Source organism: Eubalaena glacialis, chromosome 6 (assembly GCF_028564815.1).
Source record: "Eubalaena glacialis isolate mEubGla1 chromosome 6, mEubGla1.1.hap2.+ XY, whole genome shotgun sequence".
Lineage (NCBI taxonomy): Eukaryota > Metazoa > Chordata > Mammalia > Artiodactyla > Balaenidae > Eubalaena > Eubalaena glacialis.
The window spans coordinates 10385644-10529822 of NC_083721.1; the positions used below are offsets into that span (position 1 = coordinate 10385644).

A 144179-nucleotide genomic window follows, 5' to 3' on the forward strand; every position below is an offset into this window, starting at 1 on the left:
TATGAAAGATAAAGATTCAGTATTACCTAGCAATGGAAAACATTGGTCAAAGGTACATAAAAATCATATGCATAGGTAACAGTTCATTTTTTATATAATGATTTACTGTTTTAAGTTATTTTTGAGCCAAAGCTGGACAATATGCAATAAAAATCTCCAGTGCTAACAAAGTGTGAGGGGCAACAAGCTACCAAAAAAAAATGAGAGGGGGGATTTAGTTTTTACACTGGCACTGATTCCAATTACAATTAAATTAATCAACTTTGGTAAATTTGGTGTTTGCTGTCAGTATATTCATACAATTATTTTTATTTTCCTACTTTCTACTTTTTCAGAATGTGTACATGGAATGAATCCATCTAGAGACGTTCACGGTATGTTAGATTCCAAATTATATTTTTAACAAAATATGCACATTCATATATGCATATATATGACATTTTATCCATGTATCGCTATACATAACTCACGATATAAATTAACCAAATAATCAAAACTTTTTTTGCTGATTCAAAAATACTTAAAAGCTGTTTTCCATATTGTAAATGTCAAACATATAAAATGTTCCAATGAAACCTTAAAAGATACCCTCGGTTCTACAGCGTTTACCACAGGTGCATTCTGCTGTTTATTATTAAATGACTCTCTTAAAAAAAGAAAATAGAGCTTGGCTTCTATGTGTTGTTACCTAGTTTATTACTTTTGCTATAGCAGTGCTAATGCAAAATTTTTATGAGAGTAAAATGTTTACTAAGCATCCATAATTTTTAAAAAGATTTTAAAAATTTTTTTCTCAGTTTGCTACTTGTGAGTTGTAAATTGATTTACAAAGTTAGTGAAATAGTCACGTATCAACCGCAGGATCCCATGGAAGTCGTCATGTAGAGGAAGGACATAGTAGAAGAACTAAGGGATCTTGTCCGCAAAGTTATTAGACTTCAAAAGTGAAATAATCTCAAATCCACTGGGGGGAGGGGATGTTTAATTAAATTCCAATGTTGAAAACTGCACAGTGTGTATTGTACATACATTAACATGTATGTTAGTCTTCAACAAAATTGTTCTCCCTCCCTGTGACATTAGTACAAACTGAAGCAGTTTGGTCCAGAACCACTAGCAAAATACGTTCTCTGATTTTTATTTTCATTAAAATAGTCACTGAAAACAGAAATAATTCTTTTAGAAATATTACATTTTTAGAAATGTAATTTTAGAAATATCATATTACAGAGGGGGATTTTAAGAGAATGGTTGAGTCTTATTTATTTTTGAGAGGGTTTTGAAAGAGCAAAAAATGTAAAATATTTAGATATTTTCTGAGACCCCCCCCCATAGTTATATATTTACCTAAAGTTGTAGAAAAAATGTCAATAAGCTGTTACTGTTTTCCGGTGAAATTGTTTGTTTTTTTTCTTCCAACTAACCAAATACTGCTTTTTAAATTCACTGTGAAAACTTACATTTCATTCAATCAGTTGATGAGCCTTTTTGAAATTTCCCCCATGCAGCAAATTTGGAAGAATCTGTCACATAGCATCTGCCCAACATACTACTTCGTTATATTTTTTGTATTGTATTATGACAAAAGTAGATTTTAGTATTATTCCAGGGGAACACTAGGAGTGTATACTGTAATGTTTCCTTTCCTTTTCTCTTAAGAGAGGGAGGGGAAGGGAAATTCTATATCGCCCCTTAAATGAGCGCTCCTGGTGGAAATGAATTCTTCATTTCGTACATGACGTTACTCAACTTCATAAACTATGTAAAAAGCCCTTCAGACTAAGGGGTTCCGGGTACCCTTTAGTTGAGCCCCATGCTGCCTGCTTTCCATTCATTTTAGTCCCTCGATAAGGAGGAGCAGTGTTGTTTCTGGTTTTCAAACGTGCACCGCGCAACGCAGTTATAACCTGCGCAAAGTCTGGGGAACCCCAAACGCCCGGCGGCCCGATTCAGAATAAATCAGCAAAAGCTTTTCTTGCTATTATCATCCGTGTCTGCGTTCGAACTCGGGATTTACCGCTTGAGACTCTGAGCTGAGCAGCGCCCACGGCGCTGCCCTTGAAACGCTAAACCTGGTGCATCTATCGCTGTACCTACTAAGGGAACTTGATCCCCGCCCGGGAGACCGCAGCGCGGGGTGCGCCCCGCAGCCCCTCGCAGGGTTTAGGGTTTCAGGCAAACGGTCGCAGCCCCAGAGGAGCCTTCTCTGACCTTTCCGAGCGGCGGCTTACCCCAGACCGCTACATCCCCAGAGTCCCAGCCCCCGTCCATGGGGGTCTACGGGGATGCACTTGGAGGCGGCCCCCAGGAGCGCTTGATCGGCTCTTAGGGAAATGCACTTGAGCTGAAGCAGAAAGATTTCACTCCGCCCGAACTCGCCTCTAGAGCGGGCAGCGTCGAGCCCGGACGCAGAGCGACTGTGGCCCCGGGCAGGAGGGGCGGCAGACAGGGAGGTTTGGGACTGCGCAGTATTTGGAATCGCTCGGCCCCGGTGGAGAGAGGACGTTTGGGGTCTTTACACCTGAAATGCGGCTTCTTCAAAATTACTTTAAAAAAAAAAATACAAAGGCGTTTTCTGAGACCCCAGACCCATGAAAACAAAATGCAGCTGGGTCCTGGGAGCTCCCGAACGTCCCGGGTTTTCCGGAGCGAGGGGCGCGAGGGGACCGGCCCACGTGGGGAGAAGCCGGGCAGGATGGAGGGCGCCCGGGACGCCTGCAGCACCGACGGCCTGGGACCGGCCGACGGCGGGGTCCGAGCAAAGGGGTTTCGAGAAGAGACCCTGACGCGCGCCGGCCGGGACAGCCGGGACCCCTGCCCGAGGGTTCCCTAGCAGCCAGCTGCGCTGCCGGTATAGCGGGGGCGGGGGGCGGCGATGCCGCGCAGGCTGGCTTGGGCGGTCATTTCCTGTCGTTTCTTCCCCAACTGAAGATCGTACTGGAGACCCAAAGGCCGCGAGAAGGCCGGCAGAGCCCCGCGCCGTCGGGGGCGTTCCCCGGCGCGCTGCACGGCCACTGGGCGCCCGGGGCGGCGAGCGAGAGCGGCTGCTGCCCCCTGGCGTCCGCCCCGAGCCCGCGGCCCGCAGCACCTCCCGGCCTCTTTGGGCCTGGGGCGAGGGAAGCTGCCTGAGCGCCCGGAAAGGCCTCCGCGGCTGGCCCGCCACGGCCCCCGCCTCCGGCAGGCCACAGCGCCAGAGCCCGAGGAGAGTCCGGACCGGCGGCAGGGAGGGGACCCACGGGGGGAGGGCCAGAGACCCCCGCCCGGGGAGTCGACGGGGGGGAGTGGGTGAACGCCCTCCTCCGAGGGAGGGAGCGGGTGGGCTCCGCACGGAGGGGGGGGGGAGCCCCGCGGCCGGGCGGGGCCGGGGCCCCTCTAAGCTCCGCGAAAATGCCCGCGGCGCCGCGGGGACTGGAGCGGGGGAAGTTCCCGCCAGCGCGCAAAGCCGGGGTGGGTTTAACACCCGCGGCGGCTCGCGCGCGCGGGCAGGGAGCGGAGCCGGGGCCGTTTCCGGGGAGCCGGAGGTGGGTGTGGGGCGCGGGCGACCTGGGCCTAGCGAGGGAGCCGACGCTCCGAGGATGGGGAGCGAGCCGAGCGGATGCTTTCAACTTTCTTTCCAGTCGCTTGTTCTTTGGGGTCTTTTCTAACTACGAAACTCGTTTGCTCGCCGCTAAACTCAATCAACCTGAGTAAAGCGCGCTGCGTAATTATCCGCAGCCCAACCGCGGCGAAAAAACGCCAATTAAAGAAAACAAACCAAGAGAGAAAACTAAAAACACAAAAACCATGTTGTGGAGACCGACACCGTCTGGCCTCATTAAATGAATCAGCGCCACTTCGCCGCAGCTGCCAACGGGGCCGTGTGGGCGCGCTGAACGGCTTCCGGCCGGGCCCTCGGCCCTCCGGCCCCCTCGCGGCCGAATCCCATCCACGCCGGGAAAGCAGAGGCTCGGCCGCGGGCGGCCGCGCAGGGCCTGGGGTCGCCCGGGCGATCCGGCCCCGGTCTCCGGAGCCTCGCGGCGGCCGATTCATCTCCATGGCTCGCGGGGCGCCTCCCTCCGTCAGGTCTCTGGTCCCGGGCCGCTCGGGGCTCAGCAAGCTGCCCGAATCCTCCCCAGGCCGGCCGGCCTCCTCTTCTCCACCTCCTCCGTCCCTGGACCGCGGCCGCCCCTGGCGAGGCCGCTCACTGCAGCCCCAAAGCAGGCGGCCACACAACCCCGCCTGTGTGCAAAGCCGCAGGGCCGCGGTCCGCACCGGGGCGGGGCCTGGGGAGAGCGTGGGAGTGTGCGTGTGTTCGTGTGTGTGCGTGGATGCGGATGCGCGGGGAGCGCCGGGTGGCAGCGGCGGCGGTGGACTCTCCACCCCGGCTGCGTACAGTAGCGCGCGGCGGCAGCGGGGGCGCGCGGGCCAATTCCAGGAGCCCGCGGCCGCGAGCCGCGCCCTGGCTGATACCGGAAAGGCCTGTGATTGGCCGGCGGCCGCCCCTATGCAAACGAGCTGAGGGAATGGAATTCCTCGGGCCGGGCTTACAGTAAAAGCACGTTCATTTCCAGGCACTCTCATTCATAGAGCCAGCGGGCGCAGGCGGGACGGGCGCCCCACGGCCTGACCCAGCCAGGGCACCACGCTGCCCGGCCCTGCGCCGGCAGGCACCTCTTCCCGGGGCTCCTGGGGACACCAGAAGAAAGTCAGTCTTTGCTGTTTCTCCTTGACCCGCGTCGGAGCTTCGATTTTTATTTTTATTTTTTTTTCTTTCTTACTTTTGAATGACCTGGTTTCTAGGCTGGATGGTTCAACTTCTTTCCTGGGTGTGAACTTTTCCCCGGTTGTTTCCTTTGACAACTGCTGGAGAAAGTGCGCTGTGCTTCGAGGCGAGTGGTGAAGTTGCGTGTGCGTGGCAGTGTGTGCGTGCTTGTGTAACTCGAGCCGCCCCGTCTGTTTCGATCTGCGCTGCGGAGCCTTCTCACAAGGCCCGCTCCACCTGCTGCGGTTACGCTGTGATCGTGGGTATTGGCGCGTCTAAGTAGTTAACCGGCCGACGCTGGGGCGACGTTGGAGGAAGATCGTCTCGCTACTGCCCAAGTCGGGGCTGACTCACCGCAGTCGATGCAGACAGCGGCTGGCTTCCGAAGAGTGCGTGCCTGCGTGCGTGTGACTCGGCTGCCGTTCACCTCCCACCAAACCACAGGACCAGCCGCAAACTTAACCAACATCCCCAAACCCGAGTTCTCAGATGTGGAGAGCTGAACTCTAGGTGTCATCGACTTGGACTTTTTTTTTTTTTTTTAAGATTAGCTTTTCTTTGAAAAGCTGAATTTTCTGAACTGAGCATTTTGCCAGAATTTATTGAGAACATGACAAGTACTTCTCGCCCAGCCCTTCTCCAACTACTGAAGCTGAGTTTCAAGGCTACTTAAAAAGAAAAAAAAAAAAAAAAAAAAAAAAAAACCTGCAGCGAACATTAATGGATTTCTGTTTAAATTCTCTACAGATTGTATTGTAAATATGTTATGAAGTAGAGCATATGTATATATTTATATATATATATATGTGCACATACATTAGAAGCAGGACCTTTGGAAGTCTCAGCTCTTGCTTTTGAGGACCGAAGCCAGTTTTGCATGATAAAAAGTGGCGCCGTATTTGGAAGACACTCCTCGTGTATTTTCTGTTGTGTTGGACTTTAGACAAAACTCACCTGGGAAAAATCTGACAGGCAATTAACTACTGGAACTTCCAAATTATGTATTTGCTGGTCCTTTTGCTCTCCGCATAAATATTTTAGGAAGTGTATGGGAATTTTGCCTCTGGGAACTTTGGTAACAGCCAAAGACTGAACTTAAAACTCTCAAAGCAAGACTCAGAAGAAGATAGTCTCCCTTGGCACTTGACTTTGGATTCTGGTCGCCCACTTTTTAAAGCACTAAGCGGTCGGTTGCTAAGAGTCCTGCCTGGGTCTGAGGCCGATCGGCAAAACTAGAATTTTCCCCCTCCTGGACTGTTAGTAACTTAGGCTGCCCCCTTCCCCAGCCACCCCACAGCAATAAAGCTCCCTGAACTTGTATGTTGGTCTCCCGGGAGCTGCTTGCTGAAGATCCGCGCCCCTGTCGCCGTCCGGTAGGAGCTGTTTGCAGGGTCCTAACTCAATCGGCTTGTTGTGATGCGTATCCCCGTAGATGCCAGCACGAGCCGCCGCTTCACGCCGCCTTCCACCGCGCTGAGCCCGGGCAAGATGAGCGAGGCGCTGCCGCTGGGCGCCCCGGACGCCGGCGCCGCCCTGGCCGGCAAGCTGAGGAGCGGCGACCGCAGCATGGTGGAGGTGCTGGCCGACCACCCGGGCGAGCTGGTGCGCACCGACAGCCCCAACTTCCTGTGCTCTGTGCTGCCCACGCACTGGCGCTGCAACAAGACCCTGCCCATCGCTTTCAAGGTACTCGGCCCGGAGCGGGTGGAGGGAGGACAGTCAGAGGCCGGTCGAGGCCGGGGAGATCGAGGAGGGCAGCGGCCAGGCAGGCGGGGCCGGGTTCTAGAAAGGGGCCGGCGCTGAGGCCTGTGGTCCATCCCCCTGCGCTTGGGAGACTGGGGATGCTGCGTTGCCGTGGCGACCCTCGGGGGGCCCGCCTTAGCCGGCCGCGGCGGCCTCCAAGGATGGCCGAAAAAATCAGGATGCCCCCAAAGACGTCCACTGAGGGCCGGCTGGACCTCTCCCCGGCGGGGGTCCTTAGCTTTGATCCAAAGTAGGAGAAGTTATAACCCAGCAGGGACAAGCCTATCTGTCGGCTCCCCTGCTTCTCTCCCCACCTCTGGCTTGACACACCAACCATTCTGAGGGAGGCGTCAGGAAATAAAATAGAGATACTTCTATACCTTTGGGTCAATGTAAATAAACTGACAAGGAAAACTGTCAAGGCTTTCCACTTCCACCCCCTTCTTTAACAGCCCTGTAGGAATTAGCAGGTTCAAAGTCCACGGCGGGAGTAGTTAAGTTTGCAAAAGTTTTCTGAAGAGTTTTTTCGAGCTTCTAGACTGCTCCTGCCAGAAGCCGCAAGCAGCGAACGCTCTTTCTTTTCCTGGTACCCTCCTGAACGTTATCGCCGGCTCACCTAGCTTAAGCCCGGGGCAGCGAAAGGAGGCAAGGCTGTCTGGCGTGAGACGGGCGTCTAATCCGCCCGCTTTGCTGTTTGAGGAGGGGGCGGTGTGGACCGGGTAACTTCAGCCGAGCAGCTTGAGAGGTCCCCGTTCACTTTTCACCCCTGATCTTGCCCTAGCTTTGAGCTCCCTTTAAAAACCTTGGCCTTCAAAGGGGATACATAAACAACCCCGGGCGCTTTTAAACAACCACCGCCACCCTGGCAGCAAACAGTAGACTTTTCATTTCGGCAGTGGGGATTCAATTCTTCTGTCTTGGGTGAGTTGGAGAAGGGGCAGCCTTTTAAATACAATCAGTGCAGTCATTTCCGGTTCATTGAAGGGACTAAGGAAAGCAGGTGGGGAAAAAAAAAAAAAAAAAAAGCTGTAAAGATCAGCTACTCTTTTTTCTTAAAAAAAAAAAAATCTGGTTAAATAATTGTCCCCTTAAGGGGAGATTAATTTAATATAAGGTTTTTATGGTTCCAAGCCTGTGCTGGATCTTGAGTTAGTTACAACGAATAATGTTCACTTTTTTTTAAAAAGTACTGTCAGAGTTCTTTATTTTTAAGCTTTACATACCTTCCAAAGTTAGATTATGATTTCTAAAACAAACAAACAAAAAAACGTGCAATTGGCTGTGTCTGTAGAATTGCCTCCGTTTTCTGAAAGCAGGAGTTTTTGAGGGGGGTGCAAATGAGGATAAGTTTGAGCAGCCGCTGGACTCTTTCCTGTCCCTTCCTCCAGCTCTGTAGGTTTGGGTTAGGAGCCCATTTCAATTTGAAATCACTCTAATCCCTTTACATAAACAGACTCGGCAGGCAGACCTCCTCAGCTCTCCCTCAGTTCCAGAGGACCTGACAGCGATGGGCCCTGGGGTCACTTTCAGATAAGTACAGAGGGGAGGAGACAAGCTGATAATCAACCAAAGGGTCCTTTAAGACCAGGTGCTCCGGACACACCAAGGGAGTGGGTTCTCAGGGATCTGTGGCTTCCTCTGGGGTAAATCAAGTCTCCTCTGTATCTCTCCTCCTCTACTAGGGAACCCACACCCCAAGCACTAAGTGATTAAGCGAGAATCTTCAGGAGTTAAAGCGATGTCGTTTCTCAAGCCACCACATGAAAGTATTTATTTTCTTCTAAAAGAATGAAAAAAAAAATCATATAAATTGTTTTCACGAGCCATCAGGGAATTCCTTTTAGCGGAAATCTTAATAACCGTAGAAGTTTCCGTTTTAAAATGACTTTTGATAATTCACTTTAAAAAAAAAATTCTGTTTTACTGAGTGATAGTTTCTAGGTTAAAGATCAAGGTATAGATCTCTTGAAAAAAGTTCAAGTGGGTCTTGAGAACATTTGGGGCAAAGGAAAGGACAGCAGAGGAATCAGACCACTCGATGAATAATCTTGTCACCACTCCCGTCCCCATAAAGAGGGGCCTCTTTCGGAAGGAGACCTGCTCTTAGCATAACGGAAGGAGCAGGCAAAATTTCCAGGGAGGCAACAGGCGCAAAGATTAGGGATAAAGCAGCTAAACTTGAAAAAGTAACTGTATCCAGCTTGATTCACTATGTGTCCCTGAATCCAGTCTGTACTCATCCCCCACCACCTACCTCCCAAGCAGTTTCTATAGAAATTATTAGTTTAAAATTTGGATCTTATATAAGCCTCAGACAATCTCTTTAAGAAGTTAATCAGTAAAGAATTATTACATTCCCTGTATTAAGGAGGAGAAAATGTAAAACAGTGATAAAGTCTGATGATATTGATGAAAAGAGCATTGAAGTGATTCTTTAGGAGTCTTCTGAATATGTGTAAATCCTCAGCTTTAATCTTTGAAACTAAAGGGAGATTTCAAGTTATGAATTTTCCTTAAAATAGATTACAATCATCCTAATTGCTTATCCTGGACCCCAAAGTGCCCCCCCGCCTTCTCCCACGAAACGCCTTTATTTTTCAGCCTAGGAGAGATCTATTATTTTACTACCACGAAAATCTTAAATTTGCTACTGTTACCCGTTATTTACAGAAGCAGCCAAAAAAGCTGTTTGGATGACTTAGGATATATTTTGTAAGACTATACTATTAAAGTTTATTTAGGCCCTGGTACACCAGAGTCCAAAGGCATAAACACGCCTTCAGCAAGTTCAGAGGCCTTGGGCGCTGATAGTAATATTCTTTTCATAGGAAAGAAAGAAGTAACGTTTGTGTCGGCAAGATCGTGGTCCCCTAGCTATGCATTAAATATCATCTCAGCTGAATGTTAAGTTCCACCCTACAGCTTTCTTTATAACACTGGAAAATTAAGGGATTTGAAATAAATGAATTGTGACTGTAATTTCAACCTAATTAGAGTTGGTTTAAAATGCCAGTTTGAACTGTGAACAGGCCGACCAAGAGCAGTGTGGGGAGGTTCTGTAACATAGAGGAGGCCTGATATTTTGCCCAACTTCCTGATACTTTAAAAACAGAGAAGTAAAAAAAAAAAAAATATAGGAGATATCCTTTGGCCAGCAAGTCCCTTCTTGTCTGTTTGGTCTGTGTTAAAGTGTAAATGTTTGTGTTTCCTTACCTATTGTTTATAGCTTTTCATTCCAGTTGCTTCTTTTTCTGTTTGAAGTTAGATTTTTTTTCAAAAATCTCTGCATATTGCCTATCAATGATCAAATCTGTATCAAATTAATAGACAGGTTAGTTTTAAATTTAAATTCTTTTTTCCTAGTCTAAGAATGCTTGCTAATAATTAGATGATATACTTTATTAATGTAATATCCCTGGATTTAATATTCTTTCCCTTCCCCCCACCATGAAAAATCAATAAAAGACCAAGTAAATGATCTTTGAGCCCCGAAATATCTTTGACTCCTGCTACAGTTTAAAAAAAGGGAAAAGAAGGAGTTAAACTCCTGATTTTTTTAGTCTTAAATTCCAACATCAACAGCATTTTCTTGTTTAGCCACCATGATTATTTTACTCTCTATTTGTTTCTGTTTGGTGTTGGCCTCATGAATTTGCCATATTACTGATGAGGATAGTTTTGGAAAGATGAGTGAGGCACAGGCATGGAGCACTGTGAGAGGGGCCAGTAGGATGACGGTGATTTAGAAAACATTTGGTCATTATAAAACAAGATTTATTTATTTTAACCTATTTAACCAACAATGACTTATTCAGTTGGAAAACCATGTAGTTGATCCGGTCCCTGTATACTTACTGAATGTGGAATTAAAATAGAGATGCCAGGTCATCACAGGGAGATGGGGATAAGGAAGTAAAAATATGTTTTCAAGGAGGACATTTCAACATTGTGAGCTAATTTTACAGAGGGAAGTGAAAACAGTGGGGGAAAAAAGGAGGGGGGATTTTTAAGAGACTGAGAAAAGCACAATAAAGTAAGTATATTTTATGGGAATAGAAAAAACGGTAACAATAACTAAATAACTGATCAAGGAGATTTATTTCAATAATGTTTTTGAAACAAAAGGGAATTGTCATATTACTGCTCTTAATTAAACAGCAACAAACATACTTATAATGGGCTCTAAATACCTAATTAGAGGGTGCTTGAGGAAGAAATAGCTGTGTTTTTAAATTTCCTTTATAGAAAACACATCCATTTGGATGGAAAGAAAGATAAGAGAGCAAGTTGGATAAAACAGATGAAGAACATGCCTACCTATTGCTGTGAGAATTGATTCTCCTGGTGTAGTCCTGGGGTTGGAAGTACGTCCACCCCTTATAGTGAGTTGGTTCATTTTCCCCATCGTACTCCTTAGAATCCAAGAGCCAAAGCATCCTCGGGAATAAAAACAATAGATGGTCATCTGGATGACACAGAGAAAGGGTGATGACTAAGCAGGCAATAAAGATGGGAATTTAGAGAAACATGGCTTTTGTATCATACAAGGGAGCCTATGGCAGCCTTATTTACAGACAGAAAAAGAGGACTGAAATATAGGTGTTAACCCCCCAAATTATGTAGCAAATGTTAGGTAAAAATGAGGAGGTGGAAAACAGAAGGAGGAATAATCACTGTAGAATACTTTATTATCACAGCTCAAAACTAAAACCCCCAAAACGATTATATAATTGGAATGATGAGCACACATTTCACTAGTGACTGAGAAAGTACCATAAGGGGTATCGCAAGTGATAGGAATAAGTAGAACTTGGGGCATCTTGATATGAAATTCTACAACTACCTTAAAAAACAGAAACAATGGAAATATAGCTAAGAATAAATGTTTTGATCAAGAAAATAGTTTCTAGAAGGGTCAAATGATGATCAAGAAATGGATACTAGTACATGAAGCATCTTCGGGCCATGTTCTTTAAAGCATTTTACCTTGAAATTGCTACTTTTTTTTTTTTTTTTTTACCTAAGTGTCAAAAAATATGTATTTACTGGTTTACTTTAGTAGTCCTGATGGAAATCCATTCCCATTCAGTTACATTGAAGGAATTCTTCTTCAAGATCAACTGGGTTTGGAGAAAACCTCAGTCATCTATAAGGTCCCAAGTTAACACATCTCTGGGACTCACAGATATAAAAATGCGACATAGTTCCGCTCCTGAATTCAGAGGAGCACATCAAAGTGAGCACCCCTCTTCTCTGAGGTCTGTTGGTTTTGTAGTTAGTATTAAACCAAGGGCATGTTTCTGATTTTTTTCTCTTGCATACCAGAATTCACTGCTAGTGAAAATCAAGGTAGTAGAAGCGAGTAGGGGCAACAAGGATGAACTAATTGCAAAGGGAGAGTTTAAGTCATTCAAGAATCGTCAGCAATTCAGTGGTAGCAATCAAATTTAATTTTAGCAGAAGTAAGTTTAAACACCTAAAAGGCAAAATCAGCCCTATTCGGCCTGTCGGTGGAGGTCTGGACAAATGAAAGATGGGTTAGGTTATAAACTTCTAAAAAACAAGGCATTCTGTTTCTCAAATATGAAGAATTAAGAGATGATTGTATTCGTGAGAAGGCATAGCTTTTCAAAGTCCTTGCTATAGTGAGTCTTATTCCAACTCTGCTCTGTGACCTTATGTGGCTTCATTAGGTGAATGTTTTATTATTTAAACATTTATAATTTTGCATAGTGGAATTTAAAGTAAATCGTCCCATTAAGAACTTTTCTGTTGTTTTGCTTAACTTATGACTGTTATTCCTTTGCAAACTAAAAAGCATCACTTAATATACATTCAATTTTAGAATAATTATGCAAATGACATCAAAGTTTCTAACATGCCTGATGTCTGGTGTTTAGGTGGTGGCACTGGGGGACGTTCCAGATGGCACCCTGGTCACTGTGATGGCAGGCAATGATGAAAACTACTCAGCCGAACTGAGAAATGCAACAGCGGCCATGAAAAACCAAGTCGCGAGATTCAATGACCTCAGGTTTGTCGGTCGGAGTGGAAGAGGTATGTATCTGTCAGAACTGAACTTGAAATACCCAGTATCTACATAGCAACAAACCCAGATTTCAAAACATCTGGAAGTTTCTGTGATGGGATTCCCTAGAAACACAGTCATTTCTTCCCGTTATTATTGCTACATCAGCTTTTTATTTAACATTTAATGTTTTTAACAGAATCCGGCTTTACGTTATTGCTTTCTATTATTGAATTGGTTTAAGACTGATTTGGAGCAGGCAAAACATGAATTGTGAATTTCAAGGAAACCTCTCAGATCTTTTCTAAAATGTAAAAATATAAAACTTACCATCATGGAAACTAAGATTATACAACTGGGGTTCTCTCTCTTTGATAATTTTCAGGTGTCTCTCTACTGGAAACCTTTAACTTAGGGTCCATGTGTTATCTTTGACAAGTGACAGAGTTTCAAATGATCACTTCTAATAATTTTAAGGGCTATATAGTAGATGATTATTGAAACGTGTTTCAAGGAAGCATTTTTTATGGTAAAATATGAAGAAATAGTAACATTCTGGCTTGGTGAATTTGATGGCAATGTGACCTTCCTATATGTAATTTGGATGCCTTATTAGTATTTTAGGTACTAATAATATTAAAGACTGGATTCTCCAGAGGAATGATTACATCAGTGCAGTTCTATGTGTAGTTTTCTTTTTCCGTGCCCATTATCAAAGTATTAGAGCAGAAAGAGGAATCTTGGCATATTGTAATCTCCTCCGGTTTCCAGTTATTTTCAAATATTGTGTTTTCTTTGTATTGTAAGAACCTTAGTCTTATTTTACAAATAGCAATAAGTAGTATTAGTTTAATTGAAGGAGATAAGATAGTTTGTTTTGAAAATCTCATTTTTGTAATATAGTGTTGAATAAGCTTACGAATAAAAGTTATTTTGAGTATGATAAAGAAGACGTGGTGACCTAAATAGCAGTAGATGACTCTTGTACTGAAAAAAAGTAGAAGTACAACCAATGGACATTTAAACATAAGAGTAATCATTACTCTTTATAAAGGCATTTAAAAAATATAAGAAAATCTGTGTTTTGGGGGAATTTGATTAGTCAAAGCGGAATGGGGGTAAAGGCATGCTGCTTTTTTTGGCTATTGTTTTCGTGCTATCCTAGCTGTCTGGGGAATTTTCAAAATAGAATCAAAGGTAAAGAAAATTGTAAAAAACTTCTAACGTGATTGAAAATATTTGTTCATCGCACTATGTTAATAATAGGGTAATACCAAGAAAATTACATCGACTTATTGAAAGCATGAATGGTGCTATAAGGTATAAAGGCACAAGTCATTCTATGGGTTCACTTGTTATATTAAAAGTCCCCACCTTTCAGTAAATGGAATCCCCATTATGATTCAGAGATGTGTGTTTAGAAAACATCTTGAAGGCTTCAGATGAGTAGCTGGCAGAGTGGGTGAGAAGCCAATAAAAAACAAAGGCCCGCCTGCCTGGTCCATGCCTTCCAGCCTCGTAACCATCTTTTCAATTCCTGTGGATTTCTGTTCTTAGGAAGCCACAGCTGAGTATCATTTAGTTGCATTTCCAGAGGAAGTAATATTATCATCATATGCATCTATGTGGGTCTACGGGTCAGGTTTTGGTTATGAAAGTTTTGGAAACTCTTTAATGGCCCATGCCATTTTCCCATAAGAAGTGCAGTAGTGGCTTTTTGGCAAGGCCCAGGAGGTTGGTGATGATAAAGAATGAAATTTTGAAAGCAGCATGCTTTCTTTTCTGGCGTTTCTCGTCCCTCACTGGCCATGTCTGTTTCAAGTGGGTGACTAAGAGGCGCTCGTGTTTACTTGGGTAACAGTGAACTGTTTCCCCAAGGTGTGGAGTGTTTGCATTTGGCTGCCTGATTCGTGCCAGGATGCCCTTGAGTTTGCAGAGTGAAATAACTGCACCCAAGGCTGGGCTGTCTTCTGATAACCTGGAACGAGAAAATTAATTGAAACGCTCCATATATGGACAATATCTGTTTTGACCAGTCTCTGCTTCCCACGCATGATAATAAGCAATCCAAAATAGAGGAACCCCGAAATGAATGTTTTGCCCAATTACAGTTACCGTGTATATTGTGAGTCTTGAGTGATTTCTTTTTTTTGGTTAGGACTACAAGACAAAATGAGCCATCAAAAGGCCGAGTTTGACTCTGTCTCATAATTTCTCCCCATAGTCGTAGAATACAACTTGATTTTACTCTTTCAAGTCTAAGTGTCAACATCAAAGCCTGCCAGGTTTTTTTGTTTGTTTGTTTGTTTTGCAATTTGCTTCCCATTATGAAGACAGCAGATGACTCTCACTCATTTTAACAATTAGTCTTAATCTGCCTCACTGAATCTTGTCCTTTAAAAGTTTCATAACGTTTTATTAAGTGATCTTAAGACTATCCACTATTTCATTTTTGATCTTAAGACTATCCACTATTTCGTTTTCTGGTTTTGAAAATGCGTCTGAAAATATGACATTGGCATCAACACACCACACAGGGGCCGAGAAGGTCCTGGCTGTTGGCTCACTGAACATTTCGGTGCCAATTTCCCATTCTGTCAAAAGCCACTGGCCTGATGGATTCTCAAAGGGGTCTGGTGCTCAGTTCCAACTAAAGGGTAGAAAAAGAAACTCCCTTTTCTTTTCTCAGCTGCCCGTCCCTGGGGATTGTAAAACCTCGTAGAAATTGCCAGAGGTTGAACGTGGAAGGGTTTTTCTCTGTTCGACAAAACCAATCTGTCTGGGCGCTGGCTGATGTCCAGGACCACAGCTCCTAACCTCGGGTTCAGCCTGCAACTGGGAAAACCTGCCCATCCGGCTTTTACGGCCTTGCTGACAACACTGGCCCCTAAAAAGTATTGGTGAAGGCTTCAGCAGTCTGAGCCTTCCTCCTTTCTTTTCTTTCCTTCCCTCCTTTCTGGCCCTGACAATTTAAATCTCTCCTTCAGGGATATCTCACCCTGGGAATTTTCTCCCTTTGATTCAGTATCTCCATATAGATGAACCATTCCTTTACAATGGAAGAAGAGATAGCAGCTCCCGGAAGAGGGGCGCTGACGCCGGAGCACGCTACTTCTTGTTCAGAGCAATCCACACTTAAACACATGTCCTGGGACTATCCCTTACCTCCAGAAAATCAAAGTTCAGGATCAAGAGGAACTCTCTTTGGTGACGTTCATTAGCAGCAGCTGACATCAGCTTACATCTGTCATTGGGGCAGGTGCTACGGATATTTTCAGTTACAAGAAAGTGTATCACGGCTGCAGCCGAGAGACGTTGAAGAAACTTTAGCAATGAAATCTGTGAGTGCTCCCGTCGCTATTGGAGTACTTAATCAGTTGGAAAGGAATCGATCAATCAGGGATGATGGCCTTAGTTAATTCATTTTAGAACCAAAGAGGAAATCTACCAGACAGTATTATCTACCGCATGGTAAATGGGGGAAGAGAATCCACTGCAAATTTCCTTCTGATTTTCCTAAGACTATGATTTTTAATCTTTTGGGAACGTCATGAATAATTTTGAAAATCCTTGGAAGCCTTCTCCCCAGGGGGGAAAAAATGCACTTACACACACAGTTTCTTGTACAATTTCAGTTTTCAGAGCCGCTGAAGCTTGTTTATGGACCTTCTGGGGATCCATGGACCCGCCAAGCCAAGAATCTCTGAATCTGGAACTTTGCCTTGACTATGGAGGGCCAGCCTAGCGCTGTGCTGCACATTGTAGATAACTGGAAAATGAGGAAATAAATGAACAAATGAGTTAGACATTCTTCTTGCACCCTGTGCTGTTTTGGTTACACCTGCTTTTATTATAGCCAGGACTTGGTGTGTATAATTAGGAAAATAGATCCCAGTCAAACCACTGGTCCAGACCTTTGACAGGCCATCAGGTGTGCACGCATACGGTCCCTTGCAAAAGAGAAGGGCTTGTTTTGTCATCGAAGGGGCAGCCTCCTCTCTAGTGACTGCCTGGCCCCCCCAGCTGCAGACCTACACCTCGAATTCCACAACCAGCCCAGAGAGGGCACGTGCTCCCCCAACCGTTAGGACTGGGGTTAATTTCTTGGTGGAAATTTGTGTTTATGCTGATCTCCCTGGCAACTTTAATCTTGCCCACTTTCAAACAAGTACCCTTCCCAACTCTTTTAGAAAATGAAATTCCTTCCTTATGTTCTTGCTGTGGATGTCTTCCCAGACATAATATTTACCCTGTCACAATCGGGGTTATTGCATATTTGTGTAATGTTTGTTACTTAAGGCATTTTCATTCTTAAGGTATTTTATGTTATTCGGGGAATAGTATGGGGAGGCTGCCTTTCAGATGAGTGATAGACCGTGGTTGAAGGAAAGGTACATGTAGAAAAGGATAGAGTGTACCAGTATTCTAAGCAGAGACGTGTCTTTATGGAGTGGTCATTACTGAGAAATGGTCTGAATGACTCACAATATTATCACAGGATCCAAGTCATTCTCTGTTTTATCACAGACTCATATAATAGGGGGAGGAAAATTCATCTGACAATCCCACTGTTGTTTCATGGATAACATTCAAGATAATGAGCTGGCAGTCAGGTCTCCTGGAGAGAATACAAGGAAAAGACGAGAGTTGTGTTAAAATCAACTCTCCCATTTTCCCCCTCTTTTGGGTTGCTATTGATCTACATTTTGAAATTATATATATACTGAAATCTGTTTTCAGCCTTCGGTGTGGGCAAATATGGATGGGAAAAACCCAGCCTCTGATACATGCAGTCTCTGGCAGCCCTAGCAAATAATGCCTTTCGATGGCAGGGCGAAAGCTAGTGCCCATGATCTGATGTAGAATTCATCTCTAGAGATCAGCTTTCTCATTCTGTTTCACATTTGCCCGTAAAAGAGTAAAAACACTTTCTCAAAGCAAGTTGCTTCCCACCCGTCCCCCAAACCACCACCCAAGCAAGTTGCTTCCCACCCCTCCCCCAAACCACCACCCAAGCAAGTTGCTTCCCACCCGTCCCCCAAACCACCACCCAAGCAGTCCCTGTCCCACTTGGTGTCATGGCAAGGAGGAGAGCTTTCTTGAAAACTGCTTGTGCCTGGAACACGCAGCTTCGCAGTTGATCTCTTCATGGTTTTCTTGCTGATTTTATGAAGTGCCAGGCATTGCTGATGGTGTTGGGCAGCTTTTTTAAATTGAGGTTATTTATATGAACAATATTTAAGAGTTGATGGGGAGAAGCTGGACTTCTCTCCACCACCCCTCCCGCAAAGCCCTTCCTTGCCAGCCAGCTTGCTTTGGATTGAGGCAGCCCTTTTTGGTGGGGACAGAAGACTATCAGTCAGAAAGTGCTTCCAAGAGAAATAATGGTTGAGTGATTTTTAGAGCTTCCTGTTTCAGCAGCAAGCATTATAGACATAAACAGTGATCCGGCCAACGGCTGCAGTGCTGCTCTGGTTCTAATGAATCAGTTTTGTATTTTCTTTTGTGCTGGTTGGTGAGGGACAAGAGAGGATGGAGAAGACTGGTTATGGAAGAACATATTCTGTTACTTTTTCTTTATTATTTTTAAAGAAAAATGACTTGTTGAAAAGAGAGATGGTATATTGTCTGATGATTGTTTTCTTTCTGTTGGTGATTATAAAACATGTTCAGATCAGAAAGGGAATGTTTATGAATAACCATGTACTGTCAAAAGGGAGAGGTTATGTGGTTTTGAAGGATTTCGTGGACTTTCAGCCAGAAGGGTGTGTGTGTGTGTGTGTGTCCATCCATACTACCACTGAGAAGACTTCCTCGACCAAATTATCTTTGAGGACTAAATCCATACTAACAAGGTCTTCTCATCTGAAGCCCCAGTAAAGCAATTAACAGGAATTAATACGTGAGCAGTGTGGATTTAATGAGCTGCCTATGAATACTTTCAAAGGTGCCAGTTTTATCATCTCACTCTTGGGGCATTCAAGATTTTGTGTTTATAAGCCTGCATTAGTGGACTTCAGGCAAAGCCTACCCTCCGTCATTGGCTCTGATGTGAGTCCCACTTTCAACAGAGATGTATTTCGGTCCATGTTAAGAACCGAGCTTTCCATGGCATTCCTGTTGCTGGTGCCGATTTGGGATTCCAGCACGTTCCAGTCTCTATTAGGCTATATCGAGCATCGTATCCCATTTAGGAACTCCATTTTATGTCACTGAACTTCCTCCAACGAGGGTTTCTGGTAGTTGAAGGACCCATAAATCGGAAAGTGATCCCGACAACCTCCTTCGAGAGGCCCGGTGGCCATCCTGCCACTGGATTCAAAATGCGTTTCCTCTGGTTTCCTTGGTGAGGAAACATTCATGTAGGAGCCACTTAAACTGTGTTTTTCTCAAAGATGTAAGTAAATTTCCTGTCTGTTTCTCAACTTAGATGAATCCCTGCTTTTACCTTGAGATGTAAGAGCGTCATTAAGGATGTAGGGGCAGCCCAGTCTGCAGAGCTGCACCCTCCCCCCAGCTTCCGGATCCAAGGATGCTTCTGGGTCTGGTGAATGGGAGGTCTGGCCAGCACCCTCGCGGGTGGTGTGTGGCCTTAACTGAGTCACCTTATGCAAACAAAGGAGACTCTCCTTGGCTCAAACAAAGGCAATACACAGGAATACAGGCATTTGAGCACAGTTGGTGAACTGTGTGCTTATCAGATTTCAGCAGAGAAGGCAAGGAGGGGTGGGCCTGTTTGTAGGTGGAAACACTCCAGGTTGCTCCAGGCATTGGTTTCGGGTTTTTAGAGATGTTTTTCCTTCATTCTATTTGAAACCATTGTATGGAGTACAGTCACTATCTACCTATCTATCCCTATCTATCTATCTATCTATCTGTAATTAATGAGAAACGGTCTAAACTCATATCCTAATACAGCTTTGGCCTCTTCACGTGGTGTGTTTCCAGTACCTACGGCACTTGGGTCTGTCCAGATGTTCTGCCTTCCCCGTCCTGCTTGAAACCTCAGGGCAGGTCATAGTTGGTAGATCGTATCTATCAATCTGCCTATCAATTTGGTCTCCCTCCGTGGGTCCCAACATTCGGCAATATCTGCAGACATTTTCGGTTGTCACCCCTGGGGTGGGGCGTGCTCCTAGCACCTAGTGGGTAGAGTGACTCCCACAGCACATAGGACAGCCCTACCCCTGCAAAGCATCAATCACGCTGAGACTGAGAAACCCTGGGCTGGCCTCACACGAATGATCATGATAAGTCATAAAATGTCTCCTCTCTTCCCTAACACTTTCTGCCTCTTTACCAAATTTATGAAAAACTTCAGTTCACACAGAATAAAAAAAAACGAGAGAGCATCACTGCATATTAGTCTTTTTCTAAATATGAAAATATACTAGAGTTCTGTGTGCATAGGATCGCACCATCTTGGCATCTCCTGGGTTGGAGGATGTGTGGCAGCCAGAAGTAGAGGCTGCAGGTGGAGGGGGCCCCCCGGCAGGGAAAGCTCTCCCTCGAGGACTCCCCCCACTTACAGCTGCTCCCTCAGGAATGCCACACAGGTGCAGGTCCACAGGGACCATCAGAAACAGTGAAAGTGCACGCTGGCTTCTCATTGCCACCCCCCTCCCCATCAGGCTTCAGTCAGGGGCCACAGATCCACTAATCCAGGAACATGAATTGATGTGAGTGGACAGTGTCCACGTGAACTAAAAAGGGCTAAAAGCAAGGTCCTGGTATGCATCACTGACCGATACCTTACAGACACTGAAAAGGAGTCAGTTTGCACACCCAAGGGCAATGCATGGAAGGAGTAGGGACGGGACAGACGCTGATTTGCCGTCCATCCCTAGGAAGCCCTGGTTTGCTGCCCACATGTTAGGTGTGCGGGGACCACCGGCAGACAGAGGGCTGGGTTCTTCTGGAGCTTTCTCTCACCTGCCCTTACGTGTTGGTTCTGCTATCACCTATTTTCTATAATACAAGAAGATTCAGGGGAAGATGACTTGAAAAAAGTCTGAAAAAAAGAGTCCTCTAGGTGTTCTCATTGAATCACAGTGGTGTCTGCTACAGGTGGAATTTCTTGAATACATTTTGCTGTGACTGTGGTCTCTAGTTGGTTGTTTGTTTGCATTTACTCTGCAGGGGGCCCTCACTCTGAACTTTCCTGCCCCTTCTGTTTCCTGTAAGTTTTCCTCAGTAAAGCAACCAGCTCCCAGGTTCGGCGTGGAGATCAGTTGTGTGTCAAAATCATTTGAGACCTGTAAGAGTTAGCTATCCTCCTGGCAATTCCCGGGCGGCGTCTGAGCTGGGCTATACAGAGCCCACACGCTGCCCACGTTCTGGGAAGTGAAGGTCGCTGGGGAAGGAGCTCGGGAACAGCTGTGGCAGGCAGGCGCGCACTGGTGCACTGCGGTCCTGGGACCCCAGCGCCAGGGAAAGGATGAAGATGGGCGTGGGAGTCCCCAGGAGGTGGCCTTCTAAGCATTTTCAAAACACAAGAGATCCCGCCCTTAACTAGAACAGCGCTGTGTGGTATCACCAGTCACTAGACCAGTGCCTGATACAGAGTGGGGACTCGTTAAACATCCCCAGAGGAGTGACTGCCCCAGGACTCTGCTTACTCTAGGCAGTAGAGCATAGTGGTTAGCACATGGATGGTACTGAATTCTTCCTGGGAGGACAGTGTCTCACCCTGGGCACCATCAATGTTTAGGGCTGATTATTCTTTGTCGTGGGAGCCATCCTCTGCATTTTGGGATGGTTAGTGGCATCCCTGGCCTCTACCCAGTAGCCAGGAGCATTCCTTCCATGTCACTCATGGGTGGTGACAACGAGAAGTGTCTGCAGACTTTGCCAAATGTCCCTCCCTGGGGGAGAGGTGGGGGGAAGGAACACTGGTTGAGAACACTGGCTCAGTTGTGTGTCTGTGGGCAAGTCACCTGACCTGTCTGAGCCCGATTCAGCCTTTGCCCAAAGGGGATGGGGTACAGTGAGGATTACCTGAAATAACACAGACTTTAGGGGTTACTACTTTTCGTGGTAAGATCAGTTGCTGTGACTAACTCTGCAGGGAAGCTGATGGCAACTCTGTGAGCTCCTAACAAACAATACAACCGGGACCTGCTTTTTTGTTTGTCTAAATGAATGACTTTTCTGGGAGGGAACGTCAACCCTTATCCTGATCCCTCGGCCCCATAGAGCCAGCTCTCAGGACACGGAAGGGTTATTTATGCGCAGTGGGCACTGCGATTTCAGATCAGCAATGGAAGAGATGAAATTAAATATGTACTGTAATCCGAGGCACTGTTTTTCATGGGAAGAGAAGTTCTCCCAACTTAGTCCTTCCAACTCTTTTGCCCAAACATTAACGGCATGCAAATATTTATGATTCATACATGCCCCTTTAATTCCCAATCGTATTTTAACAATAAACACTGCATTTTCACAATGAAGCAGAATAATCCCTTTGTCCTGTTGCCGGGCTCCGCAGGCTGGCACCCACCAGCATCACATTCTTCCTGCACCATAGTTGCTGACTCCACCCAGGTTGAGGGGAGTTTTATAGTGGTGCCACGGCAGCTCGCCTTGGACCACACTTCAGGACATCCTGGCTCTTCCCCTGGAAGCCATTTGAAGGTTGTATCTCAGCATTTTCAGAAACTGCAAGCCAACATCCACACATGTTTTTCTTTTTTGGTCACATGTCAACAGAGAATCGATCAATCTGGCTGTTGCTTGGAGAGATATCTTGCATTCTGCCCAAATCCGTGGGCTATGGAGTCCACTAAGGCCATTGTGTCCCATTTAATATTCCTCTGATTCATGATAACAACATAGAAACACACGCACCTATTTGTGGCGATTCTGCGGGTCTTTGGAAGGTAGTGTGACAACGTATGAGAAGGTGGTGTGCTTGCCGTACTCGCTTAGATGTGCTGGCCTCAGTCTCCGCATCTGTACAATAGGTATGACAGTGCCCTTCATATGTACCTCAAAAGGTTATTAGGATGATTAAAATGAGATGGTGTGTGTAACAAAACTTAGGAAGAAAGAGCTATGACTCACCGCCGCATCGTTCTTCCTTCTGTAGGAGAGTCACTGAGGGAGGAGGGAAGAGAGTGGGCAGGAGGTAGCCCGTGTCTCCCTGAGTCAGAAAGTCAGGAACAATGCTATTTCCATTGTCCACTCCTCATTGGCAAGGAATTTATATTCCTTTATCCTCCGAGGAACTTTGTAAAATGAGAGTGCCTGAGACACAGCAGGAATTTCATAAATAAATGAAGGAATAATAATAATATAATCATCCCAGGCATTTGCTGGGCACCAGCCTGGTGATGGACCTTGTGTTCTCTGTTTTCGTTAGTGAGTTGCTCACAGGCTTTGGACCCTGTTCGATCAGGGAAGTGTAGTGCCCATGGCTACTTTATTAGAACTGTCCCCCACCCACAGAGGTCATTTCATGGGGGTATTTCTTTCATTCATTCATTCATCAGATTGCATTGTGCACCTGCTGCTTGCAAGGCTCTGGGCTAGCACTGGAGATACAAAGGCCAGCTAAAGAGAAGCCACAGCATGCCGGGGCCAGTGAGGGGCCCACAGTTAAGCAGATGTCACTGTTCTGAGTGGCCAGCACCATAGTGAAAGGAGTGACAGAAGCAAAATGCACAGCTGGGTGCATAACCCACTACAAGCTTAGGGGTCTCTCTGGACAGCTTGTCATCTCAGTGGAGATGTTTCAGGGTGACGAGGAGGCTACCAGGTGAAGGCATCAGGAAGAGTGTCCAAGCAGAGAAAACAGGGTTGGGGAGGAACACCGAGCTGGCCAAGAGAGCTGGTAAGGGCCTTGACATCCACATTGGGAATTTGGTCTGGTCCCCCAGCAGGTTTTAAGCAGGGAATTGACATCACCAGATACAAATGGTACGAAGATGCTGGGATTGCAGACTGAAGAGCAGACAGGGCTTTTTGGAGGGTGCTTGGGAGCTTAGAGACGGGATCCAAGGTTAGTTGAATTCATGGATGCCAAACCCGTGGATACAGAGGGGTCACTGTATATCCAGTTTGCAAACCCACCATCTGGTAAATGTCACCATGTCTAGAAATCAGCTCCCTCCAGGCCCCGCCTACCACACCCTGCAGCCTTGCCTAGACCTTCCTTCTTCTTCCTACTTGGCCTCCATCCCCACCTGCCCTCCCAGCTTCCTGCAATAGAGCTAGGGGTGCGAACAGGCTGGCGAGCAGGCACTGAGGACCCTGACGCTACCTTCCCTTCAAAATGCCCACCCCCCCACACCCCCGGGCCTCTCTGCCGCGGTGGCATGTGGCCTAGGGCTGTGTGTTTGAGGCACTGGGCTATGGGCACCAGCAGGTCAGGGTTAGGACTAGGCCAGCCCCAGGAGGTCACTTTGGTCACCTGTCCTGTGTGGCATTTGGCCCGATGGGTGGAAACTGTGGAATTGGGGTGTGCCAACCAAAGGGTTCTCCAGGATGGAAGTACAGGGCAGCAGGCGTGGCCTTGACCTAAAGAGGCTGTGAATTCAGGGTCTTGGAGGTGTTTGGGCTAAAAGGATTAAAACTTGGTTCCTCATCTGAGACACTCAGGCACTGGGACACCGAAAGAAAAAAGGAAGATCAGAAAGGGACCATGACATCTGGGGAAAGGAAGTGCAAAAATCGCGTGAGAGCATCATGCTTCTTTGGGGTTCGGTAATGCTCCTCTTGAAGAGAAAGCCTTGCCCATCCAACCCTTTAGTAGAGCTGGGCTCACACCCATGCCACCAAAAGGGAGAACTGAGCCTTCCAAGTGAAGTCAGCCCTCATAAAGAACCAGCTGTCAAACTGAAAGTTTACAGAATAATCCATTGATCCATTTATCAAACATTTTTTTTTACTGCCTCAGAACAGAAAATGCAAAGATTAATAAAACACCACCCCTGTCCTCAAACAACTCATTTTTGTAGAACAGCTCCAGAGAAAACACTTGGCATGTTTTTGGTTTTCTCTAAGTAAAACTGCTATTTTTCAAGTGCTCCATCGTACTCAACGCATGCTGTTTATTATGGAAAGCTTAGTTCTGTATTTTAAGCACCTGACTTTCAGGCAACTTTGGGGAGTTATCCTCGTACCGATAGCTGGGGCCTCCCCCCTACATTTTGCCTGCGTGGCTGCAGGTGCCATCGGTTAAGGACGTTGTCAACACCGTCACTTTACACCCAAGGGGACACACACCAACATCGTCACCGCAATTCAATGCAGAGAAACCGGGAGATGCCGCACAACTTGAAGAATCTGTCCTCTATTCAGAAATCCCCAAATAAATAATTATACAGCCCCGCTGTCAAAAATAGCGGTAAGTGTTTGGGTAAGGAAATGGATGAGGAGCAAAAACATGCATTTTGGCCGTTAGGTTGTTCCAGTGGAAAAGCGAGAAACATAAATTAAAGGTACTTTGTGAAAAATATCCCCGATTCAGTTTTCTCCTGGAATCTGAGGGTTTGTTAATTATAATACTTAGTTGTCTGTGATTAAAATTAGACCTGGCACAAACTACATGGTAAGAGGAGAAATCTTCCTGCAACATCGCAGAATCTTTTGGGATTTCCAGAATTTTCAAAGAGCAAAACTTGAGCCTTCCCTGGCTTTCTTGGTTTTCAAAAGCTGCATTTTTTTTTTTTCTCTGACTTTCCCTTTCTCCCTCTCTTGGGTGTTTAAAGTGTGTGAGCATGACCGGTTTCCCCGCAGAGATGCACGAATGAGTGGAAACTGTCGTGATTTCGTTTCCTAAGCTCTGCGACCCCCTCAGCAGATGGTCCTCCGTGCGTACAGCCTGCCCTTGCGTGACAAAGGGCAAGTTTCACATCCCATCGAAACTGGCCCAAAAAGGAGAAGATGACTCATGGGTCCAAACCTTCACCAAGGAGAGTGACCGAAACAGAACCCAATGGCTGAGGAGCCAACGCAAGTGGCTTGGCTACCCGTGAACCAAACTTAGGGAGGGGCAATCACAAGAGGACGGAGGGAGACACCCATCGCCATAGGAAGACGTTGCCGCGACGTGACGGGGCACGAACTTCTAAGGGCGTGAGATGATCTCGAATTGCCTTTTCACCTTCTGTTCCTCTCCCCACCCTCGCCCTTGGGGAACAGGGTGCCCATTTGCAGCAATCCTGAGGTTTCGCCACTTCCCAGATGTGGTGAGGAAGTGGCGTGGTGCCCTGGGCCCTTGCGGAACTGCAGCGTCCAGCCGTGGCTTTATGAGACCACAGCCGGCTGCCAGAGTCCACCAGCCCCGGGGCCTGTAAACGTGGGACCTAAGAAAGCACAGACCTGGGGCTTTGTCACTGCCTCACCCTGGAGAGTCTGTTATGGCAGCAAATATCCAGGAAGACTTGCCCCGTGACCTTCCTCCCAACTAAATAAAGCAGTTAGGATTTTGCGCTGGCATTTGGATGAACATGCTGGCATCGAGGGGGACCACACGTGCTCTGAGGGAGCGTTTGGCCCGGCTTGTTTATAAAGTGGATCAACCAGTTGCAACTGTGCCTTACAAAGGTCGCCAGCTGGTGGGAGCAGGACTGACGTTGAAGTGGAAGTTCCAGTGGAACGTGCAGCTTTCCCGATGGGTCTTTAGACCCCATTCTGCTGCCTGCCTGCTGCCCTCTGCTCTCTGCCTGCGTTTGCTGAAATTCCTAAAGAAGAGAGGATGGGCCTGGAGGGGCTCCATCGGCACCACCTACCACACGCTAAGGCTCACCTCACCTCCCACCATCAGACCTCAACGTCGATTCACCACCAGCTGCACCTCACAGGATTGCCCGCAGCTCTGGTCTTTGTGGAATCATGTTTGTCACATCTTTAGTGATAATTAAACGGATATTTGCTGATGCATTATTTCATTTAGTTTGCATAACAGCACTATGAGATGGAAGGACTGTTATCACCCCTATTTTACAGATGACGAGGCCCCCAGAGAGGTTAAGTAACTTGCCCAAGGTCACACAGCTAGCAAGGGGCAGAGCTGGGGTTTGAGCCCAGGAAGTCCTCACTGTTAACTAGCACCCCATGCCTTGGCACTTCCACAGGGTTGTATAATCAAGTTCTTGTCTTTTGCTGCTTCCAGGCTTAAGTCAAGAAAACCCTTCTCTCCTTCACTGTTTCTTCCCGCCCTCTTATTCAATCCTGCTGTTCGTGCTTCTAAATAGCATTCCTCCTGGACACCACCCGCCAGAACTCATGGTGCTGTTTGGGTGAGGTTTCCGTGAGCAGGAGAAGGAAGGTCTCGGTGACCCCCTTTCCTTAGCTCCCTCCGCTGTGAATCCCCACGCAGGGCACCTGTGACCCTGCAGCTTGCCCCGTGGGGAGCCCAGCGCTGCAGTCTTTCAGCAGCACAGCCAGGGGCACCTCTGCTCACCCCATGGGCCGAATCCAGGGCGGCAAGGAGCCTTCCGGCCTCTCCAGGCAAGGACCCGCTCAGGCTACAAATGGGAACATCAGCTCTCTCTACGGCAGCCCCATCTCCCAACCCTGCAGTTAGTCCCAAAAAGCCGATTTCGGTGGTTATTTAGACGATCCGTCCTCCTTTGCTCTCCCCCACCTTCTTCCTAGCCTGGCTACAGCTTGCTGAGAAAAACACTTGAGAGGCTTTCGCTCTCCACACCCACGCACTTAAAATACCAGGCCCGTAGGTCATTTTGATGACGGAATTTGGCTAATAACACGCATGCTCTAGGCGCGGCTACCACTGCTGCTGGTGCTGGCTAAGAAGGGCTGCATCTCGGCAGGGACAAACCGGGGCGGGGCGGGGCGGGGGCGGGGGCGGGGCGGGGGCGTGGCCAGGGCGGAGGGAAGAGGGCAGAAGGCAGAGTTCCGAGGGTTCAGTGAACCCGCTGGCTGGCTGTCCCCAGGTGTCAAGTCTGGTGCCAGGTCTGCTCGGAAGAATACAAGGAAGCAGAAGGCAGAGTTCTCCTGGAGTGGAAAAATGTCACACACACCTATGAGCAAAATGACATCACTTATTGCCTCTGTCTATGAGGTCATAAGCAGACGTCCTGGTGCGCAAAGCTGTAAACAACAGCCCGTTGTGCAGGAGGCGAACCGGAATACCCCACCTTCGTGAACCACAGTTACTGTGGCCAAAATGCCCCACCTAGTAGCTTTTGCTGGACAGACACTTCTTGACTGCACGTAAAATGATGGGCATAAAATAGTAGAATTATAATTACAAGCAACGATTTCACAAATATTCACTTTGGTTGAATTTCCTTCCCAATTCAGTAGGCCAGTCTGTGGTTAACCAGGGTAAACGCCAGGAGCCCAAATTCAGCTCAGTTAGAAACTGCTTTTGAACTATAACCCAGACTTTCAATTAGCTGTTGAGTACAGTTTGGGTACATTAGTGCCACCAGGACTGTTTTCGCTTTTGGGGGCAGGGGCAGAGCATGGAAAAGATACCACGAGTCTGGATTACTGGTGCTGGTACCACTGAGTTTGAAGGTAGAGATTTAGGACCTCATGACAATAATGTGAAGCACAAAGCTGGAGATCTGGGTTTTCCATGTATCCAAGCTGTGTGACTTTGGACAAACCACTCATCCTTTCTGAGCCTTAGCTTTGCTACCTATTAACCAAGGACAATAAAATCTGTCTTGTTTATTTCATGAGAGTGTTGTGAGAACCAAATAAAATAGTATATGGGAAAGTGCTTGAAAACTTGTACGTTTTACACAGACCTGAAAAGGCCAACATTAGGAAGACAATGATTCTTTGTTGTCATTTAGGAAATCAAGAATAGGATGGTTGTAAACTTATGGTTACCAAAGGGGAAAGGGGCAGGGAGGGACAAATTAAGAGTTTGGTATTAACAGATACATACTACTATATATAAAATAGATAAACAACAAGGACCTACTGTATAGCACAGGGAACTATATTCAATATCCTGTAATAACCTATCATGGATAAGAATCTGAAAAAGAATATATATGAAAAAGTATATATATATGTAACTGATCACTTTTCTGTACACCTGAAGCTAACACAACATTGTAAATCAACTATACTCTAATAAAAAGTTTTTAAAAATTAAAAAAACAAGAATAGGATGGTTGTAGGAGGGCCGCCACAGGAGTGGGACTGTTTTGGGGGTAAAACCCACAGGTACATAGAGAGTAGTTGTCACTTGTAGTGCCAAGACTGGAACTCTATGATATTTGGTGTTTGTACTGAGTTGAATAGCATTCCCTAAAAAGTCATGTCCCTGGGTGACCTCAGAATGTGACCTTATTTAGAAATAGGGGCTTTGCAGATGTAATCAAGTTAAGCTAAAGTCATACTAGAGTAGGGTAAGCCCTAAATCCAATGACTGGTGTCCTTGTAAGGAGAGGGAGATTTGGAGACAGAGGACAGAGAGGGAGGGAGGCCACGTGAGGAAGGAGGCAGAGAGTGAAGTGATGCTGCCACAAGCCAAAGAATGCCAAGGATTGCTGGGAACCACCAGAAGCCAGACAAGGCCAGGACGGATTCTTCCCTAGAGGGTGTACGGCCCTGTCAACACCGCAATTGTGTCAACACCTCAGTTTATTGTCTCCTAGTTCTGGACACCAGAACTAGGAGACAATAAATTTCAGTTGTTTTAAGCCACCCAGTTTGTGGTAATTTGTTACAGCAGCCCTAGGAAGGAAATATAGTGTTTTCATGGAATCTCTGAAATGCTGAAGTTGCAGGCAGCCGGGGAAACACCCCTGGGGCAGGCACACACCTACACATGGAGATGGGCACCGGGATTTCATCTAGAAGATAAAATCAGGGACTTCCCTGGCAGTCCAGTGGTTAAGACTTCGCCTTCCAATGCAGGGGGTGCGGGTTCCATCCCTGGTCAGGGAGCTAAGATCCCACATGCCTCGGGGCCAAAAAACCAAAACATAAAACAGAAGCAATATTGTAACATATTCAATAAAGACTTTAAAAATGGTCCACATCAAAAAAAAAAAAGAAAAATTCTTAAAAAAAAAAAAGATAAAATCAGAGTTAAAGGTGACATTGTATGTATCCCATGAACGCCTTCATTTTGCAAACCAGGAAACTGAGATCTGGAGAGGTCAAATATTTGTACAGGAACCTAAATCTAATTCTCTTGCAGGAAGAGCTGTGCCTCTCTCTCTTTCTCTCTCTCTCTCTCTCTCTCTCTCCTCCCCCATACACACACACACACACACACACACACACCTTTGAATACCATGTGCCAAATGCTGTTTTAATGATTTTACTCATATTAATTCATTTAACCTCTCCCAAAATTCGATAAGGTAGGAAAAGTTATATGTACCCATCTTCCAGGTGAGGACACTGAGGCACAGGGAGGGCTAGTGACTTGTCAAAGGTCAGCTAGCCAGAATTCACAACCAGAGGGCATTCTCTGAACTGCTTAGCAAAGAAGAAATGCTTTTAAGTAACTAATGTATTTATATATTAATACTTTTATTATAAATTATATATTTTAAAACAATTTTTAAAAATTATTAAAAGCATTGCATTCGACCTATGCAATGAAGACATGCTCGCATTTCTTAAGTTTGTATAAAATGCTTAGATGGAAATCCATCTGTGTATTTATGCTAACAGTTGTCATTGAATCTCAATCTGTCAGTTACATATCCTTAAATCCATTTATTGAATATAAATTTTGTCTGGCCAACCCCATGAGTACCTATAATAACATCTGGCCTTTCAAAACAATATTTAGAATCAACCAGCAATTAGTATTTTTAACATAGAGAGAATTATTCCAATTTAGCCTAGCCTCAAACTTACGAATTCTATCTTTCCTAATCCTTGGAGGTACAAACAAGGTTAGAGGGCAAAGACGGAAATGGTTTCTTTTCCTCCTTTTGCTCTGAGCTTATTAAAAGGGAGGACCTGGGAGCGAGGAGTGGACAGCTGCCAATCTGCTCCTATGTCCCTGGGGTCCCGACCTGAAAGAAAACACATCTGAATCTCTCTTGATCCTGTGTTATTCATGACTAAACAAAAGCCACGTGACTAAGGGAAGTGTCACATCTAGACAACGTAGTTGTACATTCCAAAATTTAAGCAAAGCCAAACTCAAAGGAGTATTGGAAAAACCAGTAATGTGTGCTGAAGTCCTGCCACCTTTCCAGTGTGAGGGCTGGAAATCATAAATTAATTTTGAATTACCCAGCAGATATATTCAGGCCATTGCCTCATTCTTCGTTGCTCTCTTTTGTGTTCCAACAGGAAAGAGCTTCACTCTGACCATCACCGTCTTCACAAACCCACCACAAGTCGCCACCTACCACAGAGCCATCAAAATCACAGTGGACGGACCCCGAGAACCTCGAAGTAAGTGGGCCGCCCCTCGGGGCTGGCACCTCCCCTCCCAGCTGGTACACTCAGGCACCCAGAACCCTTGTGTTCCATCAGCATCACTCACTTGTGGCTAAAACTTCTGCCAGAGGGAAATGTCAGACCCCTGCAGGGAGGAAGAAGTTTTCTTTTGACACTCTCACTCCTCAAAGTTGTCTCTGAGCATGGGGTTCCTTTTTTGAAGCATCTTCTTGGAGGGCAAAAGGAAATCAGGCTGACTCAAGTGCATGTCAGAATCATTTCAGGACTGCATGGGCCTAAGGACCAAATACGTGGCAAAGTTCAAGGAAGATTGGCCAGGGGCAGAGGTGGTCAAAAGAGTCCAGAGGGTCAGAGTGGACCACAAGGGGCTGATCACCATCCATGCTGGCCTTTAATTCACTTGGAGGCTGGAGATGAAATCTATGAAAATGACCCTTTCCTTTCTGTGCCACAGATCAAAATCTTATTACAGGATTGTTTAAAATAGAGAATGGGAGGGGAGAAGAGTGCCTGAGAGAAAACCAGTAAATATAGAAAGATGGTACAAAAAAAATAGTTCCTGTGAGGAAAGCTTTTTTATAAAAGGAGTGGGGTTGTTTAGTCTGCAGAAAAATGTCTTCACGGTGACTTAATGACTATCTTTGAGTAAACACACAGTAACACTTTTCCAGAACCACACCCTTCCCTGGGATGGAGGCTGGGTTCCAGTTCCAGATCTGTGGAACTGACTGGAGCCCCCGCCCAGCATCTGCATGCCTCCTAACCATGTCATGCCCCCGGTTGGAAAATTAATACTCTCTATTAATTTTTATAAAGGGTGGGGTTGAGGGTGTCGGAAACAGGGCTTCCTACCGTGCCAGCAAGCTGAGATGCAGGGATGACAGGTCGTAAAACGAAGTGGTTAAGAATTTGGGTTCTGGGGCAAACAAGTGGAGTTCCAGTTGAGGCTCTTAAGCCTTCAGGAAGTTATGGCGCCTCTCTGAACCTCAGTTTCCTCATCTGTAAAATGGGGATAATAATGAGAGCTTCTCTATCAGCTTGAGTGAGACAATGCTGTGTGCCTGGCACAGAAAATGAACTCGGGAAATGCCAGCAGAGCCTCCCTGCCTGCATCTCTGGCTGCTGCTCTGCCCCCCTACCCCGGGGCCATTCCTCCAGAGGACCTGCCTGGTGCCTCTGGGGGCTCTAAGGTCGCCCCTGTGGCGTGGCTCTCTGCAGGTCATCCTGTGAGCACCGCAGCTCATGGCAGTCTTTCCTACAGTCCTGGCCACAGTCTCATGGCATCTTGATCACCTGCTAGAACCATCCTGGGTGCTGCCTCAACCTTCCCCATACCCCAGAATGGGCAGAACACAGCAGAGAACCACCACATCCACCAGGGACAACCCCCCTGCCCCCCAGGACATGGTGTCCGTTCACCATCTCCTTGGTGCCATTTGCCTGCTCCGTGACTCCCGTTATTTCTGACCTCATTTCCCCCTGGCAGATTTTTCTCTTTAAGTGCCTGGAGATGTTCTGGCCATATCCGGACTCAGGAAACTCTGGGACTTGGTAGCATCCCCTGATTCCAATTTCTGTGTGAAAAGCAAACCCCAGGCTCAGAAACACACAGTACCAACCAAACCCAACTTGGGAGGTTTCCAAAGTAGAAATGGCAAATTGAAGACTCCTAGTGACCCTGCATTAAACATAACAGACACACCACACAGGTACCTTGGTGCTTGCAGAGGACCAAAGAGGAAGCGGGCTCAGATTACAGCAGGCATGGGGTTGGGGAGCAGGCAGTTGTGAGGTGTAAGGCAATTGACCTTGAGGGTAATTAAACTTCCAGAAAGGCTCACTCAGGAGGCTGTAGGTTCCCTATCTTTAAAAACAGAAGCAGAGAAGTGGGGAGGGGCAAGATAGAGGTAGGAGATTAGGAGGTACAAACTACTATGTATAAAATAAATAAGATACAAGGATATATAGTACAATAGGGATATAACCAATATTTTATAGTAACTGTAAGTGAAATATAACATTTAAAAGTTGTGGATCACTATGTTACACACCTGAAACTTATATAATATTGTACATCAACTATACCTCAATAAAAACATTTAAAAAAATAAAAATAGAAGCAATAGCCATCTCTGGGACAGTTCAAAGGCAGACCTGCCTGGAGGAAGAAGCTTAAACCAGATGACCCCTCCGTATACCTTCCGCTGCCCCTCTTCTCTCAGGCATAAAAAAGGGCAGTTTTTGCCCCACAGGCAGTATTTCCTGTAACGTTCAAAGAACTAATGGTGGTTGAGCTTTGGAAAACAAATGCTGGCCGCTTGGATTTTTAAGAACTGGCAGTCAGAGGGAAAAAAATGCGATTGTAATGGCCCCGCCTGTATATACAGTTGACTCTGCTTCCTGCTGTTTTATGACTTAAGAAAACAGTCATTATTGGGGAGGGCTCTTTGAGCAGGCAGAAGGGATTTGCTCCAAGAAGGCACCTATTTTTACAGAGTCTTTCCTGCCAAATGGAGTTTGGGGTCTAGGGAAAAATTAACTTAAAAACCAAATTAAGTTAAATGAATACGTATACGTATGATATAAAGAGGTGTCAGAGGCCTAGGTAGATAGTCTCCATTTCACAAGGGACTTCTACACAAAAGTCAGATGCACAGTCTCCCAGGGTGACTCAGGTAATGCTGACTTTTCTATTCACTCTCTGAAGCAAGGCAGGCCTAAAGGCATGCTGTTTTCTTATGATTACTTGAATGTCTTGATTCAAGGTGGGAACTACTTCTTTTTGATGAAACTCTGCTCACAGCCAGTTTTGTTTCTTTTTTTAAGAGTAAGTTAACAGAATTTTCCCCCAGCTTTACTGAGATATCATTGACTTATAACATTGTATAAGTTTAAGGTTTACAACATGATTATTTGATATATGCTTATATTGCAAAATGATTATGGCAGTAAGATTAGTTAACACATCCATCACATCGTAGAGTGACAGTTTGTTTGTATGTGTTGAGAACTTTTAAGATCTACCCTCTTGGCAGTTTTGTTGTTAACACATTATTGACTGGGGGAGTTTTGCAGAAACTAACGCCCGTGGCCGTAATACACGTCTCTGGTCAAAAATGTGTTGACTATAGTCCATGCTGTACATTAGGTCCCCAGAACTTTTTCATCTTATAACTGGAAGTTTGTACCCTTTGACCCATTTCCCCACCCCCAACCCCTGGCAACCACCAATCTACTCTCTGTTTCTGTGAGTTTGTTTTGTTTTAGATTCCACATATTAAGTGAGATCATATGGTATTTGTCTTTCTCTGCTTGGCTTGTTTCACTTAACATAATGCCCTCAAGGGCCATCCATGTTGTTGCAAATGGTAACTGGCAGGATTTCTTTTTTATGCCTGAATAATATTCCTGTGTGTGTGTGTGTGTGTGCGTGTGCACGTGTGTGTGTGTCACATTTTCTTTATTCATCGTCTGTTGATAGATACTTTGGTTGTCACCATGTCTTTAGTATTGTGACTTATTCTTTCTAATGCAATTTTAAGAGAGGTCATTGCACAGAAATTAGTATGCCCAGGCAGTGTCAAATCTATGGATTAATAACACCTCCCAAGTCCCTTCTATCATTATTATGGTGCTATGAATTCTGGGTGATTCTGGCAAAATGGTCCCAGCATCACCAAGTTGAACAGTTTTGAAAAGTTCTTTTGTTTCATGAAATCAATGACTTTGAGAGCTAAAAGGGACCTGAAAGAGGCTTCAGGGCTAATTGCCTCATCGATAAGGGAAAGCAACCCCAGAGTAATGAAATGATCTGCTTAGGTTGGGAGAAATAGTTGGTGATGAAGCCAGGATTAGAATGAGGAGCTCCTGATGCCTAATCCTGTACTCGTATCCATCCGTCTGTCCGTTCATGCATTCACCTCCCCATCCATACCACACCGTCTACACCTCATCTATTCTAGGCTCTCTGACCCAACCTCGGTATCCTCATTTTTTAAACGTGGTGTTGGCTTATATGACTTCTCACATTTGTCCCAGCTCTAAGATTGTCTAGAAAGGGCAATTGTTGGCACTTGATTGCAGGCATGGAGCCTTCAACTTAAACCATTTGTGCAAAACCAGAAGGAAAGCTTATCTCATTCAACCTGCCAGTCAGGTCAATAAGAAAAGGACAAAGAATTAAGAAACATGCCACAGCTAGTCTGCTGGCTGGGCTGATGGGATAACTTGATGTTTCCCAACCGTTTTCCTGGTTTTCAGTGGTGAAGTTGTAGCAAAAATTGTCTTCCAAAGAGAATTGAAAATATTTTTCATTTCAGATGATTACTTGCCCTTTTACAGTAACTGACCTGCCTCTTAGTGAGTCAAAACTTGTTTTTCCCACATTCCACAGGATTATTTTTACATCTCAGATTAATAGAGAAATTATTAATTGTTGAAAAATTAAATTTATTATGGAGAAAGAACACCATCAGAAGGTATCTCCTGCTGGGATGGTTCTTGCAAGCAGCAATGTGGGATCTGTTTTCAGTTTGTAGGTAGAACATTTAGAAGCTTGTCAACATATTAAAAGATAGTCTTCTCTTTAAGCATGAAAGATAGAGTGAAAGGAGTTTTCAAGAAAAGGATATTTGAGATTGTTTTTATGTATTTTTTTTTTTTTTTTTTTTTACTATTTCAGGGGATCTAATGGAAAACTCTAGCTCTCAACCCATGTGCCTGTAATTTAGCCCATGTGTCTGTAATATGACAATATTGAGATACCGAAGCATATTCTCTGTAGGTATTTCACTAAATAATTTGAATGCGTGAATTAATTCAGTGCTATAGAGGAAGATATTTTGCTAATGAGGGGTTGAGGAGTAGTTGGGACCCCAACGACTGACCCAGTGATGGGGGGCCGGGGAGTGGGGGAGATGTCCCAGTAGTGTGGATCGTGGATTGGACCGTCATTCTGATGGCACAAGCCATCATCTGGCTGGCCAGGTATCCGTTACATCTGGAACACTGAGTAACTAATTAAAAATTGAAAAGGTTCATAAAACAAATATTGGCCATTTCTGGGACAACTTCTGCCCTCGGGTTAAAGGAGCCCTTCACAGTAACTGTTGTGTCTGAACTCTTGAGATTCAGAATAACGGATAGCCAGGTGGAGCCATTACTTAAAAACTTCGGAATATGCTTCGGAATAGGTCGATTTAAAATGCGCTTAATTCCCCATCACTCAATTGCTTTGTTAAGGACTTTGTTGAGAGTACATCACACGACTATAACTTTCTTCTATGATATTGAATGTAAATAGCAAACCTATAATATATATAGAGAAAGAAGAAACAGGATCTTTGTTTATGACAGTCATGTTTCAAGTGAAAAAGAGGAATGCATGACAGGCACCTATAAACTTATGGTGATAATGGACCTAAAAATGTTTGAAATCAAGTTTGTCCAGAAAAGTGTGGGATGAGCAGAAATGTTTATGGATTGCTCTGGTGATTGACTGACATACAGTTCTCTTTTAAAATGTTATTTTCTCTTAATAATAAAAATACCTAAAAATAATAATAATACCTAACACTCAGACAGCGCTAATTGTTTGCCCAACACTGTTCAAAGTGCTGCGCATACCTTAATTGACATAATTTTTGCAAGATCAGGTAAGGAAATTGACACAAAGAGAAATCCGTTCCCTTGCCCAGGGTCACACAGTTAGTAAGCCAGAACTAAAACGAAGCAGTCCAGACATTGCAGGCCACAGACGCCAAAGTCTGTTTTAAGAACTACACCAACTGCTACTTGAGCTTTATTGTATTGAAATTTCTGTGCAGAAATTGTTTTATTAGGAGAGTTTATCAATAAAATTCTGGTTCAAATACAGTTTTCTTGGAGAAAGCAGAGCCTCATAGCCTCGGCAGTCGTCATTTTTGTACTGATGGGATGGAATCAGCGTTTTCCCTGGGGCGGTGCTGCAGTGAAATGTACCAGCCATGCTGTCACATGTGCCAACTTTTGGTTCCACGTCTTTCACCAGGGTCTGCTTGGGGGCCTGGCATCAATGGGGGCCTGAAGCAGGGATGCTGCCCAACATAAACCTCTCCTTCCAGTGCGGGCAGGCAGGAAAGATGAGTAATGTGACAAAAATGACCACCAGGTGAACCGTCCAAGTCCGTCTACCCCTTCAGCAAAGAGCTTCCTAGAGGGCCCACGTACACAGTGTGGAGCCTGTTAGGAGGATGCAGATTTGTGTCATTCTTTGCTCCTGACTTGTTAGTGGAATGCCAGGCGGTTTTCTGGATCTGTAACCTCAGGATTGTAATTATCAATCCCCAATCACTTTGTTCGCTGGGAATTGCTTCAAGCATGTCCTCTAAGGAATGAACGATGATCTACGTAATCCCCCTTTCCTTGGATCCTTCAAATATCGGATTTGGATTTTCATTCTTTCTAGATGAAATTGCGATCCCCGAAAGAAAAGGAAATAATTCCTTCTTCCCTCTCACCCAAATATAAAGTAGGAGACAGAGGGTCAAAGAGGTAGAACGTTCTACTTATATTCCTCCTCCCCACTGTGAAAGGCAATTCATTGCTAAGATAGACATTCTGGGGTGACTTCCACTGGTGCTAATAATCACCACTGTGCTAAACTCCCCAACTATCTGATGACTTGGCAAAAGCAGTTTTCAAAGCACTGATTATCCTGCCTAAATGTTTCCAATGAATTTTAGAATGTCTTTCTGGTTTTTATGCTTAGTAACATCAAACTAGACCAAGAAGAATTTTATATACATAAAGACTTCCATGACCCTTGAGTTTTTAGTGGACTTATCCAGGCTGAGGTCTGAAAGTGTCCCTTGGACGCGGAGTGTGCAAGAGGACCCTGGAGGGAGTAGGGTTCTGCCCCTGGAAGCAGTGATCATCCCCCTCAGTAGCTCGCCCGAGACCTGGGCAGACCTGTGACCTCTTGGTAACTAGCCTTGTCTTATACAGAAGTCACCAAGATGTTTGGGTGGCATTTGTATTGCTACAGAAAGGAAGGAAAAATAGTTCCTTCCAGGTACCAATGAGAACCCAATGAAATGATCTAGGTACCTTCTCAGTCTAACGTAGCGGGCATGGGGGAGAGAAGAAACATGGAATGAATCTTAAACCATGACTTTGAATATCTTCTTCCATCCAGACCATTGCAAACCCATATCAATATTTTAAATGCCACGCCAGTGAAGTCAAGATCTAAGCTAACATTTCACAGTCCTTGTTAGAATTTAGTATATGAAGTGCTAAAAGAAAAAAAAATCTTGTCTGCATTTAGGCTTCCATCTCTTAATCTCAAAACATGTATAGGGCTTCGCTGGTGGTGCAGTGGTTAAGAATCTGCCTGCCAATGCAGGGGACATGGGTTTGAGCCCTGGTCCGGGAAGATCCCACATGCCGCGGAGCAACTAAGCCCATACGCCACAACTACAGAGCCTGTGCTCTAGAGCCCACGAGCCACAATTACTGAGCCCGCATGCCACAACTACTGAAGCCCGCGGGCCTAGAGCCCATTCTCCGCAACAAGAGAAGCCACCGCAATGAGAAGCCCACGCACCGCAACAAAGAGTAGCCCCCGCTCACTGCAACTAGAGAAAAGCACGCACAGCAACGAAGACCCAACACAGCCAAAAATATATAAATTTATTTTAAAAAAAAAATGTATAAAGTTTTCTAGATCCTGAACTGGGGGACCTGGGTTTCAGACTGGTGCCACCAGGCCAGTGGGTGTGAACTCAGGCAGTTATCTTAAGTACTTTCTCCTCACTTCCCTCTTCTGTCCAACCAGGCAATGGGACGAGATAATATCTAAATTAGTCCGCACTGAAGGGGTAACAAAATATCATCAGAAAAACAGAAGCCATGGGCTGCCCCACAAACAGTGCCCCTCAGAGGCTGACCCCCGTGGGCCGCCTTCCACAGGGGTGTATCCTTCATACATCAGACATATCCATATACACTCAGGTCCTACATTAGATCTTTTTTTGCTCTAAATTTTTAAAATTTTTTTAAATTTATTTGTTTTACTTTTGGCTGCGTTGGGTCTCCGTTGCTGTGCGCGGGCTTCCTCTACTTGGGGCTACTCTTTTTTTGTTGTGGTGGTGGTGCGCGGACCTCTCAGTGAGGTGGCCCCTCTTGCTGCGGAGCACGGGCTCCAGGCACGCAGGCCTCACCCGTTGTGGCCCGCGGGCTCTAGAGCGCAGGCTCAGCAGCCGTGGCGTACGGGCTCAGCCGCTCCGCGGCGTGCGGGATCCTCCCGGACCAGGGCTCGAACCCACGCCCCCTGCACCGGCAGGTGGACTCCCAACCACCGCGCCACCAGGGAAGCCCCTGCTCTAAATTTTTGAACGGCTTTTATCATTTGGTGTTGAAATTATCTGGCTATGAGTAACTCATTTAATTCCCTGCAGCCCTGATCTCGCTGCCATCAACACAGTGATTGCCATCGGGTTGAGATCCCCGTTTTGGCACTTGCTTACCGTGTGGGTGACCATACCTGGGGTGGATGCCGGCCTGGCTGAGCCCCCGTAGAACAAGGACAGGGGCTGTACGAGCCTCCCAGGGCAGGGAGCCTGAACGCCGCAGTCTTGGTAGAACATTTTGAACCAATGTCTGGCCCACAGTCAGTGTTCAGGAGATGGAACAGTTATTTACCTTGAGTCTTGGAATCCTTTGGAAATGAGAAAACTCTGAACAAAAAAGAGTTGTGATTCCTAAGTTTAAAAATTCATGAAGTTGCCATCATGTTTCATTTTTTTAGACACTTAATTAAACATTTATAAATTTCGATTTTTTTTTTCAGTTTTCCTTTTGTATTTAGACACGGTAAAATTTCTTTTCTGGCATCTTTATGGACCCTTGAAACACTCCGGGCACCGTTCCTAAGTCCCTCATGGGCAAATGGCTTTGCCCCCAAAGGTTGAACTTTGTTTTCACAAACTCAGGGGGAAAAATCCTGCCTGAGTAACATCGAAAGTATTTGAGGTCTAACATCTGGGTCCTTTCAGATACATGCATGACACTGCTTGGGAGAGGCTCTTCCACACTGATCTAGAAAACTGACATGAAATGTGCCAGAGTCTCTTGGGGTCTGAATTCTCGCGTCAGATGCATGCAACTCACCTCGGGGACGGTGGTGCCTGGACCCGTTAGCCGCAGCCAAGCTTTGCGGGCATAGAAAACACTCGGCCACTCTGAGTTTCCTAAACCAGTGTGTCTTTCTAGAATTGCTTTGGGTTTTTTGGATTTTTCTTTTTTGGTATGTGTTTGCTAGGGCTTTTCTTCTTTTTCCCCAAAGACATTCAGTAGCACATTTCAATGACGGTGCTTCCACCTGTCACCATCGGAAACCCTTCTGGGCATGCGCAGTGCCTCGTTTGCTGCCTGCGCACCTTGTGACTTGATGGAGTGGCCTCTGACCTGGGATGGTTGGGGAGCAGCTCCGCTGAGGTCCGTGCTGCCATCTAGTTGCACTTTGGGAAGCACCTAAGCGTGTTGGAACACTGGGTGCTGCGCAAGCGCATGGGCCCCATCTCTGTGTGCGAAACTCTCCTGGCGGGGGGCGGACCCACAGCTTGCAGATGGATTGCTGTTGGCACAGCGCATTATAATGCGTCTGCTTGTCGGCTTTGGGGTGGACTTAGAATTTTTTTTATACTCTAACCACGTTCTAGTTTTTATTTTTCAAAAAAAACTCTACTTGAGTTTTTGCAAAGGCTTGTATTTTTTTCCTGTAAGGCATGTAGCTAAGAAAGGCATTAGTAAGAATTGGATCCAGTGGGTCTGATAGAACTCCGCCACCACCAAGAAGAAAACAAAAAAACAAAAAAACGCAGGTTAAGTTTAAGCAAGTTAAGTAAAACTACCCCCTTGCCCTAGATCTGTGTTTAAGTTCATTTGAGCTAGCTTGCAATTTGTGTTCTCCCATTTTTTCCATGTTCTTTTCCTTTATAAACAATTTGTTTTAAAGGTTTGCTTTTTTGCTATGAAAAGTTGACGATAAAGAAGGGGTAAATTAGGTATAATCTATTACTGAGCATTACAGCTGTATTATCAGACACATCACAAACACTGACATTGGATGTGAAATGCCTTTTTCATATTCTGAGTTACACGTGGTATATTTGCAGTGAGTTCTTTCTGCAAGTAAGTTATGCATCGTCACTGGGAAAATTCCCAATAGCCAAGCCAAATATTCTAGCTATACATTTGTAGATGAAAGCCAAGGTAAAAGACACTTAAGTACCCAAAGCAAAGTTCTTTTCTGTTTGCCTTTTTTTGAGGAATACAGTTGAATTAATCTGCCAACTCCCTAGACCACTATAAAGTAAGTTAATGGCAATACATTACTTTGGTACTTCCACGATTTACATATACTCAGGGTCCATTAAAGCAAGTATTGACTAAAACTCAGCCTGTTATTGAATCTTTCAGGGTACTTTCATACACTGAAATGTCGAGCATTTGAGATCCCATTTGTTTGTTTTTGTTTTTGTTTTTGTTCACCATGGCTTAGAAGTCAGCCTTCTGGTCATTTGAGATAAAAAGTAAATATTTGAAATAGCTAAGCTCTTAAGAACTATATACATTTTTGGCCCTCTTTGGATTTGTTCCTGGTATCACCTTATTTTTACTCACCTCTGAAGTAGATTTATGGTATTTCCAATTCACTCATTTTAAAGAGCTAAGGAGAAACATCTTTTTGTTCATTTCTGGCATTGCTAACAGGGCATAGCCCCAAGTTTCAGAAATGAAGCAGAGAGTTCTGAGCTTGAAGGAGTGAAAGAGGAGTTTGGAGCTGGACCAACCTGGCCTCACGTCTGAGCCCTGCTACTTACTAACTGCGTAATTTCCCCATCTGTAGAATGGACTTGTGACACCTACCTTGCTGGGGGATGTGAGGATCAAATGAGACAGCCTGAGGGGCAGGCTGGAGTGGTGGTTGGCAGCCCGGCTAGAGAGCGGACTGCCAGATTCAAGGTCACGTCTCCACTGTGATCAGATTAGCTTCCCCAAGCTCAGTCTTCTCAGGTGTAACACCAGGAAGAAGATGTCCCCATCTTGGGGGATTCTTGTGCCAACTGAATTAAGTAACACATGCGATGATACATAGTGCCTGGCACAGAGGTGCCCCTTATATAGTAGCTGTTATTATTAAAGCACATGCCCTGGACACAGGTGGGCCCCCTTCCCACATCCCATAGCCCTCACCGCGGAAGCAAAGGCCAAATACTTGCCATTGCCAAGTTATTTTTTTCTTAAACTTTTTATTTTATGTTGGAGTATAGCCGATTAACAATGCTGTGATAGTTTCAGGTGCACAGCAAAGTGACTCATCCATACATATACAAGTATCCATTCTCCCCCAGACTCCCCTCCCATCCAGGCTGCCACATAACACTAAGCAGAGTTCCCTGTGCTGTACAGCAGGTCCTTGTTGGTTACCCGTTTTAAATATAGCCGTGTGTACATGTTGATCCCATACTCCCTAATTTTTTTTTTTTTTTTAATCATTGCAGATGGAACTCTCAGGATACAATACAGTGAGGGCTTTTTTCTCTTTTTCCTTCCACCCTACCTACTATTAACCCCAAATACTGAATTCTGGAGCCAACTTCACCAATATTCTCCTCATTGAAGCAAAACCAAGTTCACCATATGGCCCTGCTTCCTTTGTCTCTTTTCCCAAACAAAGATTTTATCAAAAGGTAGTTGTTTCTTAACTGAACACGCTGCTGTGTGATCTGCCAGGATTCTTAGCATCTAGAAGCTTCCACTGAGTCATCTATAAGGTGGGGATAATTATATGAGCTCTAATGCGTAGGACTGCTTTGGATGAATTGAGATAATAGATAGCAAGGTGCTTTGTAAACAGCCTATCAAATAATAGAAATATATAGATATGTAATTAGATTAACAGAAAAACAATCAGGAAATTTTACTGTTGTTGTGTATATTATATTGTACAAAAATCTCAGGGATCTTAAATAAAATAATTATTGGTTTCTTGAAGGTACATTTCATCTCATACGTTCTTCCAGGATTGATGAGAAGAAAACCATAGAGAAAAATAGAGACATTTTAATCAGCCCCACTGTGAATCCATACTTTTAGAAAGTTTACTTTTTGCCATTAAAATATCTTAATATTTTCTTTCCTACTGTTATACACCCTTTAGGCATTTTGGAAACAAACAGACAAAAGGCAACCTTGACAGTTAAGAGAACTGAGTTTTATTTTAATATCTATTTCTTTTCCAAAACCAAATACAGTTTTTCCTCTCCAGCTGTATTATTTCATTTTCTTTCCATGAAAGGCTTAGGGAGAATTGCAAAGATTGCAGGGCAGCTTGCTGAGTCCTTCTTTCTTTTTTTTTTTTTTCCACCCGTGGCTTTTTATATATGCTGTTCGCCTGAGATTTCTGGATTAGATTGCAAGGAGGTGAAATATTACCCCCTTGAGCCTCCGTGCCAGTTTCCCAGGAGGAGTCAAAACCTGCAGCTGCTCCAAGGTGGGAAACTTGCAAGGCTCCGGAGGCCGGCTTGCTGTCCTGTTCATTCGCGGACGTGCTGCTCAGAGCAGGTTGGGAGGAGAAACTCGTTCTATTCCTTGGGTGATTCAGCCAGTCTCAAAATAAATAAGTAGCCAAGTGCAGGGAGAAAGAACTGGAAACTGCTGAAATCTGAGTCTCAAGTGCTGAGTTGTCCTCGGAGCCACTCAGTTGAGCTGTAAGAGGAATCCTGAGCCCTGGGCAAGGAAGAGGCAGCCGCATGGAAAGACTGCTGGGAGCGTAGATCCTGGCCCCAGCTGGTTCCGCAAAGCTCAGCAGCCTCCGTTTCCTCCTCTGCAGAACAAGAGAGAGAGAGGACTTGATGGTTTTAAGATCCTTATCAGCTTCTAAAAGTAAGATTCGATGTCTGTAGGAGTGATTGCATCACCTCCACTCCTCCACCACCGCCCCCCCCCCCCCCCCGCCAAGTGCATTACCCAACCTGGAGAAGGAGAGCGAGCCCCGGCTTTGCAGCCAGCCCATCAACCTGGGGAACCAGATCCAGGGCTAAGAAGATGGGCGAGGGCCAGGTGGAGGGAGGAGGGAAGGCACAGCTACTCACACCCCAAACAGGGGAGAGAAATGGATAAAGGTCCACCCAAAGTGCCATGCCATAAGGAGAGCAAATCATCCTAACTAGATTTCCCATGACTTTGGCATCATTTGAAAGAAAGAGGGAAGGAAGGGAGGGAGGAAAGGAAGGAAGGGAGGGAGGGAAGGAAGGGAGGGAGGAAAGGAAGGAAGGGAGGGAGGGAAGGAAGGAAGGAAGGAAGGAAGGAAGGAAGGAAGGAAGGAAGGAAGGAAGGAAGGAAAAGAAAGGACGGGGGAAAAAAGTCATCCTTATACCCACAAAGTGCTCAATTGTGCAAGCTACAGAGCCCCAACCTGGCCAAATTCCGGAAGCTGGCCAGCCGGAGACCTCAGTGTTCATTCCTCAGCCAACTTAAAAAAGATGGGTTGAGTCCTGTTGACCTAATTGCTGGATGTTTCTGAGTGAGGCTGCCTCTCTCCTTTGCCTCCTCGCAGTCTTAGGAGCTGTTCTTCACTACCTGCCTTACTTACCTATCTTCACAATCTAGCCGCAAACAGCTTGGGTTGACCACACCACTTCCCTATTGAAAGTTAATACTGTTTGACTCATTCTGTGTTACTAACCTGAAGCCAAAGAAAACAAGCCAGAGAATAACCGGCTTGTACGGAGCTTGGAAAGCTCTCAGAGGCCCTGCTTTCAAAATCCTATACAGTAGCTTTACTATATCTTTGGGCTGCAGCTGCAAAGAAAATGAAGGAAGCAGAAGTGGTTTAAAAAAAATAAAAGTTGGGGGTGGGGAAGAGACAGGGAAGGGAGTGGGGGTGGCCCTCGGGCTGGGAAAAGACAAAGCATAACCTGCAGTTTACAAGGGCGCCCTCACCCAGTGGAGGTTATGCTTTCACACAGCAGTGTTCGTACAGAAGAGGGACTGTTGACGATGTGAAAAGGAGAGAAAGTTCAAAACACTGGTCCTGTTGCATTCATAGCAGAGCAAGGAGGCTGGTCCTACCAAGCCAGCCTTCCAGAGGCAGAGTCCCAAGGTAAAGACAGAAGGAGGAAGGCCTGTTGCTTTCCAATCTGGAAAGGATTGGGATGGCAGAATGGTGCCAGAGTTTTGGAGGGAAGTTCTGACAGCCTTTTTGTCCTTCACTCCAGAACTGACTCAGATGCGCTCATCAGGGTGAATAGGGGGCACTTGTGTCTTGGAATAAATGGAACTTTCCCTCCCAACATTACGTGGCAAGCAGTGGGACCAACATTTTCATCACCGTGCTGTGACTCTTCGGGAGTCCCAGACAAAGAGCCACTGCCCCTTCAAGTAACTGAGGGGGGAGGACCCCTGCCCCACAAACGCTCCTACTCAGCTGTGGACAGTGGATAAAAGTTAGCCTGAGTGAGGCCATCATCCCTAAAACAATCTGCCAGCTTCTTCTCTGGATGGTGTGAGGTAGGGATAATGGCCTGTTAAAAACAACCACTAGTCACTATTGGCTTTCTTACCAGCAAGTGCTCAAGAGCTGTGAGTGGCCAGAGGGCCACTGTCCTTTTGTACCAGCCAAAGCCTGCTTAGCCATCTATTAAAGGACTTGGGTTAGGACTTTGCCTGGCCCCTTGGTCTCCTGCTGCCATGAGGCCAGCCCAGAATTCAGTGGGCATTTGTGACATGAGAGGAGATAGGAATCAGATACTGCTCCCCCAGGGACCAACAGGAGGGCTTTTAGGAATGGGGGGGAATTTTCCTTACCCTTTGTTAAGAACGAAGAGGAATGGAGCATCCTGCCCACTGCTAGATGTGCATCCCAGAGTAAGTCTAGCTCAGGAAGGGGGTGTTCATTCACTTATGCATTCATTCATCACTCGTTCATTCACCCAGCATTGATTGGGGCACCACCCAACCTCCAGAGGGCCCTCGGTTTACCGCAGCCCTCTCTGAACAGGCTCGGGGCCTCTGGCTTTCATGCGTGGTGTGGGCGGGTGCAGGAGGGGAGTGGAGACCCGCAGGGGTGTCAGAACGCCTTGGGGGGAGACCAGGAACGCCCAGGCGGCCCGATGCAGCAGGCAGAGCCTGTGGACTCTGGGGTGATGCTTCCCTTCCCCCAGGCCTTGTCTGTCCTCCCAGAGCCAGCACCGCTGGCGACCTGGACTCCAAAGCCAGGTCAAAGCCTCAGGGAGTACTTCCTCTCAATTTGACCCCTGCCTCACCACCCAAACGTACCCTTCCGACGTCACCTCCCATTCACAGAGCCTGTCCTTGGGGAGCAGGAGCCATTCGGATAAATGGATCACATGACCAACAGTTACCACTCTTGGGTTACTTTTTGTTACCCTCTACTGGGGTTTTCTTGAGACAGTCTCTTCACCGAGGACGGGCTGACAATACTTGGAATCACAAGCTTGTAGAGGAGAATGAATCCAGAACTTGTAAGCTGTCTGCACCCTTCCACGGAGATTGCCTCCGCCGCCCCCCAGAGGGCTGCCTCTGGTCAGGAGCAAAAGAAACCAGGAGGGTTCTCCGCCCTAAGCTACCATGACCTCCTTAGTCACCAGACAGAAACATGAGGTAACCCGTGGTGACCGATGACCACAGATCCTGACTCCTCTGCTTTTAGGGAGGCCCAGGTCTCCAAAAGCTCATGCATATGAGCTAAAAACTCCACTGCCTGTTACCGTAAGCCTGGAACTTCAGGGAATTCAGTTTTGTTTCTGTTTTTGTCCCATGAATTTTGAGGGCAAGGTTCAGGGAGGGATGGAGGGGGCGGGCCCTGTGTGGCCCTTTGGTCTAAAGTCTGGGTTAATTGTTGTTCTCGCTGTAGCCCCAGCCTGCTTTGCTCTCCACTTTGGCTTTCTACACCTTTCCTTTCGTGCTTTGCTCTAGCAGTTATGTCTTAGCCCATGTCTAGAGGGACATGGGACGCTGCGTGTGTGTGCATGCATGTGTGCGTGTGTGCGTGTGTGTGTGTGTGTGTGTGTGTGTGTGTGTGTGTGTATGGGGATACTCTCTCCAGAAACACAAGGAAGCTGTAGCAGTGCCTTGCTTATGTGAGGGTGCTACACTCAGCTCTGCACGAAAGGCCTTTTATCCATTCTTTTTTATCTTTTTGTGTAATGAAGGGAAAAAAAAATAGAGAAGACAAGTTTTACGGACGGTTTAACGTCTCATGAGTCAATTCTCCGTGAAACTCTCTATGTTCAATTATGATATTTTTCCTCCCCAAGTAGTTTTCCTGAGCCCTCTACAGTTCCATTTCAGCTGAAAACTTTAGTTCACATTTCCTTTGCTCCAAATAAGTTCTACTTTCCTACAGTCTAATGGAGGACAATTGGTTGGCACCAGTGTTCAGCCAGTCATTCGGTCGTTCAGTGAACATTTAGTGAGCCTACGGTGTGCCGGGTACTCTCCTATGCACTGGGGATACAGCTGTGAAGAAAAGAGACAAAATCCCACCTTCGTGGAGCTTGCAGCCCAGTGGGCCTAGACAGACTGTAGGTAACATTAATAAATGGTATGGAGAAAACCCAAGGTAAAGGGTCAGGGATGGGCCAGGTTGGAGAGGGTTTGCAACTTAAACTAGGGCGTTCAGGAATTTCTCAGGGAGAAGATGAAATTTAAGCAAAGACTGGAAAAAAATAGGAGAGATCTGGTCCACAGGTATCTGGAGAATTAAGTGTTCTGGGCAGAGGAAACAGCAGGTGCAAAGGCCCTGAGGCAGGCACATAGGAGCAGTAGCAAGATGGCCAGTGTGACTGGAGCAAAGTAGGGAATTCAAACTGTCTGCCTTCTAGTCTAGAAAGCAGGCTTAGCAAAATGCCAGCCTGACCTCTAAAACATGCGCTTCATGCCATGGGAGGGGGCAGTGCAGGACCACGGTTTGGGAAGACCCAGGATAGGGAAGCCCCACGCACAGGTAGACTCAGGGGTCACTCACTTACCTGTTGCCACCTGCAAGAGAACCAAAGCTCTTCTCAGCCGAAGGCATCGCCATCCCTGCTGGTGATTCTCCTTGGGTAAAGCATCACCTCTGCAGAATCCCTAAGTCAGTAGAAACCCATGGCCTAGGAAGTGGTGGCATCCTAGTGGATTTTCCCCGCTGGCTTGGTATGATTTAGCAGGAGCATGAGCGAGGAGAACAGAAGCCCTGCACAGGGCGCCTGGGTGAGGGCGGGTGGACAGTTGCCCAGGTAGGTTGATGAGCATTCATCTCAGCCTTACATTCCTCTGGCCGCTGATGGGAAGCGGTGGGCAGGGAACCAAAGAGTATCATTATTTTCTAACCAATAAGAGATGCAGGAAAATGAGGCCCTGGATTAAGATTCAGCAGAGTGGTTTTCTTCCCAGCTGCAGCCCTTGACAACCTGCTAGCAGGTTTTAAGGTGAGTTTAATGGCCCACTCCCTCTGGATGCAGCCTTTGGGCCATCATGGGGAAGGGGCAAAAACAGAATGGGATGTCTCAGCCAGTGGGTAGCAGGAAAGGCTCAGTGGAGGCTTGAGGGGAGAGAGGGAAGGATCTGGGAAAACTGATGTCCAAGGTCACTAGTAACTGTTCAAAGGGCATCAAACTGATGTCCAAGGTCACTAGTAACTGTTCACAGGCAGAGGGAGAGTGAATTCTCAGGATACCTTGTTCAAAGCTGCCAGCCACCAGCACACGCAAGGGTAGAGCAGGCCAGGGAGAATCCCGGGTTCAAGACAGACCTCTGAAGACCAGTCTAATGGCTCCCAAAGGCCAGGTATTTGCCTAAAAAAAAGAAAGAGAACTCTGAAAGTCCTAATGTCACATGAAGTTGTTCAAGAAAGCCCCTGCTTAGAGTCGTCTGACAGGAACCAGCTGAGTAGAATCGCTGCAGATGTAATTGCCGTGAATGCTTTTAGAGCCCCTCACGGTAATCCGTCTTAGTCCTTTAATTCCAGGCTTGCAGATAAGGAGGCTGAAGAGACTTGCTCTTGTCCGCAGGAAAGTTGGGTGGAAAAGCAGATTTACGATGGAGAGTTATTAACATCCAGACTGGCAGTCCCATTTCCCTGGTGCCATGCTGTTTCTCTCGGGGAGAGAAGGATTATAGCATCTGCAATAGCACCCCCATCCTAGCGGGGGCTCAGAGGTCTCAGCCGCTGCATTTCTGGGATGGACTAATAGCGTCCAAGTAACCCTTTTCTGCTGTTCCCCAAAGTCTTTCCTTAGACGGCAGGGCGGAAGTTGCTTCCTGCGTGAGAATGCTGGGTTCCCCTTGCAGACCCACCTGATTATTGCAACAGCGACTCAGGGAGTCATCTCAGGGATGGTGGGAGAGAGACGGTCACAGCCCACCTCTCTGCGGGTAGAGTTTTGGCATTTTCAGCCACTCTGTACAGCACACTGAAGAATTTAAAAACTTTTTTTAAAGGCCGCAAAATAGTTATCACCACAACAAGGCCATCACTCAGCGTCCATGGGCACTTAGTCTAAACACAGTTCTGGTACATTTGGTGTTTTAATTTCCAAGCCCGGCAGAGGAGAAGCGTGTTGGAAGTATGTGCACCGCAGGGAGGAATCGCTGGCGCTCACACCCATGCTCCCAGGGTGGTGTCTGGCCCAGCAGCCTCAGCATCACCAGGACCTTATTCTGAACTCACTGGCCCCACCCCAGCCCTGCCAGGACGTCCGGGTGATTCGGATGCCCTTGCAGACGTGTGAGACCCAGCTCTCTGCCAGGGGTCACCCCACGGCTCGGGCTCTCTTCTGTTCTAAGGACGAGCCGGGAACAGAAGTGGGACTGTAAAGGCAGAGTGTGCCAATCGTGCAAGTGCCCGGGGTCCCTGTGATGGACAACCACGGGACACTGTGCGCCTCTCCTCTCTGTTACGTGGGAGTCGTGGAAATGGGTATTTCTAGGTGCACGGAGCATGAGGTGGTGCGGGAAGGTTGAGGGAGTGGGTGTGTTTTCAGACCTGCCCTCTTTCTCTAGTTGGCTGTGCGAGATTGGGAAAATGACATAACTTCTCTGAACTTCACTCCCACGTATGGGTTAAAAAACGAGGCTAATTTCTCCAGCCTTTCTTCAGTTCAGAAGGACTCCAACCTTGCGCTGTTCTCTAAGCTTAACGATATGGGAGGAGATGGAGGGGGGGAAAGTTAGGCTACCTGTGTACATATAACGTTGGATGATATATAAACATGTATTATAATATGTATTCTAATGTAGTTACATATATCAGTATATATTTTATATCACATTATATATTGTGTATATAAGGTGTATACAATCTATATCTAATCTATGTATACAATTATATGTATAAATCTATGTAGATATCATCTATACACAATATATAATATGAGACCGTATTTCCTAACATTTAATTAGCCAGCAGATGGATAGGTTTGCAGTTAGGAAGGTTTTTTTTTTTTTAATAAATTGATTTATTTTAAATTTATTTTTGGCTGTGTTGGGTCTTCGTTGCTGCGCACGGGCTTTCTCTAGTTGCGGCGAGCGGGGGCTACTCTTCATTGCGGTGCACGGGCTTCTCATTGCGGTGGCTTCTCTTGTTGCGGCGCATGGGCTCTAGGCGCGCGGGCTTAAGTAGTTGTGGCACGTGGGGTCAGTAGTGGTGGCTCGCAGGCTCAGTAGTTGTGGCGCACGGGCCTAGTTGCTCCGCGGCATGTGGGATCTTCCCAGACCAGGACTCGAACCCGTGTCCCCAGCATTGGCAGGCAGATTCTTAACCACTGCACCACCAGGGCAGTCCTAGGACGGTTTATTTCACCGCCTGCAAGGTGCTTTGAGGAAGGATCACATCCATGTTCAGTACCAGTGCTTTAAAGTCCTAATGACTTTGATGACCCCGGAACACTCTAACCCTGGTTAGAGTGTTAAACCAGGAAAAATGAGCTGACCTCTAAACGTGTTGGTTTCTTTTCCCTAGTCATAAAGAATAGCACATTAAAGAAAGAAATATCAATGTTCTTATATCCGGATATATGTCGTTAGTATCAGATTGATTGGCAAACATCTTTTGAAAAACATATATCCTTTTAGAAGAATCACAGTGAGATAGATAGATGGATGGAAGGAAGGAGATAGAGATCTATAGACACACATATAGAGACAGATATCTTTTTGGTCTCATCATTTTGTATCAATTTTTCTCAACTGCTCATCATGACAATGCTTTGAGTATATGCCTTTTCTAATTTTTCTGCCGAGAATCTATCAAGAAAACTAGTAAACTCATATCAGAAACATGGACCAGCATTTTGATTGTCAGGAAATGATTCTCTCTACCCAGAACTTGCCAAGAAAAGGTGACAACTTAGCCTTATCTGTTTTCTTTCATAGAAGATCATATACAGATAGTCCCTGACTTAGGATGGTTCTACTTACAATTTTTCGACTTTATGATGGTGTGAAAGCGACGCATATTCGGTAGAAACCACACTTCGAATTGTGAACTCCGATCTTTTCCCGGGCCGTTGATGTGTGGTGTGATGCTTGTGTGGTCAGCCATGCCATCTCAGGGATCAACAACTGATACACGTAACCATTCTGTGCTCAGACGACAATTCTGTTTTTCACTTTCAGTACAGTATTCAATAAATGACTTGAGATGGTCAACACTTGATAACAAAATGGGCTTTGTGTTAGATGATTTTGCCCAACTGTAGGCTAACGTAAGTGTGCTGAGAACGTTTAAGGTAGGCTAGGCTAAGCTAATTTGTTCGGTGGGTTAAGTATTTTAAATGCATTTTCAGCCTATGATATTTTCAATTGAGGATGGATTTATTGGGACATTACCCAATTGTAATTCAAGGATGATCTGTATTGTATTTCAGTTACTTACAGCCACAGATCAACAATGGTTTTTCGAAAAAGGCACTTCATTTGTCAGTGAAATACGCATACCTACTCAGCGTAGTTTTCATAGCAGAAAACTGAAAGCTGGTCTCATTATCCATCACAAATATCCTAACATTTAGGGATACCCGTTGGGCACCCATTCCAGAAGACGCCAGGATGTATGTCTTTGGAATGAAGAAGTAAAATTTAGCAGATGGGATTAGTTTGTTTTTATTCTTTTTTTGTTCTTTTGGCTTTGTATAGTTTTGCATATATATAAAATTCTAATCAAGTACTTTTTTGAAAATGTGAAAATAGTAATAGAGAAACATAATTTAGGATCTTTTTCAACTCTGCTAAAGATTCAGTAAGATGTCCCAGCATGAAATCTTGAGGTAGCCACTATTTTCAGGACCACCACGTAAACATACACAGCTGACTTCCAACGTGTTCAAAAAGCCAGGCTGCCCACATGCACGTGTTTGAGGCTTCATTGCGTAATTCTACCACCGGGGTTGAATTTCTATTGCCCTCTGAAGCCCAGTAGTCAGTAAGAAAGAAGAAAAGTGAATTTGAGAGTGGACATTTTCCATACTCCTGTATTTAAAATTCAGGGGGCAAATTGACATTTTAATTGCACACAGATACAGGAAAAGGAGACATAAAGCATTCATTTCCGAACCCAGCTTGAAAGTTTATATCAGAAGCTTCTATGTTTCACGCAAAATGTTGCTCTTTGGCACACGAAATCTGATGGTTTCAGAAAAGAAGAATTAGGTCTTCCTTTGATCTAGCTGATAAATAACATCAGAACCACACCTTTAATATGATAATGCTTTTTATTTCCCCTGTGCCTTGGTGTTACAGCTCTCCAGCACTAGTAGTGAGGAAGGGGCTCAGGGTTCCTTGGGAGGGTAGTAATGCTCTTACTTACTCTGTGGATCACACATGGGGAGGGTGTGAGATGAACTCTTACCCCTCCTCCAGCATTAAACTCAGCCCTGCAACTCTCAGGGCTTAAGAAATAGCTTAGAGTGAAGAATTGTTTTCTCTGAGAGCTATGCCCGAACATTCCTACTAAAGCAGACAGTCATCAGTTAATCTCTGTAAATGACTACGATTTTGGCAGGTGTCAGCTGGTGCAGAAATTGCTCACATGTTGAAAACTTTTTTTAATTTTTTTTTAAGCACAGGGCAATGAGAGGGGTCTCATAAAAAAAAGTAATCTCACGTTGTTCCTGGCCGCAGTAGTGGCTTACCTGAAATGACTTATTCCTGTTTGGTTTCTTGGTGGCACGTGGTGGCACCCAAGATTGGTGACTGAGGCAGACACAATTGAAGGCCTCTCTTCAAAGGCTGGCCGGAGACTCCAAAACGTCGAATGCCATGTGTTCAGATTGATCTGGTACACATCATTCACCTGGATCACCCACTGTCCTTGACATGATGTTCCTCAAAAACACCAGTGGGTGCCCAAGGAATGTGAAGTTTTGAAATGGGTACAAAACTTGCTAGAAGCCTCTGCACCGTAACTTTGCCAACCGGCATTCTTTCTGAGGAGGTAGAACTTTCCAGAATCCTTTGTCCTGCCTTCTTCCCTGCTTGACTCCTAACACCAGGTCATGGTAGGCATTTAAAGGGCTGAATTATTATGCCCGGGATGGCTTTTGAGTTGGCATTGTTTGCTCTTCTACAAGAAAACTTCAGATTTTTCAGTCTGACCATCAGGAAGCCGAGAATGTATCAGAAAGATAAGAGGAAGGAGGAGTCAAGGGAAGCGCCATCCAGAGATCACAGATGACTCCATGATGGACTGAAATAGAATGTTCTAGAAAAAGATGTTTTCATACTTCTGAGGGGAAGGGATGACAGGGGTTGTTCCGGGACCTGGCCCCATGGCCTTTCGCCCACAAGGCCGGTGCTTAAAATACTCAGCGGGTAAGAGGCCTCTCACGTGTGTGCTGGACCCACGTGACTCAGGCTGCCTGTGTTCAGACCGAGTACTGTGGGCTGTGGGGCTGAATCAGAGTCCAGATTTGCCTTGGTGACACATGAAAAGAGGGAGTGTTGCATTTGAACTACACAAATATTATGCTTAAGTATTTTTCCTCATCTCGGAGCCAAACAGGTCTTGTTCGTGATAAAATCACTGCAATATAGTGCGTCCTTTTTCTGGTCTGGAATTTGAGACAGTGTCAACTGTGCCATGGGGCCTGGCAGCAGGAAGAAACGGCAAACCACGGAGATTTGGAACCATAATACAAGTTATAAAATTTAATTTTATAATCGTAGCCAGCGGGAGCTGGGCTAAAATATACGTCTCCCACCCCGACTCCCACGCTGGGCTGGGGGGCGTGGAATCGAGGGATCCTCTTTCTCACTGAGGACTGGGTCGGGTGTGCGAAAGGGCACTAGCGTGTGGCAGCAAGGAGGCTGCTTCTCCAGTCTTGGTTTGAGGCCACTTGACAATCCGGCGAGGGTTTTGTGAAATTGGTCAATGACTCTTTCTTCGAACCATCCTGGTTCGAAGTGAGGAGGAGCGGGAGGGCAGCCTCTCTTGAAAGAGGAATGAATCCGCCGAGCGCCCCTGTGGCTACATCAGTACCTGGGAGCCTCAGCTCTGCTTGACAAGCCTGAGTCTCTGGTGTAAAGACATTTTGATGAAGGATTAAGGCCCAACCCCCCTGGCCCTTCTTGAGTGAATGGCCTCTGCCCGCTGCATCCTGGTGACAGTGGTTTGGACCAGGAGCAAGGCGAGGACACTTGCTGTCTCTACAGATGCTGAGGGGCCCAACTCCCTACCTTGGATCCCTGAGCCCCCTGGGGAAGCTCGTCCAACCTGCTGGCGGCTCCCTCTGGCCTCCAGTGGGCCCGGCCTGCTGGGAGTCTTGGACTGGACAAGGCCGAAGCTGGGGAAGTCGGCTTCAGGGAAGAAAGGATGCTCATGCAAAGCTTGCTAGCAGAGGAGAGGGGCCACCCGTGCCCTGCACTTAACAGGAAATCTGACCTCCCAGGGCTGTGGGCTTGCAGCCACACCTCGCTTCCTGTTAGAAGGGGCGCGCCTCTAAGCTCCAGGGCCCACATGGCTGCCGCTGAAACCTGCCCGGGGTTGGGTGTGCAGCTGGGGCAGCTGTTCCGACGCCACTGGCAGGGCTCCTTTCCTGGCCAAGTGCCAACAGCGAATGTCCCTTCTCTCCGTGCCGCCACCACCACTGCCACCAAGCCCTGCGTGCCCGCCGCGTCCCGCCCAGTGGAGATGGGCGCAGAGGGTTGGGGTGGGTGCCGGGGCCCAGTCTTGGGGTAGGACCCAGCGGCCAGTGTGACAGAAGGGGCCCCAGTCTGCCGTGGGGACAGCGGCCCTGAATCCCCACACCCCCCCCACCTCCGGGAGCAGCTAAATGTGCAGATGTCCAGCAGATCCACGCTGGGGGTGAGGGGAGAGGGAGGGGAAAGACGAGAAAAGCCCGAGTTTTAGCAAATCCACGGTACCTTTTCTGATCTCTTGCCTCCCTCTCCCCTCCCCACCCCCTCCCCGCAATAGGACATCGTCAGAAACTAGATGATCAGACCAAGCCCGGGAGCTTGTCCTTTTCCGAGCGGCTCAGTGAACTGGAGCAGCTGCGGCGCACGGCCATGAGGGTCAGCCCACACCATCCGGCCCCTACACCCAACCCTCGGGCCTCCTTGAACCACTCCACTGCCTTTAACCCTCAGCCTCAGAGTCAGATGCAGGGTAAGTACCCGGACGGACGGAGCCCGCTTCCCGCCTCACCCTTGGGCAGAACCCACCCAGGCCAACTGTGGCTCCTCCTCCACACTCAGAAACAGCTGGTCCCCGGACCAGCAGCCTGGGAGCTTGTTAGCGGCAGAGTCTCGGGCCCGCCCCAGACCCACTGAGTCTGATCTGCATGGTAACAAGATCCCCAGATTGAAAGGCACTGCTACAGAGGGTATAGAGAGGATATGGACAGATATGTATCACTGTGTAGATCAGATCTCGAATTTTTTAAGCGTTAGCTTTGGCTAGGTTATTTTCTTACCTCCTTGGCTTGAAGACACACACACACACACACACACACACACATACATCAGGCCAGGTGAAGGTCAGGATGTTTCAAGTTCTTACTGATTATTTGAGGGGTTTGTATTTAACATACATTCTTTTGCAAATGTAAAGAAATAGGAGGAGTGTCTGGACGCCATCCCATCAAGGGTATTCATTGCAATTCATAAATCTGCAATCAATAAAGAAGGCGGGTTATCCCCCCTCCCACCATGGGGTTAGCTGGCAATTGCAAAAACACTGTAAAATACAATAATTGCATAAAACCCACTGTGCCAAATTAGATAATACACAGAGTTCATTTACACTGTAGAAAGCACTGACGTCAATGATTATTTGCTCTGTGATACCATGTCAAATTTCCGAAAGGCAGTCGTTTTCTCGGTGCTGTGCAGGACACAGCTGTGTACGATAGGGTCACAGTAAGATTCCTTTCTCAAAGGGTCAGGCTTGTTTAACTCGAAGGAAGAGATAAGCAACACATCTGGGGGAAAGGGCAGGTGGCCAGCAAGGGGAGTTCTCCTTGCCCTTCTGGGACAGCAGAAATTAGCTTTCCCGGGTGTTTTCTCTGTTTGAGTTGTATTGTGAGATGTGCAAGCATCCTAAGTCCTTTAGGGTTTCCGGGCCCGTAGCTTTCTTTTGGGGTTAGCACATGTGGGGCTCTTAAAGGCACGCCCAGCCTCTTCCTCAGAGCCCGATGGCCCATGCCATTCACTCTCACAGTCATGATTCTGGGGGGAAGTTTTTTTATTCGCAGGGGAAATTCCCAGAGAACTCCTCCCATAAGATACTATGCAGACAGCTGTTAAGTGGCCTCTCTGTAGAGTAGCCCTTTTGTGGACAACAGAAACCTCAGCTTGATTTTGGGGGGCTGCCTCTCATCTACAGTTTCATCTTAGGTGTATTTAAGAAGAGGTCCCATGAAACCATTGGTTTCCTGGTGCTTAATCATTGCATACTTATTCAAAATACGCATATTGATTTTTTTTAAATTCCAAAATGCAAGTGTGTATAAGAAATTAGATGAAATGGCACATTAAGTGAGAGAGATGGGCTTGAGGGGAAAATGCCACTTGTCTTCTAAATAGAATAAAATTCTCCAGGGGATGGCTGGATCTTGTGTTTAGGGCCATTTACATTCATTTATGTCATCTTCAGGATTCCATTTGTAACATCTAAGAGGAGACTTCTGTGCTCTTATTCTCTCATGATATAACTGACCATTTCTACTACGAGGTTGATAAAGGGATTTGCGTTTTTCTACTGCTATTGGAACTAAAAATAGTAAGCATTTTGAAAGGCAATGGAAAATTCAACCACATGGGGGCAAGTGGAAATCGTCACCATGAATTCGGCTTGGTTTCAGTTTTGGTGAAGAGTGAATCAGATCTGATTTTCCTCCTGGTCAGATATACACTCTCTTTACCAAAAAGAAAACGGCAGGGTGGGGTGTTGAATTCTTGTCCTCAGCAGCCAGCAGCTCTAAGGCGGAGGCATTGCCATGGACGGGCATTCCTCAGCTCTTTGGAATACTGTACGCTTAGCAGAGTATCAGGTTTAACCCCGTTTCTTGTTCCTTTTAAAAACTTTTTACTTCTGCAACATCTAAGTAATAATAACTTGCTTTTAGAGTGCCCTGGAGGCTTAGTTGCTACTCGAGAGAATGTGTTAACTACATCGCTGACGTTCTTTCCTTCCAAAATATGATTTGCCGTTCAGGGTGTCACTTGTAAAATTGTAGGAACAATTTTTTAAAATAAGTATCTGGGAGATTTTCATGTAAATCTACTTTTCCTTATTCTTTCTTTCTTTTTTCCATAAGAAAATGCTTTTTTACCTTCGTCCTGTTTTGAGTAGACCCTTGGGATTTTTTTCTCCCTGAAGTTAGAAAGTTAAGAAGGATAACAGTAAAGTCTCTTTCAGCCAGAACCTTCATTTTGTTCTTGATGGACAGGAAAATGGTTATTTTCCCAGCTTAGCGCTAGAGCTTCTATATTATATTTAAGAAGATGCTTTATATAAAAATTCAGCATGTGTTTATGGCTCGCTTTGAAATGGCAGCAGTAGCTGGAAGAAAAACATCCCAAAAGTAGTCAGAGCAGTTTTACAGCAGTGCCGTACCAACGTGGATGTTTTCAGCACGGCGGAATTGTCAGCAGTTACGGGCTCGGAGAGATCATGAGTTGATAGGCTGATACACCCTGTCTTGCTAGGACTTCATCAGAGGGTCATGCCTGGCCCTTTAACTCCTTCAGTAAAAAATCACAGATACAGAATAATGCCTCTATTTATCTAGAATGAGATGGGCTTGAGAATCACTCAAAATAGACATCTCAAATGATCTGAAGCAGGGTGCAGATGGAAAAGGGGGCCAGGTTGCCATGCCACCAAACCACTGTTTATTTGTTGAGGTTTTAGCTATAAAAGGGCTGAGGTTAATTTCAACTTCCTACTTTACCAGGTCTTTAAAATTGAACAGAAAGCCATTTTGTCGTGACTACACGTTTAAGCAAGTCAGGACATCATCATGAACTTCTACAGCCGAGTTTTAGAATTCTTTTACAGTCACGGGAAAGAAAACTCACACATGTCCTTTTCAAAGATGGACTGGGGCAGAATCTAGACCAACAGGGCACACTGCTGCCGATTCAGCCATACCTCCCCCTTAGAGATGGCTTCAGGCAACCCGAGCAAGTCATTTTAAGAATTTGACTCCTGATTTACCAAAGATGATGAACCACATTTAAGCTACATAACTCCCTCCTTTCTGGGAAAATGGAGACAGGGTGAAACCTACTGGTGCAGAAAACTGTCAAAACCAGAGAAACTAAGAGGCCAAGTTTTGTTCTTGTGTGTGTTGCCGTCAACATCAAGACAGGAGGTTTAACTCTTTAACTGGAACAGTTATGACATATTTTGAAACAAGTCAGACCTTTTGTGTACATTGTGTTATACCTACAATCCTGTGGTGTGGTTCATAGACAGAGAAACTGAACCTCAGAGGTTAACAACTGCCCAGATCTCCAAGGTTGGAAGTGAAGGACTTGGACTCAAACGCAGACCTTTCTGGCTCCAAAGCCAGTCCTGGTGGGTGGCAGTTTCTCCCCAGCTCCCACTCTTGGATCAAGGATCAATTAGACACAGGGCTGACCAGTGTCAAGTAAAATCCCAATCACCAAAGGGGAGACAGGAGCAGTGCTGGGCTGGTCATTCACTCGGCAGGCCTGTAAAGACTGTGTTCTATTATCATTAGGTGCTGATAATAATAACTTTAGGGCTGGACTCTGTGGTGGGCATCTGAATAAATTCTCTCCTTGAGAGATGTGTATATTTGTTTTTAAAGATGGGGAGAAAAGAAAACTGAACTCAGAATAATGACTCTCTAAGCATGAGTGAAGGAAGGATGCGTGGGCAGCGAGAGAGCTTCCCAGCCACTCTGTTTACTTTATTGGGGTAACTGCCTGGCCTTCTTGCGTGAAAGAGTCTCGCTTGTGGGGTCCATTGGGACCAAGGCCTTCTTTTTTTGTTTGTTTGTTTTAAATGGAGCTTTATTAAATTAAAGTTTAGACATTTCTCAATGAAAAAAGGTATTAGGGATTACTAAATAAGCATGAACAGGTTTTGTGGCGTGCTTACACTGTTTAGCAGGGGTCCTCAACCCCCAGGCCGACCAAGGCCTTCTTAACCTCCAAACTCCGGCAACATCTGATCAGCCTGCAGGAGTGTGGGTGCCTTGCCCTAAGACATCTGTATGTCCGGAGGGGCCCTGACCTCTTAAATCACCTCCTGAATTTTAGTATTCCGAATGATTTTGTTTTGCTAGTGAGTTACCCTACAAGTTAAAGTTACTTTGGATACACCATTTTCTGGTGCCTGTTGTCTGTGTAGTTTTTTGAGATACTGAATCTCAGCTGTACCAGGTTACTTATGTCAATCTTTATCAGCTGGATTGACGAAAGAAAACAAAAAAAGAACCTTTTCACTTTTCTGTAGGAGGAGAGATAAATGCCCTTTCCAGCCTCAGGGGTAAGATATCAAAATGCACAACGTCTCTTCCCTTCCCTTTCCTCTTTCTCTGTCTCTCTCTCTCCTTCCTCTCTCTTCTAGCAATTCTGGAAGTTCAAAAACAAAGTGGGTGGGAGGGCAGGGGCGGGAGCTGTTGGAATACCTTGGAGGTAGAGGCTACTGTCAGTCAAACACCGGACATTCTTCTACGTAAATCTACAAATGGTCATGGTTACACAAAGCAAAATATTCAGGGTGCTAGAAATCAGCTTACAAGACATGCTGTGAACATGAAAAGGGAGTGATCTAAAAATAACTCTTATCTAGGTATAGTAGAGTTTGAGAGCCTTTCAAGGTCTACGACATCAGAATCTTACACGGAAAACAAGCCTGAATCGAGTGTTCCCATGAATAAATAAAAATAAATAAATGTAAGAAGGAAGGGGGGCAGGGAAGAGAGGGAAAACAGTGGAATGAACTCAAAATGAAGAGCTCTCGCGTGGGCTGTAAGCGGGTTGGCGGGCGCTGCCGCCGCATTACATCTACAAGTTATTAGAACTAGAGGAACTGAGAACTCAGTTACTGTTTTCCGTCTTCTGGCCTGATGCCACATAAACAAAGTTTAAGGAAAGCTTGAAAAGCTCCTGCTAATCAGTTGCATCGTAGACATTTAAAAGATAGGGATGAAGGATGGGGAGAAAGCTAAGTCTTCGTTTTTTTCCTTTAAAAAAGGCCCTCGGGCCTTGGCTTCCTAGTCCGCCTGTGGCCTTTGTTGAGTCTGATCTGGCTGCAGCGTGTCTGCTGCCCTTGCTTTCCATCCGCTGCCTGGAGTGACTTACGGAGCGGTGCTCAGAATGGCGACCAGCCTTACGTTTCCTCCGCGCTCTATTTATGGACGGCACGGTCACCAACACAGAACTCCCTTGAACAGCGCTGCCCCGATGCCTGTGATGTATTTACAAGCACCTCTCAGCTAAGTACTTAATAAACCAGCCCTTCAAAGGAGCCGCCAACCTGGTGAGCTGTCAGCACCCTAGTAATCATAAACCACATTTTAGCGGGACCACGTTTTCAGACCAAGTGTTTTCATGGATGTCGTTCAAGGTGATCAGACCATGCTTTCCGGAGCATGTTAATGCCTGTGGACATCTTTCCTAATTAGAGTAATGAAGGGTTCATTTTAGGGCTTGATCCTAATGATAAAATATTCCTTCCGTGGATTTGATACCTTCTGAAATGTTCCCTTGTTCTTGTGATCTATGGGCCAGCACACACTCAACACACACACACACACTCACACGCACACTCACAAATGCACAAAGGTTTTGTTCAGAAGAATAAGTTTTTAACAAAGCTGTAGTTGGAGCACTTATTTGATATCAGTGGTACAACAGCAGGAAGGATAAGCTGAAAATCTCTTGTCCAAGAAAGATAGCAGAGTCTGGTGGCTAAGAATGAGGGCTCAACAGGCAGACCACCTTGGCCCAAAACTGGCCTCCACCACGTATTACTGTAGGACTTTTGGCAAGTTACTTAACCTCTTAAAGCCTCAGTTTCCCTATCTGCAGAATGGGAGTAATAATTATACTTGGAGATCCTAGAACCACTGTGAAAGGTGAAGGAGTAGGCATGAGAGCCAGCCCATGGGTAACACTTAGTAACTGTGGGCTGTTATGATCAGTAGCACCAAACCATGTCTCTTAGTTTCCTGTGATTCTGTAACAAATTGCCACAGACTTGGTGGCTTAAAACAATAGAAATTTATTCTCTTCCAGTTCTGGAGGCCGGGATCCAAAATCAAGGTGCCATACTCCCTTTGAAGTTCCCAGGGAAGGATCCTTTCTTGTCTCTTGCAACCTCTGGTGGCTCCTAGTGTCCCTTGGCTTGTGGCTGCATCACTCCAATCTTCGCCTCCATCTTCACATGGCCTCTTTCTCTGTGTCACCTCCCCCTCTGTCTCTAAAAACACTTGTGATTGGAATTAGGCGCCCTCTAGATAACCCAGATGACCTCATCTTGAGATCCTTCACTTAATTACATCTGCAAAGACCGTTTTTCCAAATCAGGTCACGTTCACAGTTCCATGGGTCAGAACATGGACATACCTTTGCAGGGCCACCATTCTACCCATTACACCAAGGTGGAATGGACACAGGGCATCAGGTGAGTCCAGAGATCACTTTCCCTTGTCCACTCCCCCAGAACAGATATGATGGGCAGGTAACTGTGAACTCAGTGTCCTATGCCACCCATAATCAAGCACATCTTCCAGCTACTCTCACTTCAGGCCATCATTTACTGGAACTCAGTATCATGGTACTTTTATTTTCCAGCCACGAGAATGTATGTTTTCTTTTTCTACATGAGATCAGATATTTCTTAACATTTTCTAGACACCTATGCTGATGGAATCAGAGGGCCCAGCAGTAATAGAGAAAAGGGATTCTCCCCTGTGTCATGGGAGCCATGAAAAGCAGGAGGCCTGGGTGCCTCTTGCCCCGGCCCCCAAAAGCTCATGACATCGCGGCTGGGAGTAAGCACAGGGACAGAAGATGACACGGGGACCACAGCCAGCCAGTTGGGAGGGACTCAAGAATGTGATCGCCTGGAGCTCAGCATATCACTGTTGTTTTGAACAAGCTGCCTTGTTAAAAATGGCTTTATTGCGAGGCACTGTTGACCAGAAACCCATTGCAAAAGGCTGGTGATTCACTTTGCATATCTCATAATCCCACATTTACAAATCACCCGAAGATAGCCTTTCACATTTGGATATTTAAAAACAAAACTTTGACTGCGGCCGTGAAGTAGTATCAAAGTTTACCAAAAGTTTTTACCAAGAGAGGGGCAAACAATATACGCTGATAAGGAAAAAAAAAAAAAGGCTCCGGTGAGAAAACGACCCGTTGTGTTTTCTTGTCAGTTGTAGTTCTCCAAAGGGAGCTGGTTTTCCTCATTTGCATTATTTTTCCTCACCTCATGGAACAGAAATGCAGGCCCACTGTAATTCAGTTATTTTAGTGCCCTTTAAAATTCAACATGTATGATTTAAATAATGCTGAGGAACTGTAATTACGTCTATCTTCCCTTACTTCCCTCTGCCCCTCAGAGCACTGCAGCCTGACTTTTAGGGGGAAAATGTAGAGAGGCAGGGGGGTTATCAACTGTTCAGAGCCACCTCAGTGTATATCTGTATTATATTTTCACATTTTACTTGCAAAGCTTTAGCCCTACATAAGCTTTCCTTTTTTTTTTTTTAACATCTTTATTGGAGTATAATTGCTTTACAGTGGTGTGTTAGTTTCTGCTTTATAACAAAGTGAATCAGCTATACAAATACATGTATCCCCATATCCCCTCCCTCTTGCATCTCCCTCCAACCCTCCCTATCCCACCCCTCTAGGTGGTCACAGAGCACCAAGCTGATCTCTCTGTGCTATGCGGCTGCTTCCCACTAGCTAGCTATTTTACATTTGGTAGTGTATGTATGTCCATGCCACACTCTTACTTCGTCCCAGCTTCCCCTTCCGCCTCCCCATGTCCTCAAGTCCATTCTCTACGGAGCCCTACATGAGCTTTCTTATTATTGAACAATTGCTTTCAAAGCCCTAGAACAGCTCAGTTGTTATGGAGATTAAAGATCCGGATTGCAAAACTCCTGTAAATAAAATCTTCACTGACAAACCCAGTTTCCTAGCATAGACTTTTCTTCCATAATCTCCTTCTGGCAGAACATTTGATGTTTTCATACTAGAGATTCAGTTACCAGCCACAGTAAATAAAACAAAATAATAATAATTTTAAAAAAGTAGTATAGAACGCACCCTAAAAACAAACATTGGCCAATCATGTTTATTTTCTGTTTCTTTGGGCACTCCTCACAATTGATAGGGGGGAAAAAAAAAGGAATGTACCACTTCTTATCCAGTTGATTTTTGATTATTAAGCTATGGAAAGTCTTCAGATTGAGTGTTAGCTAATTCAGGCTCTCCCAAATGGCATGGAATATAACATTTATTGTTTAAAAGAAATGAACATGTTTCAAGGGAAAACAGAACCATGGCACCAAGCCCCCGAATGAGCCATGGGTAGGAGAGAGAACCATTGGGCAGAAAAGATAGTGCTTTCCTCCAGACTCAGGCTCAAGGGCCCACCGTGATTTCACACCACCTAAGGGTCAGGTTTGGGGATAAGAACATTGCAAGTATCATTTCAAGATTGTCAAAACATCCTCCAGTTGCAATCAGTAGCAAGAGTCAACTGTCCCTTTTGTAAAGTTGATTCTCCTTCTTAAGATGGGACCCCCTGCTTTCCCACCTGGAGGAAGTGTGAACGAGAGGGCGGAGGAGGTAGTGGGGGACTCTGATCTGTGCATCTCAGGTCCCTTAACAGCTCGGGAAACCTGAGCATTAAAACACTCGCCACCACGGGCTGAAATAGGGCTTATTTCTGCCCACCATTGGTCCTTCCACCCAGTGTCACTGGATCTGAGCCTCCAGAAGTCGATGTTGTCAAGTCTGGCTAACAAGATTTGGGTCCTTCTGGGAGCATGAAGGAGGATGCGCTATGGTCCTTCTGCCTTGGCGTCTGGGTGTGACCACCCAGGTGTCGTAAGAGCAGAGCGTCCCTAGGGAAGGCGTGTGAGGAAGGTCTCTGAGGAGCCCAGGGGAGTCAGCACTACTCTGGGTGTCGGCAGCCCACCCATCTGGGGCAGTGAAGTCTCCCAGATCCGTAACTTGCTGGCTCCTGCTGCAGAAGAAGTCCTCTTTGCCCTACAGCTTTATGCGCTCACCCGGATCATTCCAAGGCCAGATCAAGACCGAGAGAGCTTTTGCTATGCATTTGGGAAGGGCTACACACATACACTTGCTTGGGAGGTTTCAAAAGAATATCTCGGGGTAAAAAGGGAGGAAGAAATAATCCGACTAGTGATTGCGCTTCTTGGAGTCGTAGGTCATACAAGGAAGAGAGCATGATTGTTTTATTACGTCTCCTGGGGTTATGTCACTGTTGCGGCCACTCATGCATGCTCCCTTAGTGCATCTCTCTGTCCATATCAGATGGCAAATGATATAATGATAAAGTTATTAAAATATCTGTAAAAGTCAGCACAAGCTCAAGGGCTCGACTTGGCATCTCTGCCCATTAAGTGGTTTATTTGGATTGTTCCTCTCAGGGTCTGTTAATCTTCATCCGTACTTTGTTGTAAATTGCCTGCTATGTGGAACCGCCGTCGTTGCCTGAGTTTTAAGCCGTGCTTCTGTTGGTCATCCAACGGGGCTGGGATCTTTGGGATGAATGCAGAAGCTTTTGAAACATGCAGATCTTTCCCCCACCAGGTTTGAAACTGCAGCGTATGTCTGTGATCGGGTCTATAGCTGGGTTGTTATTGGAGCCGGGGCCACCGCAGAATGACGAGGACATTGCCTGGTTCTCACGTTTACTAAAGGCAATAACAAAACAATTATGGCTCACACTTCTGGAATGACTGATATTGTTGGTTCATTTAATCCCCACCACTAGCCACCCACGAGGTGCGTGGCATGTTCCTGAGGGTCCTGCCTGCTGTGCTCACTCAGGTGCTGGCAGGCACGTGAGGCCCAGGCCCTCACCGATCATGAAAGTCATTAACAAGGTGGCCCTAACTCTAATAGGCTGTAATTCTGCGGCTCTCAGGGATTAACGCCTAACATTCTCAGGAAGCCAGTAGAGATGTCCCAGAGCCTCCCACTCTGCCCCCTGATTAAGAGGCCCCCCCTTTCTTTTTTTGGCAATATTTTTGCTGTGTGATTGGGCTTTCTGAGCCACCATATGTTGCTAAATGGGAGAAGCCATTGCCCAGATGTGGCTCTGTTTAATATGATTTTCCACAAATTACAAGGCATGACTTTAAAATTGAATTAGTGCAAAATTACGGATGGCCAGTTCAGGTGGAAGGGAGAGGAAATCTTGTTATTCTTATTCCAGAATCTCTTCCCGATTTCCTCATTTGATACTTTCACGCCTTGCGGGGAGGGCCGTGGGCGGAGACGCCTTAGAGAGTCTATAAGGAATTTCTCTTATTTTTCAAACTTTCTCCCTGGTCGTTCACGGGAGCGCTCAGTGGCCGGAGGAAATCAAAGCGGAATGCCAGTTCTTCTGTCCATCCATCCCATCAGTGGGGATGAAGCTGTTCCTCCCACCTTAGCATCAGAAGGGAATCAGAAAAAACGTGGGAACCCCCAGAATGCAGTACATGAGGAAAGCAGAATCTGGATCCACAGATTAACGCTAAGATCTGTGTGGATATAAATAATGGGAATTCAAATCCCTGGTTGGCCACTTCCCAATTAGGTGACCTTGCAAGAATTACTTTAGTCCTCTGCACCGCTGTTCCCCATCTGTAAAACAGGCACGGTGATGATGGTACCCAGCTCACGGGAGAGTTGTGAGGATGAAATGAGTTCATATGCACGAAGCACTGGACGCCTGGCGTGCGGTATTTCCCCTCATTGCCTCACGAACGCATCACAGGGATTGAGATATACTTTTGTCAAGTCTTTACGTAGAGCCCAGTACACTTTAAACACTCAGTAAGTGGTCAGTGTTACGCTTTTTACTATTATTGCTATTGCTGTGCTCTTGTTGGTGGCGTTGTTGCCTCACCAGGGAGTTGCACTTCCGTCCTCTCCTATGAGCCACACAGCGGCTCTGTGATAATGACCTTCCGTGTCCCCTTACTTCCAGGAGTGATGACAGCCCTGGGGCTGACAAGGGCAGGGTGGTCTTCGTGTCGTCTTTGTTCAAGTTCAGTTTCCTTGGGTAAATTAACAGGAGAGCACATACCCACTTCTTCACAGGGTCAAATGCAAATGGAAAACTCTTATAGTTGAAAGGGACCTTAAATGGCTTTCTGGAAGCCCTTTATTTCACTCATGAGGCGCTGAGGCCCAGGGAGCATCAGTGATTGGCCCACTTGGAGGAGGACCTGAACTCCCAAGTCCTGGGGCTCCTGGTCCAGTGCCCGCCCTACTGGCCTGCGGTCTCTCTGCCTGCGGGGCAGGGGGCACAGAATGTGGGCTCTGCTGTCAGTACAGAGGGCGCGTTAGGACGTTTACTCCTGCTCTGCCTCTCCCTATCTTTCTCGACGAGATGGTGGATCCCCATGGTTCGATTCGGTATCACGTGCTTGTGTCTCCATCCTTTCAATGTTGAATTTCATACTGAAGCGGTAGGGATTTTTTTTCAAAGGCAAGGATAAAACACCTGTCTCAAGGCCACCCTCTGTCCTACTCAGCCCCGCCAAGCGTCCCCAACCCTACTCCGGGGTGGGGCGGGGGGAGACGGCAGCAGGGAGGCTGACAGGACACTCCCTGTGCACAGGGCCCACGTGGGCAGCAGCCAGGGGTGACCCCTGCCCTGTCCCCTTACTTGCATGAATCAGACACATTCAGAGGATGTGGAAGGTCACCCTCTAAGGCATTTTGAACGAACCATCTACAAAAGGAGTTCTTTGAACCACGTTTCACCCTCCTGTGTGATCTGAAGTAAATGCCTCCCCCGTGCTGATTCCGCCCCCAGACCCAGGCCTTGAAAGCCTGCTTGCAGCCTAGGCCGTCGGGCAGAAGCAGGCCAGCAAACAGGTGTGGGGTGAGACGGGCCAGGGCCGCAGCCGCAGCTGCAGGAGCGAGGCGCGGGGTGTCGGGGCCTCCGGCTGAGTGACAGTCCCCCTCGTCCCAGGTCAGGATGCTGCCAAGTCCATGCCATTCACTCCCTGAACGGTGCAGGGCAGTGAGAGCCAGGGCGCCCGGCCAGACCCCAGCATCCCTGCGGTGGCCACGCCCTTGCTGGTGAACTCAGGGTCAAGGGCACGAATGCCCGGGCCAGAGCCACCCAGGACTGTGGCAGGAATCCCACGAGCGGAGACCAGATGCCTTTCTCCCTGAGGTGCTGCACTGATGGGTGGCTTCCGGGCTCCCTTCCTTGGCTGAGATCCCGTGACTCCGTAGTGGCCTCTCCTAGATGAAACTTAATTCAGGGTCGACAGGAGACACGGGGCCCTGAGGCCGTGCACTGACTAGCAGCGCGGACCTGTCATCTCCTTCTCACCTCCCACATGGCGCTGGGCTCTCGGGAGCATCCTCACCACCTGCCCCGAGGCCTGGAGCTCCGGGTTTTGAGGATCACACACTCCTAAGGAACAGATAAGAGTAGAAGGCCAATGACGGGCCTTTTCTTGCTCCAAGAAACTGATCCACTCAGAAACAGAGCATTCAGTGGAGTTGTACATTTTCTCCCAAGGGTGATGATTTCCTCTGAGTTAGGCAGTTCTTACAATGACTCTGAACTTCTGACCACTGGAGATGAGTGAATCAGAGATAGACCAGAATGAGATGGCCAGCCACCTCATTAGATGGAGAAAGTTGGAAGCCCAGAGAGGTTAAGTGACTTGCTGAAGGTCACACAGACGGCACCCGTATTGGAGGGCTCGGCTTCCCTCTGCCCGTCCTGCCCAGCTTGAACACATTCTTAGTATTTGGAGAGAGCAAAGCGAAGCTTCCCGAGCAGTCCCTGCAAAACAGCACTTAGGGAGAAAAAGGGGCCGTTGGAACAAGATAGGGCAAACACCAGGATGCCTCTGCATGCTGCTCCGCCCAGCTTCTCATCTTTATATTACCAAAAAAAAAAAAAAAAAGTCTCAAATAACCCAAACAGGCAGGGTCTGATCTGCAGACAGTCTGCAGGCATCCGCCCAAGAAACTGCCGGTCGACTGGTCCATCCTCCTCTGATTTATGCTGTGTGTGTTAAGCCTTAAATTGTTGAGACTCTGGCTGGCTGCAGTGGTATTACTGGAGAGTTGGTGCATGTTTTCGGCTCACAGACCTGGCTCTGGGACTGGAGGTGTTGGCCCCGAATCAAGTCCAATCTCACACCTGTCTGAGACAATGAGGGCCTTGTTAGACGCATCTCCAGCCCAGGCAGCTCGCACTGCTTACTTTTCACATTCAGAACGGGGAGGGGTGGGGGGTGGGGGGGTCTGGGGGCCCGGGAGAAGCCGAGGCGAACCTGGGACATGCTGGGGTCGCCGCCTCCCTTGCCCTCTCCTCCCTCCTCCCCTCGCCCCCATCTTATAAATCTTTCCTTATTTTTGGAAATTAAAAAAACAAATAAACAATACCAACAGTAGCCCTCTTATGAAAGAGAATTTCCTACTGCAAAACAAGGAGCTCGGGGCCTGCTGGAGAATAAATTCAGCCATCGTGCGGGTTGAGCAAGGCAGTGGGAAGCCGGGTCCCTAGGGCTAGGTGTACGGCTCCTGCGAGCAGGGCTGACACTTGAACTCTTCCCACGCCGATGGGGTCTTCTCTTCCTGGTTTTCCCTTCCATTGCTGACGTGTCAGTGACTGGAGTAGAAAGCAGAAGGGGACTTCGTCTTTAGCTCTGTCCTTATCCACTGACGAAACAGCAAACTGTTCTGTCCCAATTCAGCCCTCCTGTCCCTTGTCGTCAACAGAGAGGACAGAGCCAGCCACCAGCACTAAGTCTGCAGACCCTTTGCAAATCCAGTTCTCCCGAGACCCTGACTCGAGGCGACCACTGGGCAGGACCCCTTCTGGGTCCGGGTTGGCACCCCTCAAGGCCAGCGGCTCTGAATGCTCATTAGTCGGTCAAAGCCATCCTGAAATGACTTTCTTTTCATAGGGATGCATGATGTGGAGGTCCATAGGAGAACGGCCCAGAAAGGAGTTTCCCAGAGTTATAAAATCCCCCCCTTCCTGCAAGCCCTCCCAGTGGGGAGCCCAGGCAGGAGCACCTCGTGATTCCTCTCCTGTGGAGCTGTCGTGTCTTGGGGGCCCCGGTGGCCAACACCTCCCAGCCTCCTGCTCAGTAAGCAAGGCTCTTACCTGAGCTGGGAGGCATGTGGGCACCAGCGGTCCCTCTGTTCGGCTTGTTTGCCAACAAGAAACAGGCAGCCCCATCCTCCTAACCTGCAAACTACTGTGTCAGCACTAAGGCCCACTGCTGTCTCATTACCTCAGCCTCAGAGACACAGCAGGGGAGATCTGAGACCTAGGACTTACCCGAGGGGAAGTGTGTGCCCCAGCCATTTTCTTAGCATAAATCACTTTTAACTGGTATCTATATATATATCAGCCGATGTCCCCAGAGGGACCAAAGGACAACTTTTCAGGGGCAGCAAAGTGTGGCATGTAAACAGCAGTGAGTGACAGAAAATCTGGGGATGTCTGGCTCCCCTCCAACCCGGGTTTGGACCCTGTGCAGTGGGAGGTGGCCTCACTGCTGAGACCTTGGCCTTCAGGGAGGCCGGGATCGCATGGCCAGCCTCCCCTCAGGCTCCTCCTAAAGCCCATCCTGTCTAAGCATGTCACCTGTGGAGGAACGTGGCGGAGGAAGCAGATGTTGCCACGTCTGATGGCCACAGGGGGCCTGGTCCAGAAGTAAGAGAGTACCTTCGCCACTGATTTCCTAGCTCCCCCTCCAGCCGAGGCCCTGCCTTCTCTGCGTCATGAGATGTTCCTCCCTGAGCCCGCCGTGCCCTGAAATGACCGAAAGGCAAGCAGACGAGCCGAAGGGAAGCTGGGGCCCCGACGCTGTGAGCAGCTGTCTTTTTACCTGCCTTTTCTTCTGGGCTCTGAGCACCTGTGGCCAGCCCTGCCCACCTGCTTTGGTCCATGCCAGTGGCCCACCCAGAAACCCCCTACCCCTCACCCCCTCCACCTCCCCAATCCTGCCCCATCTCCTTCAGGACATCTTCGTCCCCACCAAGGACCAAACGGACCCCCCTTCTCTACTCCTGGACCCGTCTGTCGGGACCTCTCACTTTGCCTTCTCCCCTCCCCATACGTTGCCGGTTGTTACTGGATAGGGTGAAGGTTTGCTGCTTCGCCAACCGTCATGGGCTCCCGGGAGCGAGCACCTAAGGTTTCCCTCTGTGCTGCGCAATCATCGAAACCTCAAAACCCACCAGAGGGATGCCTCTCAGACGGTCAACACGGCACCCCACCGACCTGCCCCCTCTCCTCCCCATCTGGAATCACAGTTTTCCGAGGATGACAAGTTCTCCTAGAAGTTCCAGGCAGGCAGGAACGCTCTCTCCCACGTCTCCAGACCCCACGACCCTGGCCCGGATCTCCAGGGAAAGGGTTCAGGGGGAGTCATTGAGGAAGCATGTTCCCTGCTTTCAGGATTTGCAGGTTTTAATCCCAATTTCAAAATCTCCTGCCCCAAATTTCCTCCCAAAGCACCAAGTCTTGGTACTTTTGCTTCTTGCTTTCGTGATTTGCCCTTTCTCCGCTTCCCAGAGCCCGGCTGGGAGCCTGGGGGAGGGAGCCCAGCTGGGCCTACTGGGGTGACAGCACACCTACCCCTCCCTGGGGCCTTTCTCTCCACTTTTGCAACAAAGAGGAAATTGGGAAGTCTCTACGCTTCTTAATCTTCTGCCCCCGTTCGTTACCTTCTACAGCTTCCGTTAACTAGAGAGCTACCCTTTCCCTTTTGCTGTTCCTGCCCCATCCAAGCCAAACTCTCTCCTGCCTTCCTTGCCATCATTCAGCTCCTGAGACAGCTCACCCGGGCCTGTCATTCAAATGCCTGAACCTGGGCTCACGTGTTTAATTACAGATTTGAACCCCAAAGTTGGACTAGGCTGTTTGTCCACTGCTTCCTCCTAAGGCCATGCCCCCACCTCCCTGCCATCACCCCCGGCGCCTGCATTCTGCCCCCTCCCCCGCCGTGTTCAGGTGTCCCTGTGTCGCCTCCTTCCCCAGAAGCGTCCCTAGATTCCTCTGGGTTCCAGCACTTTTCAAATCCATCCTTCCAAGTTCACTCTTTATCTTGCTAGCCCGTCTTATCTTCCCACCCCTGATCACAGCCTCTTGCCCAAACTGACCCACTGACCGGCCTCAGGGCCTCGGGTCCCCAAACACTGAAACCTTTCCCTGCCGCCACCTTGACGACTTCACTCTGTGCCTAACAGGACTACAGAAGTCCAGTTAATCCCCTTCCCCCAGACCCCTTCTCGTGGTCACATGATAGTTTTCAGCTGGTGGACAAAGGACCACGCCAACCCATCTGTGTTGGCCCCGCTGGTCTCCATCCGAACAAAGTGCTGGAATGCGGACCAGCAGCAGGAAAGACATTTGCCACCCTCCTGATCAATCTTCCTTCCACTTTTGTCTCCTCTCCCTTGGTCCCTCAGTTCCAATAGAGGGGAAAGTACTTTGGACGTGTTGTTGAGGCTGGTTTGCTATTTTTTTCAAGGATGGCAGGAAGTTCTTGTTTATTGGAAAGGTGGTTCGTTTCCAAAGACGTTACAGAGCCAAGCAACTAGCTATAGGATGATTTCTCGCTGCCTTTTTTCGGGGTGGTACACAATACCAAAAAATAAACCAATGGGAGAGAGTCAGTGAACACAAAGGGAGATGTTATAATAGGCTTTTGTTGGTACTTGCATTTTCTTGTTGAAAAACACAGTAAAGACCCTGAGGTGCTGAGGTGTGGACAGAAGCCTGATGTTATCGGGCCCCTAGAAATCCTGCCTGGAGTCCAGTGGCAGGCAGGATCGAGAACTCGAAAAGACGGAGGCAACGGGTCGTGCTCAGTACAAACGGTGCTTTTAGTCTGTCGTAAACAGCCTGTGCCCCAGGGCTCAAATCCTTCAAAAGTTTGCCTAGGTAATTGCGTTTCATTGCCGTCTGGCATGTGCTCGTCTGTCTAATCTGGACGTTCAGACAGCCAGGCCAAAGCTTGCGAGACTGCAGGAGAACGAGCCCGTGAATTTAATCCACTTGAAAGACAGACTAATACAACTGTGCCTAACTCATTATTTTAAGTGATGTGAGCAGAAGAGGGTATGGCACTTTCCATAAAAGGGTTTAAAATCAGCACGTTGGTTGCAGCCACTTGGCAGTTGAAGGCTATTAGAAGAAAAGGCAGAACCAGGGTGACAGTGTGACCCTGCCTCCCGCCTCTTGCGACCCCCCCCCCGAAAACACAGCCGGGGGGTGGGGGGCGCGGGAATGGTCCCCTCCCTCCCTCCCTAATTTTGAGTTGCATTACTCATGAATTCACAGCAACAGATATCAACTTTTATTTGAGATTTGGGGTTGTTTGGGCTCAGTTTCAGGATGGAAAGGAGACGTAAATGGAGTAAGGGCTTCCCAGCCAGCCCCACAAAGCTCAGAATCCCAGGTCTGTTAGCAGGAAAAGCTACCCCTCCCCAGCCTCCAAATGGCACTGTACTTGGAGATTACTTCTGTGTGTGTGTGTGTGTGTTTTCTTTTTTGAAGCTTAGACCAGTTTCTTCGTTTCGTCAGTATACGGTAACTAGGTTCGAGGGGGAGATGGCTTCAATCATCATATAGTAAAAGCAGCACTCTACAAGCAACCAGAAAGTCTGTCCCTGCCCTGTCACTAACCTGCCGTGGGGAACAAGAGGGAGTCATCTCACCTTGCCACATTTCAGCTTTCTCCAACATGGGGCTGGCTCGAAAAGTCTCCGAGGTTGCTTTCTGCTCTATCATTCCATGGGATGTTGGAATGAAACCTTAGAAATGTTGACAGTGATTTGCATCATTATCTGGTTACATGTGACTCATGCCCGGGTAGCTCAGGAGAGGCAAGCGCTAGCCTGTCCCTTCCCAGGTGGCAAAGCCGACGGTCAGCTCAGGAGCGATCTTGTCAGTGGTTTACACGTGCGGTTCACCCGGGGCTCGGCATGCCAGCTCTGAGACTGGGTGCCAGGCTGTGAGACTGTGAGAAAGCGGCCGTCCCAAACCCTGGCATGGGGACAGAGTCCTGGCCGCAGCATGACGGCAGATGGATGGCCACCCCTGGGTTCCCAGAAGGGCTCCAGAAGGTGCCCGCCACACCCCTTATCTCTTAACACCCCTCAGTTTCACTTGTACTCGGCCCAGGGCACGTGCTGCATTAAATTTCTCTGAGTCTGGGGGCACCTCTGGAAGTCACAGCGTCCGGCTTTGTCATCATGGTTTGACACTGGGGTTGTACATGCCTACCCTGGGCTGGGTTTCCCTAAGGCGCCGCTGGCATTTGTGGCCGGATCATCCCCTGCTGTTGGGGGGCCGTCCTGTGCACTGGGTGATGTTTAATAGCAACCCACCCCTGGCCTCCACCCACGAGATGCCAGTAGCATCCCCTTACCCCAGTGGCAACAAGCAAAAACATCTCCAGACATCATCCAGTGTCCCCTGAAGGAGAAACCGCCCTTGTTGAGACCCATCTGGGAAATTCACAAGGGTTCAGTCGGTCCACACAGGATGTCAATGTCGGCCACAAATGGCAGCCCCTTGGGCCTCTATCCTCATCAGCAAATCAGTGCTGACTCTTGACTTCTGCAGGCTGCTAGGATCCCTGTTCTCCGGGGTCGTCCCTATTGCTGAGCAAGAGTTTCTAATTGTCTGCTCTCTCAAACTCAGCTTTTAATTTTAAAAAAGTCTTCATTTTAGTCCAAGTCACTAAAAACCTACTGCTTCTCTGAGAAAGCCTTCCTTGACCTTGTAAATCAAAGCGGTTCTCTGGAGGGAGGTTTCCCACTGCTGGGCTCACAGTATCATCTTTCTCAGGGTGACCTCATCTATTAAAGTATGAAGGTTGTATTTGAAATGCCATTTACTTTCTCTGAGTCAGTACATGAAGCTGTGGATCTTTAGATCATCAGAGGTCTGCTTATTACCAAGAGTTTTGTGTGTGTGTGTGTGTGTGTGCGTGTGTGTGTGTGTGTCAGTTTTTAAATCGAGGTCTGTGTTGGAGTTTAAAAGAATTCCGGCAGATTTCCATTTGCCTTTCTGAATCAGAGTTTGGGGTGATGTTCCCCTGTGAGTGTAGATTGCCCCCAGATGAATCTGACTTTATTAGCTTGCGTTCTTTGTTCAGAGCACCAGGGATGAGCTTATGAAAGTACACGCGGCTCTTATCTTCAAAGGCCTCCTTGATGCCGCAAAACTCCACCTCAGCAACCTGTGCTATTAATCTGTCGCCATCCCAATTAGTTCGCGTCAAGGTCAGTTCTTCGGGGTGTGCAAAATGGCTGCAGACTTCGGTGCGCCGATTCCTCTTGTGCGGATCTTGCAGGGAGGTGGGGGGAGGCCGCAGGAGGGGCAGGAGGCACAGGGGAAGCCGATAGCGATCCCCCCAGCTCACGAGCCAGAGACGCCCAGTTATCCTGGCACAGGAACCCGCCACCCAGCGGCCACGCAGCTGGCCTCTTCCTCCCAGCTGCTCTGACGGCAAATATCCAAGTAGTCACCGATTTTCAAAAAACAGAGAAGCATAACGGAGCCATTCCTTGGGGGCTTTTTATGTATAGAGAAGCCTTGCGTTTAAGACGTATAGTAAACACTACTCCTCCAAAAAGATGTTCACAAAAAGTGAACCAGAGCTGGCGGCGCTGTAGGGTGTCACGTTCTAGGAATGAAGCAGGACACTGGGCTCAGGACTGCCGGTCCCGCCATCTCCCAACCGAAAACACGGGAGTCCGCGAATCGCAGCGTCTTCTGTCTCCAGCGTCGGGGGTAAGGGCCCTCCTTATGTGAAGAGAATAGGCTGTCTCAATGTGTCACTACTTCAGGCACAGCAGAGTGGGAGGAGAAAAGGGTCGGGGCCAGCTGGGGTGGCAGTGCCCTTTAAGAGGGAGAAATCCATTGCTCTGCACATCCAGAGACCTTCCCAGAGCTTCGTGGGCGTGCCGAGTGTTGGAGGTGAAGGGACGGCCAGGAACCATACAGGGCTGGCTGCCCCCTCGAGGCAGGCGCAGCGTGTTCATGCCCCCGAGAAAGGCTGCTAGAGGGATGCAGACGGGTGATGCCCCCGGGGGGTCTGGCCTCCTGGTCCTGCTGCTGGGAGTCCCAGGAGCCCGGGCCTGCTGTGTGGGAAAGGAAAACCAGGAGCGTGTGGGTCAGGACGGGGAAGCTGGGAGCCTCCAGTGCGGACAGGTGGGGAGGACAGGAGAACCAGAGGCAGCCGCTGCCTTGGCCGGCGAGCCCGTGTTAGTGGCGTGGCGCTCCAGCTTGGGCGTCACCGCACTTCCCTGGGCGGAACGTTCTTCAGGCTGGGAGTGTGGACGGAAGCTCTTAGAGCGCGAGCGGTTGCCATTCAACCTGAATCCCAGCCCCGAAGGTGAAGAACCGCGCATCCTCGGTTTCCCAGGCCCAGCTCTCTGGTTTCCGAGCAGCGGCCGGCGGGCACCTTCCACAGGGCAGGGTGGCGGGGTGCTCCCGCTGAGCGAGGCTGGTGCTCGGCGGGCAGAAGGGCTTGTCTTCGGTTTTGCGGTCTCGGCAGGTGCCGCGGGAATGGTGCTCACGTCGGTGGTGAAATCATGTCTCCCCAGGTGAGGGGCTGAGGGCGTTCTGCACCACTGGCCGAGGCGGGCCTCGTCCTGGCGGCTCCGTGGGCTGTGCCCGCCCTCCCCCCTCGTATGGGGCACTCGGGCCTGAGGGGCACGTACTCTTCCTCTGAGGGGACGGGGAGAGGAGCCTTACTAGGAGCCAGATAGTGCATTAACGACGCTGGAGTCCGGATGCCGTTTCATCCCTCCAAGCCCCTCACAGGTGGGGAAACTGAGTCTCCGAGGGCTTCCGCTGCTGGCCTCAGCACAGGGTGAGTGAGGGGCGAGCCGCGGCTCAGTCCTCGGCTCTCAGACTCCCAAACCCTGCCCTCGTGCCCTTGTCCAGGCCCTTTCTCCCTGCGGAGCAGCTTGGGGACGAGGTTCCCAAAACTTGGAAATGTTTGGAGCCAACACAAACCAAAGGAGAGTTCAGTGTCTTCTGTGTTCTCGTTCAGCATTCTCTAGATGGTATTTATTGCACTCCCTTTTTCCCCATTCATGAGAGCTCTTCTTCTGGTTTTATTAGAATGCCATGTTTCCGAGTTTGCTGCTTAAAATCAGTGTAAAATCCAGTACGGATGCACTGGGGCACATGTCACATGAGAGCACAAGACACAGAGGCTGCTAGGCCGGGCTTTGAGCCACTCTAAAATTTGTGTGTAGGCTACAGCCTGGAGCTCGAAAGTATGGTGGGATGGATTTGCATCATGACTTTACAACAAATAAATAAATCTCATAATAATACAACAGAATTTGTCAAAAGATCCTAACTTTTTACAAACCCGCAGAAGTGCTGAAGTAAAAAGTTTAGCACAGGGCTGGAGGGGGATGGGGGGGCGCTCAGAGGCAGCCGGGCTGCAGGATGGCCTCACGGGCACCTGCTGTGCGCCAGATGTCCTTACGTGGCGGCCTTAAGAGCTTCCTCCAACACCGACAACTCACGGGGCAGGGGCGGGGCAGGGGCAGTCATCTTACGGCCCCTGAGGTCCCAGTGATAACATCACTTTTTTTCTTGCCTGCTGCCACCCTGAGGCATTTCAAGGACCCTGGCAAAGCTTCAGCCCCGTTACTTGATAGGATCTGCCCAAGGGACGGCTGTTACTGTATCTACTTAGTCGGAGAGATGGCTGCTCCCCCCCGCCCCGGGGAGTCCCGTAGGCTCCCCTCCCACCCCATCGGCACCCGGCCTTCGGTGGTCAGTCGGGACTGCAGCTTGGCTCTGACAGTCTCACGCCCTGGGCCACGGAACAAGGCTCTCAAGCCTGCACCGTCCTCTTTAGAGCACGTGCTGCCCTCGGTGGGATGTTCCTTCATCAAATTAAGTTTCTTTAGCTATGGGCAGTGCTAGGGGTGCCGTGCCTCTCCCGCTGGTAGCGTCCCGCTTTGAGGTGTCAGCAATTTGGCTCCTATGAGTGAGGGTCCTCATTTCTGCGCCAGGGGCTCGGTCCCAAGCTAGAAGCTGCCTGAGATTTCCCAGCCCTCGACAGGTATCTCTGGCTCATCCCTTTCGGGAACTAGCAAAGGGGGCGAGGGTGCTGGAGAATGAGTGGTTGGGAGCAGAGAGCCATTTTTACCCTCCTCCATGTTTTGAGATTTTTGTTGGAGACAGACATGGAGGAATGGACAGAAATTAGCAGGGCGGTCGTGGAATAATTTGAACATGCCCGTGATGGCCTGGCCTTACAGGAAATCTACCCAGCCCATCTGTAGAATCAGTTCAGGCCTGGAAAGTGTGTATGAGGGCGGGGGGACAGAGGTTCAGAAAGTGAGGGTACAGCAAATCTTTACGGGAAGATGTCTGCAATGGATGTTTGTCTGACAAAGTCCAGGGAAATAACTTGTCTGCGAGGGAGGAGAGAGCAGAGACCAGAAGGTGCCTTCCTTTCTCTTGGAACCAAGATCCCTGCACCCCGTGTGACCTGAAGGCCACTCTCCCTCCGACTTAGGGAGTCAGTGCTGGCAGAGAATCAGAGGTGTTATCCAGACCCCCATCTTTTCTAGAAGCCAGTGACTTGTCCCCAAACCCTGCCTCAAAGACAACTGTGCCTGAGTCCAGAGCCTTTTTCCAGACACGGCTCAGACTGATCTGGCCGAGGGGAGAGGCCTCGTGGCTGGGATTGGACTGTTTCCCCTGGGAACTGTCTGGCAAGTCTAACGAGGAATAGCTCTTTGCATTTACTGAGCGCCTTTCATCTGCGGCTCTCAAAGCTGCTCCACAAACAGTAATTAACTCTCACACCTGCGAGGCAGGTGAGTCTGGTTACCCCCATTTTGAGAGATGAAGAAACAAAGGTCTGAGAGGGAAAGGGCTGTGGTGAGCCGCCGGAGTTGGCGGTGGCTCTCATGTCAGGAACCAGCATTCTGGACTCCCAGCGCCCCGACCACAAAGCCAGGGAGCCTCTCCCGGTCGGGTACAGAGGATGGGTCCCCAGGGCAGTGAGGGGTAGGGACGTGGCCACACAGCTCCCTTCTGCCCTCCCGCAGGTAGCCTGTCACCTCCTGGGCCCACCGGTCGGCTACGAGGACGGGATCCCTCAAGACCCTAACGGCCTTTAAAACGCAGCATCCCCAGGCAGGCCTCTGCCCCGGCTTGGTGCTGGATGCTTCCCTTCAGAGTAATTGCTGGAACAGTGAATGCATCCTAGCTGTACATGACTAACCAAGATGTCTTCGGCCAGCACAGACAAACGGTTGGCAGATACCGGAGCTCTTTCACAACTTCTTTTTCCAGGATCCAGAGCTGGTGGGAACTGACTCACGTTAGCAGGGTGTTTCACTGATCGCAACACCAGGCTTGTTAGTGTCTCTGCCTGGGTGCACCACTATTCCTGCTTGTTGTTCTGTGCTACACTTGTACTGCACAGGCCGGAGGAAACAGCGCTTCAGACAGACGGCAGGACTTTCAGGGAAATGCCTTTTTCGTAGCAGAGAAGGACGCAGGCCCTGGGGCCGTGAAAGCCGGTATCACACGGTTCTGAAGGTAGCAGCGGAGCATCTGGGGGCACCCTTTTTGTTCACAGGGGAGCCCGGATCTTTCTTCCAGGGGTCCCAGACAGGGAGATGCAAGCCACCACCGGGGCTCGCCCTGACACATCGCCCTGGAAACTGACTCACATCTCTGAGTCCTGAGTCACATCCTGTTGTGTGTTCTCAGGCATCCAAGAGGGCATTACACCAGCTGCCCATGACTGAGGTGAACTTGGAGGGCACCCTGGGAACTGCCCTGCCACCTTCCAAGCTGAAAGGGGGGAAAAAAACCTCTAGGGAAAAAACCAGAGCCTCCTGGAGGGTTTATATGTTCACCACTTAGGTTTGGCTCTTAAAAACAGACACTGGGGCCCTGACACATACATAACTTGTCTGGTCTTTGTTTTTAAATGGCTCTGAAAGGTGTCTGAAAGATCAGGTCTTTAAAGATATCAGCTAAATAGCCACGGAAAGGGCCTTCTAACTCTAACCAACAACAGAACGCATCAACCTTCTCCTGGCCCCGGGCTGAGGAGGTCACCCAGCATGTGTGTGCCTGTGTGCCTTAGGGGACCCAGGTTTTGAGGGTGGGTGTTAAAAAGCCCACCGACGTAGGTACTCAGAGAACCAGGAGGCGTCTCTGGCCATCCTCTTCTATGGCCCTGCGGGAACATGAGGACAAAGAAAGACATTTTAAACTTTTCAAAGAGCAGCTTTTGGTTTTGTTCATTTTCTGTTGCTTTCTTGTATTCGATTTCTTTGATTTCTACTCTAATTTTTATTTCTTTCCTTCTGCTTGCGTTAGGTTTATTTTGCTCTTTTTTTCTCTAGTTTCCTAAGGTGGAAGCTCATTGATTCTGAATCATTCCTCTTTTCTAATATATGCATTAAGATGCTATAAATTTCCCTCTAAGCACTGCTTTCCGCTGCATCCCACAAATTGTGGTGTTGGATCTTCATTCAGTTCAAAATACATTTTAATTTCTCTTGAGACTTCTTATTTGACCCGTGGGTTATTCAGAAGTGCGTTGTTGAAGCTCCAAATATTCGGGGATGTTCCAGCCGTCTTTCTGTCATTGACTTTTTAGTTTAAATCCACGTGGCCTCAGAGTATACTTCGTATGATTTCTGTTCTTTTAATTTTAAGGTGTGTTTTATGGTCTATCTTGGTGGATGTTCCCTGTGAGCTTGAAAAGAACGTGTACTCTGCTGTTGTTGGATGGAATTTTCCAAAGATGTTCATTGGGTCAAGCTGGTTGGTAGCACTGTTCGGATGAACTGTGCCCTAATTTTCTGCCTGCTTGAGGTATCAATTACTGAAAGAGGACTGTGAAGACTTCAGCTATAACTGTGTATTTTTCTCTTTCTCCCTGTCGTCTTATCAGTTTGTGCCTCATGTCTTTTGACACTCTGTTAGGTGCATACATGTTAAGGATTGTTATGTTTTCTTAGACATAACATTTTTCATCATGTAAGTCCCCTCTTTTTTTTAATGTATTTTAGTGAAGTATAGTTGATTTACAATGTTAATTTCTGCTGTACAGAAAAGTGATTGTTATATAAAGACTATATATATATATATATATATATATATATAAAATACATATAGTCTTTTTCATGTAATTCCCCTCTTTTTCCCTAAAATTTTTCCTTCTTCTGAAGTCAGTTTTGTATAAAATTAATATAGCTGCTCTGGCTTTCTTTTGATTACTGTTAGCCCAGTCTTTCTCTACCCCTTTACTTTCAACCTGACACTTTAAAGTAGGTTCCTTGTAGACAACACATAGTTTTGTTTTTAATTCACTCTGACAATCTCTGTCTTTCAGTTGGTACATGTATTAGACCATTCATATTTAAAACGATTACTGATAATAGTTGTATTAACATCTACCATGTTTGTAACTGTTTTACATTCGTCGCACCTATTCTTCTTTTCTCTTTTTCTGCCTTCTCTGGTTCTAACTGAGCATTTTATTTGATTCCATTCCATTTTATCTCTGCTCTTGGTGTATCAGTTATACTTAAAAAAATGTTTTTAGTGGTTGTCCTAGAGTTTGCAAAATACATGTGTAATGAATGTAAGTCACCGTCAGATAACACAAGACCACTTCTTCCTTCCCATTTCTGTCAGTACTGTCATTCATTTCACTTATCCATCTCTTACAACCACCCAATACATTACTATTATGACTTTAAACAGTTATCTTTTGGATCAGTTAAGAATAGGAAAAATAAGACTTTATTTTACCTTCATTTATTCTATTATGCTCTTCCTTTCTTTATGTAGATCCAAGTTTCTGACGTGTATTATTTGCCTTTTCCCTGAAGAACTTTTTTTTAACATTTCCTGCAGGACAGGTCTGCTGGATAAATTAGCTCAGTTTTTGTTTGTCAGAGAATGGCTTTATTTCTCCTTCACCTTTGAAGAATAATTTTGCGGGATATAGAATTCTAGGTTGGTAGCTTTTTTCTTTCAACACTTTATTTACTTCTGCTTGCATGGTTGCCGAAGAGAAGTCTGAAGTAATTCTTATCGTTGTTCCTGTCTGGGCAAGGTATCTCCCCCACACCTTTCCTTTCTGGTTTCTTTCAAGATTTTCTCTGTCTTTAGGTTTTCTGCAGTTTCAATATGATATGCCTAGATGTAGATTATTTGGTATTTATTTTGCTTGGTGGTCCCTGAGTTTCTTGGCTCTGTGGTTTGGTGTCTGTCATTAATTTTGTCAAGTTCTCAGCTATTAATACTTCAAATATTTCTTCCACTCTGTTTTCTCCTTTTCCTTCTGATATTTCTACTACACATATATTACACTTTTGAAATTGTCCCAAAGTTCATGGATGTTCTGACTTTTTTTCTTTCTTTTTTCTCTTTACCTTATAGTTTGGGAAGTTTCTATTGACATATTTTCAATTTCATTGAAATTCTTTCGTATTTCATTGATTCTTTCCTCACTCAGGTCCAGTCTGTTGATGAGCCCATCAAAGGTATTTCTCATATCTGTTAGTGTTTTTCATTTCCAGAATTTCCTTCTGAGTCTTAAGAGTTTCTCTCTCCCTGCTTACATTACCCATCTGTTCTTCCATGCTGTTTTCTTTTTCCATTAGAGCCCTTAACATTTTTTTTTTTTTTTTTTTTTGGCTGAGTTGGGTCTTCATTGCCATGCACAGGCTTTCTCTAGTTGCAGAGAGCAGGGGCTACTCTTTTGTTGCGGTGTGAGGGCTTTTCATTGCGGTGGCTTCTCTTTTGCCGAGCATGGACTCTAGGTGTGCAGGCTTCAGTAGTTGTGGCACGCTAGAGCCCTTAACATATTGATCAGTTAAATTCCCTGTCTGATAACTCCAAAATTTATGTCACATCTGAGTCTGGTTCTGACACTTGTTTTCTCTCTTCAGATTTTTTTCTTGCCTTCTGTCGTGCCTTATTTCTGATTTGGAAGCTGGATATGATGTATCAGGTAACAGGAACTGAAGTAAATAGGCCTTTGGTGTGAGATTTTATGTTCATCTAACTAGGAGTTGGGCTGTGTTTAATGTTTGCTGTAGCTGAAGGTGCCAGAGGCTTTAAATTCCACTAATGTCCTTGTTTTTGTTTCTGTCTTTGGGCTTCCCTAAGAACCCTTCCTTAAATAGTCTGTCTTGCAGCTCCTTCAGCTGTAACCCGCTGCTATTATACTGGATCCCATGAAGAGCTGGAGGAGTCCCTAAATGAAAAACCCATGAGAGTGTCCCCACCCCACCCCCATACACACAGACAAGAATGCAGCCCTCAGGAGTTTCTTACTCTCACACTAGTCTATACTCAGCCTCCAACAATTCGTCAAAATTACCATTTAAATGTTCCTACCAGTTCATGGCTCCAGTGGCTTCTGCTCCCAGTAAGCACACCTCAGCATAATTTTCTGTATTCACCTCTCTCAAGATTTCAGGGTGGCAGTTTGCCCTATGACCTCAATTCTCTACTAGGTCTGAGAAAAATTGTGGATTATCAGTTTTAGGTTTCTTTTCTTGTTGTAAAGATGGGAGTGATAACTTCTAAGCTCTTGACATTTCAGATCTGAACTTGGAACCAGCAGAACACTTTGACTTGAATTGTCTGATAGGGTCATTTTTTACTTTGAAGACATTTTGATATTGCTGCATCAAAGGTAAAAGCACTCTACTCTCTTATCTCTTATGTATGCTATGGATACCTCTGAGCTCACTACTAGCCTCAACCCCCCTTATTCCTAACTCCCCCCCTTCTTTGACCTTATTTCAAATGGAAAGGAGTGGGGCTCAGGATCTCAGAGGAAGGGGACTGTTTTATCCACTACTTGATGTATCAAAAAGCTAAAAATAACCCATCATAAAATGGCCTCAGTAAAGCAGCTACATCAAAACATTATGTACCCTGGAAAAAACAGGATGCAGACAGACTCAAACTTAAATTTTCTAATCCAGTAGTTTTTTTAACGGAAACATGAGCTGGTTGAGATTGGATCCTCACCTTCTCCGTCCTCACCTCAACTCTCCAGTTTTCTTGCCCATTTACCACTTAATCTCCTGAGTCCAGTTCTTCTCCGGTGCTGAAGACTCTGCGTGTCAGCCTTTTTTCAGTGAACAGAACAGTGTTGCCTGAGTCTCATCCTGGAGCAGGTGTGTGTGGCCTTACCAATAAATATCAGATGAGTCCCTTGGCATGGATTTCTTTTCCTTTTTAATAATATAATCATAAAAATCAGCCAGACTTACTGAGCATTTAATATGGCCAAAAACGGTGATACCCACTTTATATACAGTTTATCTCACTTATCCCTATTACCCTTTGAAGTAGGAAAACTATGTATCCGAGGAAATCAGTGACTTGCCCAAGGTCATACAGCTAGTTTATGGTGAAGGGAGAATGCAAACCGAAATCTGTTTTTCACTTAAATTAGGTGCTTTCCCTTGTCTGTTCCTCTCAGAGGTATAACATAGCATGTAATAAATACCACTAGGGTTCTTATCTCTAACCTGGGAACGGCTGTTTGCAAGTCCCGTTTAGGGAGGTAATCCAGCTGTTCACCTGGATACAGCCCCCACTAGCCATAACTCCAGAAGCAAGGACTATAATCCACTCACTACTGAGTTCCCAAAACGGTGGCCCTAGTAAAGCAAAAAGTTCATTGGCAACATGAATGAATGAGGAAGTAAATAACTTCATGAGCCTAAGAGTGAATGAATGAAGTAACTCAGCATGATGATTAATGCAATAGGAAAAAGCCTTTCCAAGCATCATACAGTCCTGGGATCTTCACTAATATCAGACTCTTAAGTTCCAATGGGACAGGGACCATATTGGTCTTACTCATAAATTAGCACATGCCTGGCACATAGTAAGTTTCAGTAAACTTGTTCTTTTTGGTGGATTGACCTATCAGAGGCATTCCCTTCAAGAACAAGCAGCCCTCCTCTGAAGAATGACGGACAGTGGTTCTCTTCCTCAGCCTATGACTTTTTTCTAGATAACCCCCATCTTCTCCCTGTCCTACTTCCTCTTCCCAGAATACACGTATTTACTATTACAAGCACAATTCTTCACCTCAAACACCCACCTGATTCTTCCCTAACTCTGTTTAGCATACGAGTTAAGCAGAGAAGTACTGTTTGGGACCTATTTGAATTAGGATCCCTGCACTGTCACCACTGAAAGGGGCTTAGAGATCATCTCCTTTCAGAAATGAGAATAAGAAAGGGTAAGTAAGTAACCCAGGGTCATCACACGTACAGGCCAGAGGCCACATCTCCTGCCTCTCAGTCCAGTGCTCGGGTGGCCCACAGCACTGTCACTTCCATACTTGCCTTCGTGTGTTCACGTTGGCCCCATCATGGCAAGAATGGTAACTCAATAGTAAACTCAGCAAACCATATTATTGGCCCTTCGTTTTTTGTTTTGTTTTGTTTTTGTTTTAATGAATAATCCATGTAATAGAAGAAAACAGGCGAAACTCCGACATGAGAAGCTCGCCATCACCACCTTCTGGCCCACTGCTGCCAATGAAGCCAAACACAGTTCACTGTGGTCACAGATATGAAAAATGATCAGGGGTCACTGGGTTTTTAGTGCTGTCCCCCAACTAGCACTGAAAGGCTGAGTTGTGGTGTGAAGTAAGAAGATGTTGAATTTGAAACCCTGTATTAAAAAAACAAATCATAGAACCTGGACTTTAATCATAAAGATCATTACCAAAGCATATTTTTAAAAGGCTGTGGAACATTATGCAACATTTGCATGGTTTAATTATGAGTTTAGAAAAGCCTAGCACAACTTTTTCACTACAGTAAAACATGACAGAGCATGAATCATGGCATAATACTTTATGCTTACTGTGGTTTTAGACATGGGGTTAGGGGTGCTGGGCTGTCTACACAACAACGCATGAATTCCTGTACCGCAATTCACACCCAGAGGGCTTTATGACAATTATAAAACCTCTTCTGTTTGCTTTTTAAATGATTAAAATATTTGAATACTATATATATTCACTTTGTAAATACGTGTATCCAGGACATGTGCATGTCTTATGGAAAATATCTGAGTATATAATTTTATTTTCACTTGGAGCAAAATACTTGTAGCAGTATGGGAATGTTAAACAATCTGCTATTGCTATTTGCTTTCAATTGCTGGAAACACTGTTAGCTCTAAGATTATGCAGGATCTCTGACTGTAGCTGAACACTTATTTTCCACTGAGTCTGGAATGGACCGGCTCTTTATTCCTTGCCATCCCCTCAATTCTCTAAAATTCAGAAGAAAATGAAGACCTTTCTTTAATAGTAGATTTCAAAGATTCTAAGTTAAAATATTTCCCCAGGTTCTTCAAAATTAAAAATTAAAAAGTCAGTTATTTTAAAGAAAAGAAAGAAGTAGATCAGTATGAGGGAAACCGGGTAGAGGGCTCTCGGGAGAAGAGTAAGAAGGAAGACTTGGATCTCCAAATACTTGATTCTGTTCTCCACTGTGACAGCTTCAAAGGCATAAAAGACAAGGGACACTTTAACTAGAAGTGAAAAGCCCCAGAGGGAGGAGATGTGGACAATGTATAACGAGTAGAAATAACTCATTTCTTTATGTCACGAAACACAGAAAACTTGACACCTGTTGTTTTCCTAAGGAACTTTGCTCTTTCTGTATTTACTCCCAGCATTATGAACCCCTGGCTATGAAGGCCCTTTGGAGTTAGTGTAGTTTGCTGTCACCTTTGTCTACAAAGAAGGTGGAACACAAAGAGAAAATTAACATTTAATTCTAAGACAGAAATGTAAAGCTATCTTACGGTGAGACAGTGGTTGATTTTTAAATTTTCTTACACATTTTGCCTAAGAATAGAAGGTGCTGTTTTTTGTTTTCCTCCTCTGCAAACAGTATGATGCTTTTGAAAACTAAGACTCCTATGAATGCTGGAGTCAAATTTACAAAATGCTTTTTACCTAAATCTTCTGAAGTCAGATCTTTGTCTCTTCTCTCGCCCAGGCCTCTTTTTTTGTTGTTGTTAACATCTTTATTGGAGTATAATTGCTTTAGAGTGGTGTGTTAGTTCCTGCTTTATAACAAAATGAATCAGCTATACATATACATATATCCTCACATCTCCTCCCTCTTGTGTTTCCTTCCCACCCTCCCTATCTCACCCCTCTAGGTGGTCACAAAGCACCGAGCTGATCTCCCTGTGCTATGCGGCTGCTTCCCACTAGCTATCTATTTTACATTTGGTAGTGTATATATGTCCATGCCACTCTCTCACTTTGTCCCAGCTTACCCTTCCCCCTCCCCATGTCCTCAAGTCCATTCTCTACGTCTGCGTCTTTACTCCTGTCCTGTCCCAAGTAATTCAGAACCATTTTTTTTTTAGATTCCATACATATATGTGTTAGCATATGGTATTTGTTCTTCTCTTTCTGACTTACTTCTCTCTGTATGACAGACTCTAGGTCCATCCCCCTCACTACAAACCAGGCCTCTTTCAATGGCAATCTGTAAAATACTTGTTCAACATTCTGCCCTTTAGAAGTTGCAAACTTGAGGTCTTGAGAAAAAGTGGAAGACATCTCTGTTAGTCTGGGTTGATAGAGCCAGCTCTGCACTGCCGGGTTTGTGAACTAGTCATCAGGCCTCGTTGCCAGTTTCCTAGCCAGACTTTCTTTTCAGTTATCCTTGGGAGAGAGTTCACCTGAACTGAAAACATTTAAAAGCCACAGAATATTTTTGCCAAAGGTACAAAAAAAAGACCCAAACCCTTGCATTCTTTTGCGCTGAGTAGAGAGAGATGGGTGATCACCTGATAATGATAACCATGATTACAAAGCTGGGCAGTCAATTCGTGCAGTCAACAGTCTGAATGTTAACACTTCTACCTGGAAAGCATAATCAGCCTCTCTCATCATTAGTGTGATTAAAGAAAACCTTTGGAAGGAACAGTTAGCAGAGGAAAATCTTCAAGAATCAAACATAAATTATATTTCAGTATCGTTTTGGGGGGAAATCATCAGACAAAAGCACATTGGGACTTAAGGAGGCTTATTAAACACTGGTAAACAGGCCACAAACATGTATTAGATTTAAACAAAGGTAGCTGGTTTTTTATTAAAAGATTTTTCTAAATCCTGACCCACTCTACATGTAAGTGACCTCCCTGATTCTCTGCAGATACAAGGCAGATCCAGCCGTCCCCACCATGGTCCTACGAGCAGTCCTACCAGTACCTGGGACCCATTGCCTCTCCTTCTGTCCACCCAGCAACACCCATCTCGCCTGGACGGGCCAGCGGCATGACAACCCTCTCTGCAGAGCTTTCCAGTCGGCTCTCAAGTAAGCTGCTTGAAAATACACTCTTTGAAGTCCGGCTGCAGTGGAAGGTTCTGGAGACCAGACGGGATGCACGAAGGGGGTGGCAGTCATTTTTGATTGGATACAGTACGGTTTAAAGACAAGGCTGTCTATCTCTAAGTCCCCTGCCCACGCGCTGATTTTCCTTGACACTCAGAGGCAGAGATTACGTACAGATGTGAAGGTAGAAGTGGCTTGGAAAAAGTGGATTCCTTGGGCGTTTGGGGGTGCTCACATTTGGCAGGTACGGGTGGCAGCTGAAGGGTCAGTGACAGAAAAGGCCAAAGTAGTCAGCTTCTGGGCCTCAGATGGGACTGATCCATCTTGCGGTGGCGAGCTTTCACAGGCCACGTGAACAGCGCACTGGGGCACACGTGGAGTGGGACGCACATCTACCCCAACGGGACACTCCCAACTCAGAGCTGCTCATATCAGGTTTGAGGAACAGACTGGAAAGCTCAGGTGTCGTGGTTGGCATAGTTGTTGTTAATACGTGCTCATTAAACCTAGTCATTTAACCTATGAGACCTCTGGGCTTGGCACGCACCTTTGCTCGTGGGCAGGGAAATCAGAGTTACAGAGAAAAATTCCTTTGTTGAAAGCAAAAAGAAGCGACTCCCTGTTTGGGGCTTTGAAATTAGAGCTGGACCAGACTGTGAAAATACTTCAGAGGACTTCAGCAGTAGGAAGCCTGAGAACACACTTCTGTGGAAGGGCGGCTGTTTTTGCTTTTCAGCTCCTGGAATCAGATTATAGCAGATTAGGGGCAGGCAAAGGGGCAAAGGCACTGCGTCTGCCATTTTACGTGTGGTGTAATGTTGTGTTTTGTGGACAACTGTGATTATTTGAGACTTCCCCAAATGCTTCAGCTTCTTCTCAGAGCTTCACAGAATCCCTCTCAGCTTCTCAACAGCAGCAGTGCTGACACCTGGGGCCAGACAATTGTTCACTGTCGGGGGGCAGTCCTGTGCACTGCAGGGCCTTCATCAGTGTCTCTGGCCTCTAGATGCCAGCAGCACCCCCAGTCATGGCAACCGAAAATCACCAGACGTTGCCAAATGTCCTGAGGGCCACACTGCCCCCCAGTTCAGAACTGTCTTCTTGGGCGAGGTAGTAGAACAGGAAAGCCAACATAGTTGCCCAGTTTCCACACTATTTTCAGCCACTGTTGCCAAGAATTTCATGGCACCTGCCGGGCTAAGGAGTTCAGGGACTAGTGTAGGAATTATGAAGTCCATTTAGCTTGTTGTTGTTGTAGAAGCTCTGTCCCCTCACTACTGGTCTGCTTCCAAAGGCACTTGTCATCTTTCATTGTTTCTTCTTCTTGTTGGCACTGCTCTGCCCACTGGCTGTGGTCTACATCTGAAGCAATTACTGTTTTCCTTGGAAATGTCCCTGCTGTGGGTCTGTCCCTTGGAATTTATTTCATAAGTCTTTTGACTTGGTCAGCACCCAAGATCATCGGCACCTTAGAGTCCAAGAACCCTAGGGGCCAGCTGTTCTGGCTGACCAGTTCAGATGGAAGGCTGACTTCTTTTTTTATAGGAATGAGTAACATGTGCCCTCCCAAATCCCGTCTCACAGTTACACTTCTGAATAGCCTGGACTTCAGTTAGCCAAGGAGCAATGGAAGGGCATTTTATGGCATGAGGGTATGAAGGAGATAAAAACCACATCCCATTTCGGCGCCCAAGCATGACCGTGCGCTGTCTTGGAGGGTGGACCCGGGAGAATTCCAGAGGCGCTTTCACCGGTGGCAGAGCACAGCATGGGAGACTGCTCTCCACCTTGGCGGGTCTCCCTCTGAGAAATCGAGCCTGGAGCCCAGGCCTGAAAAGTGTTGTCATCTCCCTGTGGGCAGGAGGGGTTTGGGATACTTAAAAGAAAAGTGGCTGCTTTGAGAACCTGCTTTCCTTGAATCCCACCCCCAGCTCAGCTCTGTGCTCTGCCCCTCCCCGCCCCCAGCGCCACCGGGGCTCCCTTTGGCCAGAGAGCCCTGTGCTGTGTGTCTGTCTCTTACTCTTGCAGACAGACTCCACACCTTGTCTGAAAAGAGTTGTCATCCGGAGGTTTGCTTTTCTTTTTTTTAAATAATGTTGAGCTGCCAACCTGGGCGACAGACAGCATGCATTAATCTGAGTCATGCAAGATCCTTTTAAGGCAGCCATTATCTGCTCAGGCTCTTTAATCCTTCGGGGGCAGTGGGAGGGGCCCAGAGTAGGGCTGCTTTCATCCCCAACAAGCTGCAGAATGAAGACTTGAGCTGTCATGGCAAATATTTAGCTCCATCGGTGGGGAAACATTTCCAACTAAAATACCTGTACCGCCTAATCCCCAGATTTCCTACTCCTTAAAAGCTCCCTGTGAGTATCAGGGGTCCCCACCTCTGCCCACACTGCTACCGAGTAAGGGGGCACCAGCCCAGACAAAAGGACAGATGAGCTAAGGCCGGGTGAACTGTGCGTCACTGGTGGGGCTTGCTTGGTAGGGGGTCAGATTGGACATAAAAAGAAAACAAGTATTTTAATAGGTCACTTGAATCTGAGCCTACCTAGTGGGCCGAAGTTGTTTTGTTATCACAATGTGTGTGTAAACGACAATTTGGCCAAATGGATGGTCTTTTGTAGTGTGACATTGGTACCATGTGGACAGAAGAAGAATCACAGGCAACATCTAAGATCTTCCAGATATTCTGCCCACAAGTGAAAGAACTATTTTCCCCTGACAGCTGAGACCATAACATCATTCCATTACTTATGTCCGTGACAAATCACGGGCTCACTTGGGATTCCAGTAACTTGCTGTCATCACCAGGTTACCACACAGCAGTTGGAACAGACTGGCAGAGCATGTCCAGACACCGTCATGAAACAGGGTGACCTTTCATTCATTTTCCAGTGGATTCACCTTTTTGTCTCATGGCAAATGAAGCAAGAGGAATAATAGGTGGAGTCATTTATTTGTGTCCGGAGTATTGCATCAGATGACAACAAATTGATTGTATTTGCCTAATGCTTCTCCCTGGACTATAGAAACCTAACTGGAAAAATGGAGTAAAGCTTCCTGTTAACTCTCAAGTATGTCACAGCTCTCTGTGTGAACACAAACAAGTGACACAGGGCTTGCTCACAGAAGGCCCCGGCGGGCAGGGACAAACCCTGTGGAATGAGATGCGGCCTGGCTTCAGGACGAGCTAGAGAGTGTCCGTGGAAGGGCACCCCTTGAACCACTGTCACTTTACAACCTTTTCCCTGCCCACACGTCTGCCTCGCTTTGAAAACGTTAACAAGAGTGTTTGTTTGAAAGTCAGACTCCTGGTTTCCTCATCAGTGGAGAGATTAGCTGCAGGCTTCGGTTGTTTCTATAATTACCTCTCTGACGAGGAGTACATCCCCTCATCAGAGGCACCCCAAATTTACAGGAGTTCCCTTGGAGGGAGGGAGGGAGGGAGGGGGAGAGGGCGAGAGAAAGAGAAAGAGAGAGCAAGAACGAGAACACTAGCTCTCCCTGCTGGAATAAAAGGCTTGAAATATGAGGAAGTTGATCAACAGCCGATGCCGTCCAAAAGCAGATTAATCCACCCGATGGCTTTCCTTTCATAGCAAGCTTTTGGCTCAGTCAGGTTTCTCTGTGGGCCTAAACACAAAAGGACACAGGCCACATGCCATCTTGAGCTCGGAGTTATTTTGTATGTTGATTTGAGAACTGATAAATTTTAAAACATTCAGTCCTTGCCTCTGCTCTGTTTTGTTGCTGTCTTTTGGGTTTGCTGACGTAAAGATTACGGTCCTGGCCTGGTCATTTAATGAATAATTCTGAGGAACAGAAACTACCCCAGAACACCATCCTACATGCACAGTGGTGGTTCTCAGCAGGGGTGGGAGACTTCTGCCCCCCTCACCCCTACCCCCAGGACATTTGGAAGGTTGGGAGACATTGTTGGCTGTCACAATGGGGGGAGTGGGGTCACTACTGACATCTGCTGGGCCGAGGCCAAGGATGCTGCCAAACATCCATCCCAGGCCCACATCACCCCAACAAAGCTGGCCCCAAATATCAGTAATGCCACTGTTGGGAAACTCTGATCTACAGGACACAGAAAACCCATCCTAGCACCCAAACCCCCGAGTAGTTCCCAAGGGCAGCCTGTGGTTAAGGAAAACGCAAAAAGATGCCACAAAGGACAGCCAAAGCCAGTCCGCGAAATGGTAAATGCATCATCCTAACCAAATGAGTTTTATAGACAAAGCTTTGCCATTTCTGGTAGAATTTCAACATGTACAAAAACGGAGCAGATAAGTCAAGGTACTGCAGCCACTCCTCTTAACAAACCGGTGATGTATCTTAGAGAAAAGCACGTGAAACCGAGGCTGTACTGTTTCTAAAACTGTGGAACTAGTCTGAAGGTAGATGTGGGAGAGAGAGTGATGTGACGGTTCACAGACACCCACTCCCAGTAACTACTATGGCGTGCATCAGCTTCAACCATAGCAAACAGCCAATTTTTAACTATTCCGGGCCTACCAAAACAGCAGTTTCCTAGGATTCAACCTAAATATTATCTATAACGTATTAAAATGTTATTACATATTAATATTGTTATGACAATACCGTATTATGTATATATATTCTATTAATATTAATCTATTAATGCATCCATTATATTAGTTCTAGTGTTACACTGTTTTGTTATATATTGTTATATTAATATCACCGATTAAATGTACATTACCACTGATATATTAATATACTAATTATATAGAGAGGTGGCAAACTATTTTCCCGCAAAGGGCCAGATTCTAAATATTTTAGACTTTCTGGGCCCTACAGTCTGGCCCTCTAGTCTCTGCCATGACCACTCAACTCTGCAGTGGTGATTTAAAAGCAGCCATAGATAATACAGAAAAGAATGAGTCAGGCTCCTTCCAATAGAACTTCACGTATGAACACTGAAATTTAAATTCCATATCATTTTCACGTCAGGACATCATCTTTTGATTTTTTTTCTTTTTCAACCATTTAGAAAAATAAAACTCATTCTTAGCCTGTGGGCTTACAAAAATTGGTAGCAGGTGGATCTGGCAGGTGGGTTTGCCAACCCCGGAGTTACAGAAATATGTTTATATTAAGCAAGTTATATTAAGCAAGTATTATATCATATACCGTATTACATTGCATGAGATCGTATATTACCGTCACCATCGTAGCAGCTCGCTGGGCAGCAGCATTCTGGGTAATCCTCCCGCGGGCGGGCCGGCGGGGGAAGGGGCGTGGCCTCCCTGAACCCCCGTCTCACGATATTTTTCTCGCCCACCCCGCAGCGGCGCCCGACCTGACGGCCTTCGGCGACCCGCGCCAGTTTTCCGCGCTGCCCTCCATCTCCGACCCCCGCATGCACTACCCCGGCGCCTTCACCTACTCCCCGACGCCCGTCACGTCGGGCATCGGCATCGGCATGTCGGCCATGAGCTCGGCCACGCGCTACCACACGTACCTGCCGCCGCCTTACCCCGGCTCGTCGCAGGCGCAGGGCGGCCCGTTCCAGGCCAGCTCGCCGTCCTACCACCTGTACTACGGCGCGTCAGCAGGCTCCTACCAGTTCTCCATGGTGGGCGGCGAGCGGTCGCCGCCGCGCATTCTGCCGCCCTGCACCAACGCCTCCACCGGCTCGGCGCTGCTCAACCCCAGCCTCCCGAACCAGAGCGACGTGGTGGAGGCCGAGGGCAGCCACAGCAACTCCCCAACCAATATGGCGCCCGCCGCGCGCCTCGAGGAGGCCGTCTGGCGACCCTACTGAGGCTGCGCACGCGCTCTCCGTGCGGCCGGGCGTCGTCCCGGAAGCGCCTCCTTCGGGCTCCGGCCTCGTGTGCTCGGGAAACCCGCGTGGGCCCGGCCGCCGGCCCTGGGGAGTGCGCCGCTGCCAACCGCCGTGGTGATCTCGCTCCGGGCGGGGCCCCGGGGCCGCCTGTGCTTCTCAAGTCCGTGCAGTTCGCAATTGCCGTTGGCCCATCTCAGATTTTTCTAACCTGATGCAACTTGAGGGTGTCCGCTTCACCACCCCGTGGACACGCTGTAAGGCAAACAGAAAGATTCCCAGAGGGAAACTGTGAATGCTTCTGATTTAGCAATGCTGTGAATAAAAGAAAGATTTTATACCCTTGACTTCACTTTTTAACCAAGTTGTTTATTCCAAAGAGTATGGAATTCGGGTTTTTGGGGGGGGGTTTGGGGGGGGTGGGGAGATGCAACTCATTCTGTTTGGCATCTAATTCATATTTTTAATTTTCTTTTGCAGCACCTTATAAATTGCAAAATGCGTATTTGCATTTGGGGTGGTTTTTATTTTTATATATACATAAATTTGAGCTTGCTTCTTTCTTGCTTTGACAAATGAAAGAAATATGATTCCTTTTTCTGTAAGTTTTATTTAACTTTTCTTTTGGACTTTTTTTGTAGTTGTTTTTTGAGAAACGGCTACAGCTTTGGGTCATTTTCAACTACTGTATTCCCACAAGGAATCCCTAGATATTTATGTATCTTGATGTTTAGACACTTACTTAATGTGTTGATACTTTTTTATTATTTAAATGTACTTATATTAAGAAGAAAAATATCAAGTACTACATTTTTTGTTTTTGATAGTAGCCAAAGTTAATTGTATCACATTGAAGAAAGTTGGGAAAAAAAGCATGGGTAATGTGATCACTTGGTTATCTAAATATTGTTTACATTAAACTCCCTTTAATGTTAATCAAACGAGTTGGTAGCTAACGCAGCAATGTTTTTAGTAGGCTTTTTAGATACTGAGGGTCACTCCAAAGATCTAAAGTATGGAATTTTCTGCCAAGCTCAACAAAGGGTCTCATATCTGACTCCCTCCCTTCAAACGGAGAAGGTCAAATCTGGTTCCAGAGGGTTCACGTAGATGCAATGATTGCACCTCTGGAGAGGATTTATTTTCTAGGGGTTTTCTCACTGCATGGCCTCTTGTTAATGTGAGACATGCTTTGTAACAGAATGAATCCAAAGAAAGCTGTGTGGAGGAGCGGTATCCACATGGAAACCGAGTGAATGAATTCAGGGGTTCCTTAACTGCTTGATTCCGGAGATCATCTGAATCTAGAGTTCAGATTTTTTTAGCTCCAAGAAAATATTCCTCTTTGATACAGTACCTGTTCATTGATGCAGAACGAAACTTGTGGCTGTCCCCCAAGGCTGGGAGTGGAAGGGACTAGACCGGATGCCTTTGACAGCTGAAGGTCTCCAGCTCAGTTTTCACAGGGTGGGCCCAGAAGCAGGCCTGAACAAGCCAAATCCCCTCCGTGTGCCTCAGTGGAGTCATGTGGGAGAGCATCGCCCCACCTGTGCAGGACCCCGTCCCATGCTGCTCACTGACCACCCATCTTTGTGTTGCTCTCACCAGGCTGAGACCCTACCCTGTAGGGTGTGTGCACTTTTACCCGTGCATCAGCATGACAGGAAAGATTCATGTCACTGCTGCCCATGGCTACAATCCAAACATACCCAATGTCACTGTAAATTTTATGGCACTATTTTTATTGGAGGATTTGGTCAGAATGCAGTTGTTGTACAACTCATAAATACTAACTGCTGATTTTGACATATGTGTGCTCAAAATGATCTGGTTGTTATTTAATGTACCTCTTAAATTAGTTGAAACGATTTCAGGTCAACTCTGAAGAGTATTTGAAAGCAGGGCTTCAGAACAGTGTTCGATTTTTATTTTATAAATTTAAGGATTCAAGTTAGAAAGATCTTTGGCTGCAGGCAGCAAAACAGCTGGTCTTATTTAAAACAACTTGTTTTTGAGTTTTCTTATATATATATATATTGATTATTTGTTATACACAGATGCAGTAGCACTTTGGTAAGAATAAAAGAGTAAAGCAGTTTGTGTTGTCAGTCAGGTCGTTCTTATCTAGAAAAGAGCTAAAGCAGATCTTGGAGAAACTCAGAATATATTTATTTTCATTTTAGGCATAATTCTCCCTCCATGACACATTTTCATGTTTTATTCTATGTTACATTTTTACAGCAAAATGACCCTTAAATGTCAGTAAATTTAAAACTTTTTATTTCTGAAAAAGACCATTAGCCCATTTGCCCCAAATTGAACTTTCTTTTCATGATCAGCCTTCTTTTCATGATCAACGTTCTTTTCAGCACGTTGCCTTATCTGACCTGACAAAATGTTGGTTAAAAAAATGAAGGAAAAAAATGTGTATTTTTCAGTTCAGTTCTGGTACCTGAAGATATTCCAACCAAAATCAGCCCAATGCCCTACAAGGGAAATCAGATAATCTCTCACATTGAATCTTCACTCTCAAGGCCATGTGTGAGGAGAGCTTGTCACTTTGTCGTGGACCCACAGGTTTGGCCATTCAGAGTTTCACAGGCCCTTACCAGCATATATAGTATTTAATCTTTCCAGAAAAAAAAAAAAAGTCAAACCTTATTTGTTTTGGAGATAGGTCTCATACTTAATGCATTTTTCCCCCTGAGGAATTCCATTCTGTTGCCTTCAGGTTAAATTAAGGTGGTCCTTTTATCAAGTAGATCCTTAAGCCAATTAAGTAATAACTGGATGTATCTGGGAGCACTGGTCCAGGAGAAGAAAGATTAAATAGCCATCTTTACTGCTTGTTCATGCCCTTATTTATAATTTCAACATAGACACATATTTCAGTTCTTTTTGTTTTTCTCACTACCTAAAAATACTTCTATTTTTCTCTCTCTCTGCCCCCCGCAATTATCTCCCTCTTTGTCTCTCCCCATCCCTCCCCCAAATCCCACCTCTTCCCTCCTCCATTCTCCAGCTTTGTATAAGGAGATAGCACGCACACCCATCCCAACACCAAACACGTTTCCTCCCTTTACATAAAGGAACATAGTGAGTCAGCCTTTCTCCTGCGTATGGGTTTCTTCCAGCAGAACGGAGACATTGCCAACCATTTTGGATCTGCTTGCTGTCCAAGTGCAGCAATAGAAGCCTTCCTGGGCAAATTACAATCAGTGACTTAACAGACAGCCTTTCTGCTGCCTAGGGTTTCTGTGCAGATAAACAGAAATGCTCTGATTAGAAAGGAAATGAATGGTTTCACTCAAATGTCCTGCAATTTAGGACTGCAGATTTCTGTCTTGAAATACCTGTTTCCTTGGGACATTCCGTCCTGGTGATTTTTGTTTTTGGTGTTTTTTGTTTTCTGGGGGATGACATGTTTGGGGTCTTTTATACATGAAAAGTCGGTTTAACAATGATATCAGAAAACATTTTTTACACCTGAACAAAATGCCTTTTTATTTACCTGCAGTATACAGTCTTTTGGGACTTTTTGTTTGTCTGTTTCTTTGTTTGGAGTTTTCCCCTCCCTTTAGCCAGATCAGTATTGATGAGGCTGATCATTTGGCATTTTTTTTTCCTTCCAGAAGAGTTGCATCAACAAAGTTAATTGTATTTATGTATGTAAATAGATTTTAAGCTTCATTATAAAATATTGTTAATACCTGTAATAATTTTTTTTCAATTTTTTTGTGTGTTTCTAAGGACATTTTCTTATGTTTGCTAAATACTGTAGACAAAAAAAACCCGCTTCTTTCTACTTTGTTTATTTTAGACTTAAAAATGAGCTACTTTTTATTCACTTTTGTAAAGAGCTAATAGCATGGTTCTAATTTTTTTTTTAAGAAGTTCACTTTTTGTTCTGGGGAAATGAATGTGCAAAAAAAAAAAAAACTGTTGGTTATTTGTGCTATTCTGGATGTATAAAAATCAATGGAAAAAAATAAACTTCCAAATTGAAATGACAGTATAACACATCTATTGAAAAAGTACCGATGGGAAATGCACACTACTTGACTAGGCTCCACCTCGTGTCTATTTGTGTAGCATTTACTGGATCTGTTCCCAAAGCATCCTGGAAATTTGTGTGTGGTTTCTTTCTCCCTCGTACTAACCTAGTGAACATTTTCTGCAAGGGAACTGCCAGTCTTGAGTTTTAAACCAGATGCGTTGTGAGAAGACACCCCAGAAGCCCCTCTCCAAGGTGTTTCTAGATAGCGCAGGAGAGCAGACACTCCACTGTGCGTGATTCCACTCACGGCACCTAGTCACAGTGGCTGCCCCCTCTGCCAGGAGCACCCACTGGGCCCAGCCTGTGCAGGGCAGCTGGACTGCTGCTGCCTAGGAACCATTGGGCCTTACTTTCTTTGTACCACAGTTTCTTCTGTAAATCCAGTATTACAACTAGTGAATGGCAAATAAACAGTTTGGCAACTACGTACACCATTATCACATTGGTTTTGTCTTTCTCTGAGATGGAGGGCTGGGAAGCCAGCTGAAGCCCCCTGCAGCACACAGGAAACCGCCTTCAACGGGCAGTTTACAGTCTGCAAGCTGAACTCTGTGCCTCTACCTCTCAGGGCCTCCTGCTTCCGACAGCACCACGGCCTAGGCACAGCCCAGGCTCCCGGGGTTGCTGCTGTGGGTATGAAGGAACACCAAAACATGCATAAATGCCTGTCTTACAAAAGAAAGGAATTAAGTGGGATTTTCAAACACAAGGTGGAAAGGGTATATGTTCAACCTGAGGCCGGACACCCTGACCTGCCTCCATTTCTGTAAATTTCAGGAGTCAGCCCTGATGACTGATGGGGAGTTGTTTATAAGGGCTTCCCTCACCACCAGCCCTGTGCAGAGGAGTATTCGTATTTCAGTCTCAAGGCTCTGTGTGATCCAATGTACCTCCCAGCCAAGGACCGGGCTAAAGCTGCTTCCCAGTTCTTGCCATTGCCACCTCATGGTCTTAAGTGACCTACGGGATGGCCACACAGAATGTCAGGAACCAAAGCAAGTGGGATCAAAAGAAATCACGGGGACTTCCCTGGCGGTCCAGTGGTTAAGACTTCGCCTTCCAATGCAGGGGGTGCGGGTTCAGTCCCTGGTCAGGGAGCTAAGATTCCCACATGCCTTGTGGACAAAAAACCAAAACGTATAACAGAAGCAATATTGTAACAAATTCAATAAAGACTTTAAAAATGGTCCACATCAAAAAAAAAAAAAAAAACTTAAGAAAAAGAAAAGAAATCACAGACGTAGGAGTTAATGGCTAATGAGCAGGGGCAGGAAATGGGTGGAAGGACTGGGTTATATACGTTCCGAAAGGGAGCCTAGGGGAGCTGCTGGAAGCATGTACTCAGGGTTTGAGCTCTAGCTCTGTCTCACACAAGGGAACAAGTTAAACTAGTGACCTAGTTTTTCTCACCTGTAAAATAGAGATAATACTGTTTCAAGTTATGAAATTTAAATAAGTTAATACATATCAAACACTTTAAAAAGTGCTTGGCACATAATACATGCTCAATAAATGTTAAATACACAAAGTGATAGCACACGTTATTAAACATGTAAACAATATCAAATAAAAAGTTTAAATGCCTCCCACTTTGCCCAATCCCTGCCTTGCTGTTGCTATTCACTGTTTCGTGTTCACCATTCCAGACTCTTTTCTATAACCATAACATACACCATGTATTTAATCTACACCTAAGCAAAAAGGCATCAGATGATACATATCATTGCATAGATTTTTAACTTAATATGTATACAACGTGCATCCTTCCACATGAGTCAGCTTAGATCTCCATCATTCTTTTTTTTTTTATAAGTTTATTTATTTATTTATTTTTGGCTGTGTTGGGTCTTCATTTCTGTGCGAGGGCTTTCTCTAGTTGTGGCAAGCGGGGGCCACTCTTCATCGCGGTGCGCGAGCCTCTCACTATCGCGGCCTCCCATTGCGGAGCACAGGCTCCAGACACGCAGGCTCAGTAGTTGTGGCTCACGGGCCCAGTTGCTCCGCGGCATGTGGGATCCTCCCAGACCAGGGCTCGAACCCGTGTCCCCTGCATTGGCAGGCAGATTCTCAACCACTGCGCCACCAGGGAAGCCCTCCATCATTCTTTTTAACGACTGCACTGCATAGCATTTCATGGTTGTACTAATCCATTTACCCCTTCATTTATTGCTGGACATCTAGGTTGCTCCCAACATCTTGCTATGACAACAGTTCTCTGTATATATCTTAGCACCTTGTGCTAGAATTTTTGTACATTTAAAAGCAACTGCTGGTTCAAAACAATTTTACATTTTGACAGGTACCTCCAGATACCTCTTTCGGAAGGTTTTATTGAATTAGATTTCTAGGGTCGGGGCCCTGTACTAGGAAGAAGAAAACAGAAACTTGCCAGGTAGATGCTTGATTGCTGTCTGTAGCAGGCGTTTAATCCAGACCTTAGTGTCAGAGAGATTTTGGATCTTCTGAAGAAGTGCTCAAAGCCTTCCAGAGGAGGAGTGTCGGCCTGAAGAAAACAATTACAACAAACATTTTTCAAGTGCCTACTACAAAGCGGGCTCTGGTTTAAGCGCTTCACGTATGCTAGCTTATTCAATTCTGACACTGGCCCCATGGGAGAGATCCTGTTGTTGTCTCCATTCTGCAAATAAGAAGACTGAGGTCCATGAGGTTAAGTAATTCACATGGTCCCACGGCTATTGGAGGAACAGCAGTCCAGCCCGGGACCCCCTGCTCTTAACCACTCTTCTGTACTGAAGCTCTGAGCAACGCTAGACATTCCTTGATGACAAAAGAGTTGTCTAAACCTTCAAGGGTGGCCGGGCTCTTCAAATAATGCTGCTTCTTGCTAGTCTGAAAAGCAGAAGGGAGAGATGATTGTGGGAGGGTTTCCGGTAAAGCGGGGCAGGGCTTGGAGCCCACAGGGCTTCCATGGAAATGGTTCACCCCTGCTCAGCGCTCGAGACCGGGGAGGGGTTCCAGATTAAAATCTCCTTCCCTGCAGGACCGAGCGTGTCAGGCAGACCCCGTGAATTCTGAGGGGAAGCCTCTGCAGGAGTCCTCCACACCTTCCCGAGTCTGCCCTCCATTTATCTATTTATTTTTAATTAATAAACTCGATTTTTAGGACAGTTTTAGGTTTACAGAGAAACTAAGCAGATAGTATGGAGAGTTCCCATCTCCCCGACCCCTACACATACCTCCTGACACCAGCACACAATTTCCCGGGTTATTAACATTTTAAACATTAAGGTGGTGCATTTGCAACAACTAATGAGCCAATATTGATACCTCATTATTAACTAAAGTCCATAGTTTATTCAGATGTTCTTAGGATTCACCTAATGTCCTTTTTCTGTTCCAGGGTCCAACATTACATTTCGTTGTCAGGGCTTCTTAGGCTCCTCTGGGCTGGGACATTTTCTCAGACTTCCCTTGTTTATGAGGATCATGATAATTTTGAAGAGTACTAGTCAGGTGTATCGTAGGATGCCCCTCTATCAGAATTTTCTGCTGTTTTCTCTCGTGATTTGACTGGGGTTATGGGTTTGTGGAGGAAGAGCACAGAGGTACCATGCTATTTTTACCATATCATACCAAGTGTATGTACTATCAACGTGATTTATGACTGTTGATGTTGACCTTGATCAGCTGGTGGGGAGTGGTGTTTGCCAGGTTCTCCTCTGTAAAGTTACCCTTTATTTCCCCCTTTCTGTACTGTACTCTTTGGAAGAAACTCCCTACACACAAGCCACGTTTAAGAAATGGAAAATGATGCTCTCCCTCCCTTGGCTGGGGCAGCTCTATCAGCAGGCGGCAGGCCCTGTGGGATGCAAGGGCCAGATGCTCCCAGCATGAAGCACTCTCTCTGCTCCGTAGGGGATGGGCAGCTCCCCTTTCTTCTGGGTGCTTGTGCACCCCCCCTTCACCCCTCCAGCCTAGAGAATCCAAAGGTTCAGGGTTCTAGAAGCATCTCCATGTCACTTTGGGCCCACTTTGGACAAAGCCAAGTTCCCCCCACCCCCCGGCAACCAGATGATGCTGATAAAATCCTCACCAAAGTATCCAAATATGGCCTATGATCGCAAGAGATCACCACCAATTTTTCTTTTTCTTTTTTTTTTCTTTTCTTTTTCCTTCCTTCCTTCCTTCTTTCTTTCTTTCTTTCTCTTTCTTTCTTTCTTCCTTTCTTTCCTTCCTTCTTTCTTTCTTTCTCTTTCTTTCTTTCTGTTTCTTCCTTTCTTTCTCTTTCTTCCTTCCTTTCTTTCTTTCCTTTCTTGTCTTTCTTCCTTTCTTTCCTTCTCTTTCTTTCTTTCTTTCTGTCTCTTTCTTTCCTTTCTTTCTTTTCTTTCTTCCTTCCTTCCTTTCTTTTTTTCTCTTTCTTTCTTTCTTCCTTTCCTTTCTTCCTTTCTTTCCTTCTTTATTTTTTTTCTTTCTTTTCTTTCCTTCTTTCTTTCTTTCTTTCTTTTCTTTCTTTCTTTCTTTCTTTCTCTTTCTTTCTTTCTTTCTTTCTTTTCTTTTCTTTCCTTTCTTTTCTTTTCTTTTCTTTTTTGGTTTGGCACCATTGGCTGAGCTTTGTCTTATGCCCTGACAGAATTCTCCACATCTTTGTTCAAAACCAGCCCACCTTGTGTCCATGACTTACCTTAGGAAGGGTCTCAGCATCCTAGATCCCAGCATCCTAAGGGGACTTTGAATCCACCCCTCTCTCTGATGCACAAATATCCGTCTCCACCCCTGGGGGTTTCTCAGGAATAGGTGTGCCTCCTTCTTGACATATTACAGAACTAAGTTCCCAGCTCACTTTTTCAAAGGGAGAGGAGATGACATGGAATGTGTTTACTGCCCAGGCAGGAGGAGTATTAGTCATGTGCCAAATTTTAACATTAGTAATTAAATTTTGCATACTTTAAATTCTCCCTTGTTTCCATTTCACTGATGCTGTTGTAAGGATTAATTAATGTTTTGAAAGGGTTTTGAAGATGAAAAGTCTTACATGCATACAAAGTACAATTATTTGTTATTACAAATAATTGTATGAGACCACTTTCTTCCTTGATTACATGAGGGTTTCTGCAGGTAGTTAAAAGCTGCAGTGTCGCTCTTACAGAATGGCTGCCTTCATCAAAAATGTATTATATGGCAGTGAAGCACAGAGTCCTTTCCCTCCTAAAGGAGGCAGACCCCAAACCAATGAACAAGTAATATACTGTATGTCAGAGGGCATAATCATTTCCTGGGATTGCTGTAACAAAGTACCACAAACTAGATGGCTTCAAACAACAGATATTTAGTCTCACAATTCTGGAAGCCAGAAGTCCAGGATCAAGACGTTGGCAAGGTTGATTCTGTCTCTAGACTCTGAGGGAGAATCTGATGCTTACCCCAATCCTTGGTGTTCCTTGCCTTGTACATGTAGCACTGGAATCTCTGCCTCTTTCATTAGGCGTTCTTCCCTGTGTGTTTCCGTGTGCAAATTTCCCTCTTCTTATAAGGATTCCAGTCACTGGATTAAAATCCATTCTAATCTAGTATCACCTCATCTTATCTTGACCACATCTACAAAGACCCTATTTCCAAATAAGATCACATTCACAGGTACAGTACCAGGGGTTAAAACTTGAACACATCTTTTCAGCCCAACGCAGATGGGGATACAGCTATGGAGGGTAAGGAAGATGGTGTGCTCCAAAGATGGAACATTAGATGTCTTGAAGGATGAACGGGGGAGTGAGCCATTTTAGGGACTTTAAGCAAAGGGGACAGGAAGTGCAAAGGCCCCAAGGCAGGACCTTGTGTGGTGTATCTGAGATCGATTGAGAAGGCCAGTGTGACTGAAGTAAAAGGAGATGATGTCACAGAGGTAGCAGGACCAGGTCACACACAGCCATTATTGTGGGATTTTGACTTTCTTCTTAGTGAGAGAGTTTTGAGAAGAGGAGTGACATGAGCTAACATACGAGGCAGTTGCCTGTTTACAGGGCATCTTGGTGCAAATCGAAAAGGGTGCCCTTTGTCCAAATGGACAGCCTTGGAGCAAAGCACATGATTCAGTGAGTGAAGCAGGGCTGGGTTTCAGCTCCTGTTCACCTGCTCAGCTAGGCTTTCCAGGTAGGTAAGAGATGTTACAGTAGAGGTAGCAAGGATTGTTTGGATTCTGAATCCATTTTCAAAGTAGCGTCCACAGGGTATGCTGATGGGTTGGATCTGGTATGTGAGAAAGAAAGGATCTGAGGACACCTTCCAGGATTTGGGCCTGAGAAACTAGAAGAATGATGTAGCCATTCTCTGAGATGGAAATCTGGGGAAGATTGAGTTTGTCTAGGGACCCCAGTCTCATGGTGGGGCAGGAGAAGGAGAGACTGGACCGTATATGCTCTTCAAGATTTCTTCCAACAATGAAGAATCCATCCAGGTGGAAAGAGAAGCTATGAAAAAAGTTGATTCACCTTGCTTGTTAAGAATACTGCTTGAGAGCCACACGCATAGGTTTGATAAGAAAGCAGTATTCCATTTTCTGACATGTACTCCATGATCTAGAGCTGACTCTTTGCAAAACAAGGGGGACCCTTGAACTCTCCTCTGCATGTCCTCATGGTCTACTTTGATAAGTGAGGGATTTCCTCTTCCTTTGGCCTTACTGCCCACAGACAGGCAGCCCCACAGCAGTGTCCTAAGTGTTAGCTCATCTTCCTCTTACGCCAACCAGCTGGCACCCAAAGATGGAGGGAGAATTTCACAAAGTCTCTGTGCGCCTTGATTTTGATTGCCAAACAGAATGGCCTGTATGTTAAAACCTGCAAAAACGATAGGATTCACAGAGCTGAAATACCTGTGTCTCCCTTCCATGAATGAATTTAAGAGAGCGAAAACCTGCTAGTTGCTTACCCCAATCTCTATTTTCCTTAGTAACAGATTCCCTTGGGCACATGACTGCCTGGAAGAAAGACCACATCTCCCAGCCTCCCTTGCAGTTTGGTGTCCCATGTGACAAATTTCGGGCCAATGTTATCTAAGTGGAGGTGGGGTATGGCAGCTTCTGGAAAATCTCCTTAAAGGAGAGGTGGTATGCATATCTTCTTCATCCCTTCCCCAGCCTTGCTGCCTAGAATGGGGAGGTGATGGTTAGAGGGAGAGAGCAACATCCCAAGAAGGGCAGCTGGCATTAGAAGGAGCCTGGTCCAATGCCTTTGTGGAGCCCTCATCCCAGCCCTGGGCTGCCTGCCTCTGGATTCATCTACACCCAAGAACACTAAATATTTATCTCTCACTTAAGCCACTCATCTGTGGGGTTTCCTGTCACCGCAGACAAACTTAATCCTTATTGACACACATACATAAATGGTTCTGCTGGGTCACCTCCAGCAGAAGCAGTGGCTAGGGGGAAAAGTGATTTCTTTTCTCCCAAACTCCGGTTCCTTCCAGGTTATCAAGGGTCTTTCAGGGTGTTCAGGGACTACAAAGTAATGAGGAAGTGAGAGGGGGTACTAGGGTGGCTCCAGAAACTACCATGATGAACAGCCTAGTGCCCTCACAGAGGGCTCATCCCTAACTCGGCCCTAGGGTTTGTAACAACTCAAAAATGTCTAGGTCATCTTGTTGGAAACTACTTGGCCTGTGATCCATTTGCCTGAGAGAGTCAAGTAACCTTAAAATTCAATCCAGCTTCAAAGGTTTTGGCATTTTTTCCCATGTCCCATCCTCATTTGCCATCCTGGTTTTTAAACTGTTGAATATGTCTAAGGGAAATTCTAACTTTCTTTTTTTTAATCTTTGACAAACAGTCAGCAAACTTGAAGTGTTTTATGGATAATGGTTTATTTTTTAACTGGGTGTCCTTTTTTCCCCTTGTGAATAAATGTGGGACTTTTAAGGTTTTTTTCTAACGCTCCTTTTCTCAAATGTTAAGCTATATTGGTTTTTATTTTTTAGTTTAATTTTATTTACTAATGTTGCTTTGTATTTAGTTTCACATGAAGAGCTTCAAAACAGATGCAAAACTTTCAAAGAGGTGAATTTGAAGAGAACTGGCCATTAGATGATCGATCATTAGGCAGGCTTTCTATGGATTGGTTTTGGGTAATATGATCGCCTTCCTACACATAACACATTTCCAGAATCTATGTTCCTTAAACCGAATCAAATGACTTGAAACCTACAAGCCTCGGCATCCACACAGTTAGGGTACAAATAAAAATGTCCATTTAACCATTTTGAATGATAAATATGTTTGGCAAAAAAAATGAAAAGGAGGACAATAGAAAATATTGGAGTGGATGAGGAGCAACTACAACTCTCAAACCTTGCAGTTGGGAATATAAATTAGTTTAACCACGTTTGGAAAACAAGTTGATGTTACTCTCAAAAACCTGAATGCATACTTACCCGAAGTCCCAACATTTCTACCAATAAAAACATACTCCATAAATTCTCTTCATACACACCAAGAGATATGTACAAATGCTAATAGCAGCACCGATTATGGTAGCAAAGCCTGGAAACACCACAGTGTCCACTACAGAAGAATGAATAAATAAGTCGTGTTTTATTCTTAAACTGGGATAGTATTTGGATATGAAAGTGAATGAACTACCATTGTATGTAACAAGATAAACTATAGGGGAAAAAAATCAGAAGACTATATAGAGTATAATTCCATTTATGTAAACTTCAAAAGCAAGCAAAGCTAAACAATTATTTTTTAGAGATTCATACATAGGTGTTATAAGAAAATTGGGGAGTGATTAATACAAAATGCAGGTTACTCAGTTACATTTGGTGAGTAAGGGGAGGGACACTTAGGAGATCCTGGGATGCAGTTATGTTCTGTTTCTTCGCTCAGGTGGTAAATATGTGTATTTATTTTATTATTATTCATAGAACTTAGTTCAAGTAGACAGCTAATGAGATCAAAACTCACTCAATAGAGTTTGCTCTGGCCTAAGGTCCCCTTGGATCCCTAGAACCAAACTCTCATGTGACAAATACATACCTGTGGTCACCATGGGAACCAGGTAAAAGAGTAAATGGCTGCTGTTGGAACCACAACTCAGATTCCCTATTCCAGTGCCTGTGGTTCTTCTATGCAAGGTAGAATTTATTTCTTCTCAGGGATGGACTATCTGGGTCAGGGGAAGAGAAAACACCAACACGCTATTGAGACTGAAAGTAGCCATGAGAGTAAGTTGCATAGTTATTTGACTTCCTTTGAATGTCTCCTAACAACCACCACCTTCAAAGCCCTGACAGTGGCCCTGCAGTTATTTATGAGCCCTCTCTAGTTGCTCCATGAAACAGAGGAAGTAGGCATGTTGTCCATAGATTAACTCTCCATTCGTATGTGGTTAATGATTTCAATACCAAAGAAGGGGTATCTACATATATATATATATATATATATATATATATATATATATATATATATATGGCACTGATGGGTAGGAGATAGTTGGAGACCCTTCATTGAAATAAAAGAAGGTGGCAACAACCACAGATTTAATTCAGAAACAAAACATCCCTTCTTTTGGTTTCCATTGTCTCTTTCTTTCTTCACAAATACCTCACGTCTGTGTAATGATTGGTTCAAACCTCACTTAAAAAACAAGCTCTTAGCAAGATTCCAGTTCATTGGTTAACAAGGAAGGAAGAAAGCTTGCTCCATGCAGTAAAACGTTTGATGTAATTGCCCTCCCCCCCAGCCTCTTTTTATCTAAACTGCAAACTCCTGCAGTCCTGAGACTTTGCTTGGATTTTCTCCCAATATTTGAGTACATAAATATAGGTCTGCAAGTGTACTGCCCCTGTTTATGAGCCTTTTAAAGATCAAAGAGTCATGTTCAGCTCTTGGGCTTGTCACTTAAAACATGCTGTACTTTACTTTTTAACAGGTAGTTCTTTCAGAATGGCCCATTAGGTTCTTCCCATCTTGTCTTAACACCGAGTCCTACAGTTTGTGTAAAGAAATGCCTTTAATGGAGGATTCAACGCTATTTCCAACATGTTAAAAGGCCCAGCCTCCCTTTAATGAAACTGAATTTTAAAGGGTGCAGATCAGAACCTCCATATGTAATATCATTCTGAAGATGCCGTAACTCTGATTAAAAATTGGTTGGTCACATTGACAAAAGAAACCATCACAAAGTCAGGAAAAATTAACAGCTTATAAAACACCAGTTCGCTAGGTGCTGCCAGAACTTGAAGTGTAAAGAATGGTTCCAAAGCCATGTACAGCCTGGGGACCAGGTCACATTGCTTACCAGTCGTGGTCCCTACATGTTTACCTTGTGTTGTCTTTGCAACATCTTTACATTCAACACTGAGTTCAAATCTGAACTTTGGGACTGCTGAAGTATTTCTTATACAGACAAAGAGATGATGGACAAAACTGGAGGATTAATAAATGCCAGAAGCTTTGAGTTTTAATTTATGCCTTTCCTGACATCATAAATATAATTTAGGCTTTCAAAGACTTGGTTCTCAGAAGTATACCAGGCTGCCTATCCTGAAGTTAAAAGATTTATGCATGTTGTAGGTGAAAAGTAGATTTTGAAAGATCCCTGCCTCCAGTAATGATGGATTAGTGTGTTGCAAATCAATACTCCCACAGATAAGAACTAAAAAAAAATCTTCCAAGTGTGTGTGTGTATGTTTGAGAACATCAAGCCAAGGGAGCAGGGACTTAAGGAACCAATATACTAAAAGCATATAGAGCCTCAAATTACCTCAAAAAATGTTTATACACAATGCTTAGTGTTCAGTTGGATATTACTTGGTGCACCAAAAGACGTGAACAAATAACTGAAAACCAAGAGAGATCACAGATAAAAGAAATAGTCCCACAGGTATTATCAGATATGGACTTCAAAATATATGTGATTAATAAATGCAATAAAGTTAAATGGCTATGGTGTTGATCCTCAGCAAAAGAAAAAGTGGACATTCTACAACTGAAAAGTACTTGTACTGAAATTCAGAACTTAATCAATGAATTTAATAGTAAATGAGAGACAGCTGAAGAGAGGATTAGTGAACTGGAAAACAGGTCAAAAGTAATATCCAGAGTTAAAAAAAAAAATGTATGTACAGAACAGAGCACAAGAAACATAAGGTACATGGTGAAAGGTCTGATACACATGTAATCAAAATTCCAGGAGAAGAAAAAGAAAATAGATAGATACAATATTCAAAGAGATGACAACCTAAAATTTCCACAACCAATGACATCAAGCCACAGATTTTAAAGTATTAAAAAAAATAAAAAATAAAAAAAAACAGCAAGCAGTGTAAATACTAAGAAAACTACCCCTAGGTACATCATAGTAAAATTGTTGAAAACCAAAAACAAAGGGCAAAAAACTCTTACAATTAGCCGGAGAGAGAAATAAAGACATATTACCTTCAAAAGAGCAACCATACGACTGACAGATAACTTTTAAACAGAAAAAGCAAAACCTAGAGAATAATGGAGTGGTGTCTTCCAAGTGCTGAAAGAAAATATGAAATCTTAGAACTCCTTACTCAGTCAAAATATATTTTAAAGTGATAGAATAAAGACAGTTTTAGACAAACTGACAAAAACAAAAAATTTGTCACCAAATAGGACTGCAGTACAGAGCAAGTACAAACAGAATTCTTTGGGTAGAAGGAAAATGATTCCATATGGAAGCATACAATGGAATGAAGAGTAATGGAAATGGTAAAACACCTGGGTATGAAATGTGATAATAATGTCTTGTGAGGTTTAAAAACTATAGAGAAATTTAAAATATGTCCTGATAATAATACTAAAGGCAGAAAGAAAAGTTAACATGTCTTATGATCCTTGCATTATTCATGAGTGATAAAAAATACTAATTTACAGTAGATTTTAATGTCAAAGATGCATGTTGTAAGCTAGAGTAACCATGAATATAAGTGTCTGACAGTTGGGGTTTTTTTATTATTATTGTAATGCGAGTGTCCTACTTAAGCTTTTGATTTCTGAGACATCTACTTCAAAGACAGCTATCTCAAATAAACAAATTGCCAGCCAGAGACTAGATAAAGAGCTAGGCCACCCCACCCCTGAAGTTTCCTTTGTTTTAAAGATCTCTGGTTGACTTAGATAACTGACTATTTGGGCTATTTGTTCATTCTTTCCTGCGCTTTAATTCTCACTCTTAGGTTTTCAATTCACCAATAAAGAATGAACCTGCAAAACCCTAGGCCCCCCTTCTGGACCCCAATAAAAGCAGAACCCCAGGCCTGCTTCCTCACTCTCTCTCTTCCCTCATACCCACCTCACTGTGTGGCCCCAGGCATGCTGTATACCCTCCAAGACTTGGGAGTGATAAACCTTGTCTCTTTTTTCAAAGTTTCCAAATGGTTGTTGCTAAGGGCATTTTGCAATCATAATAAGAGGGGTTCGTCCAGCTACAACATTGGTTCTGAAAGGGAAGATGTCTGTAGGGGAGCTCGACATGGACCCAGGTGAGTATCCCCAGGCATTTCTAGCTGATAGTGTCACTGTCCATAAGCTGAGACAGGTGTAAAAAACCCAGAGTAAAAAATGTAAAAGAATATGTGACCAACAGATGTCTAACAGAATAAAAGAATAATACAAAATAATTATTCCAAATAAAGTAAGAAACATAGTAGCTTAAAGAAAACTTAGCAGCTTAAAACAACAAAACATTTGATACTTCACAGTTTCTGTGGGTCAGGAATTTGGAAGCAGTTTAGCTAGGTGGCTCTAACTCAGAGCATCTCATGAGGTTGCCGTCGGGATGTCAGCCAGAGCTGCAGTCATGTGAAGGTGTGACTGAGTGAAGGACCTACTTTCAAGATGATTCATTCCTAAGGCTTTTGGCAGGAGGTCTCAGTTCTTCACTACGTATGAGTGGTTGTTCTAGTGTCCTCAGAACATGGCTGCTACATCCGTGATCTAGTTTTTTAAATCACTCACTGTCATTTATGCCTTATTCTATTTGATAGAAGTGAACCATTAAGTCACACTCAAGGAAATGTGACCAGTTCCACCTCTTGAAAGATGACATATCAAAGACCCTGTGGACACATTTTAATACCATGAAAAAAGTGAGAAAAAAAATCATAGAAGATGAGACAAATAGGAAATAAAACATTTTTAAAAAACAGATTTAAAACTACATATATAAGAAACTCTTAAGTATAAAGATTAAATATTTCAATTAAATAACAAAGATTAACAGACCAGACAGAAAAATATGCTGCTTTTATGAGGCATACCTTAAACATAAGTATACAGAGAGATTTAAGATAAAAGGATGGAAACAGATATACCTCCATGCAAACACTAACCAAAAGGAAGTGCATGTAACCATATTAATATCAAACAAAATAACTTTGAAGGCAAGAAGCCTTACTAGATAAAGAGGAACATTTTATAATGATAATGACATTTTGTAGTAAAAGGGTTTATCCTCCAAGAAATATACCACAGATATTAAATAGATAAAAGGTATTAAGAACAAGTCTATGCTAATCAGTTTGAAAATTTAAATGGATGAAAAAATTCCTAAAAAAATATAGCCTGCCAAAACTGACATAAGAAGTAATAAAAACTCTAAATAGATCTCACGTCTATTTAAGTGATTGGATCCATGATTTAAAACCTTCCCATAAACAAAACTCCAAGCCCATGTCTTTCATTGGTAAAAAGTTTGTGTACGATGGTGCTATTAATTCCTTAAGATTAATAGTACCAATTGTACACAAACTTTTTCAGAGGAAAAAGGAAAAGACATTTCCCACCTCTTTTTATGAAGCCAGAATGACCTTGACACCAAAACCTGACAAGAACACTGTAAAAAAAAAAAGGAAAAGTACGAACCAATTTCACTCACAAGCACAGAAGCAAAAAGCTTGAGCAAATACTATCAAATGGAATTCAACTATATAAAAAAGAATAATACATCAGATCAAGTTGGGTTTATTCCAAGAATTCAAACTGGTTTACTATTCAACAGTCAATTTATTAGATTAGTGTACAGTGTGATCTATTTAGGCAATAGTTTACTATGCAGTAGTGAAAATTAATAAACACCTGCTTCTTTCTCACAAACATAAGGTTGAATTAAGAAGCTAAGCAAACAAAAAAATGCATACTGTATGATTCCATCTACATAAAGTTCAAAAATAGGCAAAACGAATCTAAGGTTAGGTCAGGATAGTTGTTGCTGAAAGTGGGGTCCGGTTGCTTGCCGCTCAAAAGCCAATAAAGAGGCAAAGTTGGTGGAAAGGAAAGTTTGCTTTATTTTGCAGTCCGGCAAAGGGGTGGGGAGAGGACTCACGTGCAAAGGCCGACAACTCTCCCCTGATAATCCGTGGGCAAGAGCTTTTAAAGGGGAGTTTCAGGGGTGCACAGGTGGAGGGAAGGGCTACATGCAGAAACAGCACCGTTAGCTCTGACGGTCTTCTTGAAATTGGTCATCAATGGTCTGACCAGCATCATCTTGATTGTTTTCAGTACAGTTAGTCTTCAATTCCAAGGTCGATTTGTTCCCATTTCTTTGAGGCCAGTTCTCAGAATTGTGGCAGCTTATGTGGTGGCTACAGTCTGGTCATTACGTAGTTAACTTCTTCCACCTGGTGAAGGTTTCAGTATCTACAAAACAGCACAAAGGATAGGGCTCAGAATATTATCAATAGCCCTTGAAGAGGAACTAAAGGTCCTTGACTTTGCTTAATGACTAAACTATTATTATTTTGTCCTGCTTGACTGCCTTCCTTTGCTTCTGCATTTTCTCACTTCTCTGATGAAACTTATTCTTTGGCTAAAGTTTTTCTACAGACAAAAGATAGGCTGAGGACTCTTGGGGGGCGTGGGGGAGGACCATAGGGTCCTGCTCTGTTTCGTAGTGACTACCTCTAGGAAGAAAGAAGGGCATAGTAATTGGGAGGGGGCATAAGAGGGGCATCTTGAGTACTGATAATGTTCAATCTCTGATATGGGTAGTTACATAAAAGTGCTTCATTTTGTAATAATTCATCAAGCTAATTCACAAATTATGATTTGTGTATTTTTCTGTATCTATTTATATGTCAATATAAAAAAATCTAAATGGATTTGAATATTAGAACCAAAAGCTGACATTTGGACACCCGAGACCTAGTAAACCAAGTTAGAGCAAATCAAAATTGCATAACACTTTACGATTCAAAAACATGCATTTATATTTATTTGCTCTTCACTTCAGTCAGCAAAGGTAGTATAGGGTATTACGATATTATTATTATCCCAAGTACAGATGAAGAAATATTTTAACGAAAAGTTCAGTGACTCATCCAAGATGATACAGCTACTATCACAATGCTAAGTCATCTAATAACAACAGAGCAATCCAGGATTGACCATATTTTCCCCTTGGAGTCTAATTTCACAAAGCTTATTTAATGAAATTCATGAACATGGCTACCCAGATTCCATTTTTCCATTGCTTTTAAAAGCCAGATCATACTGTGTAATGGAGCATAGATTTTGAAGTAAGATCAAATCTGGGGGTAGGGGGGGTAATCCATACCCTGTCACAAGTTTACTGCATAAAGTTGGACTTCATTGCTCTAAGCGTCGCTTTTCTAATCTACAACATGGAACTAATAATATGCCTCTCGATAGGGTTTTGGGGAAGAGTAAATTAGATGACACAGAAAATTGCCTAGCATGGTGCCTGAAAGCAACTGGTGCTCAGTTAGGTCGGTTCTACCCCTCCCTCCCAGCCACCAACTTCGTAAAGGAAGTGAGTCATCTGCCCCATGGAGATCAACACAAAAACCCTTCAAACAATTGTGGAATAAGGCATAGAGGGACACCCAAGTTTATCTAATCCAGCAGAGGCCCTTGCAGACAAACAGGCTTGTTCAAGGTCATTACTTAGACACAAGCTAGTCTTAAAATCTAAGTCTAAAAGCCACCTAGGCTCCCCAAACTCAGATAAATCTACCCACACCCCCTCATCACCACCACTACCATCCTTTCTTTTCCTCTGTTTCTGCTTTTATCCCTGCTGAAGGCAAGAGTGAGACGTGTAACCTTCATAGAAATCCCTCGAGATCAGCCTGTGCAAATAGAGGGCTAACCCCACACAGAAGCAATCACTCCCTCCCGTTTTCTCCCATTGCCTCTTATATTTCATCTTTCTGTAGTGCATGGTCACACTTCATTGTGATAATTTGCTAGTTCACCCTTAGTCTTCTCTTGGGAACTCAGAGAGGACAGGGTCTGTGTAGTATTTATTGTCATACGCCTAGTGCCAAAACAATGTAGTGAGTCTCAAAAAAGTTTTATAGAAGAAAGAAAGGAAAGAGAAAGGAAAGAAGGAAGGAAGGGAGGGAGGAATTCAAATTAATTTGGGGGCAAAGGAAGCAAAGTTTTTCTTTGAAGACTCAAGCGTCTTTCTCTGCAATCTTGTCCTTCTCCTCCCACTGCTTCCGTCACCCCGTTGAGGCTTCCAAGTTGGGCAGTATTTTTTTCACCTTTCCGATGTCCTCTTATCCCAGCCTACTCTCAGAAAAAGACCCCAGACCAGTGATTTACATGCTAGTGTGATTAGGAATCACTCGGGTTTTATTTTTCCCTGCTATGGCGGGATATGCATTTCAAGTACCCCCAGGAATTACAGGAGGCTTGGTGCCTTGTTAAGGGAAAGCTGGTGAGGAAGATGTGGAGTTGGAGACAGGGAGCCTTCTCAGTAGCCATGAAGTTGACCCTAGTGTAAGTCATGAAGAAAACTAGACCTGAGGTGCTTACTTAATCTCAAAGCCCTTGAACTTCATTCCCTGTTTGTTTTCTCAGACCTTACCCCTCGCACCCATTTTCCCACCAGGCCACCTTTTCCTTGGAGACTCTGACCAGGGGCCTCCATCTCTCCCCACAGGTGTCAGTAGGTTAGTGGCCACCTCACCTGGGTTCTGCGGCTGAACACACCCATGTGGCCCAGCCATCTCCAACCTCACAGTTGAGTAAGTCTGAATGGTATGATGGTGCAATCATTGCTGCCCACATTTGCTCCACGTGGGGTGTTCTGTGGTTTGTGTGGCATTGTCCTCCCTGCCTCTGCCACAGAGCTTGGGGTTGAGTAATCGGCTTGATCCTGGCTAGTACTGGGCTTCATGATTACCTCTTTGTCCTTTTGTGCATGTCTGCATCCTTTCCCTTCAGCAAGAGGTGGATTTTTTAGAGGGCACCTGGGACCATATTTTGGCATCCTACTGTTGGGAATGAGGCTGGGGGCACCTGCTGAGGCACAAAAGCAGCTGAAGTCCATCCAGCCATTGGTTAGGCAGCCCACGGTCACAGCGCCATTTGAAGTAGGACTTGAGGCTCCATTCCCTGCATTGGGAAGGATGCAGATAGAGGCCCTCCACACATGGATCTACAGGGAAGGGATAAGTAGGGCTCACATTTTCCCTTCAAGGCTCAAGTCTACCCGGTGGACGCTACCTCCCATGGGTGATTTAATTAAAAGGAGCACACACACACACACACACACACACATACATTTTTGGTAAGGGGGATGTACACTCTCCAGAAAAGAGGAAACAGAATTTCTCTGGCGCTAGGGCAGGGTCATATTCATCCATACTCCTCCTAAAGTACAAGAACACAACTGTAGTGCTGCTAGCGATCGTTATAATAACTAGCAAACATGTATTGAGTACTAACTCCGTGTCTAACGCTTATGAAGCACCCTTCATGGATTATCTCATTTAATCTTTAAAATGACCGTATGAAAAGCATGCTATTATTTTCACATCACAGATAAAAGCACCCAAGCCTTAGAGGCTTTAAGCAGCTTGCTCACAATCACACAGCTAGTAAGTGGCAAAGCCAGGATTCCAACCCAAATTATCTTTGTCCAGAGCCCATGCCATTGGTCCATACACTATACTACCTCCCCGCAGAGTAAGCTCTTGTTTGCTGAATTAATTAATGAACAATTAAATGAATAAGTGAATGAAATGGACTATGGATTGAGGACGTACTTCATGCCTTGCAGCAAGCTAGGGTACTGCTAAGTTTTCTCACTTGCACATCCAGGTAGATGTTGCCCTCAGACCCTGAGATAAAGAACACAACAGGTTAAGCATCTGTTCAACCTGGAAGGAAGGTGTTAGGTTGAGTCCTGGCTGTGTGGAGGGCCACCTGGGAAGCTCCTCATAATGATCTTCCTACATACCTCCCCTTCCTAAGTTTGCAATCCATGCAGGTGGAAAAGAAGGGAAATCATAATTCTCTGGCATTGCACATGTACCTGTCAACTGAGCGTGTCAGGATGTTCTTAATCAGACTAGGAGCTCTTAGAGAATAAGGACCATGCCTCCAATACTTGCAGGTCCTGACTCAATGTGACTGTTCTCAAATTTGGGCCATTGCTTGGGGGAGCTAAAGTTTCAAGAGTGCACCCATCAAACCTGCTTCCTGATGACAGGGTACATATCTCTTGGCCAAGCAGGAAGAATTCTGCTGGCTTTCTAAGAGACAACTTGACATACTGTCAAAGTTGAATTACATGCTTTCAATTAGTTATTGGGCTTATTCCAGAAACAGCATCCTTCAAGACTCAGTACAAATCCCATCTTCTCCACGGAGCACTCTTTGAGCATCCTGGTTCAGGGCAATTTCTCCATCCTCCAGACAACCACCAAAACTCATTGTCTGGACCATAATTTGGCACTTGCCATTCCGTATCTTTGTTCATTTTGTTCATCCCGTATCTTATACCAAGTGTAAGCTCCATGAAGGCAAAGACTATATCTTCTACGTCTTTGAGTTGCATGATAAGATTTTTAGATATGTATTAATTTTTAGGTATGTATTGTTGGCATATCTACAATATGCCAACCAAAAAGACAACTGAGACAAACAGACCAAAATCCCTTCTGTGGTGGATGCACTCTCAACCCTTGCTGCCTTGTTCTCCCCACAACTCTCTTCCCTTGTTCCTGTAGACACAAATGAGAGGGGTTACACAGAGGACAGAGATCAGAGTAAAATTTTCTAAGGTAATCCTCAAAGAATGCCAAGCCCCAGTCAAGCATAACGGGTTGAAAAGAGCACAAATAGGGGCTAGATTACCATTTCCCTAGAGACTGGAGAAGGGCTGCCCCAGCTCGGGAATGCAAACTGAAAAGGAGAAAGTTGTGGGTGTCTAGAGAAGACCCCTGGGCCCTATCCCAGTGGTGAACCTGGAACCAACTCATTCCAGCAGCCAACTGTTAAATTTTCAGGAATTTTGTGAACTGGTTGGGATTAGCAGCTTGAAATTGGTCAGGGTGGGGGTTTTCACACCCCTGAAAACAGTAAATGCTACAAATTGGGTCCTCTCTGCACCCCTCCCCCCTCATCAGAGCCAGCTGATAGACATTTACCAGCACAGTTGAGCCTGGAACCTCACAGAGTCGCTCCCCAACCCTCCAAAGCAGTTGAGTGCAAGAGGCAGCAGAGCCAGAAGGGAGGGCCTGAGATAGCACCAGAGAGGCTCAGAGAGCAACAGAGGAGAGTACAAAGGGGTCGCAGTCAGGACAAAAAGGAAACAGAGTCATGGGCTGATAACTAGAGACCTTGGTGGGACCACAGGCATCTCATAAAATGACTAATTATTTTAATCATTATTAGAAATAACTAACAAAAAAGTGGACCGTAATGATAGTATGGCATGAACTAAGGGCTATGATTAATCCAATCTGCACACCTGAGACCCAGAAGAAGAAAAAGAAGCAGGCGGATAAAGACATACCATGTCCTGGAGGCAGGAATGGTGGGATCACAGACCTCTCAGTGGAAGCCAAGGAGGGCAGAGAAAGTTAGTGACAAAATGCCATGATTTCAGCCAGATGCTGCCCTGGAAGCAAGGGGAAGGCAGAGACTCCTAAACTCCCAACCGTGATCCCAAAGCAATCAAGAAAAACACAAAAATGAATGAGTTTACCCTGAAGTAACTAAGATTTTTCTACATACATTAGTCTGCTTGGGCTGCCATGACAAAACATCACAGACTGGGTGGCTTAAAAAACAGATATTTATTACTCACAGTTCTGGAGGCTGGAAGTCCCAGATCAAAGTCCATCAGGGTTCAGTTTCTGATAAAGGCTGTCTTCCTGACTTGTGGGTGGCCACTTCGTCCTCACATAACCTCTTCTTTGTGCTCATGTGGGGAGAGAGTAGTCTCTCTCTTTCTCTTCTTATAAGACCACCAATCCTATTGGATCAGGGCCCCAACCTTATGACCCCACTTAACCTTAATTACCTCCTAAAGGTTCTGTCTCCAAATGCAGTCACAGTGGGTGAGGGTAGCATTTCAACATATGAACTCGGGGCGACACAATTCAGTCCATGGCACTATCACTAGGTAGAAAGAGGACCTCCAACTTGGACTGAGTGGATGATGCTCTGTTGGTGCAGTTGTGGCCAACAGATGCTCTCTCCAGGGCTGGCTGAATTGACACAACCCTGCGCAGGGGAGTTTGGAAATGTCTATAAATCTTACAAAAGCATTTTCCCTCTATTCCAGTGATTCCAGTTCTAGGAATTTCTCCTCTTGACCTACCTGTTCAAATTGACATATGCATATAGTCACTCACTGCAGTTTCATTTATAATGAAGAAAAATAGGAAACAGCTAACATCAACAAGAGACCGTTTAAATCATTAATGGAATATTCTATAGCTATGAAATAATAATGATATGGAAAGGTAATGAAGAAAGCAAGGTGCAAGCAATATGCTACATTTTTATGTAAAAAGGGAGGAATAAGAATATTTACATTTGGGGAATTCCCTAGTGGTCCAGTGGTTAGAACTCAGTGCTTTCACTGCCAGGGGCCCAGGTTCAATCCCTGGTCAGGGAACTAAGATCCCACAAGCCACAGCATGGTCAAAAAAAAAAAAAAAAAAAGGAATATTCACATATGGTTCTGCTTTTAAAGGATTCACAAGCAACTAGTAAAATAGAAAAAAAGACATATTAAGTTATAGCTTTTTTATATTTTTTGCTTATATGTAATATGATCATGTGATCTATTGAAAAATAAGAAAAAAATAAAAAAAATAAAGTTGCATTTCTGCATACCGGAGTTTGAGGCTTGTAAAAAATTACTACCTGCTCTACCTGTATCCTCCACATTGTGATGCTCAAGTGTTTTCTGATTGACTAATTCTGATCTATTGAGTCATGAATATAGCATTCTTCAATCAAATAAGAATGCGATGAGAATCTAGGCTATTCCTGACCCTGCCTGAGAAGCTGATGAGCACATGACTTTAGGGAGGTCCCCATCCCTCTTGTGGCTTCAATTCTTACATTAGAAAGAAAGGAGTTAGCTCAGTTCAGTAAATATATATCGGGAGGTGGCTCCCATCCTGGAGACTCAAAGCTGTGTGAGATCCAGAGCCTGCCCTCAGGAGCCTTTCAGACTGGTTGAACGAGACGGCCAAGACAAGGACAAGAGCAACGGAATGTGTCAAAGATCATAGCAGAGACATCTCCAGGGAGTTCTTGGGCCTGGAAAAAGGTTGCCCCTCTCTGGTGTGGTCAAGGAAGACTTCCTGCAGGAGAAGGGTGATGGGGCAAGGTGTCCCAGACAAAGAGAGGAGCGGGGGAACAGCACGGATTACTAAAGCAGCAGCGTGGGTCCGGGAGGAGTGGCAGATGCAGCTATACCTGTGTCCTTCCAGAGGCCCAGCCCACCGATTCTCCAGGAGGCTGTGGCCCTCCGTGGGAGCGTATGGAAGGAATCCTCAACCTCGGTGATCAAGGCACAGGCCAAGTCAGAGGTGGTGAAAGCAAAAACAGAGCTCTACCAGGACCAGGGCCAAGGGAAAGGTCCCCTTGCACCCAGTGGGAGCCTAGACCAGGTAGGCAGGAACCTCTCCCTCCAAGTCCAGCTCTGCCAAGCTCCCTGGGAGCTGCCGGCCCTGCTGCAGAGGAGTTAGGGAGATGGTCCCTGGCACCTGCAGGCTCCCACCCCCAGAATCTCCAATCCTTGGTGCCCGGGGGAAATGTGCGCACCCAGATCTCTTCCGCTATCCGCATCCACAGGGTCAGCACAGCTTCTAGCTGCGGGCATCTGCCCAGCTGCTCAGCAGCCTTGCAGGACCAGACCCCAGGCTTCTGTTACATGGCCTCATTCTCATCTCATTTGATTCCCACAAAAATCTGCCAGGTTGTCGTTCTGTATTCATTGTACAGCTGAGACACTGAAGCTCAAAGGGGTTAATTGACCCACGGTCTCAGGGATACTTAGTGGCAGAGCCGGGATTCAATTCCAGGTCCCTTATTTCCAAGCCAGGGAACTAAGCCTAGAAGGGAAAGTCTGTTCCTTTGCTTGACCAACAGGTTGGCCATTCAAGCTTTGTTCCAACCACCTGGGGCGAGATCCTCCCACGCCCCACTCATTCCCCCAAATCCAAGGCCAGCCCCGCCCCCTCCCGAGTGCTTGCTGGATCAGATTAGTAAAAGCAACGGCCCTCACAAGATTGCCCCACTTGGCTCCAGCAATTAATTAAGAGCCGTCTGAGAGCCTCCAAAGGGCCTGCAAGCTCCAGCAAGATACGGCACACATAGTTGAATCCAAAATATTTGCTGTGTTTTTCCCCTTGCTGGGGAACCAGTCCTTACCTGTTACCTGAACCTGATTAAAATTTAAGCCGCTCATTCTCAGTGCCAACCGTGAACCAGCCTGTCGATCATATGGAAGATGAGGAGAGGGCTGGAAACTTGACAAGGATAATAAGTGATCAATCAATAAGTCGTTCTTTCCTGGCTGTACCATGAAGCACCCGGGACCTGCACCAAATGCGGCTTGTTCTGGTCATCAGTGCTGTCTGCACACACGAGACCTTGAGGCCCAGCCCCGGCAAGGCAGGAACCCATAGGTCCAGTCCAGAGAGGTCTACGGCCAGAAGCCACATGAAGGAATCTGATATCTCTTGAGTTTAAGAAAGCTACTCATGAACAACTAGATTTAGATGATAAAAAAGACTAGATAAAGCACTCTACAGTTTGCCATATTGTTTCATCATGTTTAAGCTTACAGCAAACTGGGGGTTATTACTGGTTTTACAGAAGAGATTCACAGAGGCTGCTACTTTTCCAGCATCGCTTAGCTAATAAATCGCCGATCTGAGATTTGACCCTAGACTTTCAAACTCTGGACTCAGTCAAAAGTTTAGCTGGTAAGTACAAGTTTTTTCCATAAGGGAACAAATTATTTTGAACGTTTTTTCAAGGAGAATTAGTTGGACAAGTATACATTACTGCAGATTCCAAATTCGCAGGATCCAAATTAATGACGTTACTGTTGTATCAGTGACTGGTACATGAGAAATTCTAGTTCTTTAAAAGCTCCTGGTCCCTACAAATTTGTACTGAGAGAACTTTCCAACTTTCCAGTTGCCCAGGGTTACGAGGTTCCTGTTTATTTATACAAGCAAAGTAGAATTTTACAGCTAGATTTCTTTTGAGGGACTTCCCTGGTGGCGCAGTGGTTAAGAATCTGCCTGCCAATGCAGGGGACACAGGTTGGAGCCCTGTTGCAGGAAGATCCCACAGGTCACGGGGCAACTAAGCCCATGTGCCACAACTACTGAGCCCATGCACCACAACTACTGAAGCCCGTGCACCTAGACCCCGTGCTCTGCAACAAGAGAAGCCACCGCAATGAGCAGCCTGTGCACCACAACAAAGAGTAGCCCCCGCTCGCCGCAACTAGAGAAAGCCCGTGCACAGCAATGAAGACCCAACGCAGCCAAAAATAAATACATAAAATAAATAAAAATTTTTAAAATCTATTAGATTTCTTTTGACAATTACTTTAGAAGGAAGAACAACCCCTGGACTCAATTATTTCCCCTTGATCCCCCGTGGGCAGAGAGGATAACACCAACAGAGATTCCATTCCCACATTGGGCTGTTCATTCATTCCACAGACGTCTGAGTGTCTGAAGCATTGCTCTCCCATGGATGACTTTCATCTTCTTATCTCCCACAACCCTATGAAGCAGAGACGTGAGGAGACAGGTGGGGCCCCTGTCACCAAGGAGGATAAGGCAGCAACTGAGGGGGGATGAGGCTGACCCGCCTGGAAGTTGTCAATCCACCTTGAACCTCTCCGAGACTTTGACCACTGTGAGTGCTGCCTATCCACAGGTTTCCATCAGCACCAAGCCCTGTGCTAAGGACTGAGAACTGAAGACCATCATGGTCAGATGCTGATATGGCTGAGGCAGTTGTTGGAACCGCTTCCCAAGGCATCTTAGTTTTATTGCAAATGTTATTACAGGCTTAATTAATGCTTGGTACACCATGTAAGGCCTTTGCCATGGAGTCTTTTTTTTAAATTGAAGTATAGTTAATTTACAATGTTGTGTTAGTTTCAAGTGTGTAGCAAAGTGATTCAAATATATATATTCTTTTTCAGATCCTTTTCCCTTATAGGTTATTACGAGATATTGAGTATTCTCGGGACTTCCCTGGTGGCGCGGTGGTTGAGAGTCTGCCTGCCAATGCAGGGCACATGGGTTCAAGCCCTGGTCCGGGAAGATCCCACATGCTGCAGAGCAACTAAGCCCGTGCGCCACAACTACTGAGCCTGCGCTCCAGAGCCCACGAGCCACAACTACTGAGCCCGCGAGCCACAACTACTGAAGCCCGCGTGCCTAGAGCCCACGCTCCGCAACAAAGACAAGCCACCACAATGAGAAGCCCGCGCACCACAACGAAGAGTGGTCCCCGCTCGCCACAACTAGAGAAAGCCCGCGCGCAGCAACGAAGACCCAACGCAGCCAAAAAAAAAAAAAAGATATTGAGTATTTTCTCCTGTGCTATACAGTAGGTTGTTTATTTTATATATAGTAGTGTGTATCTGTTAATCCCAAACTCCTAATTTATCTCCCCGCCCCCCGCCCTGCCACTATCCCCTTTGTAACCATAAGATTTTTTCCATGTCTGTGAGTCTATTTCTGTTTTGTAAATAAGTTCATTTGTATCATTTTTTTAGATTCCATATATAAGTGTTATCATATGATATTTGTCTGTCTCTGTCTGACTTACTTCACTTAATATGATTATTTCTAGGTCCATCCATGCTGTTGCAAAAGGCATTATTCCGTTCTTTTTTATGCCATGGAGTCTTGAATCACCCCACACCTTTCACTTTCCCCACCTCTGCATCTACCCGTGCAGCCAGTCTACAGAAGGCAGGCCTGCTCGATGCCCCCGGAGGGTCTGGAGATCTGCTCCTTAGGTCCCGTGAAAGCATTAGTTCTTAATCTTGGCTGTACCAGAATCACTTGGGGAGCTGCACAAAATACCGATACCTACTGGCACTTCCAAAGATTCCAATTTACATGTGGCCTGACCATCAGGATTTCTAGAAGATTCCAGGTGGTGCCAACATGCAGCTAGAGTCTAAGCCTTCTCTGAGTCAAAGATTTGTGATTCTGGAGGTTTCAGCTCCACATAAAGGGAACAATTAAGGCTTTTATCAATGTGAGAAGGCAGCAGATATGGTTAAATGACCGAGGTCTCTATACTTCCAGCTCTCCAGATGATCAACTTTCACAGCTCTCTGGAGCTTAGGCCACTTCAAATTTCCTGTGTAATGTGGGTTTTGAGGTGATGCACACACACAAACACACTCCCAACTAATTGTAAAATAATGAATACTCCTCAACTGAGTTCAAAGAACAGCTATTAAAAAAAATAATAATAACGGTCAACTTGTTGATCTGCAGGACAGATTATCAGGGTTGATATTTTCAAACACACCTACAATACAGAAGCGGTCTGAAAATGAGGTATTCATTGAGGGATTTATGTCTATATTTGGTTCCTAAAGGCTGCTGTAACAAATTATCACAGACATAGAGCCTTAAAAACAACACAAATTTATTCTCTTATAGTGCTGGTGGTCAGAAGTCTGAAATGGGTGTCACTGGCCTCAAATCAAGGTATCAGCAGGGCTGCATTCCTTTCTGGAGGTTTTAGGGGAGAATCCATTTTCTTGCCTTTTCCAGCTCCTGGAGGCCGCCAGCATTCCATGGCTCATGGCCCCTTCCTCCATCCTAAATCTAGTGATGGCAGATAGAGTCTTTCTCAGGATGCTCCTGACTCTCTGCATCCCCGTTCAAGGACCCTGTGATTACACCGGGTCCCTCATATAATCCAGGATAATCACTTTAACAACAGCTGATTAGCAACCTTGGTTCCATCTGTAACCTTAATTCCCCCTTAATGTGTAACATAGCCTAGTCATGGATTCTGAAGATTAGAACCTGGACACCTTTAAGGGGCCATTAGGCCCACCTAATGTCCAAATTAATTGATGACAGATTATCCTAAAGGCATAAATGGTACTTGAAAATCTGTCTTCACTGAGGAAGGAAATAAAAGAGCTTACCACCAAAATGGGACCCATGTGTCATCCAAGTCAATCAGGAGTAGAGATGGTCACTCTGATGTCTGACCTCTAGCTTAATGCATCTGGTCACGGTGAAAGCAGCAGGTGAAATCTTCAACAGTGCTGCAGATGTGAAAAAGCAACATGATTTATTTATCTTTTAGGGACCACTTTCAAGACCCCAGGTTGAAACTGTTTCTTCTGGATCCAGCCTTTGTGCCTGCCTGTGTATGTAGGTACACTCCCACATGAGCATCTTTCTCGATTGGTCTCTGATGGTCTCTGCCTACGTGCATCTATGTGCTTTATGCAGAGTATCTGTCGCTATTTTCCTCTCTGTCAATCATATCTCTCTCTCTCTCTCTTCCTTCATTCTCCTTCTCTGCCTCATTCTTTTTTGCCTCTCTCCATCTTTCTTATTTCCATCTATCCTCACTCCCCATCTCTTTTTGCCTCCTTCTCTTAACTAACTTCAATATTAAGCCAACATATGTATTTTATTATTTTTGTTTTTGTCAAATGGAGTTTTCTGTCCCACATTGTTTACCAAAAAAGTAGATAACATTACATGTATCACCCTCTCAAAATTAAACTCATTATTAAGTTGTTTTCTATTATGTAGCCCACAACGGATTTTTATTTTTTTCTCCTTGCAGCTCAAGGACCCTCCTTAAGACAAGCACGTTATAAGTCAAGAGAGCGTATTTGGAACTGAAGCACAGAGGGTTAATTTCACCTTGTCCTCCAAAATCGTATTGTCAGTGCCACAAACAGGCCAGTTTAGGAGGTTGGAGGAAAGGCCTTCCAGTGGACCTATGCATCTTATTCTGTATTCTTAACTTCTCTTTGCTTTTCAGAGCCAGCTGTGTCTGAGGCAGGTGTGCATTGATCCCTCGTGTGGATGCTCAGGGCCACACCTTGACAGCACTCGGGGATTTGAAAGCCTCCAGAACCTTCCATGGTCTTGACATCTGTCTCCTCCTGCTCCAAGGATAGGCAGGACCACAGCTCTAGGGAATCTGAGGGGAAGATGCCCCATCAGCTGCAAGGTGATGCCTCACACTGAAGAGGCTAGGACTTGAACTAGGCCCTGGGGGGCACCTGCACCCTGAAGCCACAGAGAATGAGCCCTCTGTCCTCAGTGGCTCAGCTGGCTCGGGAAACAGCTGTTGATTCTGTTAGGTCATTCTAGCTCCTTGTCCATCAGAAACACCTGTCCAAAGCCCTCTCCTTTTTGAGTTAAATATTTATTTACATTTTTTTCTTTTGATGTAAGATGTACGTACAAGGAAATGTACAATCCTTAAATGTACATTTGTGATCTTAAGTATCCGTGCATGCACCCATGTAACCTAACCCCTCATCGAGGTATAGAACATTACCGAAACCCCATAAGTTTCCCTCATTTCCCTTCTCAGTCAATCCTTGCCCCTGGAGCATTTCTCTTATTTATTTTAAATAAATAATTCTATTGAATATCTAGTATGAAGCTTGGGATTTATTTTATACTTTAAAAATATGCAATAACATTTAGTACATATACCAAATGCAAACTCCTAATTGTTCGTCAAATGGGAGCTTGATCAAATGGGGATCTATGGGGAGTTTTTAAATTGTTCTTTTTATTGTGGCAAAATACAGATAACATAAAGTTGACCATCTTCACCACTTGCAGGTGTACAGCTCAGTGGTATTAAGTGCATGAATAATGCTGGGCAACCATCACCACCACCCATCTCCATGATTCTTTTCATCTTGTAGAGCTGAAACTCTGTACACCTTTGTCTCTTTTTGTCCAGGATGGGAATCCTGAATCACAGTTCTCACTCCTTTGTCTTCACCTAGTCTGGTTCTCTGTTCTTTTCTGCAGCGAGACAATTTCTGGTAAGATTAGTAGAATTTTTTTTCTTTTTTCTTTTTCTTTTATCACCCTTTTATCTTTCCATTTTCTCCTCTTCGTATTTTTTTGTTCTCATCTCTTTCTTTCCCCATTTTCATTTTTCTTCATTTTTTCTCTTCCTTTTCCCCTTCCATCATCTGTCTTCCTCTCTTCATTTCTGTGTCTTACTTCTCACCTCTCTCCCTTTTTCTCGTCCCTTTTTCCATCCATCCCTCTTCCTTTCTTCTCCTCCCCTATTCTTTTGTCTCCTGTCCCTCTTTGTCCTCGCTTTCCTGCTAAGAATCCCTTAAGATTTTCCAAACAACAGACGGGACCCACGTACGCTGGGATGAACCAAGATGAAGGCAGAGCTGAGGTGGCTGGGTGGCCGGAGGAGGCGGGGAGAACGAGGTGTCGCCCACAAGTGGTTATGGAGGGAGGTGGCGCCCTGCTCAGCCCGGGAGAAAGTGGAGGGCGGCTGGGGACACCGTTTTGTGCTCCAAGGCTTGCCATTGATTTGGGGAGATAAGACACGCCCACATGGAAATGTGGTGAGACAGGGTAGTACAAGAGGTGCTCGATCCAAGGACAGGCAGAATTCCAGAAGTTGGTAGGTCGGTGGTTTAGAGCAGGTATGTGATGTAATGCATTTTCCTGTAAAACGATATTCTGAGTAGAGGTTGTTTGGCTAGCTCGTGAAAACCTATGTACCCCTATGTCTTTAAGCACAGCACTCAAAACGTTTTCTCAGGTTCACCTGCCGATGTAGTGTTGTTTACCTCTGCAGGAAAATTGGTTTCTGGTTCCAACTTGTTACCAAAACATTCTGATTTCCTCACCAACACCATGGGCAGCCTGAGGGTAGGGGCTCTGGGGAAGGAGGGGTTGGGTATTCTCAGCCACCAGTAACTTGCTGAAGTGATAAGTGTCCTGCTCCTGGCCAAGCATTTCTCGATGGTTTGAACTGGGAAACCAATCTGTTTGTGATGGGTTGTTCATAAAGTAAGCATCATGAAAGCAGAGCCCATCCTCCTGATCTAGGTGCCAGGTGTGTGGGCATCTTGGTCCGGGTCACTACAGAAGGAGGCAGGGGTTGAGCTGGGCCCACAGGACCAACAGGGTGAAGAAGAGAATGGGACACACTGGGACAGGCAGAAAAGAGCCTTGAGCATCAGGAACAGCTGAGAGTGGGCCAGTTTGGGGAAATAAAACCAAGAGTTCCTACATGCAGTCCTGAAAAAAAAGCTGAAGGGATGATGGGGGCGGGTGGCAGGAGTGGGGAGCCTGGGGCTGGCAGGTTGGCAAAACCTTGAAAACAAGGCTAAAAATCTTGAACTTTCCCTCTGAGTCAAAGTGGGACAGTCAAAATGGGACAACCCATTAAGGGGTCATGAAATAAAGGCATTGGGGCACCAGTGGCATTAATTTTAATGAAGTGGAATCAAATAAAATGAATGGAATAGAATAAAGTAAAATGGAATGGAATAGAAGATGCCACGGAGGACATCACATAGGAAATTCACATTTCATGAATCTTGTCTTGAGTTTTTCACCTGTGCGTGTGTATACACATATATGTATGCCTACAAACATGTATATATGTGCTCACTTACATAGCTAGGGGGTCACAGTCTAAAATGCATTTCTTTACTGTGGGCTTTTGAGTAATGACATGTTGACATGAATGGTTTTAGATGAATCTAGAAGTGATTTGGGGGATTGGTTTTGGGGAGAGCATCTGGCAGGCAGTGGCAGAGAAGGGAGGCACTCAAGAGTCATTGAGGGGCCGGTGGGGAAGCCTGAGATTAGAGTGATGACAGCAGGGATGGGATGAGTGGTCACCAGCCCCACTGAGAGGAAGGGGACCTGCCACACAGGGTCTAGAAAATTGGCGACGGGGATTGCACAACTGCAAGGGATTCAGTGGCCTGTGCCCAGGGCAGAGCTGGGGTTGTCCAATGCCCAGCCCAGGAACCACCCCCCAGACTGCTGCAGTTCCCAAGACAAGGAAGTGTGTGTGTGTGTGTGTGTGTTTGTGTGTGTGTGTGTGTGTGTCCAAAAAACTTTGTCCAAATCCCACTGTTCTGTATTCCATCTTAATTTCTTTTTTGGATTTTTGAACTTTTAGTTTTAAAAATACTTAAATTTTAAATACCACATTTTAATAAATCACTGTATAATAATTTCCACTTTATATCACTGTGCACAGGTAAGTATCAATATGACACGTGTGGTAGGTATGATTGTTATTCAGAAAAATTGCGGATTAAATGACCTACTTTTCTGTGTTGTACATAAAGTACTTGGAATGAACAGAGTAGAGTTGGCTGCCACTATTATTTCAGGAATCACTTCTCAAAAGTGGGAATATAGGTGTCTTGGGCATGAGAGGAGGATGATAAAGAATTAAATACACCTATTTCTCCAACGACGATTTAGCCCTGCACTTACAGGACTGAGCTAGACAGCCCTGAACCCAAGCCGTGGGCAGGAGACAGCATGCAGCGCAGTCTGGCAGGAGCCAAGGGTATCAGCGGGGGTGGGGGTGGGAGATACAGGGTCATGGACTGAACTGAGGACTGACGGATGACCACCAAGGGGGTCTCAGCTGCTTACTGCCCAATGGCATCAGAAATCTTGGTCACACTGTGTCTCTTCCAATCATGAGCACACAACCCCCCTTCAAACAGAATCAGCCACATCATGGAATGAAATCATCACTCCAAAAATGATTGTAAAGGAAGACTCCACAATTCCCGCCAGTAACCTTGACAATAGTGGTCCAGTTGAAAATTCATGAGATGGTAGACTGTCGTGATCTGGTGTGCAATGGCATACATATGAATCCCACCCCAATAATTATTCACCGTATGATTTTAGGCAAGTTCTTTAACCTTTCTGTGTCTTAGTTTCTTCTTCTATAAACTATAAGGATTGATGACATTATATATAAAACCCTGAGAGTAGTGACTGGTCCATAATAAGGTTTCGATACTTGTTTGCATTCAGCCCCATTTTATCTAAAAGCATGTATGTCTTGGCAACATGTATGACCAAATGTTAAAGTAATAATAACAATAATAATAATAATAATATACAAAGAACTCTTAAAATAAGAGTTACAGTAACTCTTGTATCTTACTGTAACTTATAGTAACAATAAGAGATACAGTTACTCCAATACAAAGGAAGGGTAGAAATCTTCTTGAACAAGCAATTCAAAAAAGAAGAAGTCCAAATGGTCAATGCACATGCACCAAAAATAATCAACCTCACCTCTAATAATAAAAATACAAATTAAACCAGAATGTCTGAATTAAAAGGACAAGTATACTATGTGTTGGCAAGGATGTGGAGCAACTGGAACTCTCATGCATGTCTGGTGGGAAGTTAAATTGATACAACCACTTAGAAAAATATCTTTGGAAGGATCTACTAAAACTAAATATATGAATGCTATCTGACTCAGCACTTCCCTCCTGGGCATATACTCCATGGATGTGAGTGCTTAGGTCCAAAAGACATTACAAGAACGTTCATAGCAGCTTTACTCTTTGCAGCTCAAGACTGAAAACAACCAAAATATCCTTCCACAGACGAATGGATAAGTAAAGTGCAGTTTATTCATACAATGGAATAGGCTCAGCAGTGAGAGTAAGCAAACTACAGGTGCACATATCGACATGGGTGAATCTCACGGACAGAGTAGTTACTGTATGTTTCAATTTATGTGAGGGTCACAAACAGACAAACTGTCTAAAGCGGAAAAGGGCAGAATAGTGGTTATCTTCCAGTGGGGGAAATTAGCTGAGAGGGGGCACAGAGGGCCTCCTGGAGGGGTGGAAATATTCCATACCCTGATCTGGACAGTGGTTACGTGGGCATTTCTATACATAAAAATTCATCCAGTTGCCCACTTAAGATGTGTGTGTTAACAGGTTATACCTCAATAAAAAGTATTTATAAAATATTAAAAAATTAAGACACAATGAAATGTCATTGTCTCCTGTAAAATAGGAAACTATTTTGCAAATGAATCATACTCAGTGTTACTATCTTATTTAGTACAGTGGGGAGGACTCGGTACAACATTTCAGAAGGGCATTTGATCCTACTTATCAAAAAACCTTAGGGACTTCCCTGGTGGTCCAGTGGTTAAGAATCTGCCTTCCAATGCAGGGGACGTGGGTTCAATCCCAGGTCGGGGAACTAAGATCCCACATGCCGTGGCACAACTAAGCCTGAGTGCCGCAACTACTGAGCCCGCAAGCCACAACAAAAGACCATGTGTGCCGCAACTACTGAGCCCGCTAGCCACAACAAAAGACCATGTGTGCCGCAACTAAGACCCAACACAGCCAAATAAATAAATAAACATTTTAAAAAATCAAAATAAAATAGTCACACAAGTTTAAAAAAAAAGGCAAACCTTAAAAAATATCCATCTCTTAACCCAGCATTTGTACTTGTAGAAATTTATCCTAAGGAAATAGTCAGACAGATGTACAAAGATGCTTCTTCAAGGATGTTTATTTCATTGCTTATAACTGCAAAGAATTTGAAGCACCTTAATGTCCAAAAATGGAGGACTGAGTAAATAAATTTAGCTACATGTATGTGATAGGACCCATTAAGCACCCATTTTAAATGATGGAAGAGACTATCTAATGGACTGGGAAATGCAGCAAATGAAGAGAAAGATCACAAAACAGTGTGCTCATTATATTTATATACATTATAATACGTATACATTTTTATTACATACGTGATATATGTTATGTATATGATATCCACCAAAGGAGACAATTGTTCTCTCTGAGTGGTGGGATCATGAGCAATGTTAATTTTGTTCTTGGTACTTCTCTCTGTTTTATAAACTTTCTATGAACAGAAAACCTGATAATCCTTAACGAAAATATGGTATCTTGTAGGAAATATGTAGAGTTAAACGAAGAAAATTCTAGAGATTAGTGCTCTTTCCTGCTGAGTTTAGCATTCGGTATGAAAAAAATGATGGCCCCTCTGCTAGGGTTACAGAAGGTCATGCATGAAAATATATGCTATGAAATACACAACCTGGAGAAGCTACCGGTTCCCTAAAATCACACGCACACCTACACACACACGCACACACTGACCCTCTAGCCACACCCCATTCATCTAAGCAGATCCAGCTCCGGGGAGTTGCAGGTTGGACCAGCGACCCCGCACACCAGGAGCTGAGGCGGCCAAGTCAAGGTCGTCCCTCTGATCTCTCCAGACAGCTGCGCAAGGAAGGGACAATTTCGCCCGCCAGCACCCTCTCTGAGCCATGAAACCCGGGTCTCCCTCCAGGACATCCCCAGTTTTAATTACGCTTTGATTAAACCGATAAGCCAGAATCCACTTCTGTGGTTTGTAACCAAAAGGACCTCACCGACCACAAAGCCGTGTTAATGAATCCGGCCCCTCTCCTCGCCCCCCCGCCCCGCCCCGCCCCACCGCCCCACCCCGCCCCACCGCCCCGCCCCGCCCCACCGCACACCCGCGCCCTCAGCACGCATGCGTGGAAGACCGACGTAGGCGGCCCTGTGCTGGGCGCTTCGTGCCCTTTCCAGGGAAGCAGGTCAAGGTCTTGCCCTTGAGGCTGCAGTAATCCAGCCAAGAGAGTTGTTCAGGTTCCCCCAAAATTAAGTGAAGCAGAGCTGGGTTAGGCTGTGGGCTGCGGTGAAAGGACCCCCGCGCTGGGGAAGAAAACACGCTCGCCCCGCGCAGGAAAAGACCTCGCCCTGGAGCCAGGGCTTCTTTCCCCTCCAGCCCTTGGCAGTGAGACTGGACTGTTTAGGTTTTTCAGTGGTTTCTCTTGCCCTTCGGTCTAGATGCAAAGGAGGACGATTCACAACATCTACAAGAACTACTTCACTAAGCGCAGCAGAGAGTGTCAAACGTCCCGCTTTATAAGGGATTCATTTTAAATTCTGTTCCCACGAAGGCTCCCATCTTAGCTGAGGTCACAGTTTGGGGATGGTGGCCTTTAGGATTTCGCCTGTCTGACCACATCAGCGGTCCCATCTAATCGGAAAGAGGAAGCGGGGCAGCAGGGCTTTCAAGGAAGAGGCTCTGCTCCCGGATCCTTATCTCACGCCAGCATCTCTCTTCCTTCTTCGGCGCCGGGCTCCTCCTGGCTACTCCTCCCAGCACATCCTCAACTTCACAGAACCTTGCAGAGACTCCCACGAGATCATGTCGGCTGTGAAAGTGCTTTGGAGACTAAGCCTCAGCCCCACATTCGAGGGTTTCCATTATTACCACCACTCCCCGCTTCCACTGGACGATGGACCCGAGCAGAGCTGGTCCCGTGCCTGGAGGCGTTGCTCAGTTATGTGGCCAATACCCTCTGACCCCGAGCAGGGCTCCCGTGTCAGCTGGTCTCAGCCCAGCAAAGAGTCATTCATGAGCCAGCACCCCTTGCAGCTTCTCAGCCACCACTGGGGGCCTGTGACTTGGGCAGGGTGACAGGGACACACACCGAGTGTGACTGAGCCCTTTGCTGGGACTCTGTGGGCAGCTTGGTGTGGCTTGAGCTCAAGACAGTGTTTGCAAGTGGCTTCACGGAGGAGACACTTCCCTGACCCACAGGGGTGGGGAGGGGTTGTCCGTGTCACCGGAGAAGGTCACCAGAGTGAACCTGATAACTTGAAGGAGACACTCAGACGGGCCTTGAGAAAGAGCTCCCCACTTAACACAGCTTTTTCATCTTCAAAGCCCAGAACCTCAATCAAGTAATTAATAGGTCTGGTCATGTTCACAGATCTCTAAAAATGAGACTGGGGGAGCTCTGGCTTTCCCTCCAGGAGAACTGCTTTCCCGTCAAGCCCAGCGAAACGCCTGAGAAGGCGACCAGTAATCCAATAAGCATCCCCTTCTGCTGACAAGTTCCAAATCGGCTCTGCGGGTTGAGGGGCTGCCCCGGCCCCGGAAACGCGGCCAGACTTTGTGGTTTGCTGCCCCCTTGAGGATGCTTTGAGGATAGCAGGCGGATGGAACACTGCCTCCAGTAACGGGAAGAAAACAGCTGTTTTCATCTGAGAAGGAGTATCCGGCATGCCCAAGACTTCTTCAAGACAGGAAAATATTTCCTGCACAATAGTTCCTCTCTCTTTTCATTCAAATCTAGACAAACTGTGTTGATACTGAGTTAACAAGTTCCAGGGGCCAACGCTTTCTGAATGAAACGAGAGGGTTCTTGAATTTATGGATGAGAACACAGCTTCGCACATCAGAGGACCAAGGGAAGGTAACTGCCCTCGATATTTACTTTGGATTTGGGAAATCCAAAGCAAGAAGGCTTTGCAGAAGTCAAGAACTGATTATAATTCTAGGCTTGACGACAATGGGATAAATTATCTGGTGACTTTTTGCAGACTTATTGACTCTGTTTGCATCTAACGCCAATGGCCTCTTGCCTGGTATAAAGCCTCAGAAAGCACTCAGAAAAGAGCATCATTCCTACATCACTGACAAGATGCAGAGTGCCGGGGCTTCAGGACCGCCCCTCGTTGATCATAACCCGGTCACCTCAGGGGGCTGCTGGCAGCTCAGTCCACTAGAAGACCAGTGACTGGCTTAGCCCACAGGGAGTCTTCAGTCTCTGTATGTTTTGAAGGCTGCCTGGCCTCTCATGATTTAGGGCTCTGGGCTGGTATGTCTACGGACTTCTTGCCCTAGATAAAAATTTTTTAATAACTAAAAAGCCCCCAACAGAGAGGGGGGGGGGGACATGCACAGTTGTGTGCCCCAAGCTAAACTCTTTTCATTCAAGTTTTAGATTCACAGAATTTTCAGTGTTCAACCTATCCTGGTGTCATAGGCAATGGGAACAGACTGCAGTGGTTCCTGAGGGCATGGAGGGATGGGGCCCAGTCAGCACACTTTGGGACAGTTGGAGAGCAGCCAAGAACGGGTGCGGCAGCCCAGCTGACTGAATCCCTGCCAGTGGAAGGGACCTCAAGGTGGGAGGTTAGCGGGAAACATGGTTGGGCAGGGACATGGCTGGCTGGGGCTCCTCTCCTCTGCGTCCCCCAGAGCCCAGATGGGTGAGGTGTTGGGGGGCTGGAGAAGGGGCTTATGGCCAGGGAAGCACCGAGATGGTCACAAAGGAGAGGTCAATGTCTTCTGGATGGAAACAGCGATCCCAGTTGCCTTGCAATGGAGCAATTGCCATGGGAGTTGGTGTCACCCAGACTTTGAATGGCTGAGGGGTGGTGAAAAGAGAGCAGCTTCCGGCACGGCTGATGACCCTGTCTGTCCAAGAACAGGCCTTTCCAACGATACCCAGAGTGATCCAAATTCTCTCCGGGAAAGTCCAGTCTTAAGACAATGCAGCTGCCTGTCATGAAGCAGGCTGCCCAAAACCGCAGGGGGGAAAACATCCAATAACCCAATCCCAGTGACCCCATCCTTTCTGCAGTTACTCAGAGCTGGCTGGCTGAGGTCCAGGGTGCAGACCCAGTCAGGGTGAAGTCTATCCAAATTCAATTTCCAATTGAAAATGGAAACAAGTCAGGCCAAGACAAACCCAGGGCCTGGCTTAGCAACTGCCATGGCAAAGCTATTGTCACACGGACCCAAAGGTCGGCCCTCTACCCACCACCTTTCACGTAGAAACTCATTGACCGCATAATCTCTCTCTGACACAGTTACTGTTAAGGTCCTCATTGTACAGGTGAGGAAACTGAGGCACAAGAGGTTAGCTCTCACGGTAGGTGGTGGGGCACAGCTGAACCCCCGGGTCTGGCTCCAGATCAGCGTCCCAGGGCGGGGATCCCCTTGCCCCAGCCCCTCACCCACCCGGGCACCCTCTTCAGCTGCAGACCCCAGGGTGGGCGAATGGGGATCCAGCACCAGAGAGGCTCTAGGTCTCCACATCCCTCTCAGACGCTGTGCTTGGATGTGGCCCACACACTCCTGGGGGCGAGGCCTCATTCCCAACATCCAGGGTCCTGAAGACTTGAGGTAGCGTCTTGAGGGCTGCTCCTGTCTCCCTGCCTCAAGTTCACTTCCAAGGGGGAGGCTCCTGGCCCCGCTGCCCACCGTAGCCCCCGATGCACGGCCACAGGAAGCCCCCTCACAGGGAGTGCTTGGGACAGGTCAGCACGCAGCCTCTGGGCTGCAGGACCTGCATGAGGAGCTTGATTCCTCTACATTTCTTTCATCCTTTAGAAGATGGCCATTGTGAGGCTGGGTGCCTGTGTGGAATTTCAGAAGACTGACTAGAAAAACCACGTGATAACAACAAATCATATCTATCTCCTGTGGGATTTACCAGCCTCTTACATATAGGGAGTATCTATCTATCTATCTATCTATCTATCTATCATCTATCATCCATCCATTTAACTATCTTTCCTTCTTTCTATCACTCTATCTATATTACCGATTTATCAATCAATCATCTATCATCTCTCAATCACCTATTATTTATCTATCTATATCTTCTATCATCTATCCATTCATCTATCCTCCATCCATTTATCTACCTTTCTATCTTTCTTTCCATCAAGCTATCTATGTTATCTATCATTTATTTATGTCACCTATTATCTACCTACCTACCTGTTATCTACCTATTATCTATCTACCTATTGTCTATCTATCTATCTATCTAACATCTATCTGTCATGTATTTATCTTCCCACCCACACGCTCAGTCTCAGACATTCAAGCTGCCATGTGGAATTTTGATTATGAGCTCTCCGTAGCACCTGGGTCAGAGTCCGGTGTCCGAAAACCACTAGCTATGTGACTTTGGATAAGTTACTTGACATCTCTGTGCCTCCTTTTGGGTTTTTGCATCTGTAAAATGGGAAGCATAAGAGTGGTTATCTAACTAACTGGATGGTTTTCAAGGACTACATTAGCAAAGCTATGTAAAAGGCTAGTCTCACAGCCTGGAGCTTGTTAGGTCTTAATAAACGGGAGGGAAGCTACCCTGGGCTGCAGCAGGGGCCTGGCTTTACTGTGCCCTAAAAGAGGAAGCAGCGAACCTCAAAGCTTTTAAAGCAGTTCTTTTGCGGAGAGCCCTGGCCTGTGCCAGCTGATCTTTTAGCTAATTTTCACAGTTTTCCTGGAGAGAGGTAAGGCCCAGAGAAAAATCAGATTTGGCTAGCAGAGAAGAGAAACACAGATGAGTTTGACACGCAGTTCTGTGGAAAAATTAAGGGCCATAAACGGAACATGGGAAGACACGAGGCAGAGGACCAGGGTCCGGGAGCTGTAAACCATCCTCAACTGGTCAGCCCGCTGTGACCTGACACAGACCAAGGAGGAGCCTTTGCTGGACCCCAGGACCCCTACAAGTGCCCCTCTGTGTGATTCACAGTCACTGCCCCAGGCAGGATGATGAGGCCCGAGTCTGGAGCATTTCTGGGAACACATGCAGAATCTGTAACCTCTACAGCTCCTTGAGGATTAGGTCATGTTGGGACCTTCGGGCTTCCCCCGGCTGCACTGGGCAAGCCGCCAGGCACTGAGGGGGTCAATGTCCACTGCAGGATAGACGGGGACATCTCTCCGGGACCCGAGTCGGGGCTGCTCTTTCCATTGCCTTAGGGTTTCAAGAGAGAACAAACTTTGGGGAATGTGTCACTTGTTGGGCTTTAGAAGGTGACAGCAGGCAGAGCCCAGATGCCCGAAAGCGCAGCCCAGATCTGGATAGAGGTTTGGAGGTTATCGGCAAGTCTATTGAAATTGACAATAAATGTGATTTTGCATGTGAAACCATGGGAACTATTGAAGTACAAAGAGGAGACATGGAGAAAGCCATTAGCATGTTCAACAAAGCTATTAACCTGGCCAAATCGGACATGGAGATGGCTTCTATACTCACTCTGTGATGCTGCCCATGCCCAGACAGAAGTTGCAAAGAAATATGGATTAAAACAACCAACATTATAAAGTATGGGAGAAAGACAATGACCCTCTTTTAAGAACTTACCCCCCTCTTCAGCTGAACCCTAAAGACGCTGCAATGAACTGTGTTGAACGGTGGAACTTAGTATTTCCGTTTGCGCTGGTGTCATTCATTATGTCCGTTTCAGGTTTAGATTTTGTAGGAGTGGCTGTTGAAGAGAGTTTGCCTGTTGCAGCTTTTATTCCCTGGGCAACAGAAGCTTAGAACCTGTCACAGGGGTATTAAATTAAAGTTGCAAAGAGTGCAAATGATACTTGGCCGTGCAAATAAAAGCTTTGATTTATTTAAAAGAAAAAAAAGTCTGCACCGCGGCACTTGGCAGGTGGAGGTGAGTTTCACTTCTGCCTCTTGAGGACCTACCTTGGTGGCTGGTGCTCAAGGTATGTGCTGAATTGTCCAGATCAGACCCAGAGACAACGAGAGGGCAGACACAGCAGAGGACTGAGCATCCCCCAGACCCGAGTAGGAAGCCGTGCTTGGTCCCCCACCAGCCAGGAAACTTCAGACAAATTTCCTCACTTCCCATCTGCAAAGTGGGGAGGAGGTTATGAATATCTTCCTCAGAAGCTTCTCCTTGGCATTTTTCTCTTCTGGAGAGCCCCGGTATCAGGACCCTGGATGGACGGACGGTGGTTTGGGGAAGAGGAGGCGTCCAGACCTAAAGAGGCATCCATCGCAGCACCATGGTCTCCAAGCTGGAAGGCACAAGAGACTCTTCAGCTCAGTGGTTTTCGATTATTTTGAAACAGGAATCACCTAGGAAGCTTTCTGTATTTGTTTCCTAAGGCTGCGGTAATGGAGTAACACAAACTGGGTGGCGCGCAACAGCAGAAATGTATTTTCTCACAGTCCTAGAGGCCGGAAGTCCAAGATCAAGGCGTCAGCAGGGTTGGTTTCCTCTGAGACTCTGTGTAGAATCCTTCCTTGCCTCTTCCTGTCTTCCGGGAGTGACTGGCACTCCTTGGCATCCCTTGGCTTGTGGTAGCATCCCTCCAATCTCTGCCTCGGCCATTGCATGGCCTTCTCCCTGCATCTCTCCATTTTTACACAGCCGTCTTCCCCGCGTGTCTGTGCCTTTTGTCCTCTTCTCATAAGGACAGCAGTCATACCGGATCGGGGCCCATCCTACTGCAGCATGACCTTGTCTTAGCCAATTACATCTGCAACAATCCTATTTCCAAATAATGTCATATTCTGAGATGCTGGGGATTAGGACTTCAACATATTTTTTTGAAGAACACAATTCAACACATAAGACCTGCTCAGAAAAACAGATTCCTGGTTCTCACCTGTGTTTTTAACAAGGCTCCACCACCACCATCACCCCCCAAAAGGGGTTCTGATACAAGAGACCTAAGGGCCACCCTCTGAGAAATCCTCACCTGTCAGGTTGGAGCTACACAGATGACATGGGTCACATCTCTCTGTTCTCCACCTAGTGTTCCTTCTCTAGCCCCTTCTGGATACTTGAGGCCAGAGTAACCTTGCAACAGCACTGCAAACTGACTCAGTCCAAGGAAATTTAGAAAAGATGCAAGATACCTATTAGGCCATTTTTTCCCAAAGCTTATGTTACGGGTTGAATTTTGTCCCCCTTCAAAAGAAAGATATGTTGCGGTCCCCAGGACCTCAAATGTGACCTTATTTGGAAGTAGGGTTGTTGCAGATGTAATTAGTTACGATGAGGTCCTGCTGGAGTAGGGAGGGCCCCTAATCCAACATGACTGGTGCCCTTAGTTTTAAAATGCCGTGTAAAGAGTCAGAGACACAGGGAGAAGGCCATGTGAAGACAGAGACTGAGATGGGAATGATGCTGTCACAAGCCAAGAAACACCAGGGATTACTGACCGTCACCAGAAGCTGGGAGAGAGACCTGGGCCGGATTCTCCCTCACAGCCCTCAGGGGGAACCAGCCCTGCCGACGCCTCGATTCAGATTTAAGCCTCCAGAACTGTGAGGGGATGAATTTCTGTTGTTTTCAGCCATCTCATCTGTGGCACTGTGGCACTGTAGTCTTAGCAAACTAGGGCAGCTGGTGACTGATTTGTCCCAGACTCCCCAAATTCAGACATGGGCCCTGGGGGAAATGCTGGGGGTGGGTGTGGGTGCGGCCTGAGGTAGAGTGCAGGGAGGAGTGAGCCCTCAACGTGTCCCTTCTGAAAGCCTCAGGGATGTAGCAGGTGGCAAGGCAACCTTGGGAATGAACCTAGCACTGGGTGTTCTCTCTGGGGAACAAGCCAGCAGGGCAGGCTCTTTGGGTTTTTCCCTGAGCTACTTCCAGCATCCAATAGATCCAGCTGATGGTGACTCAGAGCTGGGCAAGGACCACCAGCCTGGGTTCGAATTCTTACTGTACCAACTCTGCTGTATCTCTGGGACAAGTCCTTTCTGGTTTCTTCCTCTGTAAGATGAGGATTCACATAGAACCACCTCCAGGGGTGTGGAGAGGACTAGAGGAGAGAAGACCTGTGACTTGCAGAAGATGCTGGGTGACCAGAAGTGTCCACAAGGTGCTCCTGTGTGTCAGTTCCAAGGGCTCGTCCCGGGCTGCGACGTGGGGCGGTGGCCTGATTGTCTTCTAGGCAAGGACCTAGGGAGGCGGAACCCTGGAATCCACTTTCACTGTGGGCTCCCTTTCATAGAGAGTTGCCCCTAACAACAGTCCACAGTCATAAAAATAATGAATGTGCGTAAGGCTCTCAATAAATCACTTTCACAGAAACGACTTCCTAGAGTCGACATTACTACCCTGTGAAGTCCGTGTGACTGTGACCTTCACTTTTCGAATTAGAAAACTGAGTCTCTTGGAGAGAAAGTGACTTGCCAAGGTCTCGTAACAGATAATGACACCAGTAATCACCATGTTTTTGGAGGCTGGAGGATTGAGAGGGGAGACGATGGGGGAGCAGGGCAGCTGTATATGTCTCCAGGCTCCTGCAAGTGGGGATCAGGGCTCTAGGGCCGACCAACAGTCTGCTGCTCTGCCTGGCTCCCAACCCCAATCCTAAGTAAGGGGTCCAGTCCAGAACCTCCCCTGGGTCTGTGGGCTCATGCTGGGGCACACCCACTGCTGGAAAAAGCCACTGACACAAGAATGTTGGCGAGAGCCAGGACCTTGCTTGGCATCCGTCCACTGCAAATGTGCCAGAGGGCACAGCATCTCTTTACAAGAGGGGTTGGGAGGAAGGGGTCGGGAGATGATGGGCAACATCATCTTGGCATCTGCCTGTCCTGGTGGCCGTGATTTACAGCTATAGAGGAAACCTCGAGCACTCAGATGCTGTAGGAGTTGTCCTCAAAGCACACGATGGATGTTACCTGGTGATCAGCAGGTTTGCTGAAAGTGGAGAAAGCTGGGCCCCAGGCAGAGGAAGGCTCTTGCCTGAGCTCATGCAGCAGATCAAGGGCAAAGCTGGGGGGTGGGCCCAGCCCTCTCAACTCTCACCCTGGTTCCAACACATCTCCCCCCCACCCCCGCAACATCCTGCCCCCTACCGAATGGCAGAGGAGAGTGATGATGATTTTAAGAGAAGCAGACTGACTGCATGCTCCTCCTCTGGGACCCAGAGTTCCTACCCAGGACCCTTGCCTACTTTATCATTATCTGCAGCTCAGATATAACCATTCTGAGTCATGGATTCCCGGGAAAGAACTAGATTCCTCCCACCTGGGGGCTGGGGGAGCTGTGTGCACGCATTGGTAATAAAGAAAGCGGTGAAAGATGGTAAACTCAAGCCATGTAGCCACGTTGTCTCTGTTTGCCCTCCATGCACAGCTGGAGCTGGGCCATAGTCAGCAAACACGCAAGGACTCACCTTGATCTCTCTTCTCTGTTCCAAGCAAAATCAAGCAAAATTCACGGCTGCAACCAGCTCATGGTCCCAAGATTTTTTCACCTTTCAACCACAGACTGGGACCTCTACAGACTTGAAATCAGAGGTGGCCCCAAAGTCCTGAAAGGTCTGGGCCCCACAGCTTAGGGCAGGCAGGACCCTGAGGCACCAGCTCGACTTAGGGGCCGAATCTCACATGAACCACCCTGGGAAGTTTCCATGGCTGCTGCATTCCTGCCTCTAAGGCAGAGCTTCTTAACCTGTGTCCTTGGTGACACTTTCAGGAGTCCATGTGTGCCTGAGTGTGTGTGCATATTTTTGAGGAGAGCCTTTCACGGGGGTTGAAACCTGCAGAGGGGCTAAGCGTCACTGTTCTGAAAGCAGGTCACCCCCCAAAGACCATCACAACCAGGGAAGTACCGACTATATTCTGGCACGTGTGGGTGGTGGTGTTTGTGGCTGTGTGAGAACACGCCAAGTGGTGCCCCATGCCACCTTTACTGGTGATACCCATAACAAGTCTCCCTGTGTCCTACAGTATCCCTACACTGGGATGGCGCAGGAATTGTTATTGATCCCTATTTTGAGGGTGAAATTCTTGACATTCAGAGATTTTTGTGACCTGTTCAAGACTGCTCAGCTGGTAACCTGGAGGCCAGTTACTCAGAACCTGGCCTCGCCTCCAGATGACACTGGGATCATGAGCATGGGGAGGGGGTGCTGTGTGACAAGTCACTCTGCTGGTGGAGGTGGCAGAGGGGAGTCCTTGTCAAGTTCCTCCAGCCTCCCTCCGCCACCCCAGCTGGGGGAGTACCTGGCCTCTTTCAGATGCTTCACTATTTACTCTCTCTCTTGCCCTTCTCTTAGGCAAGATACTGGCATCAGTGGCCTGTTTAAAAGCTGTCCTTTTTGAATGGACATTCCAGATCTCTGGCCAGAAGGCAGGCAGTGCAAGCTTGGTAAAGGCTCAAGTGCTTGCCATCCTCTCCCATTCCTGAGCCCCCCACACGACACACCAGAGCCTCTTTTTTACAAACATTGATAACAGAAGGTAATGAATTTGTGCAAAGAAAGAAAGCGTCTCTGACATGAAGGGCAATGAGACAGGCAGGACCATAAAAGGAATCCATCTCTGGGTGGCCCCAAAGCTAATGTGCTTGAGGGGAGCAGGCTGGAGACAGGTGGGTTATCAGGACAATGTGGGGGAAGACAGAGAAGGGAGAAGAGTGGAGAGAAGCAGAGGTTTGAGAGTGCCCACTTTTTGAGAGAATGGGAGAGTCTGCCAAGTAAGTCTAGGGCTCCCTGCCCCCCAGACCCTGGACACAGGAGTGCCTTCCTCTGGAAGCAATGGACAGGTGTGTATTGCTGACCTTGCTCTTCATGACCTGCATACCTACAACCAAAGTGTTGCTGATGAAATTTGAAAGGCTTCCACTGCAAGAGGCTAAATGATGGACGACACAGTGGGGCTATTTCAGAGACAAGGTTGAATTGAGGTCTTTTAAGAAACAAAATCTAGGGGGTGTTGGACTTAGTGAGTAGAGACCACATCTTAACCTTTTTTGTATTCTCAGGGCCTAGCCTTGATATGTGGGCGCATGGATGGATGGATGGATGGATGGATGGATTAGCAGATGGATCAGTGGACTGACGGATGAATGGATAAATGGATGAATGGATGGATTGGTATGTGGATGGATGGGTGGATGGATGGATTGTTGGAAGTCAAGGGTGTATTCACTCCTGCTGTACCCCAGACCTTTTCCCTCACCTGTCAAATGATGTGGGTCAATTTAATGTTCTCTAAGTCCCTCCATGCTCTGTCATTCTATGTTTTTATGGTCTCATGACTCTGAGCTGTCCAGGACCCCTGGGCTGACTTGCAGGGGAAAAGGAATAAGTGTTAGAGGCTCCATCACCAGTATGGGCACCAAGGAGCTAAGATGCATAGAAAAATCAAATGGAGCCAAGTCAGATAGAGGAAAGGAGTCCTGCCTGCTGAGACCACAGGAAGACTGGAGTCCCTCTGTGCACACAGCTGGAGGTCCTCCCATCCATCCCCTCTAACCCTCCTGGTGGAGAAAGACACTGGCTTTGGAGAGCACAGCGCTTGCAGAGGTGGTAACACTGTTCTCTTATCTTCATGTAGGAAAAAGACACATTTTGCAATGCCTAGCCTTGATCAACAAGGGAAGATCCTGAGACTTTTGTCTGCATTAGAAGCAGCTCCCCAAAAATGTTGATGCTCCAAGAAGTCCCAGGATTCACGATCTCAGAGGTACTTAAGGAATCTTCACAAGGTTGAGATAAAATAATCTAAAAATAAGTAACAAATCATTATTCCTTTAAATGATTTCTAGATTAAAAATGCTTATACATGGCTTTTGGATGATGTATGTAGCAAAGAGGGAACTAAAATGCGTTGAGTGCTGTGTTGGTTTGGGGTCTCCAAGAAGCAGACAGCAAGGTGGGATTAGACACGTAAGAGATTTGCAGGGGGCCACACCTGTGAGGGAGAAGGGGAAGGAGCCAGAGAGGGTGGGAGAGCCGTCAGACCATGTGCAGTTCTGACGCTGTGAGCGGGGAGGGCAGGACACTGCAGAGGCAAAGTCTCTCCCTCAGCACAGTTCTGAGAAAGTTCCAGCCATGCCCACAGGGAGTCCTGGAGCCAAAGCTGTCTGTCAGAGGAACCCACATCTCTCAGGACCCACCTGTCTTAGTGTCCCTGTCATGCTCGGTCACTGCCTGGGGAGTGTGGCTCTGTGCAGACTCACTGGTGGATGCCAAGCGCAGCCCTGGGGTCACTGTCAACCATGAGGGACACGTTTTCATGGCTGCCACCATGCTTTCTATGGGGCCAGGCACTTTCTAAATGCCTCTTTCAATCCTCAGCCATTGCTGTTGGACAGCAGTATCGTCAGCCCATTTTACAGATGAAAACACGATTTTGGAAACATTAAGGTACTGCCGGACTGTCAGTGACCAAGCCAGGACTTGACTCTCTGTTGTTCCCAAGGCCTCCCTGCACTGAGAACCAGAGGCTGGGGTTAGCTTGGGGAGGATGGGGGAGAGAGGTTGGGGTATTGTATTTGGGGGAGAAGAGGCTGACGGAGTGAGCGGAAATGGGGGTCAGGGGACTGAGTTGACACACTTACCAGCAGATGTAGGGAGCCGAGGGCTCCACGCCTCACAGCCTTTTGGGGTATAGCCT

The 144179-nt window shown here is 46.0% G+C and overlaps 1 protein-coding gene across 1 annotated transcript; it reads left to right on the top strand.

Annotated features, from left to right (window-relative positions):
- Positions 1–6126: 6126 nt before the first annotated feature.
- On the top strand, positions 6127–94112 carry RUNX1 (RUNX family transcription factor 1). Its single transcript, XM_061192879.1, has 6 exons — positions 6127–6427; positions 12385–12541; positions 30762–30866; positions 55336–55527; positions 87843–88004; positions 93344–94112. The coding sequence occupies exons 1-6, from the start codon at positions 6158–6160 to the stop codon at positions 93817–93819; spliced, it is 1362 nt and encodes a 453-aa protein (XP_061048862.1). The 5' UTR covers positions 6127–6157; the 3' UTR covers positions 93820–94112.
- The last annotated feature ends 50067 nt before the right edge of the window (positions 94113–144179 follow it).

What these genes read in the sequence shown, in the direction of transcription:
- RUNX1 (XM_061192879.1), top strand. Translation starts at nt 6,158, where the DNA reads ATGCGTATCCCCGTAGATGCCAGCACGAGCCGCCGCTTCACGCCGCCT. An exon ending in CCCTGCCCATCGCTTTCAAG is followed by an intron (nt 6,428 to 12,384) that starts GTACTCGGCCCG and finishes TCTGGTGTTTAG; the next exon opens with GTGGTGGCACTGGGGGACGT. An exon ending in GCTTTCCAGTCGGCTCTCAA is followed by an intron (nt 88,005 to 93,343) that starts GTAAGCTGCTTG and finishes CCCACCCCGCAG; the next exon opens with CGGCGCCCGACCTGACGGCC.